The sequence below is a fragment of the Oncorhynchus mykiss genome, chromosome 23, assembly GCF_013265735.2.
Source record: "Oncorhynchus mykiss isolate Arlee chromosome 23, USDA_OmykA_1.1, whole genome shotgun sequence".
Taxonomy (NCBI): domain Eukaryota; kingdom Metazoa; phylum Chordata; class Actinopteri; order Salmoniformes; family Salmonidae; genus Oncorhynchus; species Oncorhynchus mykiss.
In genome coordinates this window covers 18,134,741-18,269,020 of record NC_048587.1, presented here as the reverse complement: position 1 = coordinate 18,269,020, position 134,280 = coordinate 18,134,741, and the positions used below count along the sequence as shown (strand labels likewise).

Here is a 134,280-nt window from a genome sequence, read left to right as displayed (position 1 = left end):
AATAAACAACTGTAAACTCACAACTGGGAACTCGGAAAAACGAGCTCAGACTGGGTAAAACGGTTATCCAATTCAGGAATTCAAACGTCTTTCAAGAGCTCCGACCTGAAGATCACTGATGTCATGATTTTACATTTGTTTTGTTTTTTTACGAGTTCCCAGTTGTCTTGAAAGCACTATAAATCCAGAGAATGACAAAGTTGATGACAATTTGTCCAGAAGAAGGACCTCTGCACCACCTTCCTGTTCAAGTAAGCAAAGAACATCAAGGTCCAAAAATGTCATGTATGCTACTGCATAAATTATGTGATATGTGTACTGTAGCAAAGAAAGTAATACTAAGTCTGTTGTGTAGTAAGCTGTTAGTAGCCCATGTGCCTCACCCTAATAATTTGGTCCCTTTCCCCCCTCATAACTTAACCTACTGTTCTGACTTGGTGTTGCACATGTAGCCTATAGCCTGTTTTAGAGAAATGTCATCGACTATTGTAAGAGATTTCATTGTCTGCTTATAGGCCCCCTTTATTTATACTACGGTTCTGACTTTGTGTACAGGGAGAATACTGTAAGAACGGCCCATGTTCTGAATTCTGTCACTGTACATTCAAAAGTGCTAAACAAATTGTTATATTGACTCCTTCCGTCTTAGCTCACTCATTAAGGTCTTAAAATTACGCATTGCTCATCGTTCCCTTATGCCATAGTTTGTACATCTCAATTGTCAGTAGAAACCACATTTGTTTAAGAAAGTCAGCCTTATCAGCTATGTTTTTAAAAAGGCAGTAAATGAGGCTGAATGAACTCTTTCGACAAGGCTTCGCTGATAGCCAGCTGTAGCGGTGGTAAGGATTCACTCCATGGGGCTGAAAAGGACATCTTTATGGAACAGCTTTATGTAGGCACTGTTTGTCACCGTTATAGTGCAATTAATGTATTGTTTATTGTTGAGTTTGGCCTCGTGAGTGGCGCAGTGGTCTAAGGCAGTGCTAGTTGTGCCACTAGAGATCCTTGTTCGAGTCCAGGCTCTGTTGCAGCCAGCTGCGACCGGGATACCCATGGGGCGGCGCACAGTTGGCCCAGCCCTGTCCGCGTTAGGGGAAAGTTTGGCCAGCAGGGATGTTCTTGTCCCATCGCGCTCTAGTGACTCCTGTGGCGGGCCAGGCGCAATGCACTCTGACAGGGTTGCCAGGTGTACAGTGTTCTCTCTGACACATTGGTGCGGCTGGCTTCCTTGTTAAGCGGGCATTGTGTCAAGAAGCAGTGCGGCTTGGCTGGGTTTTGTTTTGGAGGACGCACTGCTCTCTACCTTCGCCTCTCCCGAGTCCGTACCGGAGTTGCAGTGATGAGACAAGACTAACTACCAATTGGATATCACAGAATTGGGAAGAAAAAGGGGTAAAAATCAAAAATATATTGAGTTTGCCCCGCCAAGATTTACATGCTAAAATTGCCACTGATAATAAGGAATCACATCAGCTCTAGTCTTGGCATTTCTATCTGCAGCCTCCACAACGTTCTCTTACTGAACATGTCCCTGTTGTCTTGATGTTGATTTAAAGCTAAATGTCAATACTTTTGTGTAATCCTGTACAGTGAATTATGTGGTAGCATAGAGGGTTAATTTGCATTTGTAGAATAGAACCCCACAGTGGAGGTGTCATAATACCCATAAAACCTAGCGGTCAAACAGGGAAATGGTTCCATTTCCGTGGTGTCTCTACCACAGGTGAAGGATCTTTTAAACAAACAAATAGTTCTACAAGCAGTTGTTCCAACAAGAAGAAAATATCTTCAAGTGTTGTCCAAATACTGGTGGAGTCAACTAATAAAAGACGACCTGAAAAGTTCTCCCAGGGTCAGCTCGATGAGTTAAAACATAATGGCAAGATGACAGCAATCTGTAAATCATTGAGCGAGGACATCAGTTCTGTATGTGAATTCATGATAATAATGACAGAGAAATCAGATTATCTCGAGGGACAGTCCAGGCAGAACAACAACAACGGAATTTCAGAATCTCCACGAGCCCTGGATGGAGTCTGGGGACAAAGTGAGGTAAATAATCTTGGAGAAACTGAAGATGGACCACAGGAAGATTGAGATGGAGTGTGCCCACAGGACTGGAAAACCCACCACCAACCCAGGTGACAGGCCCAGGCCGATAGTGGTCCAGTTCCTGAGGTTCAAGGACAACGTAGCTGTTCTGGAAAGAGCCAAGAACTTGGGAGGAACGTACATCTTCCTCAACGAGGACTAACCTGAAGCTGTGTGCCAGAAGAGGAAATAATTTATCCCAGTCAGTATGTGGACACCCCTTCAAATGAGTGGATTTGGCTATTTCCGCCACACCCGTTGCTGGCAGGTGTATACAATTGAGCACACAGCCATGCAATCTCCATGGACAAACATTGGCAGTAGAATGGCCTTACTGAAGAGCTCAGTGACTCAATGTGGCACCGTCATAGGTTGTCACCTGTCCAACTAGTCAGTTCGTCAAATTTCTGCCCTGATGGAACTTCCCCTGTCAACTGTGAGTGCTGTTATTGTGAAGTGGAAACTTCTAGGAATAACAACAGCTCAGCCGTGAAGTGGTAGGCCACACAAACTCACAGAACGGGACCGCTGAAGTGCGTAGGGCATAAATTGTCTGTCCTTGGTTGCAACACTCACTACCGATTTCCAAACTGCCTCTGGAAGAAACTTCAGCACAAGAACTGTTCATCGGGAGCTTAATGAAATGGGTTTCCATGGCAGAGCAGCCATGCACAAGCCTAAGATCACCATGTCGAATGCTAAGCGTCAGCTGGAGTGGTGTAAAGCTCACCACCATTGGACTCTTGAGGAGTGGAAACGTGTTCTCTGGCGTGATTAATCTTGCTTCACCATCTGGGTTTGGCAGATGCGAGGAGAATGCTACTTGCCCCAATGCACTGTGCCAACTGTAAAGTTTGGTGGAGGAGGAATAATGGTCTGGGGCTGTTTTTCATGATTCAGGCTAGGTCCCATTGTACGCTACAGCATACAATGACATTCTAGACGATTCTGCCCTATGCACGAAGCGTGTTCAATACAGAAATGTTTTTTCAAGATAGGTGTGGAAGAACTTGACTGGCCTGCACAGAGAGAGCCCTGACCTCAACTCCATAGAACACCTTTGGGATGAATTGGAACGCAGACTGCGGAGCCAGGCCGAATCTCCCAACATCAGTGTTCGACCTTACTAATGCTCTTGTGGCTGAATGGAAGCAAGTCCCCACAGCAATGTTCCAATATCTAGTGGAAAGCCTTCCCAAAAGACTGGAGGCTGTTATAGCAGCAAAGTCGGGACCAACTCCATATTAATGCCCATGATTTTGGAAGGAGATTTAGAAATAAGGTTCATGAATAAGGTTCATGAAATCAATAACTTGCTAACATCATAACATTCATATATTAGCCATTTCTGAGACTCACTTAGATAATTGACTTGATGAAACAGCAGTAGCAACACAACACATCTATAGAAGAAACAGAAATGCTTATGGGGGAGGTGTTGTATATATTCAGAGCCATATCCCTGTAATGCTTAGAGAAGATCTTAAGTCAAGTGTTATTGAAGTGTTGTGGTTGCAGGTTCACCTGGCACATTTATAGCCTTTTCTTTTGTGATGTTGCTGTAGGCCACCAAGTGCTAACAGTCCGTGTCTAAATAATGTGTGAATGCTAGATAGTGTATGTGATGTAAACGGAGAGGTCTACTTTCTTGGGGACCTGAATATTGACTGGTTTTCCTCAAGCTGTCCGCTCAAGAGGAAGCTTCTTACTGTAACCAGTGCCTGTAATCTGGTTCAGGTTGTTAATCAACCTACCAGGGTGTTTACAAGCACTACAGGAAGAAGATCATCCACATGTATCGATCACATTTGTACTAATATGGCAGAACTTTGTTCAAAAGCTGCATCCGTGCCCATTGAATGCAGTGATCATAATATATTGGCTAATATCCAGGAAAGCCAAACATCTAAAAGCTGGGCCTAAAATAGTGTATAAGCAATCATACAAAAGATTTTGCTGTGACTATTATGTGGATGATGTAAAAAAAAAAAAGAATGTTGGTCTGATGTGATTAATAAGGAACATCCAGATGCTGCACTTGATACATTTTATTAAATTGATTCTTCCAATTACTGATGAACAGACACCTGTTAAGAAACTGACTGTTAGAACTGTTAAGGCTTCATGGATTAATGAGGAATTAAAAATCTGTATGGTTGAAAGAGATGGTGCAAAAGGCTAATAAGTCTGTCAGCACATCTGACTGGCTGACTTACTGCAAATGGAGAAATGATGTGACTAATCTCAACTAAAAGAAGAAGAAACTGTATTATGGAGCCAAGATTAATTATATAAAGAATTATGGAGAAAAAAATATACTTTAAATGAAATTATGAGCAGAAAGACACTCAACTCCATCTTTCATCGAATCAGATGGCTTATTCATCACAACCATTTGGTGTTGCCAATTATTTTAATGATGACTTAATTGGCAAAGTGAGCAAACTTAGACAGGAAATGCCAACAACGAACAGTGAGCCATCGTACTTATGCACAAAAAAAACAAATAATGAAAGAAAAGCATTGTAAGTTTCAATTTTCAAAGGTTGGGAGAGGTGAAAAAATTGTTATCGATCAATAATGACAAACCTCCTGGCATTGACAACTTAAATGGAAAGCTACTGAGGATGGTAGCTGACACTATAACCACGCCTATCTTTCATCTGAGCCTAGAGGAAAGTCTTTGTCCTCATTCCTGGAGGGAAGCCAAAGTCATTCCGCTACCCAAGAGTGGTAAAGCAGCCTTTACTGGTTCTAACAGCAGTCCTATCAGCTTGCTGCCAGCTCTTAGCAAACTGTTAAAAAAAATAGTTTGACCAAATACAATGCTATTTCTCTGTAAACAAATTAACCACAGACTTTCAGCATGCTTATAGAGAAGGGCACTCAACATGTACTGCGCTGACTCAAATGACTGATGATTGGTTGAAAGAAATTGATGATAATAAGAAGATTGTGGGAGCTGTGCTGTTAGATGGCAGTGCAGCCTTAGATATTATTGACCATAACCTGTTGTTGAAGAAACGTGTCTTTGGATTCAGGGCTATCTATCTAATATAACTCCGAGGGTTTTCTTTAATGGAAGCTTCTCAAATGTCAAACATGTCAAGTGTGGTGTACCACAGGGCAGCTCACTGGTGTTAAACAAAGCATGTGTGTCCATGTATGCTGACGATTCAACCATATCATTTTGGACCATTCATCTTTACAAACTGTTTCAGTTCAGCAATATTCTTACGATGTCTGGTGTGAACCGCTCTCTTGAGGTCATGCCACAGAATCTCAATCGGGTTGAGGTCAGGACTCTGACTGGGCCACTCCAGAAGGCGTATTTTCTTCTGATGTCATTCTGTTGTTGATTTACTTCTGTTTTTGGTCGTTGTCCTGTTGCATCGCCCAACTTGTGTTGAGCTTCAATTGGAGGACATATAGCCTTACATTCTCCTGCAAAATATCTTGACAATCTTAGGAATTCATTTTTCAATCTGATAGCAAGCTGTCCAGGCCCTGAGGCAGCAAAGCAGTCCCAAACCAGGATGCTCCCTTCACCATACTTTACAGTTGGGATGAGGTTTTGATGTTGGTGTGCTGTGCCCTTTTCTCTCTCCACACCTAGTGTTGTGTGTTCCTTCCGAACGACTCAACTTTAGTTTAATCTGTCCACCGAATATTTTGCCAGATGCACTTTTGCCAACTTTAGACGTGCAGCAATGTATGTTTTTTTAACAGCTTATTCCGTGTGCCTTTCCTTCGCTTTGCAGGCTGTATCCAGTGCCCTAAAGTTTAAATGCAACAATGTTTCACACAAGTTATTTTCAAAGAGATGGCTTATTTTTTTTATTTTGATTTAACCATCAAAGAGATGGCTAACAAAAGCAAGTGAGCTCCAATAAAAAAAACAGAAGATGATCATTTAAACTTAACTTCTTGTTAAAAGTGATTCTTGAAAACTTTTAGCAACAACATCTTTTTCGATAAGACCTGTTGCAGCCACTGCAAACTAGCCTTCAACAAAAGATCGCTAGCTAGACTGGGAAAACGACTGCTTGCTATTGGTCAGTGACCTGTTGTTCTTTGAGAAGGCAGACGTTTTCATAAATGTTTTGTAAAAATGGTCTCACCCATTACAAGTAAAAATGTGATTGGTTGATTCTACAGTCATTCCAAAATGTTGCCCCAATTCAGTTGAACGGCAGATGCCTTCTATCTAGCTTCTGATGGCCTAACCAATGGCTGACTTAGCTAGCTAGATGTATCTCCCCAGAGACCACCAAAGAGAAATCCTGATTGGATCTTTTTTTCTCATCAGCGTTAACCCTTTCCTTTCCAACAAAAACTGAATAGATTAAATCAGAACGCCATTGAAAAAAATTATGTAATTAGAATTATTATTAGAATTATTTAAAAATATATAATTTGCCCTTCTCTGAAGGTGTAGAAGGCCTTCATTGTTCCCCACTGTGTTCTGGATGAGTAATAATTAGTATATTGGCTCTATTTTCACTCAGCATGGATTCCCCTCCCCCACCATTCTGAATTTCTAAAGAATCCGTATGTTCTTCTGAAATATGAACACAGAAATACTGGACATTTTGAGCTCTTATGCTGCCGATTTGACAAAATTACAATCGTGGTCTTGAATTGGACTTGCATTTCTCTGGTCTCGGTCTTGACTCGGTCTTGGATCCTTGTCCCCCTCCCGCGCTCGGTCCCACCCCCCCTTCGGTCTTGACTCGGACTCGATTTGCTCTGGTCTTGAATTGGTCTCGCTTTAGGTGGTCTCAAACACAACACTGCTAATTTGCAGTGGGGGTAAATACAGGTGAATATATTGATAAAAGCCACCTTGTCCTAAAGAGATTTACATGGTTCACAAAATGTCATGCCAGGGAAAGCCTACATGAAACACAGCTCTTATTAAGTGTTTCTAAACTCCCCTATGGGAAAAATAAATGGTGGAAAAAAATTATTGTAACCATTTCCCTATTTGACTGCTAGTTTTTATGGGTTTTATGACACATACAGTGGTAGTTTATATATATTCATGAGTTGGAGGGGTGTGTTCAAGGGGCGTGGGCTATGGATTGGGATACACATTTTGGGTCTTTTCTTCTGACCTGCAGCACCATCAAATTGACCCCAAACCGCCTTCAAAATGTGTCATGCCACTTTGAAAGACAGCAGGTTCACCCCATGGAACGGGAGTAACGTTGAAGAGCACTGAGGAGAATATATTCCATATGCTGCTTTTTTTAAAAACATTTAGTTATTTTGCAGACTTTAGCAGTTGTAGAGACTGTAAAAGTCATACACCACTACAGCCCAATTTTTAGGAATGAACACCAAGGCAGACCGTGTCCCTTGTAGTTAGACAATGCATGGTGTGTTTTATGGGTGTCCTCCTGAAGCCATAGGATGGCAGTCAAGAAGGATGTCGTGTCACATCTGTACCAGTGCCTCCCAATCTGACGTCTGGATGTAGATCTATCACTAATAATTTGAGATTGAGTGTGTCCAACCACAAGCCTCAGTGGGCTCCAAAGACCCAGCACTGGCTGATGCAGCCTGATATCAAACAGTAGGTAGCATGTTGCATCCTTGCTATACAAAGCTGTTTCACTTTGTAAATCCTTACTACCTCTACACTGGTGTTAGTTGTGTAGGGAATACCGACCCCCTTGCTGTAGACTCTACCCTGAGTAAATAGATAAGATCACCCCTAGGGTCGGGAACACACACACACACACACACAGTCCACCACGCTTGCTTAAATTAGAAATCTAGCAATGATCAACCACAGCTCTTTTCCAGGGGCTTCTGGAAGAGAAGTGTGTCAACCAGTAAGCCTACTAAAGGACTGGCCGTGGCCAAATTACCGTATGAGACATGATGGGCCAGTTTGTGTGTGCATATTATATTAACTGGGTCGTGATGGTATTGTCATGAGGTCAGGGAGAGGTGCTTCTTCTTTTCACACCGCTATAGGAAGTGGTGGCGTTTAATGAAATAAGACCAGTACACCTCAGGACGCGACTGCAGGAGATATTAAACCTGTTTTAACCTGCAGCAAATGGATTTGAATGGTATTAAGGGATCAGACTAGGGCACTCCCCAGTACAAAATGCCATTGTTTTTGCTCTAGCTAGATACAATTTGGCATTTCCATGTATTTGTAAGTGCTCTCTTTTTATTTTCATGAGTTTGCTGTAGGAACACATTGCACACAAACTTTGGCAGTTTTTCTGTAGTATAAGCACACTCATAACATTGATAATCAGAAGGCACACTTCAGTCATTTCATAACTTTCACTTCCTTCTCTCTAGTCTTACCATACTTTTTAATTGACCACACTTGTATATCCTTTCATTTCCCTCTCTCTCTCTTCTCTCTCGCTCTCATATTTTCCTGTCTCTCACCCCACCATTCTGTAGTTTGAGGGCTGTAATGAATCTCGATGTGGTTTCAAAGAGCACGGTTCTAGTGTGTCATTGGCTCATGTGCTCACAACGCCCATCTTCTGATTGGTGAGTTCTGTGGAGTTTCCCAATTACACTGCCTTTTTTGTCTTTTTTTTTTTTTCCACGGGAAAAAAAACCTCACATGCCAGGAATGTGTACATTTGTCTCTGACAAATGACCTCTGTTATTGTTGCCAGGTGTGGGGCCGTATACCTCTGCTGCACTAAAGTCCCTGTGAAGCTGGGTTTTCAGAACATGGGGGCTCTACCATGTGTTTTTCAAATCACCACTTCTGCTGACTTGTGAATTATACATTTTAAAAAAAATCTCATGTTGACTTGATGAAAAAGTTAAATGTATTGTGCTTTTATCATATATCCTTGGAAGTTTTTGTGACAAATGTGCCCTGTTTGAAGAGAGAAAGTAAAATTCCACAGACGTTACAGTATTTAACCCCTCCAAGGTGAATTCACACATCTTCTAGGCCTCCAATCCACATTAAGAACTATATTAACATTAGAAATGTATCAAAGGGATGAAGTAATCATTATCAACATGCATTATATCATAGACCGATTTCTTCGCAGTAGAATTTTCTGTTGTTGAAAAAGGAAAGGATCACATCACAGTTTCTTTGGTACACAAGAGATGCTGACGTGGCATTAAGTGAAAAGAGTTGCATGACTGACTAGCCAAAGATGCATGTGCTCATAGGTGCACCTCCACTCACACCTGTGTCTGATGCTGCTGAGGGAGAGCCTGGACAGTCTGGTCAGTGGAGGACCATGGAGCTCTGCTGGCAGGGGGGGGCCCAGCCCAGCCCAGGGAGGATGAGGGTAGGATCCATGGAATTGACGGTCGAGATTGGGTTGACGCCTCATCGGAGCCCGGCAAGGTGCCCAGTACCAGCAAGCACTGTACCAGACTCCAAGGTCCTGAGACCCAAACCGGATCTCCCTTAGAGAGAGAACCGGGCTGTCCTGGGCCCTTTGGAGAGCTCACCTGCCCAGAATGAGCAAGCAGTTGGCAATGATGAGGACCTGTGTTCTGAGTCACTGAGGGAATATCAGGACAGGCAGCAGGACCCAGGGCTTGAGTCTGCCCCTGAGGGGTCTACCCAGGGCTTGAGTCTGCCCCTAGGTCTGACCTGCAGTCATACCCAACCCCTGTTCCATCTGTGTTTGTGGAGACTGAGTACCTCAGTGCATGGACAGTCAGCCAGGCCCTGCTCCTGAGAGTAAGACTGTGGACACAGCCAGAGACCCACACCATCCACTTCCACCACCACCAGCTCCCCAGAGCTGTACAGCCCAGCAACCCCCACTCAGACCCCTATACAGACCTCACCTAGAGATGTGCTACTCCTCACTGTGGAATGTTGTCCCACTCCTCTTCAATGACTGTGTGAAGTTGCTGGATATTGGTGGAAACTGGAACTCGTTGTCGTACAGGTCGATCCAGAGGATCCCAAACATGCTTAATGGGTGACATGTCTGGTGAGTATGCAGGACATGGAAGAACTGGGACATTTTCAGTTTCCAGGAATTGTAGCCAGATCAGTGGAGGCTGCTGATCATAATAATGGCCTAAAACGGAGCAATGGACTGGCATCAAACACCTGGCCTATTTGATACCATTTCACTAATTCAACCCCAGCCATTACCACGAGCCCGTTCTCCCCAATTTAGGTGCCATCAACCTCTTGTGATGCAAATCCTTGCAACATGGGGCTGTGCATCATCATGCTTAAATATGAGGTGATGGTGGCAGATGAATGGCATGACTATAGGCCTCAGGATCTTGCAGATGAGCTTCCCTGAGAAGGTTTCTTTTTTTTTTTTGCAGACATTTTTCTGGTGTGCAAACTCGGTTTCATCAGGTGTCCGGGTGGCTGGCCTCAGACGATCCCACAGCTGAAGAAGCTGGATGTGAAGGTCCTGGGCTGGCGTGGTTTCACGTGGTCTGCGGTTGTGAGGCCGGTTGAATGTACTGCCAGATTCTGTAAAACGACATTGCAGGTGGCTTATGATAAAGAAATGGACATTAAATTCTCTGGCAACAACTCTGGTGAACATTCCTGCAGTCTGCATGCCAATTGCAAGCTCCTGTAACTTGAGACATCTGTGGCATTGGGTTGTGTGACAAAACTGCAAATTTTTTAGTGGTCTTTTGTCCCCCAGCACAAGTTGCACCTGTGTAATGCTCATGCTGTTTAATCAGCTTATTTATATACCACACCTGTCAGGTGGATGAATTATCTTGGCAAAGGAGAAATGTTCACTAACAGGGATCTAAACAAATTTGTTCACAAAATTGGCAAGAAATAAGCTTTTTGTGCGTATTAAACATTTTCGGGATCTTTTATTTCAACTCATGAAACATGGGACTAACAGTTTACATCTTGCGTTTTTATATATATTTTTGGACAGTACTTATTCCAACCTGGGCACCTTTTTAGGCCTTCGCCCAATCTGGTGACTACATGGGGAATTACACCGTGATTTCTCAAGTGTCTTTTTTAAAATGTAGCTTGTGGCATATTTATCACCCCTTCCTAGAAGTTGTAGAATTTCTAATATCACAGTTTTCTTTATTGATGGTGTAGATTCACTCACTCCCTATTTCTGTCTGCACTTGGCATAGTGTGATCATCCGAATAGCTTTCTGATAAGTGATGAATGAAACAATGAATGCGTTTCAGAGGGTGTGTCTTTACGTGACAGTATTTGTGAAAGCCCCTTGCACATGTTAATCTTTGACCGTTGAGTCACAAAAATCCCACATTACATCTAGAGTTGATTTAACGTTTCTGTGTTCTGCAGTCTCTCAGCGTGTGAATGGCCAGTGAATGGTGGTTACCTGCGCGAGATTCCCTTCCTCCTCACCTCCCTCAGAATCCTAATGCCATCCCCTACGCCCGTCTCAGGACTCAGGCCAGACACACTGGTGCAGATGTAACAGTGTTGCTTCCGTCCCTCTTCTTGCCCCTACCTGGGCTCGAACCAGGGACCCTCTGCACACATCAACAACAGTCTCCTGCGAAGCATTGTTACCCATTGCTCCACAAAAGCTGCGGCCCTTGCAGAGCAAGGGGAACAACTACTTCAGGGATTGACATCACCCGATTGAAACGCTATTAGCGCGCACCAGCGCTAACTAGCTAGCCATTTCACATCAGTTACACAGACACTGCTCTGAGTCACACACACTAAGTTGGTCACAGGTCACACCTCAGACTAGGAGATCGCATAATGCACACCACATAGCATGGTCACATGGACAGAGATTACCACAGCTGTCACTCAAACCAGTATATACACACACGTCTGAATCTATCCCTTTTGTCTGATATGCATTTTGTTTGACTTTGATATGGAAGGTGGTTGTATGGACATTATTACATGAGACATCATTACAGCCATCACTACATGAGTGTGACAGCAGCAGCCTGTGTGTCTGGCTCTGTTTATGTCTCCCAGTGTTGCAAGCCTTGGCGGAGTACTGAAGGCTGTGCTGACTGTAGAGCAGGGGGATAGACAGCAGGGGGCAGTGGTGCTCTGGGGAGCTGCATTGACCTGGCTGCAATGCAGCCGCATCAACAGGAACAAAAGTAAAGTCAGGACAAGTAAAAATGAGTTACAGGGATTTTTACGGTAACTTTGTTAAACATTTTGCAAAGTGCTAGAAATCGTTCTACTTGTATGCATTACATAATCCAACTAGCTATTTAACTATTTAGATCATGCTTAATGCATGAGCTGCCGCCCCCTGCTCCTGTGCAGATGCCGTGTGGGAGTTCAGGGTGCTGCTGGTGAGGGAGAGTATGACGTCAGGCCTGCTGGAGCTCTACTCCACCCCCCCTGGGGCTCCTGTGCCAAACATAGCAGCACCAGCCTGGAGACAGACCTTAGCACTCTTGTCCCAGAAGTACACTGGTGAGCAGCTACAACAGATTTTGTTTGCCAAATGGTGGGTTGGGGCCTACTCGTGTGACTCATGGCCGTTGCAATTCCTACAGAAGACTGGGCTGTGGCCAGAAACATTACTTATTTGGAGGGTCACAGGAAAATACAATTTGTATTTTTTTGGTTGGGCAAGGCACAAAAATGTTTGCCTGGCGACTCATCCTGAATTGAATTCTGCTGCTCTTATCAGTGCATTTGGAAAGTATTCAGACCCCTTGACTTTTTCCACATTTTGTTACTTTACAGCCTTATTCTAAAATGAATTAAATACATGTTTTCCCTCATCAATTTATAGACAATACCCCATAATGACAAAATACATTTTGGGGGGATGAAGATATATATTTTTTTATTTTAAAAAATGTTGCTCAGGTGCATCCTGCTTCTATGAATCAACCTTGATGTTTCTACAACTTGATTGGAATCCACCTGTGGTAAATTGAATTGATTGGACATGATTTGGAAAGGCACACACCTGTCTATACAAGGTCCCAGAGTGCATGTCAGAACAAAAACAAAGCCATGAGGTCGAAGGAATTGTCCGTAGAGCTCCGAGACAGGATTGTGTCGAGGCACAGATCTGGGGAAGGGTACCAAAACATTTCTGTAGCATTGAAGGTCCCCAAGAACACAGTGTCCTCCATCATTATTAATGGGAGAAGCAAACATTTCTAAAAAAAACAACAGATTTTGCTTTGTCATTATAGGATATTGTGTGCAGATAGATGAGGCGGAAAAACTAGTTAATTTTAGAATACAGCTGTAACCTAACAAAATGTGGAAAAAGTCAAGAGGTCTGAATATTTGGTGGACAGTTTTTTTTTTTTTCAATCTCTTTCTCATCTGCAGTTTGTGACGGTCTCACCGTCAGTATTATTTCTTTCTCACAGCAACAGATTAGTGCAGGTATTGGTTGAGAGGCTCTACTCCTTACTTGTCATTCTCAGACACACCTTCCTCCTTACCATCTGAAGAGAGCAGTGTCCCCACTGCCCGGGTCTTCTTACTGCTGGATTTGTAAGTCATCTCTACTCACTTGATTCAACTCCAAATGTCATATCATTTTACCAGACACTCTTATCCAGAGCAAATTACAGTAGTGAGTGCATACATTTTCATACTGATCCCTACACGGAATTCTACATGGGAATGAAACCCACAACCCTGGCGTTGCAAACGCCGTGCTCTACCGACTGATCTACAAGGGCTGTGTTTTGAACTACCCTACCAGACTACACAGAATTCTACATGGGAATGAAACCCACAACCCTGGCGTTGCAAACGCCGTGCTCTACCGACTGATCTACAAGGGCTGTGTTTTGAACTACCCTACCAGACTCCTCGAGATTTGATATTTGGTTCTGATCGAGAACACATGAAGCAGTGCAGAGTCATCCTAGTCACAGATCTTTGGGGTATGTTCAGGCACAATCCCAGAAAGTACTAGTCTGATATGTAAATTGACTTTATTTTTGTATGAATTGGTTGGAATATTAATAACTTTGCCTCATGTGAAATACAAAGTTATTTTCAGTGTACAAGTTTTGCAGTATAGTGCCGTAGCATATTTTGTTTGGTCATATCAACATTTACTACAGAAACATACAAACCTCAATGCGTTCTTCCTTGCACCTCTTGATTGCAAGCCACGTCATTTTATAGCTTTTTAAATGAAGGTGGGAATTTGTAGGCAAGCCACTTCATGTATATAATCACTTAGTTGCTAATACTATGTATTGGTTATTGAGAGGCTTTGACAACCACCGTTCGGCCATATTGGCACTACCCAGTAGGAGCAGTCCTCTATAGGAATGAATGGGGTTCTACAGTATTTCAATGAAATGTTTCATAGACAAAATTACATGGATTTAAGTGTTTTGTTGTAATGGAGAAAGTAACCGTAGTAATCTAAAAAATTATACTTTAAGGATAAAAAAATAAATAATGTTTAGCTCACAATGTAATTTAAAAGTATGCATTAAGATGTTTGTAATATAATAAATGTGGCAAAAACGAATGTAGACATCAATAAAAGCGTTTCTATAGCTTCCAAAATATGTTTTACAATGGTGGGGCTGCCAAGATGTAGTCAGTGGCTTCAACACAGTGCCCCCTATTAGTCATCCAGTGTATATATAAATGATTTTGTCACTTCCCACAACCAATCGGTAGCTCGAGTTTGACACGTGTGTCTGCGGAATTCCCCCAACACTCCGGGGCTTTCCAGCTGACTGATAGACTGTATGCGATCAGGCGATCATAACAGTCTAACTAACCAGATAGATTGGATACAATCAACGGTTGACTCGATGGAGAAATACATGGAACAGAAATGCATGGAGCAAATCCCGGATTTCAGCTGACACTGAAGTGAACACCACTGTGTGCTTTTGAGGGTACGCCGTGACATTCTACAATCGGGTTGATCGACTACAACAGCAGCTGTTGTGCTGTCTTGTTCATTGCGTAGAGGTGGATCAAGTTCAAGGAGTTCAAAGGTACGGAATTGCATTAACAGTTACTGTCTGTTGGGCCAAAATGCAGTTTGTGATGTGTATTGTAGTGTATGTAGCCTATTGTAGTCTGTTCCCTGCTACAGGTTTATAATCATATAACGTTACATTAAAAACAGTGGATAGTGATGGTTTATAATATGCAAGGGTAATGGGGCCATTCCATGGTAACATTGATGCGGAGACTCGTTTTTTTCTCTCACTTAGATGTATGTCAAATAAAAACCAATGATTGCAAAGTTAAACAAACAATACAACTTTATGCACAAGGACGACTTCTAACAATGTCTACAGAACATTTTACGAAAACACGTACACGAATAACAGTGCAGATGCGAAGTTGCGTAACAGGACGACGGCACAAACCGTAATTCTGTTACCCAACTATGCATCTGCACTGTTATTCAAGTAAATATATTTTTTTAAGTGAAAAATCAGGGAGCCCCAGTAACACTCCTGTTGTGGAATTTCCCAAATCGATGACAGTTGTTGTCACTCTCTTAAACTCATTGGACAAGAAGCCCATCTTGCTGGAAAGTTGTGGCTATTGTATAAATGATGGTTTATGATACAACTTTAATGGCCGAATAAAGACTTTGCTTCCAACTGATTGTCTGTGATTTGCATTATAATTTGTTCAGGATTGTTTCACGGGGAAAAGTGGGTTGCGGGTTTGTCCCCATCTCAGCAAGCAGGGCCTGCAAATTCTGTTATTAGTCTGTACCATTTGGATATGAGCACACACACTTGCTGTGCAGTTAGCTACTAGTGGAGGTTGTAGGGGCAGACCGTAGGATAACGTTAAACCCACAGGAAATACCCAATGGACTAATAACAGCAGGTTAATTTTATTGCAGGGAGGTGACAGTGAGCCTGAAATATCATCATCTATGATCCACTGACAGGCATCATGTCTGGAGCACTGAGGTATGTACTGCTGCTGTGATTTGTTGTGCTGCTTTTGTTGGCCTCTACAGTCTTTGACAGCTGATTGTTCTCTCCAGTAAGATTGGGGTCATTTTTGAACAGACTGGGACTATGAGTCCAGTTCAAGGACCTGAGGTCTGTTTTTTTAAAGGAATGGACCGTGAAATGGTTGTGCATGTTTTTGGTGTAAAATGAAGTTACACACAAATACAATTGACTGTTTGGCTAATTCTGCTGTTTTCTAGCTTTGATAGCTGAGGTGGAGTAGGCCTATCCAACGTATTGAGAGTTAAATGGTGGCTATGTTCATCTTTCTGCTGCTGCGGTGGTGTTTGCCAACTTTTATCTAGTTGTAGTCTTTGCCGTATTCATCCGGTCATGCATAATTGCACATTCTTGAGTCTTCTGATACACCCACACGTCGTTCTCTTATGCCACTCGGAATGTAAGGGCTCGGTTCTGTTTAGTGTTGTCACGATACCTCTATTGCGATGCTACGATGCCAGGTTTTCCTTGGCGAAAAAACAAAGCAGATTTCACTCTTATGGTCCTTTTTTTAAAAACCTACTTTTGCAAAATAAACAATTGACTGTGCGTGACAACCATAAGGCAGTTTTTAGGACTGTTCTTTGACAAAATTAGCACCGTTAGCCTCAAGAAATGAAGTCTGCTTCATGTTTTTGTTTCCTGTCCTTCCTTCCTTATCGCGATACTGGTATTGTGACAACCACAGTTTCTGTTATGGATGGCAGATGTCACTGCTGGCATTGCTCAAATCTCAGATTTACTGTCAATTCATCATCATGACACTGACAGTTTGCATGACAATGTTACACATGTCATATATATATATATATATATATATATATATATATATATATCTACAACATGAACACGGCCCAGTCAGTGGAAGCAACTGACAAAGAATGTAGAACCTGACGGGCACAGGAGATGCATACTGAAGGTTTCATTATTCTAGAATAGGGTCCTTTGTTGGCAGGGATTGTCCCTATTGTTTAGAGTCGGGAAAGACTGTTTCAGGCAAGTCATTTAGCAGATGCTCTTATCCAGAGCGACCCTCAGTTAACATCAGTTTAAGTCAGGATTTTTATTCAAGTAGTCTTATTCTATAGTACGTAAGTTCAGTAGGATTTTTAAAAAATAAAAATTTTCTCTGCGCTTGCGAGTCAATTTAGAATGGTAGCTACTGAAGGAAAAACCTTCAGGAAGCTGAAGAGGCGGAACGCTGAAGGTTGGCTGTTATCTGAGGGAAAGAGACAAATATAGAGGCTGAGGCCTTTTTATTAAAAAAAACATCAAGCTTTTGTATCTGGTGTAGTGCATCAATCTGACATCAGTGGCAGCACTGAGCTGGTATTCTGGGGGCTTTCCTCAGTTTTTTTTCCCCCCTACTCAACTTCCTTGAAGTGATGTGTGAGGTAGAGGGGAGGGGAAAGAATAGAACACTACAACACCCTTCCTTGGTCACGTACTGTAGAGTATGAGAAAGTGAAACCACAATGTTCGAGTCCAGTGTATGGGATTGAACGTTTATCTTTTGTTTGGTTGTTGTTGTTTTTTTAAATTGTTGTATTTGAGTTGTGGGGGGGGGGCGGGGGGGAAGAGGGAAATTACACTTGAGTCAAGTGAGAATTGAGTAGTACTGAAGTAAACCACTTCCTGTCTGTGTTACGTCTCTACATAACTGACAGGTCGGGTGACTAGTTGTTCATGAACAGAAAGGAGGAAAGACTTTTTTTTGGCAAGCCAGTACATTTGGTCATTTGTATTCCTCGTGTTTCAGAATGGATGAAGCTCAGTACAGCATGAAAATGATTGAAAATGAGGTAAGACCTACAGTATATTGACATGTTTTTTTTTTTTTCTTTGCTGGCTGTGTTAGAAAAAAATCAAATGAGACACTATTACGTTAAGTAACGAAGTGGTAATGACAACACGTGTGATCTCCCCAGCTGATGATGAATTTGTCCTATGAGTTCATGCCCCCTGTGGATGTCAAGATCGAGCCCTATGTACCGGAGACCGGTGGGTTTCTACTTTCTACCCTACGTACACATGGTAACAGCATACTCAAGTTTTAGTGATGTAACTTGATGGTACTGTGCACTCAAGTGGAAGTGATCTCACCACACGTTTTGATATGGCTTTCAGAAGTGCGCACATGTTCTGCATGGTTATTATGACGTCGTACACACTTGAACTGTTTTTTTTACACTATGTAATGCATGTGCTGTCTGTGTATTTTTGTTCGGTGGGTTCTCTGCCCTGGTTTATTTGAAGGGCTTGGATGTGAACCTCTATGTAGCCACCCCCTTTCAGTGACAGTGACTCTGTTTCTTTGTCACAGCTCATGGACCCTACATTCAGATCATTGAGGAGCCCAAACAGGTGAGCTCAAGAGTTTCTCGAAACAGTGGAATGATGTCGTCGTTTCTGTTCAAATAAGTGCATAAGACTGAACAGAAGCTCTTCCCTCTTTTCATTGTGAAACTATGACATTTACATAATCGGGTTGATTCACACCCCAAAAGTTATATCGTTACGTTAGATCTAACTCGACTCTCCCAGAGGAGATACCCTTTGAACTAGAATGGAATGTACAAATATAAATAACCCCCACTCCGGTCTTTAATGGCATAAGAATATGACGGTGGGTTGGAAAGTCCAGGATTGATAAAGTTACAGTAAGTGCTGTCACTGCTCTTGGGGATTATCCCTTGACTTCCTTGTCCCCCTGTGTCTGCAGAGAGGCTTCAGATTCCGCTATGAGTGTGAGGGTCCGTCCCACGGTGGGCTCCCAGGGGCCTCAAGCGAGAGGAACAGGAGGACCTATCCAACTGTCAAGGTCAGCTATTGTACTGTAGTACACAGGGTGGTTGGATACTTGGCTGTCTTTTAGTTTGACTGGCTCGGTCTGCTTTTCATCAGGCGTCTTGGTTCAAGGGAGTTGAGATGCCTTACTTTCAGCCCAATAAGCTTTCGAAAGTGTATATGTGATATACTGACATGCTAGGATTATTTGAGACGCATGTTATGAATAAAAACAATTGTTTTAGTGTCATAGACTTTCTCTCAATACTCTATCATTATAGAGCATGGACATGTTTCTCGTTAATAATAGTCTAACCCCCCCCCCAGGTGTCTAACTATGTGGGGATTGCCAGGGTGGAGGTGCAGCTAGTGACCCACTCAGACCCCCCCCAGGTCCACGCTCACAGTCTGGTGGGGAGGCAGTGCTGCACGGAGAGTGGCATATGCAGTATGGATGTGGGCCCAAACGACCTCACAGCACAGTGAGTACTGATGGGTTGTCTAGCATTGTCATATCTAATTGTGTTGAGACTGTAGTAGTAATAATAATAACAAGCTAGATGTGTACCGCTTGGATTCATTTAACATAGTCTGTGAATGGAATATGTGTACAATAGCTGCAACATGACTGGCGAATGTCAACATCTCTCTTAACTTCCCGTTTCCATTTCTCTCTCTCTGTAGGTTCAGTAACCTGGGCATCCTTCATGTCACTAAGAGAGGGGTGGGGGAAGTGTTGTGCAAGAGACTGAGAGATGAGAAGAGGAGGCAAGGGGGGCAGCACTATCATTTTACTGGTAAGAGCCTGAAACCCTATGCCACTGTCCTTTTTTTAAATGAGGAAATCTACTAAGGAATCCGAACTTGAGATATACTATGTGCAACCAACATATTTGTGCAAATCTTAATGCATGACTTACACACACATAAATACATTTCTTTGTGAAAACTGCAACAAAACACGCCCTCTCTCTGTCTACCTCACACAGATGCAGAGGAACAAGCCATAGGGAGAGAAGCCAAGGAGCTTGGGAAGATCATGGACCTGAACATAGTGAGGTTAAAGTTCACGGCCTACCTCCAGGACAGTAACGGCGGGTTCTCTAGGGCCCTGAAGCCGGTGGTCTCCAACCCTATCTATGACAGCAGTGAGTACAGCCCCCTTCACCTCAGTGTTCTTCAATCTTGGTCCTGGGTGTGCAGGCTTTTGTTCCAGTCCAGCACTAATCCATGTTATTCAACGTGAATACCTACCCAGTACCCACCTTTGGGGTATTTTTATTTCAAGTTATCAGTAATTAACTTGATGTTTTCTCTACTCAGAGTCACCCAATGCCTCGAACCTGAAGATCTCCCGTATGGATAAGACCAGTGGGTCTGTGCTGGGAGGAGATGAGATCTTCCTACTGTGTGACAAAGTACAGAAAGGTGAAGGACCAACTCCTACCTATATGGGGGCCGATTCACCCCGCACTGATTTTACAATAGTTTGTGTGGAAAACAATTTACACAATTTCACTCATTTATCATAATTTGGTGTACTTTCCAGATGACATTGAGATCCGCTTTTATGAAGAGGATGATGGAAGCTGGGAGGCCTTTGGTGATTTCTCTCCAACTGATGTCCACAAGCAGGTACAGAGTCTTTACTCAGACCTGTGTGTGTGTGTCGGTGAGGATTTAAGTATTTGGAATCAGTTGACGTCGCACCATGTGTCATCCTACTCATAACTTTCTCGTTGATGTCGCTGCGCTTGCTCCCCACCTGTGCAGTACGCCATTGTGTTTAAGACGCCACCGTACCACAGCGCCGAGATCGAGCGTCAAGTCACTGTATTCCTCCAGTTGAAAAGGAAGAAAGGCGGCGACTGCAGCGACCCCAAGCAGTTTACCTACGTTCCCCGAGTTCAAGGTGAGTTAGTCTGCTACTCACAATCCCTTTTGTACGGGAGAAGGATGTCGAAATGCAGAGCCAGAGACCCCCGTTGGATTGAATCAAACCCTTTCAACTCTTTCTCTTCCCCTCTCTCTCTTTTCTCTCCATCTCTTCTCTCCTTCGCTCCTCTGTGTGTGTGTGTAACCTAGATAAAGAGGAGGTGCAGCGTAAAAAGCAGAAGCCCTTCCCCTATAATGACCAATGGGGAGGACCTCTGGGAGGGGCTGGGGGTGCAGGGAGAGGGGCCGGAGGATTCGGAGGCGGAGCAGGTGGCGGTGGCGGTGAGGAACCTAGATGTACATACTTGAACTCCTGTTTCTGTCGGCCCTTCGTCTCGTTGCTATTAGATGAAACGCTGGCCTCATCTGTTAACCCTTGTAACAGCTGTGTCATCGGCACTTAATCGTTTCTTTCCTATCCACAGGCTTCCAGTTTAACCAGCAGATGAATGGAACGGGGTGGATGGGGGGTGGATTCTCTGGTTTTGGGGGCGGTGGAGCCCAGATGTCAGGCACCACTGCCCAGGCTGAGGGGACCCAGCAGCAACAGGCAGGAGGGATGGCCGGACAGACGCCAGGACAGACATCCTCACCACTACAACAGCAGCTCTTCCAGATTGGTAAGCCACATTTAGAGCAGTGCTGGGGCAGGGGGAAATTACAGCTAGCTAGCTGTTGGCGAGGTAGTCATTAGAGGTGTGTTGTGCTAATGAGACAATCCTGTTGTTTCCAGCTGCCACTCTCCAGAGCAGGGCCACTCGGATGAGCAAGCAGACAGCTGGGGCTCTACTACAGTACTGCACCACTGGGGACGTCCGGGTCCTTCTGGCAATGCAGAGACACCTATGTGGGGTCCAGGATAAAAACGGAGACACGTGAGTCGAACTCTGGCTTCACAGTAAATCTTTTGTTTTTAAATATCTGAGTTGAATGTCTGCCTTCATTATGTATACAGGTGTTTGCTGTGCCTCACTTGTGTGTTTGGTCTCCCCACAGGCCTTTGCACCTGGCCATCATTCACCAGCAGTCAGCTGTGACCCAGCAGCTGGTTCATACACTCCTCACCATCCAGCAACACAAAGTCCTTAACAAGCTCAACCACCTCGGCCAGGTACTCGTCCTTCTTCCTCTCACACCTGGACAAGACCGCTAGCTGTTCAGTGTCAACGCGATAATTCCCAAAGTGCCCTTGTCCATCCCTCCTGACCTTGTCTGCCATCTCTCTCTCTCTGAAGACTCCTCTCCATCTGGCGGTGATCACCAGGCAGGTTAAGGTGGTGGATGTTCTCCTCCGGGCCGGAGCAGACCCCACCCTGCTGGACCGGGACGGACGGACCGCCCTGCACCTGGCAGCGCTGGCCGGGGATGACGTCACACTCCGGGTCCTGCTGGGCCACCTAGGAGAACGCTACCTCCACCTGGTCAACATGGCCGACTATCATGGTGATTTGGGATGGTGGAAAGAAGGGGTTTATTCCGCTTATGAGAGACTTTAACATGATAAATGGCCAGTCTGTTTTTTAACCCTATGTGAATTACCAATCAAGCATTGGTGTACAAGGCATTTTATGGTTGCTGCTTAGTCTCAGAAGTAATAAACTCAGCTGTAGTATTTCTGTTCATTTAAGGCTGGCATTCAATCCAATCCGCATTAGATCTCCGTTATATCGCACTTAGCATTTTAAAGGTAATTTCCGATTGAGCCGACATGTGCAGGAACAATGCCTTTTTAGAAGACTCATTGTCTACAAGCGTGGTTGGATTGAATCTCGACCTTAAGTTGGAAAAACTACAGCTGAGCAGTATGTGCTTATTGATGTAGTACATTGTATTAATCTCTCTCTCTCTCAGGTCTCCATCCTCTCCACCTGGCTGTTTGTAAGGGAGGAGAGCGCTGTCTGCGTCTGCTGGTGGAGGGCGGGGCTAAGATCAACGCCCCGGAGCAGAAGAGTGGATGCTCCGCCCTCCACCTGGCTGTTAGAGAGAACTACTTCAAAGTGGCCTGCACTCTCATCACAGAGGTACCCGTCGTGGCACACACACCTTATATAAACTGTGCTACTCATACTATTCTTACTCCTACTCTGTTATCTAACCTGGCACGTCTCCTCCTGTCCTACAGCTGAAAGCAGATGTAAACATGTGTACGTTTGGAGGGAACACTCCTCTCCATCTGGCTGCCAGTCGCAGCTCCCCCCCCCTCTGCTCCATGCTCATTGCTGCAGGTGAGATGCACGCATACCCCCTGCTAACCATCCAATGCATGTCATATGCATGGGATGTTTTTATCTCAGTCTGTTTGAAAAGGGGCTACAGTAAAGTCAAGATTCAAGTGCGTGAGCAGTAATTTGTGGCTCGCCGGGGTATTTAGTTTTTTTGTTTTGGAAAAGCGTCTAAATGGCTAGTAAATAAACGTGAACAGAACGCTGACGACTTTCCCGTCTCTCCTCAGGAGCCGACAAGAATCTGGAGAACGACGAGCCGCTCTTCTTCAGCTCCTCCTCGTCAGATGAGGAGCAGGAGGATGGACCAGTAAGAGATTTCAGAGAATCGGCGATCCAACAGCTACCGAACACAACACCACTTTCAGAGGGAGAACAAGTCAACCCTCGTAAGAGGTCAGCAACAGGACATACACCCTTTGACCTGGCTAAATGTCATAAGGTGAGATTGATTTAGCCTTATCAACCCAACGTTTGTGTCGGGAAAAGTGATTTCAAAACAGTACTTGTTGTGGTGTGGATGGAGAGGCTTGAGTTTTTTGCCATTGCGCTTACATAAAAGCTTCCTTTGCTACAGGTGAGAAACCTTCTAGACACCAGACAGAGTCCCAAGCCCAGTCAACAATCAAGTAAAAAGCCTAAACCGAGCAGCATGGAAGGTAAGAACCTTCATATCACCATTTTGACTCTGAACATTTACCTGTGGTCTGCCTAGTAATCTAACTGCTGTTCCCATTCCCCTCAGCAGAAAGAGGGCAGCTAGACAGTGAGACGCTAAGCAAGCTGTGTGAGCTCCTCAGTCTGAACGATGTGCCCTGGAGACAGCTGGCAGAGAAACTCAACATGCTCTCACTGGCACACCTATATCAGGAGAGTCCCTTGCCCTGTCACAACTTGCTGGAGAATTACCAGGTGAGCAAAGGGGGCTTTTTATGCACGTTTGCGCATGCACACATGCACGTGTCAGTCTAGTTAGGGGTAAGTATGCATTATTTAAGGGCTTAATTCAGTCCATATCGCCGAAGTTCAGCACTGTAGCACACTTGAAAGTTAAAGGTAATTTCTGATTGAGCCGACATGCGCGGCATTTACCGCGACTACAGCCTCCGAACGTTGGAACACTGCATTTACTTTTAAATCGCGCTGAACTTCAGTGATATGGATTGAATCGAGCCCTGAGTATGCCGTTTTAGAACAGCAAGACTGTGCTTGATGAGTATTTGGCTAATAGTGTCCAAGCTGACAGTATCTCTCTCTGTGTGTGTAGTTGGGTGGCGGTCCAGTGGAAGGCCTGGTGGAAGCTCTACAGTCTCTGGGTCTGACTGAAGGAGTGAGACTACTGAGACAGGCTGAGCTGAGAGAGGACAAACAAAACACAGGTACTGAACTCATCCTACATTGCAGAACCACTAATATAGTCATAAACATTATCTCTCTACCATACACTTGACCTTGCAAATACATACTGTATGTAGTTCCTTTCCAAAAACAGATGATTGTATTCTATTTGACTGTTTATGCCTTATAAAATAAAACCAAATAAGCATTTATCTCTGCTAATCAGATCAGACAGTGGACAGTGGCTTTGCTAGTCAGCCAATGGAGGAGGAGCTGGAGGAGCCAGCCTTGGCCAACCAGTGAGCAGCAGGAAGGGTGAGGGGTAAGACCCTCGTGTGAGGGACGTTTCACCCCAACGTTTCATCATGGAGATATGACTAACTCTGTTCAGCACGCACATTGGGAATCTGATGTCATACCCAAGCCTCTACTGATAAATGCAGAATTCTCTCTCTGCCATGACTGGCAGTCAACCAGTTTGAATTTTTCTAACGAGCTGAAGGGAAGAAAATCTCAATGTACAATTTTAAGTGGCGTTATATCTTGTTCCGTTATTTCTGATGGTGACTGAGTTTTTTTTTTGATGGTCCATTTGTGTCTTCCAAAAAGTCCCAGTATAAATGAAAATTCTTAAACGTGCAACATCAAATTGATCAATGGAATTATCAATTTAACTCATATTTATTGGCTGACAATCTTACTAATACTGTGTATTCATTTGGTTTAACATTCAACCAAATATAATTATACAGCCTTATTTCAAATGTTTGTGGAAGGTTTGCTGTGTAACGTTTTGAAAACTTGTCAATGTTGAATCAAATGCATTTTTTTCTTTTTTTTTTCTGACAAATGGATCTTTTCAAAAATGTTTATTTTTGTCCTCTGCCCCAAACATACAAACCATTTAGTATATTTCACAGAGCGCAAAATCTGAATGTGTTATTGACAATATGTACAGCTAACGGGAAATGAAAGAAATAAGCGGGTATGGGGTCCAGTAAAAACCTCTACATGAAGCAGTATACTATCTTTTTTTGTTGACAAATACTTAAGACCAAGTTGACTGATAAGCAGAAAAGAAATGGGGCCTACTCTTGAAATAGAATATCTAAGCCAAAGTGGTAAAGGGTGTGACAACCCCTGTTTTTATATCACAGAAGCCCTACTTTGGCTTGTAATTCTGTCTATCCATGGTTTCTCACCATACCACCTCACATATTTACACTGGGGGAAAGAGACACACCCAAAAGTGATTTGTGACATTCTGCATGACTGCACCTTACCGTGTCATGGTCCCTGTAGAATTACACTGACAGCCAACATTGCTAAATGTGACCAACTGAGTTTGAACCGTGTCCTCTGAGCAACAAGACTGTTAGCCCGCTGAGCTAAAGCCTAGATAATAGTTTGAGGCAAGGGCACTCACAGTTACACTAAGCCATTTTGTGGTTTTATTCAAACAGCCATATTTGCGGATGCCTAACTCAACAACAATCATCTCATTCTGTTTGCAGTGGGGGTCCTCATGCATAGAATCACGTCACCATGGTCAAATTTTAACATGGAGGGGGTGATCCCTGTGGGTCTATGATGACACCCAGATAACTATCACGCACTCCTGTTACTCATACAGTACAACCTGCGGCCATTGTTTCCCATTGGAACAGCAAACTCTGGTGACCATATGGTGGCATTACTGCACTGGTTCAGACCACACTGCAAGCCTGAGAAGAAAATGGCTATGCCTCGGCATGATATTTATTTTTACCTTTATTTAACTAGGCAAGTCAGTTAAGAACAAATTCTTATTTTCAATTCTATATACACAGTGAGAAATTGTTTTGGTTCTCTACTAAAGCACTTTGGATTTGAAATGACTGAGGTTAAAGTTCAGTCAGTCAGCTTTAATTTGAGGGTATTTTCATCCATATCGGATTAACCATTTAGAAATTACAGCACTTTTTGTACATCGTCCAAAAGTATTGGGGCAAATTCACTATTAAAGATTGTGCCCAAAATAAATGGTAAATAGATGTAATTTGAGTCACTTTTATTGTAAATTAGAATATAATATTTCTAAACACTTACATGAATGTGGATGCTACCATAATTACAGAAACTCCTGAATAATGTGCGAGAAAGTTTGACACATATACTACCAAGACATGCTAACCTCCCCTGTTATTGTAATGGTTTGAGGTTAGCGTGTCTTGGGGTTCTGATATAAAATGCTAACCTCCCCTGTTATTGTAATGGTTTGAGGTTAGTGTCTCTTGGGGGTATGATACTGTATTTGTGCTTGATGCAGTCATTGTGTGCTCTGAATATGGGACCAAATACCTTTAACTACTACTTTAATAGACTAGAACGTCCCTAAACTTTTGGTCTATGTTAAAAAAATGTATTTTTTTGTAAGTGCTGTAATTTCTAAACGGTTCACCCGAAATGGTTGAAAATACCTTTAAATAAAAGCTGATAGTCAGCACTTTAACCCCATAGTCATTGTATCATGTCAAATCCATAGTGCTTGAGTACAGAGCCAAAAAATTAACTGTCCCAATTTTGGGACTTTTGGAGCCCACTGTATTTACACATGTTACATTCTTTTATGCATATACACCGAGTGTACAAAACATTAGGAACACCTCTTTCCATGACCCTGACCACATGAAAGCTATGATCCCTTATTAAATACACTTTAATCAGTGTAGATGAAGGGGAGTAGACAGGTTAAAGGATTTTTAAGCCTGGGGACAAGTGAGACATGGATTGTGTATGTGTGCAATTCAGAGGGTGAATGGGCAAGACAAAATATTGAAATTCCTTTGAACGGGGTATGGTAGTATGTGTCAAGCACCGGTTGGTGTCAAGAACTGCAAAGCTGCTGGGTTTTTAACACTCAACCGTGAACATCCAGCCAACCTGACAACTGTGGGAAGCATTGGGGTCATCATGGGCCAGCATCCCTGTGGAATGCTTTCGACACCTTGCTTGCAGAGTCCATGCCCCAACGAATTGAGGCTGTTCTGAGGGCAAAAGCCAGTGCAACTCAATAATGTTTTGTCCACTCAAGTGTATACTAGATTGGGTGTGGTAGGCAGGCAGTGCCTTGTTTTCTTTCCTCATTACAATTCACGATACTGAATTTAAATCAACATTCAACCAACATTTTAAATCAATCCGTCATCAATTATCTGATGAGTTGTTCCTGTAGAGACATTTGACCTACAGCGGAGATGTACTGTAAACTAAGCCTCCTGTCACGTTTATTTTTTTTCAAGTTATACAAATGAAAAACACCATGTGAATCACATAAAGGGAAAAAAGGGGATAGTCTTGATACCATAGCGAAGCATGTCCTCTTGAGTGAGTCTCCCATCTCCTCGTACGCATGCAGTCCTCCTACTCTTTAAGTTCATTAAACCGATAGACAGCCAGTCTGTGTGATCAACCTACTTCATCAACCCATTAGTAAGACAAAAACACTCAAGGATTAGTGGCGGTGCCATAGCTGATGTGTGTAAATGTCCTTAGAAATAACAATGAGATCCAGCAGAGCTTCACAGTTATAGTAGAAGGGCCTGGCTCTGGGCCAGTTCAGTTTGCCACAATAAAAGTCCTTAGAATAACAAAATCATAGCAAAGACTTTGGAGAACATTTCTTTTGTATGTGCATGCAGCATCATAAATTATGTCCAGTAACCTGCTGTATTCCTTCCAATTGATCATGTCTCTCGTGAAGAGCCCAGCGTTCGTCCAGTTTCCTCCAAATGCATTGTGGTTGGGTTGAGGTTCTGGCACTCTGGTCGGACGGAATGATCCCGGGCTCCGTTTAGTCTCCATGGTAACAGTCAGATGAGCCGATGCAGCCCCGTCTCTGTCCATCCTAGCTGGTCGGCACGGCAACTCACTTTACACGTGGAGGTGTTGGGCTGTGTGCAGTAATCACATAGATGTAATTTATGGAGACAGTGAAGGGAGGGAGGAAAATAACCTACGACTCTCAACATAATCAGATCTAATGGCATAAGTCCATGTCATCTTTAGATCTCTGTAAACAACAATTGGTCCAAAAAGCACGTTCAAATAAAATAAATGTGGATATGACCCAGAATTTAGGACCACACAGAAGTTAGTCATGTGTATAGTAAAATGAAGGACTGAGTGCCCTGGAGCATCCAGTGCCTGTGGTTTCTCGGGATAGAAGCATGCAACAGGTCTATCCCCCATCATCTTCCTCCATCTCATTTTCCAGTCACACCAGTGGTCTCCGTCTATCGATCAACACAGATAATCCAATTGTTTAAGCCATCGTGTCCACCGCAACACCCTCCAGGGTCCCTCTCACTGTTTGACAGCCTTCCTGTAGCTGTTTCTCTGGGGCTCAGAGCGCTTGGTCTTGCTGCTCCCCCTGGTGCTGGAACTACTGCTGCTGCCCCCCCCTCTTGGCACTGCTGGCCTGGCTGCTGCTGCTGTGTTCCTCCCGCAGGGTGGGGCTGGAGTGGGCCCTCTGGAGACCACTGTCGTCAAAGAGACGCGACTCGAACAGAGACAGGTCCTCTTCCCCACTCCGAATCTTAGCCCTCAGTAGCATGGCGTACGTACCGTAGCGAGTTTTCTGTATCAGAGAGATAAAGAGTACTTGATGTCAAACAGGATTCTCCATAGCTGATATCAGAGCCAGTTCGGCAATAGAGCTTGGCAATCAGTCCTGGACTCTGGCACCAATCTAAATCATTCTTATTTCCATTCTGGCTGACCTGGAAGGGAATTGTCTTAAAACATTTGGCAGCCATTCAATTCTGAATATCAAACAAACGCAGTCTGCCAAACTCGGCTAGACTGCGGCTCTGGTTGCAACTATCAATCCCTATAACCATATTGAACCAGACAACAACAATAATCACTCACCTCAAACTCCAGGTACTCCTCACGTTGCTTGTGCTCCTCCAGATCACGAACTTTGGCTTTTTTGTCTGGAATTACAGCGGTTAACTCATTCAGCTCAGAGGAGATGGCCCGGAAACGTGTCTCATGGGATTTCACCTGCTCTTCCTGTCACATGACAAAGGAGGATCATTAACATAAGGCTACACCAAAGTCAGGTTAACTTATACAGAATTCTGCTCAGCATGGATGCTTACTTACGCATTTTAGTAATTTTATGGTTGTAAATAGCAGTTCTTCTCTGTTTTTAACACAAAAAGAGGTGTACAGGAGTGTGTATTTAATGATTGTCTTAAGTACACAAGTTTTTTTGAAATGTGGGGATTGATCTAACTACAGAACAGATACTGGATGGTGGAAATAGGTTTGGACTGGGAACTAGTATGTGGAAGCATAGAGAGAGAAAGAGAGAGAGGGTCATGGTGCGAGTGGAGGCCTCTGTGTACCTGAGACAGCTTGGTGTTGGAGCCTGGCAGCAGCGGACGGCTGAATTTCTTCTGAGAGCCAATGGCTGCAGGGAAGGGTGGCGCTGAGAACATGGCTGACACCGCGTTGATACGGGTGATCCACGACTGCATCTGCTCTGCATTACTGAGATGGAGGACAACAAAGTTCAAATCTGGATACTGACTAAGGGCACAATTCTCAGCCCCAGTAAACAAAAAAAAAGATAGAATAGAAACAGGCAGGTAGACAGGTTTGGGGTCAGATATCAATTGAATAAGAGGGACAGTTATTTTCAATTAGGATTTGTTTTTATTCCACTTCCTGAATTGAAATAGAATTGATCCCAACCCTGAAAGAAAGTGTGTATCTAGGACATACCAGACAACTGTGTCCTCCAGGGACACAAAAACATAATGATAATCTATCTGAGCCTGGGGTTCTATGACAGGGGTACTGCCCACTCTGTACTCAATCACTACTGTTTCGGGGGAACAGCCTTGTAGAAGGCAGAAATAGCCATGTACCAATACAGAGCACAAAATTGGGTCAGATAAATACATTCTTAATTGTATGGAATTAGAGGTGGACTTGGTGGAGATAAGAAATGGGTGGAGGAGGGTGGAGATGAGGATGAGGAGACCCACGGTGCTTGGAAGAGGAACACTCTCCAATCTGCAGTGCGCAGGTAGAAGACATTGGGCCTTTTGCTGTAGTCTGCTGCCCTCATGGCCAGAGAGTGGTGGATGGACACAGCATTCTTCAGATCCTCTTCAGACAGCTGCTTTTCTGGACGGTACTCTCCCTACAGACCAATCAGAGAGCAGAATGTTATCACACACGTCCAATCACGGAGTGGGATATACTGTTAGGATGCCGAGAGGGGTGTGGTTTGGTGTACCTTCTGCAGGTAGAGGACCAGTCCCTTCAGCATGACATAAAACGTCTTCCATCCTCTCTTACCTCTGGGCGCTGAAAAACAGACCATAGAAAGAAAGTAAATATCCACTCAATATCCCAAATGTGATTTTGAATTGAAATGAGTTATAGTACAGCAATGTTTAGACAGACATGGTCGGATTTATAAACCGTGAGATAAAACAGATATGGTTGACAGAGGAGGGTAGAGGGAACCTACTTTTCTTGCCGTCAGAGTCTGCGTGGACCTTCCGTACCAGGAAGCCGTTCTTATAGATCAGGGCGTCAGGATTCTGGGCCACGCCTAGACCACTGCCGATTCGCTTCATGGTGTGGGAGGCGGAGTCAGTTCGCAAATCGGCCAACTCGGAGAAGGACTTGCGCAACTCCTCCTCATCGCTATGGAGAAGATACAATTAAAATACAAGTTGTAATTCCCCTCGTCATCAACAAAACCCGCTAGTCCCCAACTCTTTTCAATCATCTCCTCCAGTTCAGATCCAGGGCGTTTGAATGATCAGTCCTCATAGCTTGGAGGGGAAAGGGCCATATGTCTTAACCTGTTAGATCTCTAGGGGCGCTATTTCATTTTTGGATAAAAAAACGTTCCCGTTTTAAGCGCGATATTTTGTCACGAAAAGATGCTCGACTATGCATATTCTTGACAGTTTTGGAAAGAAAACACTCTGAAGTTTCAGAATCTGCAAAGATTTTGTCTGTAAGTGCCCCAGAACTCATTCTACAGGCGAAACCAAGATGATGCATCAACCAGGAATTAGCAGAATTTCTGAAGCTCTGTTTTCCATTGTCTCCTTATATGGCTGTGATTGCGCAAGGAATGAGCCTACACTTTCTGTCGTTCGCCCAAGGTCTTAGCAGCATTGTGACGTATTTGTAGGCATATCATTGGAAGATTGACCATAAGAGACTACATTTTCCAAGTGTCCGCCTGGTGTCCTGCGTGGAATTCGGTGCGCAATTGCCAGCTGCTCGTACTTTTCCATTTGATATAGGGGAGAAACCATGTGTCCAAGAACGATGTATCAATGAAGAGATATGTGAAAAACACCTTGATGATTGATTCTAAACAACGTTTGCCATGTTTTCAGTCGATATTATGGAGTTAATTTGGAAAAAAGTTCGCGTTTTGAGGACTGAATTTTCGGATTTTTTTTGGTAGCCAAATGTGATGTATAAAACGGAGCTATTTCTAATACACAAAGAATCTTTTTGGAAAAACTGAGCATCTGCTATCTAACTGAGAGTATCCTCATTGAAAACATCAGAAGTTCTTCAAAGGTAAATGATTTTATTTGAAGGCTTTTATGTTTTTGTTAATGTTGCGTGCTGGATGCTAACGCTAAATGCTAACGCTAAATGCTAACGCTAAATGCTAACGCTAAATGCTAACGCTAAATGCTAACGCTAGCTAGCTACTTTTACACAAATGATTGTTTTCCTATGGTTGAGAAGCATATTTTGAAAATCTGAGATGACAGTGTTGTTTACAAAAGGCTAAGCTTGACAGATGGCATATTTATTTCATTTCATTTGCGATTTTCATGAATAGTTAACGTTGTGTTATGCTAATGAGCTTGCTGATAGATTTACACAATCCTGGATACAGGGGTTTTTTCATAGCTAAACGTGACGCAGAAAACGGAGCGATTTGTCCTAAACAAATAATCTTTCAGGAAAAACTGAACATTTGCTATCTGAGAGTCTCCTCATTGAAAACATCTGAAGTTCTTCAAAGGTAAATTATTTTATTTGAATGCTTTTCTGTTTTTTTGTGTAAATGTTGCCAGCTGAATGCTAATGCTAAATGCTACGTTAGCCATCAATACTGTTACACAAATGCTTGTTTTGCAATGGTTGAGAAGCATATTTTGAAAATCTGAGATGACAGTGTTGTTAACAAAAGGCTAAGCTTGAGAGCTAGCATATTTATTTCATTTCATTTGCGATTTTCATGAATAGTTAACGTTGCGTTATGGTAATGAGCTTGAGTCTGTATTCACGATCCCGGATCCGGGATGGGGAGATCAGAAAGGTTAATGCACTCAGCATGCCACTCATGTGAGAGCCTCTGGAATTCAGGATCACTGGCTGGGTCACCCACGCTGAGAGGTAACATCCCATAATGCTCCAGCTGAGCAGCTTACGTGCATCTTACTGGCCAATCGGAGAAATATTTGCAAAGTTCTCCTGCAATGCTAACAAACTGAAACCCAGCCCTGACACTGACAACTGATAGAACTCACTTTGACAAGCATGAACATAATGACTATCATCCAGTCAATTATCATTCAGATATCTATAATTCATCTCTTACAGAGACCTGTTTTTGCTGTAAGAGCAACGATCCACATTGGTCTGAGTGGTGAGAGACTCACTGGCTGTTAGATAACAGGTCCTGGTATCTCTTTGACTGACTGTGGCAGTTTTAAAGATGCCATTTTCCCGTGAACTCAGGAGCCTGAGTGTTCCGCGATGCTATAAGAGAGAATCTGACGGTACTGACATTTGGGGATGATGGTGTCTCTCACCCACTGAAGACACGGACTGAATACAGATTGGTACACCAGTGAAGCCTTGCAGCTGCTCGCATAAACATTCATTAATGTATGAGCTTTAAATTGCTGTTTGTCAGAGGGGGTGTGCTGCTGTGTCACACGGTACTGTCCACCTCTCTCTCTCTCTCTGCTAGACACACACTGATATATAAATAGAGGCACACACACACTCAATCTGTAAGATTCAATCATCCACTGTCACAGAAGTAACATACCTGTGGACACAAACCACACACAGTCTGCTCGTCCTTCTGGTGTGACCCTCCCCAGGATCTGTGTCTTAAAATAACTCCATCCCTCTCAATCACTCTTTTGTTTATCATATCTCTTACAATATCTCCTCAAAGCCATAGGGAACACTTGAAGCTGGCTGTTGGAATGCATTATGATTCAAATATACTACATTGCAAGACTTGTTGTAAGCACGCATGTCCCTCTAATGTCTTAGAATCATCTCATAATGTTTCTGACTAAATACCAGTCATTATGAGTCAGTAGAAATATACATGTATAGAGATAACACAATAAGCCTTACTGTAAGACATAAAATGGCTTATGAATGCCTATAACAGGTTATAGCATTATACCTACAGGTACAATGTAAAGCGTTACAGGATGTTATCAATTTATCTTTAAAAGGACAACGCATAAACTAAGCGAAGAACCACTTGTGTTGCCGCTGCTAGATTCATTCTGAAGAGTATAAAATCGGCCAGTTAGCACTCAGCACATACCATACACAAAAGCTCTGATCTGTTGCTAAGTAACTGCTGACCTCTCTGAATCCACAGGAGCATGTGGTGGGAAAAGGCACAGAGAGAGAAAAAACGGGAGAGTGAGGCAAAAGCGAGAAAAGGGGAGAGGGAAAGAGAGAGGCTACAGGCAGAAAAACTAGGATGGAGGAGAGAATAGAGAGCAAGGCACATGGCGAGCCTTGGGATGTTGGGACCGGGAAAGATTAAAGCAGCGTGCAGAGTGAAAACGAACGCGAGAGAAGAGGATTTTCCCACTGCTCTCTTTCAGCGGCTGACTGAACCCCCAAATGTGGGGGCGGACGTGCGCGCGTGCCTGCTTAAGAATTGGAGTGAGACGTCGACCTGTAATTACAGAGAGAGGCAAGTCGGGACCTGTATCCATAGCAACGAAGTCTGGAGAGCTTAAATCTTAAATTAGGGTCTCAGGGCATCACAAAGGCTAGGTCCAGAATAGCAACCATTGGCAAACACACACACAGTCTGGCAAATGCTACAGGGGCACAGTTGGTAGTTAATTCTGTAAGGGGGATTTTGCTTGTAGACTGATTACAAGTAGATTTATAGCTAATTCCATATTCTGATATGCTGATTTTGTAATGTTATGAAAATGTATCCAAACCTGAGATTAATCATTATTCAGGAAACCTGAACAGCAGTTTTGATTAAATAAGGCAAGTGCAAGCAAATAAAGTCAAACATATGCCCAACATTAACCTGATTCGTACACTATAAAAAAAAATATTACAAAATCTAATTTATTATTAAGTAACTGGTTCCACAGCCTTTTTTGTTTGTTTGTTTACTAAACTTTTCAGTTCAAGTGTTACCTGAACAAAACAAAAAATATACTTGGCCCAAAAATTCTGTTAACAAAATGATGTGTTTGCTCAACTTGTCACATATGTTCATTTAACTAGAAATTATACTTTGGCTATCTTACTTTGAAAAAATTCTGTGGAACTAGTTACACACACAATGCTTTTAACATGCAATGTTTTCAACCTATATATTTGACAAGCATGATCATTTTTGTGCATGTTCTTTTATACAGTAATTATTATTCAACATGTCCTCACCTGGGATTTGAACTCTTGGTTCATGGCATTTTGATCTTCCTGCTACGCCAGCTTGTCTGTGTTAAATGTCAGTTAATCTGACTATTCTCTTATCATTTATTTGAATTATTTATTTCAGCAATTTTTGTATTTTTTTGTATGGTTGTTTAATGTTGGTGGGGCATATTACTCTGTTTAAAATGTTCCTCCTTAACCACTATAATAAATAAAATTGTTTTTCTTCTCGAGTGTACTTTTAACAAAGCTGAGATTTACTTTGAAGTGCCAAATGTAGCAATACGGGTGAAATCAGTCATTGACACAGACATGGTGTTGTAGCAGGAAAATTGGAATGCCATGAACCAAGCAGTTAAGAGTTCAAATCCCAGGTGAGGACATGTTGAATGACATACTACTTCCACAGACGTTTTTATGTAAAATGCCCAAATAATAATTTCTAGTTCAATGAACATATAAGACAATTTGAACAAACATACATTTTAAGTTGACTGAATTTTTGTGCCCCACTTTATTTTTTACATTTTTTTCTTCTTTGGGTAACACTGACTGTAATGTTGAGTAAACAACAAAAAAATAGGCTGTGGAACCTGTTATTTTATTTAATAATAATTAGTTGAAACAAAAATATGTATATATTTTTTGCAAAGTACACTTACATGGTCCACTGGAGCTTTTCGTTTCTGATAGAGTTGTACAAGGCCTAGAAAAAAAAAGACCAGACAAAACAGACGTCACACATATGAAAACGTGTGTGCGTGCATGTGCTCGCTGAATGTGTAATGAGTGTGGTGGGACTTTTGGTCATCCTGGTATCATGTCGGACAACAAATCAATAGAGCTCCTAAATAAACCAGTTCACATTGATCTTATTAGTCACACTGATCGCAACACAAGTCTGCTGCTTCGACCAAATTAAACCACATAAATTTACCCTGCATTTTCCAAGCTGTGCCTTCTTCTTGCGGGCCTGTGGGTGGTTCTGTCCATCCTGGGACCTTCCCAGCAGGTCAGGAAAGGACAAGGGTTTGAGGGAACGAGAGCGGGGGGCGCGGGGGTAGCGGAAGGGATCCATCACCCTGAAGTCCCGCCGAACACGCACAGAGCAAAGAGAGCGGGAGCGATTTCGCCCATCTGAATGGATGCTGTTTACACCAATCATGATGACGGACCAATGAGAGCAGGGTCCAGAGGGTAAGAGTTTGTGGAGGGAGGGATAAAGCGAGATTGGTCGAAGGTTCTATGGACCCTGTATATGGCCTCTTTCAAAGCGTAACACCAAAACGTACAGGATTCAGTTGAAGATAGGAGAGAGAGAGAGAGAGAGAATACGACACAAATAAGTGGCTGTAAATAGAGAGGTCACTCTTCAGACAGACAGAGAGGCAGACAGTCACTGTCACTGGTGGCTGATAACAGGGGTCTGTAGGTCTTACTAACAGCGCTTTACTGTTCTTTTGAGGAAACTATTGAGGAGGTTAACATGGGCTTCAAGCCCTCCGAGGAGACTCCAGTTCCTGCATAATGGATCCCTATGCATTCATTATGCATGTATGGCGAAACAGTGGTGTGCAACTGCAAATCCTTTAGCACCATTCCGTGTCAAGTCCATGAAGGTGGAAGTCTTTCTGGAAGGATGTCATGCAGTTGGCAACATGTTACGCAAGAGCTGGTGCATACATACAGTTCCAATGATACCCAAGAGAGTCACACACACACACCTACGCACTTACACACAAACACTCACAGGTGAACAACAACCCAGTTAGAGGCTGAAGGATGACTAAGACAATTGTAACAACCAGAGACAAGCAATTGAGTTCACATACACATCGGTCAGTGCGCACAAACACACACACACACACACTCCCAACACAGCGGAGCGCAGGCAGAGGGAGACAATTCCACCCACTCACTCACAGGCACAGCTGCCGAGGAGAACCCTCAAACTGATGCCTTGTCACGTCCTCTGGGACCCAACAACATGTATCCAAGGCTTGACAATACAGATGTTGTGTCCAAAATTGCAGAATACAGATGTGGGAGAGAGGCAGGTGGACAGGCAGGTGGAGCTAGGACTATCCTGTTGCTGTCTAATAATGACAGTTTGGTGGCATGACGATGAGGGACTGAACAGGTCCCCTCTCTCTCCCACTCTCTTTGTCCTCTCCGTTCCTGGATCCTCTCCTCTTCACAGGTTTGTCTTCAAACTTGTAAATGGTTTCCCGCACATCCACTTATTTCGCCTCCGTATGAGTCAGTCTCTTATTTCCCTCTCAGAAAATCCTGAAAATATCTTCTGCGCTTCGCACTCCTTTTTCCTTCGTTTGCCTCACTCTTTTCAATGTTGTTCTATTTTCCTGTGTGCTGCAGATGAAGAAGCAGACAGAATCGCAGTGACAAAAGAAAGCTGACGATTAGGACCGAGAGTTCCCTCTCTCCTCCCTCTGTTCTCACTCACTCTCTCTCTCTCTTCTTGCTCACCCCCCCAGTCTCTCTCTCTCTATGCGCATTTCTCTCCAGCTGAGCAACAAATCCCAGTCCATGTTTCTGTTCATATCCCTCCCTCCTTGAAGTGTCAATCATTTGCCTACATATCACCGTTTTCTTCAAATGCAGACTTCCTCACACTCCATTTCCACCAGCCTAACAGTGTAATAGAAATGAATGCTCAGTCTACAGTGCTGAGTGAAAGTCTACAGACCCCTTACAGAAACTGATTTTTTACTGCCAATTTACACAAACTACTCCACATTCCCTGACGGTGACAAGCATACACATAACATGATGCTGCCACCACAATACTTGAAAATACAGAGAGTTTCAGTTGTATTGGATTTGACCCAAACCTGAAGTTTTTTATGTATTTATTGCACAATGTGGAGTGATTGGAATGTTATTAATCCTCTGTATTTTCAAGTATTGTAGTGGAAGCATTAAAGACACACCAAAATGGCTTCCAAGAGGGGTTGTTGAGTGATCCTGAACGGTCCAGTCTGCTTGAAAATCAGAGACGAGGTTTGATTATTGCTGTTCATTAAGGATTTCCTAACCAAAGTTAATGAGCTTGAGCAATTTTGACAAAATCAATGGATACAGTGCATTCGAAAAGTATTCAGACCCCCTTGACTTTTTACACATTTTATTACATTACAGCCTTATTCTAACATGGATTCAATTGTTATTTTCCTCAAATCGACACACAATACCCCATAATGACAAAGCAAAAACAGGCTTTTAGAAATCTTAGAAAATGTATATAAAATAATACTTAAATATCACATTTACATAAGTATTCAGACCCTTTACTCAGTACTTTGTTGAAGCATCTTTGGCAGGGATTACAGCCTCGAGTCTTCCTGGTTATGACACTACAAGCTTGGCACACCTGTATTTGGCATGTTTCTCCCATTCTTCTCTGCTGGGGAGCGTCGCCTCACATCTATTTTCAGGTCTCTCGAGAGATGTTTGATCGGGTTCAAGTCCGGTCCCTGGCTGGGCCACTCAAGGAAATTCAGAGTCCCGAAGCCACTCCTGCGTTGTATTGACTGTGCGCTAATGGTCCTGAGCTCTCTGGAGCAGGTTTTCATCAAGGATCTCTCTGTACTTTTCTCCGTTCATCTTTTCCTCGATCCTGACTAGTCCTCCAGTCCCTACCGCTCTAAAACATTTCCACAGCATGATCCAATGTTATCCCTTTTTAGATCAAATTTGAAGACAGTGCAACGGGTGTGTAGACTTTCACTTGGCAATGTAGGCAGTGGTGTAAAGTACTTAAGTAAAAATACTTTAAAGTACTACAAGTAGGTTTTTACCAGATATATGGACTCGAGTCACATGACTTGGACTCGAGTCAGACTCAAGTTACAAATATGATGACTTGCAACTCGACTTTGACTTTAACACCAATGACTCGTGACTTAACTTGGACTTGAGCCTTTTGACTCGACCTGATACCCTCCTCTCCCTAAGCACAAATATTAAAAATGAGGCTGTTAAAAAAGTGTGCAACGCATCAACTCTTCATTTAACGGATTACAGTTTGAATTGGGCAGCAGCCAATCAAATTGTGCCATCTGAGAAAAAGTTGTGCGTGGCAGTGCAGAGGAATGTCGGCGGGTGAATTCAGATGGAGCCCTTGGAAAGATGATACCCCAAATTATTATTTTTGGATATAAAGACGACACTGTATCAACAAAAAACGGATTGCAACTCGCACAACATGTGGGAAGAAAATTACAGACGGAGGCGCAACAATTTCCAACTTTGTTCGATATTTGAAGTTGTACAAAGAACGGTAAGTTGTGGCTAATATAGTCGACAGCTATATATGTTATTACTTTACTAGTGTAGCATGTAGGTTAACGTAACGTTAAATCAATGAGCCTCCACGCAGTCAGTCAGTGCGGGAACATGATCCTTGCACCCAAGGTTGAGCTACAACTGGCTAGGCAGTTGGTAGCCTACATCCTGCCTGATGTTACTGCTGCTCCTAAAACCATTGACATACGTTAGCCTACTGTAACCACACAGAGAGAGTGTGTGTGTGTGTGTGTTAAGGTTGGGCGATTGTGTGCAAGCCTACATCGCCTGATTGCGCCCCATTGCGATCCTCGATAGTCAATCACTATTGGGGGGGTCTTTCTCATTGCTACCCATGTATCCATGGAAATATAACAATTATTTGGAAAGTAATAAATATATAGATATTTTTAAAAGCATTCATGATTTGCGTAAATGTAATATACTATTACTCTTGTTAAAGATATGAAATGGTATTACATTTAGGACCCGAAACTCAAAGTTTAGGACTTGAGACTTGACTTGATACCTGTCGGTCTTGACTTGAGACTTGACTCGGACTTGTAGTGGGCTATCTGTCAATTTAAATAAAAAACAACAACATTTGTGCTGTCTGATTTGCTTAATATAAGCCATTTGAAATTATTTATACTTTTACTTTTGATACTTAAGTATATTTTTGCAATTAAATTTACTTTTGATACTTAAGTATATTTAAAACCAAATATTTAGACTTTTACTCAAGTAGTATTTAACTGGGTGACTTCACTTTTACTTGAGTCATTTTCTATTAAGGTATCTTTACTTTTACTCAAGCATGAACGTTTGTTATTTTTTCCATCACTGACTGTAGGTAGAAGTGTGACACAATGGTGCCTTTATAATACAGTAATTCATAGTCTGCATTACAGATAATTCTACTAAATTGTGGCCTGAGATGTTAAGCTGTACAAATAAAGGACAGAAAATGATCACCTATGGTATGAGCAATGTACAGAACATAATGTAATACCATTACTCAACAAATCTATATACAGTTGAAGTCAGAGGTTTACATACACCTTAGCCAAATACATTTAAACTCAGTTTTTCACAAACTCAGTTTTTCATTTAATCCTTGTAAAAAAATTCCCTGTCTTAGCTCAGTTAGGATCACCAAATTATTTTAAGAATGTGAAATATCAGAATAATAGTAGAGAGAATGATTTATTTCAGCTTTTATTTCTTTCATCACATTCCCAGGTGGGTCAGAAGTTTACATACACTCAATTAGTATTTGGTAGCATTGCCTTTAAAATTGTTTAACTTGGGTCAAACGTTTCAGGGAGCCTTCCACAAGCTTCCCACAATAAGTTGGTTGAATTTTGCCCCATTCCTCCTGACAGATCTGGTGTAACTGAGTCAGGTTTGTAGGCCTCCTTGCTCGCACACGCTTTTCAGTTCTGCCCACAAATTTTCTATAGGATTGAGGTCAGGGCTTTGTGATGGCCACTCCAATACCGTGACTTGTTGCCCTTAAGCCATTTCGCCACAACTTTGGAAGTATGCTTGGGGTCAATTGTCCATTTGGAAGACCCATTTGCGACCAATCTTTAACTTGGGGGACTGGTGCACTTTACAAAATAGATGGCATCATGTGGTAAGAAAATTATGTGGATATATTGAAAAAGACAAAAAGCACAGGTTACTGAAACTGATGTCTTGAGATGTAGCTTCAATATATCCACATCATTTTCTTACCACATGATGCCATCTATTTTGTGAAGTGCACCAGTCCCTCCTGCAGCAAAGTACACATAATGCCCTCGAAGCTGGTGGGCACCGGCGCCGACAGAGATGGCCGCCTCGCTTCGCGTTCCTAGGAAACTATGCAGTTTTTTGTTTTTTTACGTGTTATTTCTTACATTGGTACCCCAGGTAATCTTAGGTTTCATTACATACAGTCGAGAAGAACTACTGAATATAAGAGCAGCGTCAACTCACCATCAGTATGACCAAGAATATGACTTTCGCGAAGCGGATCCTGTGTTCTGCCTTTCACCCAGGACAACGGAATGGATCCCAGCCGGCGACCCAAAAAAAACGACTTCGTAAAAGGGGGAAACGAAGCGGTCTTCTGGTCAGACTCCGGAGACGGGCACATCGTGCACCACTCCCTAGAATTCTCTTCGATTATAATCACAGCCGTATATATTCCCCCCCAAGCAGACACATCGATGGCTCTGAACAAACTTTATTTTGCAAACTGGAATCCATATATCCGGAGGCTGCATTCATTGTAGCTGGGGATTTTAACAAGGCTAATCTGAAAACAAGACACCCTAAATTGTATCAGCATATCGATTGCGCAACCAGGGCTGGAAAAACCTTGGATCATTGCTATTCTAACTTCCGCAACGCATATAAGGCCCTGCCCCGCTCTCCTTTCGGAAAAGCTGACCACGACTCCATTTTGTTGATCCCTGCCTACAGACAGAAACTAAAACAAGAAGCTCCCGCGCTGAGGTCTGTTCAACGCTGGTCCGACCAATCTGATTCCACACTCCAAGACTGCTTCCATCACGTGGACTGGGATATGTTTCGTATTGCGTCAGACAACAACATTGACGAATACGCTGATTCGGAGAGCGAGTTCATTAGAACGTGCGTTGAAGATGTCGTTCCCATAGCAACGATTAAAACATTCCCAAACCAGAAACCGTGGATTGATGGCAGCATTCGCGTGAAACTGAAAGCGCGAACCACTGCTTTTAATCAGGGCAAGGTGACCGGAAACATGACCGAATACAAACAGTGTAACTATTCCCTCCGCAAGGCAATCAAACAAGCTAAGCGTCAGTATAGAGACAAAGTAGAATCTCAATTCAACGGCTCAGACACAAGAGGTATGTAGCAGGGTCTACAGTCAATCACGGATTACAAAAAGAAAACCAGCCCCGTCACGGAACAGGATGTCTTGCTCCCAGGCAGACTAAATAACTTTTTTGCCCGCTTTGAGGACAATACAGTGCCACTGACACGGCCCGCAACCAAAACATGCGGATTCTCCTTCACTGCAGCCGACGTGAGGAAAACATTTAAACGTGTCAACCCTCGCAAGGCTGCAGACGGCATCCCCAGCCGCGCCCTCAGAGCATGCGCAGACCAGCTGGCTGGTGTGTTTACGGACATATTCAATCAATCCCTATCCCAGTCTGTTGTTCCCACATGCTTCAAGAGGGCCACCATTGTTCCTGTTCCCAAAAAAGCTAAGGTAACTGAGCTAAATGACTACCGCCCCGTAGCACTCACTTCCGTCATCAAGAAGTGCTTTGAGAGACTAGTCAAGGACCATATCACCTCCACCCTACCTGACACCCTAGACCCACTCCAATTTGCTTACCGCCCAAATAGGTCCACAGACGATGCAATCTCAACCACACTGCCCTAACCCATCTGGACAAGAGGAATACCCACGTGAGAATGCTGTTAATCGACTACAGCTCGGCATTTAACACCATAGTGCCCTCCAAGTTCGTCATCAAGCTCGAGACCCTGGGTCTCGACCCCGCCCTGTGCAACTCGGTACTGGACTTCCTGACAGGCCGCCCCCAGGTGGTGAGAGTAGGCAACAACATCTCCACCCCACTGATCCTCAACACTGGGGCCCCACAAGGGCCCCAGTGTTGCGTTCTGAGCCCTCTCCTGTACTCCCTGTTCACCCACGACTGCGTGGCCACGCACGCCTCCAACTCAATCATCAAGTTTGCGGACGACACAACAGTGGTAGGCTTGATTACCAACAACGACGAGACGGCCTACAGGGAGGAGGTGAGGGCCCTCGGAGTGTGGTGTCAGGAAAATAACCTCACACTCAATGTCAACAAAACTAAGGAGATGATTGTGGACTTCAGGAAACAGCAGAGGGAACACCCCCCTATCCACATCGATGGAACAGTAGTGGAGAGGGTAGTAAGTTTTAAGTTCCTCAGCGTACACATCACAGACAAACTGAATTGGTCCACCCACACAGACAGCATTGTGAAGAAGGCGCAGCAACGCCTTTTCAACCACAGGAGGCTGAAGAAATTCGGCTTGTCACCAAAAGCACTCACAAACGTCTACAGATGCACAATCGAGAGCATCCCGTTGGGCTGTATCACCGCCTGGTACGGCAACTGCCCCGCCCACAACCGTAAGGCTCTCCAGAGGGTAGTGAGGTCTGCACAACGCATCACCGGGGGCAAATTACCTGCCCTCCAGGACACCTACACCACCCGATGTCACAGGAAGGCCATAAAGATCATCAAGGACAACAACCACCCGAGCCACTGCCTGTTCACCCCGCTATCATCCAGAAGGCGAGGTCAGTACAGGTGCATCAAAGCTGGGACCGAGAGACTGAAAAACAGCTTCTATCTTCCATCAGACTGTTAAACAGCCACCACTAACATTGAGTGGCTGCTGCCAACACACTGACTCAACTCCAGCCACTTTAATAATGGGAATTGATGGGAAATGATGTAAAATATATCACTAGCCACTTTAAACAATGCTACCTAATATAATGTTTACATACCCTACATTATTCATCTCATATGTATACGTATATACTGTACTCTATATCATCTACTGCATCTTTATGTAATACATGTATCACTAGCCACTTTAACTATGCCACTTTGTTTACATACTCATCTCATATGTATATACTGCACTCAATACCATCTACTGTATCTTACCTATCCCGCTCTGTACCATCACTCATTCATATATCTTTATGTACATATTCTTTATCCCCTTACACTTGTGTCTATAAGGTAGTAGTTTTGGAATTGTTAGCTAAATTACTTGTTGGTTATTACTGCATTGTCGGAACTAGAAGCACAAGCATTTCGCTACACTCGCATTAACATCTGCTAACCATGTGTATGTGACAAATACAATTTGATTTGATTTGATTTGACCTCCACAACATGCTGCCACCCCCGTGCTTCACGTTTGGGATGGTGTTTTTCGGCTTATAAGTCTCCCCCTTTTTCCTCCAAATATAACAATGGTCATTATGGCCAAACAGATCGATTTTTGTTTCGTCAGACCATAGGAAATTTCTCCAAGAAGTACAATCTTTGTCCCCATGTGCAGTTGCAAACCGTAGTCTGGCTTTTTTTATGGCAGTTTTGGAATCAGTGGCTTCTTCCTTGCTGAGCGGCTTTTCGGGTTATGTCGATATAGGACTCGTTTTACTGTGGATAAAGATATTTTTTTACATGTTTCCTCCAGCATCTTCACGATTCGCACCAAAGTACGTTAATCTCTAGGAGACAGAATGCGTCTCCTTCCTGAGCGGTATGACGGCTGCGTGGTCCCATGGTGTTTATACTTGCGTACTATTGTTTGTACAGATGAACGTGGTACCTTCAGGCATTTGGAAATTGCTCTCAAGGATGTACCAGACTTTTGTAGGTCTACAATTATTTTTCTGAGGTCTTGGCTGATTTCTTTAGATTTTCCCATGATGTCAATCAAAGAGGCACAGTGTTTGAAGGTAGGCCTTGAAATACATCCACAGGCACACCTCCAATTGACTCAAATTATGTCAATTAGCCTATCAGAAGCTTCTAAAGCCATGACATCATTTTCTGGAATTTTCTAAGCTGTTTAAAGGCACAGTCAACTTAGTGTATGTAAACTTCTGACCCACAGAAATTGTGATACAGTGAATTATAAGTAATATAATATGTCTGTAAACAATTGTTGGAAAAATTACTTGTATTGTGCATAAAGTAGATGTCCTAACTGACTTAAATTAACAGGACATTTGTGGATTGGTTGAATAACAAGTTTTAATGACTCCAACCTAAGTGTATGTAAACTTCCGACTTCAACTGTATACACCTAAAGAGTCAAACTCCAAATTGAGATCTAACGTTTCCAGGTCACTGAGGAAAATAATCCTCCGTCTGAGCCTCCCTCAATCTGGTAATGGCTAAAAATAATTCCAGGGTGGTGGTACCGTACTAGCGTTTGTACTGTGCAGAGTAGAAGACAAACAACATGTTCATACTCAAAAGGAGGCGGTTTAGTTTGACTAATACATAATAATGTATCATTTTATGATACTTATAATCATCAAGTGGCCTCCTCTCTCTCCCTCTGTCTGTCCCTATTACTTCCACTCACTCACTCACTCACTCACTCACTCACTCACTCACTCACTCACTCACTCTCCGTTTGTCAGATAGTTCTAGATCCCAGATGCCTTATAAGCTTCAGTGCTTCCCTGAGTTCTGCAGCTTTACTTAAACCTGACCTCCTTTCAGGCACACCTCCCTACACTGTCACATGGCACCTCTCCACTGGGAAGGAGAGGAGCAGCAGTTCACCATTTCTTAAAACGCACACTGCAATCTGTCTCTGTTTGTGTCTGTCTGTGTGTGTGTCTCTGCGCGTGTGTGTGTCTCTGCCTGTGTGTGTGTGTGCCTCTGCGTGTGTGTGTGTGTCTCTCTGCATGTGTGTGTGTCTGCGTGTGTGTGTCTCTGTGTGTGTGTGTGTGTGTGTGTGTCTGCGTGTCTCTGTGTGTGTGTGTGTGTGTGTCTGCTTGTGTGTGTCTCTTTGTGTGTGTGTGTGCGTCTGAGTGTGTGTGTCTCTGCGTGTGTGTGCGCGTCTGTGTCTCTGTGTGTGTGTGTGTGTGCGCGCGTCTGTGTCTCTGTCTGTCTGTCTGTCTGTCTGTGTGTGTGTGTGTGAGTGTGTGTGAGTGTGTGTGTCTCTGTGTGTGTGTCTCTGTGTGTGTGTGTGTGTGTGTGTCTGTGTGTGTGTGTGTGTGTGTGTGTGTGTGTGTGTGTGTGTGTGTGTGTGTGTGTGTGTGTGTGTGTGTGTGTGTGTTGGTCCTGTGGGATAGTAGGGAGTTGACAAGCATACAGAGGTCCTATTTCATCCACCCCAAAATGAAAGGAAGCAGCTGTCTTAACAGAGAATGACAGGGGATGAACCACAAAGGAGTTAGTCTGTTGACAGGGCTTTACATCTTACCTTAAAACAGTTTTTTGTTGAGTCAAATTGCTGTGCCACAGGCCTTCCGAGTGGCGTAGCGGTCTAAGGCACTGCATCGCAGTGTTGCGGCGTCATTACCGGTCGGGAGTCCCATAGGGCGGCGCACAATTGGCCCAGCGTTGTCCTAGTTAGGGGAAGAGTTTGGCCGGGGGCGGGTTGCTTGGCTCATCGCGCTATAGCGACTCCTTGTGACGGTCCGGGTGCCTGCAGGCTGACTACGGTCATCAGTTGAACGGTGTTTCCTCCGACACATTGGTGCAGCTGGCTTCCGGGTTAAGAGAGCGGGTGTTAAGATGTGCAGTTTGGTGGGTCAGGTTTCGGAGGACACATGACTTGACCTTCGCCTCTCCCGAGCCCGTTGGGGAGTTGCAGAGACGAGACAAGATCAGAATCCCGAAATTGGGGCAAAAAACGAACTAACTGTTTTACAAACAGATCTCATTACTGTATTACTATTATTATTATTTTTTAATTATACCGATGTCACAAATGTATCATTTGTACAGTTTATTTTGTATTTTTTTATTTAACAGTTTGTGACATAGGACTGTGTAAACCTAGCAGTACTTATTTATCTGAGAGTGAGGCGTTTTGCGAGAAAAAAAAACATGATTATTTGTTTCTCTGAAAAGTAACCATCAAGTGATAAAAAACGTTTTAAATGCATGTGTCACTGAACAGCCCCAGGCCATGATTAGATAGTGAAAAAAACACACCAATCTCTTTCAAAAGTTCTTTAAATGATAATAATTTACCAACATTTCTGAAAATTGATATACAGCTTTTTGGAATAAAACTGAAGCAAAGTGAACCTCTCCACTTTAACGAGTTGTGTTGTGCAGCGCAGCAACAGAGAACTACGCCCTTGACGCTCAGATCATTTCCTGGGGAAACGTACACCACACTGTCTGCATTAACATACCTGCATAATCACCACCCAAGAGACACAGCAACATTACTCATACCTTACACAAAATACTGACAATTAAGTTATGAAAAATAGAGGATATGGAGAAGAATATGGAAAGAAAGAGAGAGAAACATAGAAAGAGAGAAAAGGGTGGAAGCAGAAAGCAAGGAAGACAGTGATTTGTAACGCCTTGTATGATAATACCATGACAAAACGCTCAACACAGCAGGGGTTACCATGTGACAGCCAAATTCCCATTTACTTAGATGCCTGTCCTCCCTCTCACCCTTTCAGCAGTAATTTACCATATGAGCTCTGCCCCACTGACTACTGTTCGGTAGCAGCCTCCTCTCTGCACCAATAGACACCGCCTGTTGACTTGGACAATCTCTCTGTGCTGCTTTAATACCCCTTACAGACCAGCGCAAACCATTACAGAGGGCGAGATGGATGATGAAAGACATGGATGGATGATGAAAAACATGGATGGATGAAGAGATGAATGAAGAGATGGATTTGGGAAATTGGTCGGTCGGTTGTGAAAGATCGTGACACACAAGCGATTGTGGAGCGTTCCATAATATTTCATGGAGCACTCAGCTGTGATATGAATAGTTAACTGAGAGAGCCTGAGGAGGAACACAGCTTGGCCACCTCTGTGGGCTGCAGGCAGCTGGGCTGAGCTCCCACAGAGGTAGGTGGAACAGAGATAGGAACACCATAGACGGAGAGCAGAGGAGCGATAGAGAGCAGAGGAGCAGAGGAGCGATAGATAGAGGGAGGGAGAGAGAGAGAGAGAAAGAGAGCAAGAGAGAGAGAGAGAAAGAAACCTGATAAATAAAATGGAGGATGAGCGAAGAATACAGGCAGGCAGATGGAAAATGATCTGCCATGGGGTGACATGATACGTAACAGAATGAGAGAGAGAGAGACTGTAATAAACACAGAGACATGGAGGGAGGGAGAGATGAAAACAAGGGAGTAGGAGGTGATGCTGTTCACAGGAGCGAGGCAGAGAGTGGAAGGACAAGAGGAAGGAGAGCGAGTGGGAGGTAAAACATGTTGGCTCTCTCTCTCTGATCTATACAATATGGCTCTGTTCACACAACAGCTCAGAGGTGGTCAACAGACCAGAAACCCCCTAGAGTCAGAAACCCCTTCCACTATAACAGGAAGGAAATATATCATGCTGGATCATGCCTGTAAACACACACTATCTGCGGCACAGGAGGTTGGTGGCATCTTAATTGGGGAGGACGGTCTAGTGGTAATGGCTGGAGCAGAATCAGTGGAATGGTATCAAACACATGGATTTCATGTGTTTGAGTCCATTCCATTTGCTCTGTTCCGGCCATTATTATGTACCGTCCTCCCCTCAGCAGTGGAGGCTGTTGTTATGTCTCTCTGACACCCTTTAGGACATGCCTCTCTCAATATCATCTGATCAGTCGTGCAAGTTACTCTGACGTCAACAATACACTATCTGGAAAACCCGGAAACCGATTCATGGATATCAAGAGATCATGTGGTCAAAAAGAGGTCATGCAGCTGAAACAAGGGTCCCACTGTACGCATGTGGTTGTATGCACATGGTTCGACACATCTATATCGTTTCTACAGTATGTTTTAACTAACTCAACACACCTTGAGCAGTTCCTTGGGAAAATTCTTTCCGTTGTTTAGCCCTTCCAGGTTGCCGATGAACTGCAGGACGGACATTTTCTTGCCGATATTCTGAGGGAGAGAGAAAGGGGCACCTTCACTCGCACTGTCTCCTTAAGGGTCCCTCTTGGAAAAACCACCGCTGTATATGTTATAGGGTATATATCACATTGTTTTAATGGTCTTTCTTTTCGACTAGAGAACTTTAAGCTCTTTACCCACATTTCAACATGAGCCCTCCACAGCTCTCTAGCCCCTGGCTCCCCCACAGGTACTCACATGGCCATGCAGGTCTGTGTTGAGCAGCATCAGGGCACAGGTCAGGGTGTGGACACTGTCTGGAGCAGGGAGAAAGAGAGATGTTTCAGTGAGTTCTCGTGCAGTATCAGTGAAAGAGTCTCTCCCCCCCCCCCCCCCCCAGTGGCTCCTACTGGTAATGTGTCTGCTACGTTGACACCTTGGAACGGACACTCGTCCCCATCTTACCTTCAGAAGGTATTGCATTGGGGTTGCATTGTAGATATCTCCTAGAGAAGTGGGCCAGCACTCGCTCTCTCTCCTGTGTCTCTCCCATGAGGGCAAACTCCCTCAGGAAGGCTCTGCGGATGCCATACAGCATTGTGAGTGTTCAATATTCATTGGGGGGGGGGGGGGGGGGGGTGACTAGGTCATTGTGCTACATTTTTAACCATTTCCACTGGAAGATATCTTACCTTAGCGCTTGGTCAATAGTAAGGCCTGAAAAGTTGAAGTAGCTGAGGTATTCTTCTCCCACCATCCGACTGAATTCATTACTGCAAAAATACACACACACACACACACACACACACACACACACACTTACTGTGCATGAAAGGTAAACAAAAGACAAAGGCAGAGAAAAGTGAACAGGTACCTGGCCTTTGTACAACCGGTCCCAAATCACTACCTATCCTGATCTTGGCCCTAACCCCTCAATGATAGCATATCTGAGGGTCTGGATAGTTATATTCAATGTAATGGTAAAGATTCCACTTCCACCTAATAGATCTGCAAACATTGAAGGGTAAGGACCAAGGGGAGGACTATAGCTCGAATTGGGACTAGCTGGTTCTGCTCCAGTATACTCACTTCTTGCTCAGGTGCCTGGCCACGTCAGACTTCCTGAAGCCGTCCAGGTTGAAGAGGCGTTTGGCTAGGCGCTTAGCAGCCTGCAGGTCAGCCTTGTTGCCGTTGGCCAGGGCCTCGGTGCTGCCCAGGGCTAAGCGCTCGCCCACGTCCTGCTGTGGGAGCGGGTCTGGAGCCCAGTGGCCTGGCTTTTCCCTGACAGACGACAAGAGGAGAGATGATGCTGTTATAGCACTATTATAACAGGTAGCTGGGTAACAAACTAGTAGACCAGAAACGTTAGGTTCTGTTTCAAATGTAACTGTATTACATTTCACCAACTGAATAAGGAAGAACAAGAACAGGGCAACAGTAAAATCATACTGTTGTCAAACTTGGCACACAGTAAAGCAGATGGTTGTCACTGGAAGGTGCCATATTTATATTAAAAACAAAAGAAACTGTTTTAAGTGAGAAGTAGGCATTGGTCTGAAGCCAAAAAAGAAAGGAAATTCACATGAGCACCACAATGCCTACCTTACACATGCTCTACCAAGGTTTTCCATCACACAGCTTTGACCTACAGGGCCTTCAGAAAGTATTCACGCCCCTTAATAACTTTTTCTACATTATATTGTGTTACAGCCAGAATTTGAAATTGATTAAATGTAAATGTTGTGTCACTGGCCTACACACACACACAACACCCCGTAATGTCAAGGTGGAATTGTTTGGTGGCTGCATCATGTTATGGATATGCTTGTCATCGGCAAGGACTGGGGAGTTTTTCTATGATAAAAATAAATGGAATAGAGTTAAGCACAGGCAAAATCCTAGATGAAAACCTGGTTCAGTCTGCTTTCCAACAGACATTGGGAGAAGAATTCACCTTTCTGCAGGAAACAAGGCCAAATATACACTGGAATTACTTACCAGTGTTCATGAGTGGCCTAGTTACAGTTTTGACTTTAAAAAAAAATTGGCTTGAAAATCTATGGCAAGACTTGAAAATGGCTGTCTTGCAATGATCAAAAACCAACTTGACAGAGCTTTAAGAATTTTAAAATGAATAATGTCCAAATATTGTACAATCCTGGTGTGCAAAGCTATTAGTCTTACCCAGAAAGACTAACAGCTGTGATCGCTGCCAAAGGTGATTCTAACATGTGTGTGAATACTTATGTAAATGAGATATTTCTGTATTTAATTTTCAATAAATTAGAAAAAATGTCTAAACATGTTTTTACTTTGTCATTATGGGGTATTGTGTGTAGATGGGCGAGAAAAAAAAATATATATAATATATTTTGAATTCAGGCTGTAACAACAAAACATGGAATAAGTTAAGTTAAGGGGTATGAATACCTTCTGAAGGCACTGTACTACAGTAGCTACAGTGCCTTGCGAAACTATTCGGCCCCCTTGAACTTTGCGACCTTTTGCCACATTTCAGGCTTCAAACATAAAGATATAAAACTGTATTTTTTTGTGAAGAATCAACAACAAGTGGGACACAATCATGAAGTGGAACGACATTTATTGGATATTTAAAACTTTTTTAACAAATCAAAAACTGAAAAATTGGGCGTGCAAAATTATTCAGCCCCTTTACTTTCAGTGCAGCAAACTCTCTCCAGAAGTTCAGTGAGGATCTCTGAATGATCCAATGTTGACCTAAATGACTAATGATGATAAATACAATCCACCTGTGTGTAATCAAGTCTCCGTATAAATGCACCTGCACTGTGATAGTCTCAGAGGTCCGTTAAAAGCGCAGAGAGCATCATGAAGAACAAGGAACACACCAGGCAGGTCCGAGATACTGTTGTGAAGCCGGATTTGGATACAAAAAGATTTCCCAAGCTTTAAACATCCCAAGGAGCACTGTGCAAGCGATAATATTGAAATGGAAGGAGTATCAGACCACTGCAAATCTACCAAGACCTGGCCGTCCCTCTAAACTTTCAGCTCATACAAGGAGAAGACTGATCAGAGATGCAGCCAAGAGGCCCATGATCACTCTGGATGAACTGCAGAGATCTACAGCTGAGGTGGGAGACTCTGTCCATAGGACAACAATCAGTCGTATATTGCACAAATCTGGCCTTTATGGAAGAGTGGCAAGAAGAAAGCCATTTCTTAAAGATATCCATAAAAAGTGTCGTTTAAAGTTTGCCACAAGCCACCTGGGAGACACACCAAACATGTGGAAGAAGGTGCTCTGGTTAGATGAAACCAAAATTGAACTTTTTGGCAACAATGCAAAATGTTATGTTTGGCGTAAAAGCAACACAGCTCATCACCCTGAACACACCATCCACACTGTCAAACATGGTGGTGGCAGCATCATGGTTTGGGCCTGCTTTTCTTCAGCAGAGACAGGGAAGATGGTTAAAATTGATGGGAAGATGGATGGAGCCAAATACAGGACAAAAAGACCTGAGACTGGGACGGAGATTTGTCTTCCAACAAGACAATGATCCAAAACATAAAGCAAAATCTACAATGGAATGGTTCAAAAATAAACATATCCAGGTGTTAGAATGGCCAAGTCAAAGTCCAGACCTGAATCCAATCGAGAATCTGTGGAAAGAACTGAAAACTGCTGTTCACAAATGCTCTCCATCCAACCTCACTGAGCTCGAGCTGTTTTGCAAGGAGGAATGGGAAAAAATGTCAGTCTCTCGATGTGCAAAACTGATAGAGACATACCCCAAGCGACTTACAGCTGTAATCGCAGCAAAAGGTGGCGCTACAAAGTATTTAATTTAAGGGGGCTGAATAATTTTGCACGCCCAATTTTTCAGTTTTTGATTTGTTAAAAAAGTTTTAAATATCCAATAAATGTCGTTCCACTTCATGATTGTGTCCCACTTGTTGTTGATTCTTCACAAAAAAATACAGTTTTATATCTTTATGTTTGAAGCCTGAAATGTGGCAAAAGGTCGCAAAGTTCAAGAGGGCCGAATACTTTCGCAAGGCACTGTATGTTGGTCTATTGTACGTTAAACGTGTTGGCAGGTAGCTTAGGATTCAAACCTTCTCAAACTGCCTAATTCATACTCTTCGTGGAGATGCTCCCACAATAACTTGGTTTGTACTGCATACAAGGTAAAGTATTGGATTCTTCACACACACTATACAAAGACATTATCCACTGCTTTTATACTTACAAGACCATCAGGCTTGATTGAGTGAGCTGTTGTCTTAGTAATGTGGTGCCTGTCTGTATTTCTTAATTTATTTCGTAACATATTTTTGGGGTCAGTAGGTGCCCAACATAACTACAGGTGGTGGTGTTAATTTTTTTATTTAATTTTATTTCACCTTTATTTAACCAGGTAGGCTAGTTGAGAACAAGTTCTCATTTGCAACTGCGGCCTGGCGAAGATAAAGCATAGCAATTCAACACATACAACAACACAGAGTTACACATGGAATAAACAAAACATACAGTCAATAATACAGTAGAAAAATAGGTCTATATACAATGTGAGCAAATGAGGTGAGATAAGGGAGGTAGAGGCAAAAAAAAGAACATGGTGGCAAAGTACAATACAATATAGCAAGTAAAACACTGGAATGGTAGATTTGGAAGAATGTGCAAAGTAGAAATAGAAATAATGGGGTGCAAAGGAGCAAAATAAATAAATAAATACAGTAGGGGAGAGGTAGTTGTTTGGGCTAAATTATAGATGGGCTATGTACACGTGCAGTAATCTGTGAGCTGCTCTGACAGCTGGTGCTTAAAGCTTGTGAGGGAGATAAGTGTTTCCAGCTTCAGAGATTTGTGCAGTTCGTTCCAGCCATTTGGAAGCAGAGAACTGGAAGGAAAGACGACCAAAGGAGGAATTGGCTTTGGGGGTGACCAGTGAGATATACCTGCTGGAGCGCATGCTACGAGTGGGTGCTACTATGGTGACCAGTGGGATAAGGCGAGGCTTTACCTAGCAGAGACTTGTGGATAACCTGTAACCAGTGGGTTTGGCGACGAGTATGAAGCGAGGGCCAACCAACGAGAGTGTACAGGTCGCAATGGTAGGTAGTGTATGGGGCTTTGGCGACAAAATGGATGGAACTGTGATAGACTGCATACAGTTTGTTGAGTAGAGTTTTGGAGGCTATTTTATAGATGACATCACCGAAGTCGAGGATCGGTAGGATGGTCAGTTTTACGAGGGTATGTTTGGCAGCATGAGTGAATGATGCTTTGTTGCGATAAAGGAAGCCGATTCTAGATTTAATTTTGGATTGTAGATGCTTAATGTGAGTCTGGAAGGAGAGTTTACAATCTAACCAGACACCTAGGTATATGTAGTTGTCCACGTATTCCAAGTCAGAGCCGTCCAGAGTAGTGATTCTGGACGGGCGAGCAGGTGCAGGCAGTGATCGGTTGAATGGCATGCATTTAGTTTTACTTGCGTTTAAGAGCAGTTGTAGGCCACAGAAGGAGAGTTGTATGGCATTGAAGCTCGCCTGGAGGTTACTTAACGCAGTGTCCAAAGAGGGGCCAGAAGTATACAGAATGGTGTCGTCTGCATAGAGGTGTATCAGAGAATCACCAGCAGCAAGAGTAACATCATTGATGTATACAGAGAAGAGAGTTAGCCAGAGGATTGAACCTTGCGGCACCCCCATAGAAACTGCCAGAGGTCCGGACAACAGGATCTCCGATTTGACACACTGAACTCTATCAGAGAAGTAGTTGGTAAACCAGGCGAGGCAATCATTTGAGAAACCAAGGCTGTCGTGAATGTGGTGAATGACAGAGTTGAAAGCCTTGGCCAGGTCAATGAATACGGCTGCGCAGCAATGTCTCTTATCGATGGCAGTTATGATGTCTTTTAGGACCTTGAGCGTGGCTGAGGTGCACCCATGATCAGCTCTGAAACCAGATTGTATAGCAGAGAAGGTACGGTGGGATTCGAAATGGTCGGTAATCTGTTTGTTAACTTGGCTTTCGAAGACCTTAGAAAGACAGGGTAGATAGGATAGATATACTGTAGGTCTGTAGCAGTTTGGGTCTAGAGTGTCACCCCGTATGAAGAGGGGGGTGACCGCGGCAGCTTTCCAATCTTTGAGAATCTCAGATGATACGAAAGAGTGGTTGAACAGGCTAGTAATAGGGGTTACAAAAATTTCAGCAGATAATCTTAGAAACAGAGGGTCCAGATTGTCTAGCCCGGCTGATTTGTAGGTGTCCAGATTTTGCAGCTCTTTCAGAACATCAGCTATTTGGATGAAGGAGAAATGGTGGGGGCTTTGGCGGGTTGCTGTGGAGAGTGCCGGGCAGTTGACCGGGGTAGGGGTAGCCAGGTGGAAAGAATGGCCAGCCGTAGAGAAATGCTTATTGAAATTCTCAATGAGAGTGGATTTATTGGTGGTGACAGTGTTTCCTAACCTCAGAGCAGTGGGCAGCTGGGAGGAGGTGCTCTTATTCTCCATGAACTTTACAGTGTCCCAGAACTTTTTTGAGTTAGTACTACAGGATGCAAATTTCTGTTTGAAAAAGCTAGCCTTAGCTTTCCTAACTGCCTGTGTATATTTGTTCATAACTTCCCTGAAAGGTTCCATATCACGGGGGCTATTCGATGCTAATGCAGAACGCCACAGGATGTTTTTGTGCTGGTCAAGGGCAGACTGGTCTGGAGTGAACCAAGGACTATATCTATTCCTAGTTCTACATTTTTTGAATGGGGCATGCTTATTTAAGATCGTGAGGAAGGCACTTTTAAAGAATAGCCAGGCATCATCTACTGACGGGATGGGGTCAATGTCATTCCAGGATACCCCGGCCAGGTCGATTAGAAAGGCCTGCCCACAGAAGTGTTTTAGGGAGCGTTTGACAGTGATGAGGGGTGGTCGTTTGGTCGCAGACCCATTACGGATGCTGTCAATGAAGCAGTGATTGCTGAGATCTTGATTGAAAACAGCAGAGGTGTATTTGGAGGGCGAGTTAGTTAGGATGACATCTATGAGGGTGCCCGTGTTTACGGATTTGGAGTTGTACCTGGTAGGTTCATTGATACTTTGTGTGAGATTGAGGGCATCAAGCTTAGATTATAGGATGGTGTTAAGGTGTTAAGCATGTCCCAGTTTAGGTCACCTAGTAGCACGAGCTCTGAAGATAGATGGGGGGGGCAATCAATTCACATATGGTATCGAGGGCATAGCTGGGGGCAGAGGGAGGTCTATAGCAAGCGGCAACGGTGAGATACTTGTTTCTGAAAAGGTACATTTTTTGAAGTAGAAACTCGAATTGTTTGGGTACAGACTTGGATAGTACTACAGAACTCTGCAGGCTATCTTTGCAGTAGATTGCAACACCACCCCCTTTGGCAGTTCTATCTTGGTGGAAAATGTTATAGTTAGCGATGGCGATTTCAGGGCTTTTGGTGGTTTTCCTAAGCCAGGATTCAGACACGGCTAAGACATCCGGGTTGGCAGAGTGTGCTAAAGCAGTGAGTAAAACAAACTTAGGGAGTAGGCTTCTAATGTTAACATGCATGAAACCAAGGCTTTTACAGTTACAGTAAAGTCAACAAATGAGAGCACCTGGGGAGTGGGAGTGGGGCTAGGCACTGCAGGACCTGGATTAACCTCTACATCACCAGAGGAACAGAGGAGAAGTAGGATAAGGGTACGGCTAAAAGCTATACGAACTGGCCGTCTAGCACGTTCGGAACAGAGAGTAAAAGGAGCAGGTTTCTGAGTTCGATAGCATAGATTCAAGACATAATGTACAGACAAGGTAGGATGTGAGTACATTGGAGGTAAACCTAGGCATTGAGTAATGATGAGAGAGACAGTCTCTAGAGACGCTTAAACCAGGTGATGTCATCGCATATGTAGGAGGTGGAACAACGTGGTTGGTTAAGGCATCTTGAGCAGGGCTAGAGGCTCTACAGTGAAATGAGACAGTAATCACTAACCAGGACAGTAATGGACGAGGCATATTGATATTAGAGAGAGGCATGCGTAGCCAAGTGAACATATGGGTCCAGTGAGTGGTTGGGCTGACTGGGGACAGGCGATTCAGACAGTTAGCAGGCCGATGCTAACAAGCTAACAGTTAGTAAGTCGGGGCTTAACAAGCTAGCAGTTAGCAGACTGGGGCTGGCAAGCTAGCAGTTAGCAAGCGGTGTGTTGGACACAGTCACTTACATTAGAGGTCTATCGAGTCCGTCTGCATTTCGGATTTCTGTAACGCTAGCTTAGTTGTGTAATATTGACATGTGCTAAGAACCATGTGTTTTGCAAACAAGGTTCTGTTTTTATCAATTGCTAAACATGACCATAGGACTCTATTTCTCAACCTCAAAAACGGTTTTTGTGCATGAATGTGCTACTACAGCTCATAACATAATATATGCATTGAAAAGTATTATTCCCAACAGTAGACCTTTATTAATAAAGTGACAAAAGTGAAAATGTTGGTGCTTTTTGGGTTGTCTCTAAAATTGTTATCTATTTATTGTACTTCTGAAATGGAAATGTGCCAGAGAATTTCTGGAATAAAGTTAATGCAGTACTTTACTATAGGCTCTTTACTGCTGGAGTATCTGTGTGCAAAGATATGGGTCATGTAAGGACAAGATACATCTCCATAATATAATAAATTCTCTATAAAAGAGAGATGTTTCAAAAGGTTAAACATTTCCATTTACAAACTACACCCACAAATCAAATTCACTAAAGTCAGACTTCTGTCTGCAGACATTTGAGAAAATAATCAGAGAGCCACTTTAAGAGCATGGATGGAACTGTCAGCAAGTCCTTCCTACAACAACATAGTAGAGGTACATACATGCATTGCAGACATGCCCATGCATTTACAGTGGGTGATTCCCCATCCAAATAAATTGAAGTAATCTGCCCACCTCGATCTAACAGAATGGTCACTTGGTTAGTGGTCCACCATGCTTTAAATCAAGAGTTTCTCCTCAAACACAGGACTCCTCTCAAACCTCCACAGTAAGGTAGCAACCGATCTCAGGACATAGAACACCCCCATCCATGTGCTGTGTTTGGTTCATTCCACCGGCCCTTTGAGTCACCCCCTCTAACAGGATGATCCACACAATTGAGGCGAGTGGGGATAGGAGTAGAAGGGGGCTGAGTTTATTTGTTCTTAAAACGTTGGTTGTAAAGTTGGTTGTAAAAGTATAAAAATTGGCACGCCGACATCTTATGTCCCCAAGACCGCAGTTTCATAAACTGGTTGTGCTGCATCACGAGAACAGTCAACACACAATCCACAGATGCTGAGAAAGTGCTTCCTTCTTGCCTTTGTTGACAAGGGCTGAGAAGTGCTGATAATAGACAATATATCACCTCTGAGAACACAACTAAGATGGACATACAAAGCCCCAGTTTAAGCACTTAATGCATTTTTTTTTAAAGCTATTACATCTAGAAGATAGCCAAAGTATGCTGAACAATGGGCCTAATCTGTTCTCTGATGCATTTGATCTTCAACTGAGGCTATGCAAAGTCTCCACCATAGAACAGAGCCGCAACAGGACTGATGAGCGTGTGTGGTCACTTAATAATATTCAGGCTCCAAAACTGATATCTCTCCCTTGATGACTTTACCTTTTTCTCAGGACACAACATTCCACAGTCACTAAAGACGACACAGATTATATAGTATATATGTATTCACCTTAAGATACCACAGCTACAAAGAAACACCGTTGTTTGGGAAGTTATTAAGTTTACTTGAAGGTGTCAAATTCCTTTCCCTGTTAAAAGATCTCAGAGAGATTTTACACCAGTTCTAATCTGCACTATGAATGATTGATTGAGCTCTTGACGTATCCTGAATGTACAGATGGTTCAGAGAGCCAAAACCCAAACTATTAACTTCAAGGGGTTTCACTAAACACATTTCTAAACAAAAGTATAAACCCTAATCAACAATTCAATACTGCAATCTACAGAGCGGAAATCTAGGCCCTACAGTTTATTTACAGAGGCAATGAAGAGGAAATCTATGTAGCTGATTTAGTCTCAGGTCAGGAAATTGCAAGTTAGCTGAAATGATTGTAACATTCTGTAACTCTCTCACCCTGTAAATCAATTGAATTACCAGACACTGTATAACATTGTCCAGCCAGCTAGGAGTCACAGTAACACATGTCAAATCAATTTGTATCGGTCACATACACGTGGTTAGCAGATGTTAATGCCAGTGTAGCGAAATGCTTGTGCTTCCGACAGCGCAGTAATATCTAACAAGTAATCTAACAATTACCCAACAACTACCTATTTACACAAATCTAAAAAGGGGTGAATGAGAATATGTACATATAAATATATGGATGAGCGATGACCGAGCCGCATAGGCAAGGTGCATTGATGGTATAAAGACAGTATATACATATTTTAAAAATATATATATATATTTCACCTTTATTTAACCAGGTAGGCTAGTTGAGAACAAGTTCTCATTTACAACTGCGACCTGGCCAAGATAAAACAAAGCAGTGCGACACAAACAATAACACAGCGTTACACTTGGAATAAACAAACATACAGTCAATAACACAATAGAAAAAGTCTATATAGAGTGTGTGCAAATGAGGTTAGATAAGGGATGTAAGGCAATAAATAGGCCATAGTGGCAAAATAATTACAATTTAGCAATTAAACACTGGAGTGATAGATGTGCAGAAGATGAATGTGCAAGTAGAGATACTTTGGTGCAAAGGAGCTAAACATAATAAGAAATAACCGTATGGGGATGAGGTAGTTTGATGGGATATTTACAGATGGGCTACAAGATATGAGTAATGTAAGATAAGTAAACATTATTAAAGTGGCATTGTTTAAAGTGACTAGTGATCCATTTGTTGAAGTGGCGAGTGAGTGGGTCTCCATGTAGGCAGCAGCCTCTCTGAGTTAGTGATTGATGTTTATCAGTCCGATGGCCTTGAGATAGAAGCTGTTTTTCAATCTCTCGATGCACCTGTACTGACCTCACCTTCTAGATGGTAACGGTGTGAACAGGCAGTGGCTCATGTGGTTGTTGTCTTTGACAATCTTCTTTGCCTTCCTGTGACGTTGGGTGCTATAGGTGCCATTGAGGGCAGGTAGTTTGCCTCCGGTGATGTGTTGTGCAGACTGCACAACCCTCTGGAGAGCCTTGCAGCTGAGGATGGAGCAGTTGCCGTACCAGGCTGTGATACAGCCGGACAGGATTCTCTCGATTATGGATCTGTAAAAGTTAGTCAGGGTTTTGGGCGAATAGCCAATTTTCTTCAGCCTCTTGAGGTTGAAGAGGCACTGTTGCATCTTCTTCACCACACTGTCTGTGTGGATGAACCATTTCAGTTTGTCATTGATTTGTACGCCGAGGAACTTAAAAACTTTCCACCTTCTCCACTGCTGTCCCTTCGATGTGGATAGGGGGGTACTCCATCTGCTGTTTCCTGAAGTCCACGATTATCTCCTTTGTTTTGTTGAAGTTGAGTGAGAGGTTGTTTTCCTGACACCTCACTCCGAGTGCCCTCACCTCCTCCCTCTAGGCTGTCTCGTCAGTTGTTGGTAATCAAGCCCAATACTGTCGTGTCGCCTGCAAACTTGATGATTGAGTTGGAGGCGTGCATGGCCACGCAGTCGTGGATGAACAGGGAGTATAGGAGGGGGCTGAGCACGCACCCTTGTGGGGCCCCAGTGTTGAGGGTCAGCGAGGTGGAGATGTTGTTTCCTTCCTTCACCACCTGGAGGCGGCCCGTCAGGAAGTCCAGGACCCAATTGCACAGGGCGGGGTTGAGGCCCAGGGCCTCCAGCTTGATGATGAGCTTGGCGGATACTATGGTGTTGAATGCTGAGCTGTAGTCAATGAACAGCATTCTTACATACAGTTGAAATCATACACTTAGGTTGTAGTCATTGAAACTAGTTTCTAAACCACTCCAAAAATGTCTTGTTAACAAACTATAGTTTTGGCAAGTCGATTAGGACATCTACTTTGTGAATGACAAAAGTAATTTTTCCAACAATTGTTTACAGACAGATTATTTCACTGTATCACAATTCCAGTGGGTCAGAGGTTTACATACACGAAGTTGACTGTGCCTTTCAACAATTCCAGAAATGTATGTTATGGCTTTAGAATCTTCTGATAGGCTAATTGACATAATTTGAGTCAATTGGAAGTGTACCTGTAGATGTATTTAAAGGCATACCTTCAAACTCAGTGCCTCTTTGCTTGACATCATGGGAAAATCTAAAGAAATCAGCCAAGACCTCAGAAAAAAAATTGTAGAACTCCACATGTCTGGTTCATCCTTGGGAGCAATTTCCAAACGCCTGAAGGTACCACGTTCATCTGTACAAACAATAGTACGCAAGTATAAACACCATTGGACCACAGAGCCGTAATACCGCTCAAGAAGGAGATTAGTTCAGTCACCGAGAGATGAACGTACTTTGGTGGGAAAAGTGCAAATCAATTCCAGAACAACAGCAATGGACCTTGTGAAGATGCTGGAGGAAACAGGTACAAAAGTATCTGTATCCACAGTAAAACGAGTCCTATATCGACATAACCTGAAAGGCCACTCTGCAAGGAAGAAGCCACTGCTCCAAAACCGCCATAAAAAAAGCCAAACTATGGTTTGCAACTGCACATGCTGACAAAGATCGTACTTCTTGGAGAAATGTCCTTTGGTCTGATGAAACCAAAATAGAACTGTTTGGTCATAATGACCATTATGTTTGGAGGAAAAAGGGGGAGACTTGCAAGCCAAAGAACACCATCCTAACCGTGAAGCACGGGGGTGGCAGCATCATGTTGTGGGGATGCTTTGCTGCAGGAGGGACTGGTGCACTTCACAAAATAGATGGCATCATGAGGTAGGAAAATGATGTGGATATATTGAAGCAACATCTCAAGACAACAGTTGGGAAGTTAAAGCTTGGTTGCAAACAGGTCTTCCAAATGGACAATGACCCCAAGCATACTTCCAAAGTTGTGGTAAAATGGTTTAAGGACAACAAAGTCAAGGTATTGGGGTGGCCCATCACAAAGCCCTGACCTTAATCCTAAAGAACATTTGAGGGCAGGACTGAAAAACTGTGTGCGAGCAAGGAGGCCTACAAACCTGACTCAGTTATACCAGATCTGTCAGGAGGAATGGGCCAAAATTCACCCAACTTATTGTGAGAAGCTTGTGGAAGGCTTGACATGTTTGACTCAAGTTAAACAATTTAAAGGCAATGCTACCAAATACTAATTGAGTGCATGTAAACTTCTGACCCACTGGGAATGTGATGAAAGAAACAAAAGCTGAAATAAATAATTCTCTATTATTAGTCTGACATTTCACATTCTTAAAATAAAGTCGTGATCCTAACTGACCTAAGACAGGGAATTTTTACTAGGATTAAATGTCAGAAATCGTGAAAAACTGAGTTTAAATGTATTTGGCTAAGGGGTATGTAAACTTCTGACTTCAACTATAGGTATTATTTTTGTCCAGATGGGATAGGGCTTTATGCAGTGTGATGGCGATTGCATCGTCTGTGGACCTGTTTGGGCGGTATGCAAACTGAAGTGGGTCTTGGGTGGCCGGTAAGATGGAGGTGATATGATCCTTGAGTAGTCTCTCAAAGCACTTCATGATGACAGAAGTGAGTGCTACGGGGCCATAGTCATTTAGTTCAGTTACCTTTGCCTTCTTGGGTACAGGAACAATGGTGGCCATCTTGAAGCATGTGGGGACAGCAGACTGGGATAGGGAGCGATTGAATATGCCCGTAAACACACCAGCCAGCTGGTCTGCGCATGCTCTGAGGACGTGGCTAGGGATGCCATCTGGACCAGCAGCCTAGCGAGGGTTAACAATTTTAAATGTTTTACTCACTTCGGCCACGGAGAAGGAGAGGGCGCAGTTCTTGTTAGCGGGCCGCGACAATGGCTGAATTATTCTCAAAGCGGGCAAAGAAGGTGCTTAGCTTGTCGACGGCGTCAGTGACTTGACAGGTTCTTTTTGTAGTCAGTGATTTCCTGTAGACCCTGCCACATACGTCTCGTGACTGAGCCGTTGAATTGCGACTCCACTTTGTCCCGGTACTGGCATTTTGCTTGTTTGATTGCCTTGCGGAGGGAATAACTACACTGTTTATATTCAGCCATATTCACAGACCTCTTTCCATAATTAAATGCGGTGGTTCGCACTTTCAGTTTTGCACAAATGCCGCCATCCATCCACGGTTTTTGGTTAGGGTAGGTTTTAATAGTCACAGTGGGTACAACAGCTCCAATGCATTTCCTTATAAATTCACTCACAGAGTCAGCGTATATGTCAATGTTATTCACTGAGGCTGACCGGGAACATATCCCAGTCCACGTGATCAAAACAATTTTGAAGCGTGGATTCCAATTGGTCAGACCAGCGTTGAATGGTTCTAGTCACTGGTACACCCTGTTCGATTTTCTGCCTATAAGACAGTAGGAGCAAGTTGGCGTCGTGGTCGGATTTCCCAAGGGAGGGCGGGGGAGGGCTTTGTATGCATCGCGGAAGTTAGAGTAGCAGTGGTCGAGTGTATTACCCCCGCGCGTAGTGCAATTAATATGCTGATAGAATTTAGGTAGCCTCTCAAATTTGCTTTGCCAGCTACAATAAATGCAGCCTCAGGATATATGGTTTCCAGTTTACATAGAGTCCAGTGAAGTTCCTTTAGGGCCATGTTGGTGTCTGCTTGAGGGGGAATGTACACAGCTGTGACGACAACTGACGAAAATTCTCTTGGAAGGTAATATTGCCGGCATTTGATTGTGAGGAATTCTAGTTCGGGTGAGCAGAAGGACTTGAGTTCCTGTATGTTGTTATGATTACACCATGAGTCGTTAATCATGAAGCATGCACCCCCGCCCTTCCTCTTCCCAGAGAGATGTTTATCTCTGTCTGCGCGATGCATGGAGAAGCCCGGTGGCTGAACTGATTCCAACAACATATCCCATGAGAGCCATGTTTCCATGAAACAGATAATGTTACAATCTCTGACGTCTCTCGAAGGCAACCATTGCTCGAATTTTGTCTACCTTGTTGCCAAGAGACTGGACATTGGCGAGTAGTATACTCGGGAGCGGTGGGCGATGTGCACCTCTACGGAGTCTGACCAGAAGGCCACTCCTTCTGCAGGGCAGTTGTTTTGGGTCGTCTTCTGGGATTAGATCCATTGTCCTGGGTGGTGGTCAAAACAGAGGATCTGCTTCAGGAAAATCGTATTCCTGGTCGTAATGTTGGTAAGTTGACGTCGCTCTTACAGCCGGAAATAACTATTGGATATATGTAATAAGACGTAAGATTTCCTAGGGTAACAATGTAAGACATAATACATAAAAAAAAACTAAATACGGCATAGTTTCCCAAGGAGTTGAAGCAAAGCGACCATCTCCGTCGGCGCCATCTTGTTCAAAATCATTTCACACTTAATTATTCATAACGTTGGACCATTCATTACAAACAAGCACCTAATAAAGTAAGCCTCCACTTTCTTTGAGAACTTAAAGCAGAGTTTCCCAAACTCGGTCCTGAGGCCTCACAGGGGTGCACGTTTTGGTTTTTGCCCGAGCAATAAACAGCTGATTAAAATAATCAAAGCTTGATGATGAGTTGATTATTTTAAATCAGCTGTGTAGTGCTAGATAAAAACTAAATATGCACCATTCGTGGCACCCAGGACTGAGTTTGGGAAACACTGCCTTAAAGGGATAGTTCACTCAAATTACAAAATGACACATTGGTTTCCTTTCGTAGAAAGTATGACAGCAATCCATGCTTTGGTTTAGTTTCCCTAGCACTGGCAAATACTGTTTCCAAATGCTAACGGTCATGGGACTGATGTTAGCATTTTTCGCACATAACAAATCATTGTTAAGTGACTTTAGTGAGCTTCAAAATAATTTTTAGATACTTTAGGATTATTTATTATTTATTTATTATTATTATTTATTATGTGCAAAAAAGGCTAATATCGATCCCATGACTTGAACGGGATACATGCCACAAATGCTAAAATGTTAGTATTTGGAAACAGTGCCAGGGAAACTAAACCAAAGCATGGATTACTGCAATATCTTGGCCATAGACTGCTTACAGAGTAAGGAAACAAATATCTAATTTTGTAATTTGGGCGAACTATCCCTTTAACACTGTCTGGGTCCACACACCTCAGACAGACAGACAAACAGACCATTGGAGGTAAAGTACAGTGAAGTGAGGAACTCACCGGTATATGGCCGGGTAGGGGGCATCCAGGCACATGTCTTCCAAAGCCCCGCCCCCCCAGCAGAGCAAATAATGCGCCATATTGTCCCCAGAGCCACGGCCCTTTCACCCAACCACGGCATTCGGCAGTGATGTAACCCTGGCAGTCAACAGTCGGATCTACTGACCACAGCGATCCTCTGCCCACTGTCTAGCCACACGTTGACACCGCCCTGCTCTCAGCCTAAGCCAAGCAGGATCTTCAATGTGCACAACATATTCTCTTCCATTTCCCCTCCTTTGTGTCTGGATTCTCTCTCTGCCTTATTTGGCGCCCTAATCTGTTGCCTTTAGCCTGTTGCTGCCCTCCCCTGCTGTCCTGTCTGCCTCTCTCTCTCTCTCTCTCGCTCTCTCTCACCCTCAATCTCCTTCCCTCTTCAGCTCCCTGTAACTCTCTCGTTCCAAACTTTGAAGTATCCAAGCTGGTGGACACAGTATGTGGTAATAACTTGGCAGGATCTTTGTTGAACTCAAAGTTACACTTGGTCAGTCTCAGTCTTTCTCTCTCTCACTGCCCTCTCTCTCTGTCTGTATTGGTCTGTGTGTGCCTCTCTCTGCGAATCGCTCATCAGCTGGGCTATTTTCCGCTGCTGGAGAAGGTATGCATTTCCTCTCTCCATGGCTGCAAACCCCCTCACTCTTCTCTTCCTCTCTTTGTCTCCCCTTACATTCCCTCTCTCCCACTGACCCCCCTTTCTATGTTTCTAACCTACTTTCTGATTTCACATCTCAGTCAGCTCCTATATCTCAGAAAATACACATGTATCAGATGTAAAGCAACAATCAAGGAATAAATGTTTCAGTAAAGCCAAACAAGTAGGAATGAAAGCTAAATCAAAGTAGCCTATGGCAGGTATTCCCAAACTGGGGGTATGCGCAATGCCGTCAGGGGTACGCGCAATTAAAAAAAAATTTGTTTGTGTTTTTTTTTTTTTTATCTTCACATTTTTAAAACAGTCCATCTATATTTTCCATTTCCCCCTCGCCCAAGTAGCCTCATTTCACTGCCAAAAATAAAATTAAACCATCTCGTGTTCAGCGAAATAACAATGTCAAATACAGGTAGCCAATCAAATAATTAACATCCAATCACATTAACCGTTTCTCTCTCGCGGGAATTCCACTAATGTATGTAGCCAAACAAGGCTGCTGCTCATTCCGTTCGCTCGAAAATGTATAAATGGTTTAAAAAAAAGTAAGACCCGTGTCCAAAGAGACACATACCAGCTCTACCGGCAGTACTACTACTACCGGCAGTACTACACCTGCCGGCAGTACTACACCTGCACCTGTCGACGACACAAGTTGTTCTGCTTCCACGAGCACATCCAATGCTAGTATCAGTAATTCTACATTTGTTGTTAATCCAGCTCGCATGAACACTGACAGAATCTGATGCAGCCGAAGAGCTACTGCCCCCTTACCCGGGAAAGCACCGAACAACAGACGGACTTTGGACCATCGAAGAGGCGCAAATATGATGAGAACTACATTGATTTGGGGTTCACTTATATTAGTTTGTTATATGTGCAAAAGTACTATCTTACAACTCGATGAAACCATCACTGTTGCGCAGACATTTAGAAAGAAAACATGCCAATTTAAAAAATAAGCCACGGGAGTTTTTTGAGCGAGATCTAAGACGACTTTTGAGTAGTAAGACATGTACAAAAGCAACAGATACCATGAATAAGAGGGGGCTAGAAGCATAGTGCCTGTGCCCAACACTAAGGTAACCTGCCTAAATGACTACTGACCCATAGCACTCACGTCTGTAGCCACAAAGTGCTTTGAAAGGCTGGTCATGGCTCACATCAACACCATTATCCCAGAAACCCTAGACCCACTCCAGTTTGCATACCGCCCCAACAGATCCACAGATGATGCAATCTCTATTGACTGCACACTGCCCTTCCCCACCTGAACAAAAGGAACACATATGTGAGAATGCTATTCATTGACTACAGCTCAGTGTTCAACACCATAATGTCCTCAAAGCCCAGTACATCACTGGGGCCAAGCTTCATGCCATCCAGGACCTCTACACCAGGCGGTGTCAGAGGAAGGCCCTAAAAATTGTCAAAGAATCCAGCCACCCTAGTCATAGATTGTTCTCTCTGCTACCGCACGTCAAGCGCTACCGGAGCGCCAAGTCTAGGTCCAAGAGGCTTCTAAACAGTTTCTACCCCCAAATCAAATGGCTACCCAGACTACTTGCATTGTCCCCCCTATTTTACACCGCTGCTACTCTAACCGGTGCTCCCACACATTGACTCTGTACCGGTACCGAGTATAGTCTTGCTATTGTTATTTTACTGCTGCTCTTTAATTACTTGTTACTTATATTTCTTATTCTTACTCATATTTTTTTATACTGCATTGTTGGTTAGGGGCTCTTAAGTAAGCTTTTCACTGTAAGGTCTACAGCTATTGTATTCGGCTCATGTGACTAATACAATTTGAAGTAAATTACTATCGCCCCGTAGCACTCACTTCTGTCATTATGAAATGCTTAGAGAGACTAGTCAAAGATCATATTACCTCCACTACCCTACCTGTTACCCTAGACCCACACCAATTTCGTTACCGCCCCAATAGGACCACAGACGTTGCAATCGCCATCCCACTGCATACTGCCCTATCCCATCTGGACAAGAGGGACACCTATGTAAGAATGATGTTCATTGGCTACAGCTCAGCATTTAACACCATAGTACACTCCAAACTCATCATTAAGCTTGAGACCCTAGGTCTCGACCCCGCCCTGTGCGACTGGGTCCTGGACTCCCCGACGGGCGGCCCCCAGGTGGTGAAGGTAGGAAACAACATCTCCACTCTGCTGATCCTCAACGCTGGGGCCCCAAAAGTGTGCGTTCTCAGCCCTCTCCTGTACTCCCTGTTCACCCACGATTGGTCCACGCACCCAGACAGTGTAGTGAAGAAGGCGCAACAGCGCCTCTTCAACCACAGGAGGGTGAAAAACAATTCTGAACTTTTACAGGTGCACAATTGAGAGCATCCTGTCGGGCTCTATCACAGCCTGGTACAGCAACTGCAGCGCTCACAACAGCAGGGCTCTCCAGAAGATGGTGCGGTCAGCACAACGCATCACCAGTGGCAAACTACCTGCCCTCCAGGACACCTACAACACCCAATGTCACAGGGAGGCAAAAAAAGATGTTCAAGGACAATAACCACCCAAGCCACAACCTGTTCACCCCGCTTCCATCCAGAAGGCAAGGTCAGTACAGGTGCATCAAAGCTGGGACAGAGAGATTTAAAAACAGCTTCTATCTCAAGGCCATCAGATTCTTAAACAGTCACCACTAGCACAGAGAGGTGCCTGCATACCTACAGACTTCATATCATTGGCCACTTTAATAAATGGAACACTAGTCACTTAAATAATGCCACTTTAAGAATGTTTACACATCTCGCATTACTCATCTCATATGTATATACTATACTATCTATTGCATCTTAGTCGCTCTGTCACTGCTCATCCATATATTTTATACTTATATATTCTCATCCCATTCCTTTACTAGATTGTGTGTATTAGGTTTTGTTGTGGAATTGTTACAGTGCCTTGCGAAAGTATTCGGCCCCCTTGAACTTTGCGACCTTTTGCCACATTTCAGGCTTCAAACATAAAGATATAAAACTGTATTTTTTTGTGAAGAATCAACAACAAGTGGGACACAATCATGAAGTGGAACAACATTTATTGGATATTTCAAACTTTTTTAACAAATCAAAAACTGAAAAATTGGGCGTGCAAAATTATTCAGCCCCTTTACTTTCAGTGCAGCAAACTCTCTCCAGAAGTTCAGTGAGGATCTCTGAATGATCCAATGTTGACCTAAATGACTAATGATGATAAATACAATCCACCTGTGTGTAATCAAGTCGCCGTATAAATGCACCTGCACTGTGATAGTCTCAGAGGTCCGTTAAAAGCGCAGAGAGCATCATGAAGAACAAGGAACACACCAGGCAGGTCCGAGATACTGTTGTGAAGAAGTTTAAAGCCGGATTTGGATACAAAAAAGATTTCCCAAGCTTTAAACATCCCAAGGAGCGCTGTGCATAATATTGAAATGGAAGGAGTATCAGACCACTGCAAATCTACCAAGACCTGGCCGTCCCTCTAAACTTTCAGCTCATACAAGGAGAAGACTGATCAGAGATGCAGCCAAGAGGCCCATGATCACTCTGGATGAACTGCAGAGATCTACAGCTGAGGTGGGAGACTCTGTCCATAGGACAACAATCAGTCATATATTGCACGTATCTGGCCTTTATGGAAGAGTGGCAAGAAGAAAGCCATTTCTTAAAGATATCCATAAAAAGTGTCGTTTAAAGTTTGCCACAAACCACCTGGGAGACACACCAAACATGTGGAAGAAGGTGCTCTGGTCAGATGAAACCAAAATTTAACTTTTTGGCAACAATGCAAAACGTTATGTTTGGCGTAAAAGCAACACAGCTCATCACCCTGAACACACCATCCACACTGTCAAACATGGTGGTGGCAGCATCATGGTTTGGGCCTGCTTTTCTTCAGCAGGGACAGGGAAGATGGTTAAAATTGATGGGAAGATGGATGGAGCCAAATACAAGACCATTCTGGAAGAAAACCTGATGGAGTCTGCAAAAGACCTGAGACTGGGACGGAGATTTGTCTTCCAACAAGACAATGATCCAAAACATAAAGCAAAATCTACAATGGAATGGTTCAAAAATAAACATATCCAGGTGTTAGAATGGCCAAGTCAAAGTCCAGACCTGAATCCAATCGAGAATCTGTGGAAAGAACTGAAAACTGCTGTTCACAAATGCTCTCCATCCAACCTCACTGAGCTCGAGCTGTTTTGCAAGGAGGAATGGGGAAAAATGTCAGTCTCTCGATGTGCAAAACTGATAGAGACATACCCCAAGCGACTTACAGCTGTAATCACACGCAGCAAAAGGTGGCGCTACAAAGTATTAACTTAAGGGGGCTGAATAATTTTGCACGCCCAATTTTTCAGTTTTTGATTTGTTAAAAAAGTTTGAAATATCCAATAAATGTCGTTCCACTTCATGATTGTGTCCCACTTGTTGTTGATTCTTCACAAAAAAATACAGTTTTATATCTTTATGTTTGAAGCCTGAAATGTGGCAAAAGGTCGCAAAGTTCAAGGGGGCCGAATACTTTCGCAAGGCACTGTAGATATTACCTATTTGATACTGTTGCACTGTCGGATCTAGAAGCATAAGCATTTCGCTACACTTGCAATAACATCTGCTAACCATGTGTATATGGCCGTTAAATGTGGATTTGATTTGAACTGGATGGGAAGATACAATGGATATGAGTCGGTCTACACATACTGTAGAACATACACTGAGTGTACAAAACATTAAGAACACTTGCTCTTTCCATGACAGACTGACCGGGTGAAAGTTATGATCCCAATTGTTAAATCCTCTTCATCTACACTGATATGAAGTAAAGGAGACAAGTTAAAGAAGGATTTTTAAGCCTTCAGACAATTGAGACATGGATTGTGTCTATGCCATTCAGAGGGTGAATGGGCAAGTCAAAATATTTAAGGGCCTTTGAAATGGATATGGCACTAGGTGCCAGACGCACCAGCTTGTATCAAGAACTGCAACGCTGCTGGGTTTTTCACGCTCAACAGTTTCACGTGTGTATCCAGCCAACTTGACACAACTCTGGGAAGCATTGGGGTCAACATGGGCCAGCATCCCTGTGGAAGGGAGGGTGGGGTGGCGCAACTCAATATTAGGAAGGTGTTCCTCATGTTTGGTATACTCATTATTTGTTTTACATAATGTACACGTATGCATACTGTATATGAACATTCACGAGTAGGGCCCGAGTACCTAGATTTTCTCAGGCCCATATTAATAGAATTTGTCTCGTAAACATAGTTATAATAACTCCATTCTTAGCAGGGTTGGAGGGACTGATACACTACACCTTGCAATGACAATTACACCAATTTAGTTACTCTACATTACACTTGTTCACTTTTCAAGTAAATCATCAGGCACACACATCCAATCAAAAGTCCACACCAATACTTTAACCAAAGAGGTATCAAACCGCTGAGCCCAAATCACAGGAATTCAAACCACAACTCAATCCCTCCATGTTACAGACAATACGTTACTCAAAACTCATTTCTGGATAAACGTTCAACAAAAGAAACAGTGGCTCTCTGGCCTCATCTAGTGGTACAACTGAATTTCTACGGTTGAGTTTCACAGGCATATAAAGTATACCATACTCACACAAAAAAGTATGTGGACACCCCTTCAAATTAGTTGATTTGGCTATTTCAGCCACACCCGTTTCTGACAGGTGTATAAAATCAAGCACAGAGCCATGTAATCTTCATAGACAAATATTGGCAGTATGACGGCCTTACTGAAGTGCTCAGTGACTTTCAATGTGGCACTGTAATAGGATGTTAACTTTCCAACAAGTCAGTTCGTCGGATTTCTGCTGCCCCGGTCAACTGTAAGTGCTGTTATTGTGAAGTGGAAACGTCTAGGAGCAACAACGCCTCAGCCGTGAAGTGGTAGGTCACACAAGCTCACAGAACGGGACACACGAGTGCTGAAGCCTGTAAAAATCATCACTCCTCGGTTGCAACACTCACTACCGAGTTCCAAACAGCCTCAGGAAGCAACGTCAGCCTAATAACTGTTCGTCGGGAGCGTCATGAAATGGGTTTCAATGACAGAGCAGCCACACACAAGTCTAAGATCGGCAAGCGTCGACTGGAGTGGTGTAAAGCTTGCCGCCATTGGACTCTGGAGCAATGGAAAAGCCTTGTCTGGAGTGATGAATCACGCTTCACCATCTGGCAGTCCAACAGACAAATCTGGGTTTGGCGGATGCCAGGAGAACGATACCTGCCCCAATGCATAGGGCCAACTGTAAAGTTTGGTGGAGGACGATTAATGGTCTAGGACTGTTTTTCATTGGTCGGGCTACACCCCTTAGTTCCAGTGAAGAGAAATCTTAACGCTACAGCATACAGCAACATTCTACACGATTCTGTGCTTCCAACTTTGTGGAGCCAGGCCTAATCACCCAACATCAGTGCCCGACCTCACTAATACTTGTGGTTGAATGGAAGCAAGTCCCCGCGGCAATTTTCCAACATCTAGTGAAAAGCCTTCCCAGAAGAGTGAAGGCTGTTGTAGCAGCAAAGGGGGGACCAACTACTTTTTGTCATGTAGTGTATGTCTACACAGTTAATTTGGTCAGATCAGTCATATTCTGATCAAAACAGCTATATTCAAAGCAGACATTGTCTGTCAATATTGGAAATGCCAGACCAAACATATGCCAGTCACACATGTTTAGAGTATAGGCCCTAAACTTCTAAATGTAATCAAAGTAATTGGGAACAGCCATTCCAGGGACAACACATGGTATGAGATTTTAGTGACAGTGGTCGTCTAGCAGCAGTAAAGAGATGTATTACCAATGCAGCATAAGCTGTTTATCATTATGAAACTGCATAATATGATCCTATATCTTATAATAGGATCTTCATATAACAAAATGTGTTGCCACCATCACCAGCACACGCCCCTGCGGACAATGGCAAACAAACACAAAAATGCACTCAAGAGATGTCACAGCTAAACGATCCTTTAGAGATTGTTAAAATGTTGTGAGTGCAGCTGTGTGTGCGTGTGTGTGTGCGCGTGCGACCACTTTCTCCTGCACGGACACTGCAGAGAAGCTGATACAAAAGGGTCTAAATGAAGCAGACCTTAAGATGTCCACTGTCCATGTTTGTCTGTCACTCACCTGATGAAAGGCAATTCTAAGTTAGTTCGCAAGCAGTCTTTCTCCAACCGGGACTTCCCTCCTGACGTATAATCCTGCTCAGAGGTGCTGCTGAGCCCCTTTCCTGTGGGGGCCAGGGTGTTCTCAGAGCATGTGGGGTCAGACACACTGGGGAGCTCTGGATGGGCCAGGGGGGCAAAACTCAGCTCGATGATATGACGAGCACTCTCACAAATTTGGCTTTGGATCTTAGGGGTGAGGGTGGGCAGGTCAAAGGTGAATATGGGTGGGCCGCTGGAGGTCAAGAGGTCAACGCTGTCCAGGCTGCTGTAGGAGGTGCCCTTGGCTCGGTGAGACTCCATGATCCTTTCGAAGTGGCGGCTGAAGGAGTCCAGGCTATCCACTGAGGTCCTGCGAGGGCTAGTCACTGAGATGGAGGACTTCAGGGCTGACTGGGCATCCGATATGTGGTCCAGGGGACAACTACAGGAAGACACCATGTAGAATGTATTAGGAACACATGAGGTATCTGATTTGCAAATATCTACTATATTTGTGTCTCTATAAATGCTTTACATACTGACTACAGGGTATGGTGTGTCTGAGCTGCAGTGAATATCTCACCCCTTCAGCAGCAGACTGTACACCTGATTGTCCTCCTGGGTGGCATGCTGTCTCTTCTTATCCCCCTGCATCCTCACACTGGCCCAGCTCACCACCTCCTCCTCTTCCTCCTCCAGCTCGTCCTCCTCCAACTCGTCCTCCTCTCCGTCAGTGCGTACTATGGTACTGGCGCTGGAGGCAGAGGTGCCGAGCACACTGCGGTTACTCCCAAAGGCGGAGTCCACCTCCTCCTGCTCTCTCTCGGCCTCAGCCAATATCACCTCATCTAGGTCTGTTTCCCTATAGCATTTCAGGGGCACAGCATCTAAGTCCGTCTCAGCGTAGTTGATGGCTCTCCGGATGATGCCCGTCTTGGGCGAGAAGCCAACCACAGTGACCGGGGGCGGAGTCACCAAATCCACCACCTGCTGGACATCGTGATAGGATAAACTCTGACTCTCATCATCCCATCCCCTCCAGTGACCTGTGGGCTTCAGGAGCAGGGAGGAGGTGGGCAAGGGAGACTCACTGGAGGTCCCACTCGGGGGGGCTTGAGAGGAGTCTGGGATATCAAAAGAGACAAACAGAGCATGTAAAAGTGAGTAGGAATAATATAGAACAATTAGCCTGTTCTAAAAACCATGCAAATCTGGTTTTAAAGAAAAGTCCTGTTCTAAAGCTCAGTAGTCATTTTGAGATTGTATTCCATTATGATTGAGTATTGAGTGGACTGACTACGGTAATAACATTCAACGTTTGGTAGCACTTAGTAAAATGACCTGTTCTAAAAAACATGCAAATGTAATAAAATGACCTGTTCTAAATGTATAGATTGTTATTACGGTGGTAGTGTTTATGGTCATTCACTGTTTTGGGACCTATAACAGACTGTCTGGGATGAACTGAGTACTGTAACATAATAGGGAAGGATGGAAAATGAGTGAGAGAGATGCAGAGATATAGAAAATGTCATCAACAGATTCTCTAAAGTCCAAATACTTAACAGGAAACAGATTAGCTGTGTATGAGGCTGAGATGTCTAGACTCTAAACTATCAATAAAGGTAAACAAAGAAAGTGTTTGTTTGAGAAGGAAGAGAGTCCGACTTTAATAAGGACAGAGCTGATGCCAGGCCATGATGGCGCTAAAGCCAAAGCTAGCCAGAGCTAATTGGATTACAAGAGTATTGTGAAAGTAGCTGCTTGTTTACGAGAAGGGGCTGACGAACTAGGAAGTCCGAAATGGAGGAGGAAGAGTAAGACAGTGAGGCAAATCCTGCATCCATAACCAAGTGGGAAGGTAGTAATTCCCAGTTGGATGCATTTACGTGTTTTGAACTAGTTTGAGAAACGCTGATTGGCTAATGGCCAACAAGCTGCGCCAACCACAAACTAAAAGAACAGCTTTCATGTACACTGAGTGCACAAAACATTAGGAACACCTTCCGACTATTGAGTTGCACCCCTTTTGCCCTCAGAACAGTCACAATTTGTCAGGGCATGGACTACAAGTTGTTGAAAGTGTTCCACATGGATGCTGGCCCATGTTGACTCCAATGCTTCCCAGAGTTGTTTGTTTCTCACTACTAATAACCAGTTGGAGCGATGTTCAAGTAGATTTTTCCCCATAGTAAAACTCAGCAAAAAAAGAAAAGTCCCTTTTTCAGGTCCCTGTCTTTCAAAGATAATTCGTAAAAATCCAAATAACTTCACAGATCTTCATTGTAAAGGGTTTAAACACTGAACAAACATGGGAAACAATGAACCATGAACATGCACCTATGGAACGATCGTTAATACACTAACAGAGTACATACGGTAGGCAATTAAGGTCACAGTTATGAAAACGTAGGACACTAAAGAGGCCTTTCTACTGACTCTGAAAAACACCAAAGGAAAGATGCCCAGGGTCCCTGCTCATCTGCGTTGACGTGCCTTAGGCATGCTGCAAGGAGGCATGAGCAATGCAGACGTGGCCGGGCAATAAAATTGCAATGTCCGTACTGTGAGACGCCTAAGACAGCGCCACAGGGAGACAGGACGGACAGCTGATCATCCTCGCAGTGGCAGACCACGTGGAACACCTGCACAGGATCAGTACATCCGAACATCACACCTGCGGGACAGGATGGCAACAACAACTGCCTGAGTTACACCAGGAACGCACAATCCCTCCATCAGTGCTCAGACTGTCCGCAATAGGCTGAGAGAGGCTGGACTGTGGTCTTGTAGGCCTGTTGCAAGGCAGGTCCTCACCAGACATCACCGGCAACAACGTCGCCTATGGGCACAAACCCGAGTCGCGGTTTTGTCTCACCGGGGGTGAAGGTCGGATTTGTGTTTATCGTCAAAGGAATGAGCGTTACACCGAGGCCTGTACTCTGGAGCGGGATCGATTTGGAGGTGGAGGGTCCGTCATGGTTTGGGGCGATGTGTCACAGCATCATTGGACTGAGGTTGTTGTCACTGCAGGCAATCTAAATGCTGTGCGTTACAGGGAAGACATACACCTCCCTCATGTGGTACCCTTCCTGCAGGCTCATCCTGACATGACCTCCAGCATGACAATGCCACCAGCTATACTGCTCGTTCTGTGGGTGATTTCCTGCAAGACAGGAATGTCAGTGTTCTGCCATGTCCAGCGAAGAGCCCGGATCTCAATCCCATTGAGCACGTCTGGGACCTGTTGGATCGGAGGGTGAGGGCTAGGGCCATTTCCCACAGAAATGTCCGGGAACTTGCAGGTGCCTTGGTGGAAGTGTGGGGTAACATCTCACAGCAAGAACTGGCAATTCTGGTGCAGTCCATGAGAAAGAGATGCACTGCAGTGCTTAATGCAGCTAGTGGCCACACCAGATACTGACTGTTACTTTTTTATATATATATTTTTTTTAAATTTTGATGACCCCCCTTTGTTCCTGGACAAATTATTCAATTTCTGTTAGTCACAGGTCTGTGGACCTTGTTCAGTTTATGTCTCAGTTGTTGAATCTTGTTATGTTCATACAAATATTTACACATGTTAAGTTTGCTGAAAATAAATGCAGGTGACAGTGAGAGGATGTTTCTTTTTTTGCTGAGTTTATATGGTAAATACCACCTTCCCACTTGGCTATGAACGCAGCATTAGACCTCTTTCAGGACCACCCACCTTTAGAATCATGGCTGTCCTCTATGGGCTGTCCAAACAAGAACTCCCATTTGGCACGGGCAATCCTCTGGGAGTGCAAGGATGGGCCCAGCACAGAGGATCCGCTTTCCGACTACAACATAACAGACAATGAGAATGATTGAGTAGGTGATACATAAGGTATAATGTACACTTGTAAACAGTCGCTCACACACACACACACACACACACACACACACACACACACACACACACACACACACACACACACACACACCTGCATCCCAGATGCTGTCTCTTCAGTGTCATTGCTCTTCTGGCTGGACTGGCTGGATGTCTCTGGAGAGAGACAGTCCCTTTCTGGCTGAGTGCTCTCCCCCAGACTGCCTGTCACTCCACTGGAGCTTTGGGAGGACCCCAGTGCCCCACTATGGTCCTGGGTCTCCCCCCTCTGTTCCCTGTTTACTCCATGTTTATACCCCTGATACCCCAACACAGCTGCACCATTCCTTCTCTGCTGCAGCTCCTCCTTGGTCACCACATACACTTCATCACCATCAGCAGTCGGACTCTCACTATAGGACTCCTCCCTGTCCGCAACGGACCCATTCTCCCTCCACTGCTGCATCCTGGAGCTCCAGCTCTCTGGCGGCTCCATGTCAAGTCCTATAATCAGGCGCCTGCTGCTCTCCGGGTTGTCCCTCGGACCCCCTCTGTCAAAGCGGGTGTCATACGGTCTCCTCTCCAGGCTGGGGGAGCCTCGGTCTCCCATGTACTGTGGGGGCTGGTGGCGGTGCAGGGTTGGGCTGTCTTTCATCAGCAGCTCAGCTCTCTGCAGCCGTGGGTCTATGATAGGAGTGTGGGACGCTACCACCAGGTGCAGCGTAGCTGGCATAGCAGGGGAGGAGGTTCCCTTCTGCAGTAGGAGGGGGGAGGCTTGCCCCTGTCCTTGACCTGGTCTAGACTCTCTGGAGTGGGGTCCAGCTCTAAGAAACTCCTTGTCTGTCCACCTATGGTCCTGTAAGTGTGTGTGAGTGTTAGCTTCAGGGTGGGGCTGTGCTGGAGAACCCTGGCCATGGAGGGTGGCGTAGGGTTGAGACTCCCTGGAGATGTAGCCAGACGTGGGGCTCTCTGACCTGGTGGAGTTAGCCTGTGACAGAGTGGGGGAGGGAGTCCCCCTGTCCATGAAGATAGTGGACAGCTTGGTTGCGTCCTCCGCCAGCTTATGAGCCATGTGAGGGCTAGTGGCTGGGGAGTTACTTCTTCGGTCACTGGTCTGGTTCAATCCCTCTCCCAGCTTGCTGTCATTTGACTGACCTGACTGTTTGGAGTTGACCTTGTTTGGTAAGCAGGGGCTATCGCTAGGAGTGCGGTGGCTGGTGTAGCTGCTAGCCCTCTGATCGCAAGAGGTTGGGGTGCTGGTAATCATGCTTGCTGGTATTTCATGCTGAATTGCAGTGGGCCTGCCTGCAGGTAATGGTGGGCGAAACTTGGAAGACAACCTTGGGCTCTCGTCCCCAAACTTGCAGGCCAACCTGGGGCTGTGGTCCCCACATTTTGAGGACAGCCTGGGGCTCTCGTCCCCTAGCCACAGCCTGTGGTTCTGGACACCATGGTGGCAGCTAACACTGGAAGGGGACATGGTGAAGTTGTAGTAGGACTGCCTGGCTTGAACAGAGAGCTGGTGAGAAGCTGGGCTTCTGGGGAGGCCATTCAAACCACGGTTCCTGTCAGAGTCTATGAGGTGTGCATTGATTGGCAGCGTTCTGGCACCCCTAGGCAGGACCGGGGACCCACCCCAGGACTGGCAGCGGGGCTGCTGCTGGTAGTACCGAGGCAGGCTGGGGCTTCTGTCTGGGCTGTAGGCCGCCAGTCTGCGCCTCAGTTCCGGGGAGCCAAATTCCTCCATGGCCCTGTAGGTGGCCTCTCTGGCCACAGTGTCCAGAGTGGCCCTGCGGAGGCAGGGGGAGCTCCTGGGGGACCTGCCCGAGGTGGGACAGGACAGTTTGGGGCTGGAGCTACCGGAGCTATCCGACCACACAGGGTCACTGAGCCTCTTCCTAAGGTGGGCAGGCATATACCCCTCCTCCACACCTCTACTGAAAGGGTTCTCAAGTACACTTGGGCACACAGCACTGCGAGGGCTGTCCACAGACTTAATGCTGGCTTTCTCTATGTAGCTAAAGCTGACCACAGAGCACTTGCCCTCGTCTCCCACACCAGAGCCATCGTAGGACCTGCGCCCACTGGTTGGAGTCGAGGGGGACGTTATTCTCCCAGAGGAGGCAGGGGATAGGGGCACCCTCCTGTGGTAGTGCTCAATGTCTGAGGAGCGGGCGAGCACCAGACTGTCATTCTGCGGCCCATTGGGTGCAGGCTGGAGTTTGGAGAGCAGCTGACCAATCCCCTCATAAGGCAGACGCTGCTCGTGGTGTGTGGGCGGTCCGGAGTTGTCCGGTAGGTCCAGCTGGAAACTGACAGATTGTCTGGAGGAGGACTTGGAGGTGAGGCTGGGACTGCTGCCCCCATCTTTATGCAACACTCCTGGGGACATGGAGGCTGGGCTGGGGGTGGAGGTGGATGGGCAAGTGCAGGTACAGGTAGAGGTGGAGTGGCTGGGGGTGCACTGGGACTGAGGTAGGATGTCAGGCCCTTGGAGCACTAGTGGGTGCATCCCCTCCACACCACCTTCCAGCTCCTTCCCTGGGACAGACCTCACCTCCACATACAGGTGCAGGATCTTGCCTGACTTAGACATGGTCCCCACAATGGCCTCAGTGGAGCCTTCTGTCTAATTTTTTTATTTTTTTGGTATTTGATAGTACTAGTGCTCTTATCCTAAACCTCCTAACCCCAAATGAAACAAAATGGGTCCATTTGGTGAGGGTTAGTAAGCTGGAGGATGATCGGCAGGCCTCTTTGCCATGCTGCAATGCTCAGCTTCTTTTCAGTCTGCCAAAGATAAAGAAAAAAAGAGTCAATAATATATTAGGACCATTTAGAAGAAAGACAATAAAACAAACAAACAAACTGACACAGAAGGATATTCAGAATTCATGGTTGAATGTGTGTGTGTGTGTGTGGTGTGTATTTTTTGTGTGTGTGTTCACCTAAGTTTGTCTCGGAGGAGCCGAATGTGTGTCATGTTATATAAAAAACCTCTGATCCGCTCATTTGCATAACCTGGGAGGTGATTCGGTCATGCCGTTGTCTACCAGAATCACCGCATGACTCCATGGTCTAGGTGCTTTCCCCTGACCCCCTGGGCAGGTGACTGTAGGCAACACAGACATCAGAAACAGCTACTCCCAGTCATTTTGGGTGAGGCTCAAGGTTGGTACCTCTGAATCATGGTTAGCAGGGTCAGTTCCTGCTGAATCGTTACCAACCAGTGGAGCACAATTGTGCATAGAGCAATGCTGGAGAAAGTGCATGCATAGATTACTCACGTCCTGTAACTGACTAATCAATTAAAAACTCATCAACCACAGCCCTGTCAACACTTAACACATACAGTCGTGGCTAAAAGTTGAGAATAACACAAATATTCACAAAGTCTGCTGCCTCAGTTTGTATGATGGCAATTTGCATATACTCCAGAATGTTATGAAGAGTGATCATATGAATTGCAATTAATTGCAAAAGTTCCTCTTTGCCAAATTCCCTCTTTCCCTCATTTCCACTGCATTTCAGCCCTGCCACAAAAGGACCAGCTGACATCACGTCAGTGATTCTCTCGTTAACACAGGTGTGAGTGTTGACGAGGACAAGGCTGGAGAGCACTCCATCATGCTGATTGAGTTCGAATAACAGACTGGAAGCTTCAAATGGAGGGTGGTGCTTGGAATCATTGTTCTTCCTCTGTCAACCATGGTTACCTGCAAGGAAACATGTGCTGTCATCATTGCTTTGCACAAAAAGGGCTTCACGGGCAAGGATATTGCTGCCAGTAAGATTGCACCTAAATCAACCATTTATCGGATCATCAAGAACTTCAATTGTTGTGAAGAAGGCTCAGGGCGCCAAAGAAAGTCCAGCAAGCACCAGGACCGTCTCCTAAAGTTGATACAGCTGCGGTATCGGGGCACCACCAGTACAGAGCTTGCTCAGGAATGGCAGCAGGCAGGTGTGAGTGCATCTGCATGCACAGTGAGGCAAAGACTTTTGGAGGATGGGCTGGTGTCAAGAAGGGCAGTGTCGTGTCTTTACTATCATTAACTGAAGACTTATAGTTTTTATCAAAGATTCTCTGTAATTAGTATTACGTGATCAACTGATTAATCATGTAACTAATTAACTAGGAAGTCGGGGCACCAAGGAAAAATATTCAGATTACAAGGTTATAATTTCCTAATATAACCTTTCAGATATTTTCATATCTGATCCATAGTCTTCTGATTCATGAATTATTTACTTTACTTCACGTTAGTTTCATTCCAAACGTCGTAAATTGTTGGTTATCTGCACGAACCAAGTCTTCACTATGAGTCCTCCATACATCAATTGTCTTAAATCATTTATTTATTACTAACTAAGTAATTCACAGAAATGCATAAACAAACAAACAAGGTAAATGTGGTTATATGAAATGAGAATGTGCCCTAGTGGACCAAACCGGCATGGCGGCTTGTTAGACAAAAGAGGAAGTGGGGGTCGAGTAAGAAGTCACTACAGAGTGATAATTATAACAATTGAAATGCTAATCCTTTACACATGAACGCTCACTCATTCGGGAACAATTGCAATCAATATATATATTTACGCTCAGTGTGTCGTCTTGATCGCTGGTGAAAAGTTTGTGTCTTTTGTAGAATTGTCCGTCTCTCTCCCTCTCTCTCTCTCTCTGTCTTGGTTAGAGGGGATAGTTCAAAGTGACATTCGTTATAGAATGGATGTTTTGGCGGTTGTCGTTCTTCACGTTCAATGATACTGAATTCCTAGCTGCAGACTAGTAATTAGTATCAAAGACTTGTTCTTATTCTGTCGGTATCGATAGTCTAAGAGTTTAACCACGTGGTATGGTTAAAAGATTCAGCAATGGTCTACAACCTTTGTCTCCTCCTAATGGAGAAAAGCATGGTCTGCAACCTTTAGCCATCTCGTAATTGAGCTCGGTCTGCTGATCGAAAACCCGAGTGGGGATTTTATTCGGAAGGGCCGAAAAGGGCTGTCCCAGGATGTCTGACCCTAACTGGGCTCAGGGGCGGTCCTCTGATTTAGTTCAAATCAAAAGGAAATTGTATTTTTCTTCATTAAACAGTCCAAAATCATATTACACAATTATACAAACAGTATCATACTCACTCATTCATCTTATACAACAATTAGATGTAACCTCATATCTGAGGCTATTGTATAAACAGCGTTATGGTAATGTGGCCACACCGTCCCCCATGAGCTTCCCCAAGTTGTGACAAACGGACCAGTTCGTAGCTGGATTCTTCACCAATCTTTTATACTTTCTCCGGAACATGAAATTTGTTCGTACCTCAAGTTCTGTGAGGTGGAAGGAATTCCTTTGTTCTCCATGAAAATCTACTCTCTCTATACTGTGTGTCCATGAGGAGATCCTCAGGAATTTATGACGTCTCTCTGACCACAGCAACCTAGTTGAAGGAGGCAAGGGGGAGGCAGGGAGAGGGGAATGGGGCTTGCTATACCCAAAGAGGCCAACTTCATGACAGCAGCAAAGAAGCCACTTCTCTCCAGGAAAAACATCAGGGACAGACTGATATTCTGCAAAAGGTACAGGGATTGGACTGCTGAGGACTGGGGTAAAGTGATTTTCTCTGATGAGTCCCCTTTCCGATTGTTTGGGGCATCCGGAAAAAAGCCTGTCCGGAGAAGACAAGGTGAGCGCTACCATCAGTCCTGTGTCATGCCAACAGACCATTCATGTGTGGGGTTGCTTCTCAGCCAAGAGAGTGGGCTCACTCATAATTGTGCCTAAGAACACAGCCATGAATGAAGAATGTTACCAACACATCCTCCGAGAGCAACTTCTCCCAACAATCCAGGAACAGTTTGGTGATGAACAATGCCTTTCCCGGCATGATGGAGCACCTTGTCATCAGGCAAAAGTGATAACTAAGTGGCTTGGGGAACAAAACATCAATATTTTGGGTCCATGGCCAGGAAACTCCCCAGACCTTAATCCCATTGAGAACTTGTGGTCAATCCTCAAGAGGTGGGTGGACAAACAAAAACCCACAAATTCTGACAAACTCTAAGCATTGATCATGCAAGAATGGGCTGCCATCAGTCAGGATGTGGCCCAGAAGTTAATTGACAGATTGCCAGTGCAGATTGCAGAGGTCTTGAAAAAGAAGGGTCAACACTGCACATATTGACTCTTTGCAACTTCATGTAATTGTCAATAAAAGCCTTTGACACTTATGAAATGCATGTAATTACACTTCAATATTCCATAATAACAGCTGACAAAAATATCTAATGACACTGAAGCAGCAACCTTGGTGTGTGTCATTCTCAAAACCTTTGGCCACGACTGTACAGTACATCGCGTTTTTTCCCCGCACACAAACATTTACATCTCACTATTCCCTGGCTAACTGTTCAAATGCCGACCTAAACAACATTTCCATATCCTTAAAAGAGAGACCAAAACAGCTATTAGATATGGTAACACAAGGCGATCACTAGTCTCAGCAGAAGCCAGAGGTAGGCTGTTCTAGAGACACCCTGGTCCTACAAAGCAAGGCGTCCTTGGCTGTCAATCTGACTGGCATGGACTTCCACGTGTGCTTTCTATTCCTGCTATTAAATAGCCATGGCGAAGCAGCTTGAGTGTCTGCGGAGGTAGGTAAGAGAAGTGTTCTGGTGTTCTCAGCTCTGTTAGGTGTTCTGTGAGTAATTTGTTGTTACCAGAGAATCCTCAACTACAAAGAACAGTCGGACTCCTCTCAAAATAGTGCACCAGAAGAGTAAAATATGAAAATGTCTTGCTAAAAATAGTAATGTATCATAGTATCATAAGCTCCTGGCTGTAAACAATTTGTTATCATACAGTACAGGTCTTGCTTGGACGGTTGGATCTGTGATGGACTCCACAAATGTGTCTGATTGCTAGTTGGAAACAGACCTGTCTGTTGGATTAATCAAAGCTTTTTTCAAAGGTGAGGGATCCTTGAACTTGGAGGCTCAGAATGAACCAAAACAAGAGACAAGGCAGGCAGACAAGTTACTGTGGTTACCCAACACATTCCATGTTTTTTTATTATCAATCCAAATTTGTAGTGTCTGTCAAGTTCACACTCACACCATCTCCTCAGTCTGGAAAGCCCCAACCACTGCCAGCACCCTGCTCTAATATTAGCTCTTACCGGACGAATTGTTGTCAGTCTGATCCTCACACGTCATGTACAGACACTCAGAGACACCAGTAATTATAGTGTAGCGGGTAGTTACCAAGGCCAGATAATGGTAATTAAGGCAAAGTAATGAATAGTTAGAAAATATTATTATGCTTTATTTTTGTCTGGAAATGTGATCACTAAAGATAAACAATCATCTCCCATGTCATCAGTGTCTCACACATCTGTGTATGTACTAGAGGTCGACCGATTAATCGGAAGGGCCGATTAATTAGGGCCGATTTCAAGTTTTCGTAAATCTGTATTTTTGGGCTCCGATTTGCCGATTTTTCTTTTTTATATACCTTTATTTAACTAGGCAAGCCAGTTAAGAACACATTCTTATTTTCAATGACAGCCTAGGAACAGTGGGTTAACTGCCTCGTTCAGGGGCAGAACGACAGATTTTCACATTGTCGGCTCGGGGGATACAATCTTGCAACCTTACAGTTAACTAGTCCAACGCAATAACGACCTGCCTCTTGTTGCACTCCACAAGGAGACTGCCTGTTACATGAATGCAGTAAACCAAGGTAAGTTGCTAGCTAGCATTAAACTTATCTTATAAAAAACATTTAATCAGTCATAATCACTAGTTAACTACACATGGTTGATGATATTACTAGATATTATCTAGGGTGTCCTGCGTTGCATATAATCTGACTGCGCATACAAGTATCTAAGTATCTGACTGAGCGGTGGTAGAAAGAAGCAGGAGCGTAAGCATTCATTCAAACAGCACTTTCGTGCGTTTTGCCAGCAGCTCTTCGTTGTGCGTCAAGCATTGAGCTGTTTATGACTTCAAGCCTATCGAGGTGAGGCTGGTGTAACCGAAGTGAAATGGCTAGCTAGTTAGCGCGCGCTTATAGCTTTTCAAGCATCACTCGCACTGAGCCTTCTAGTAGTTGTTCCCCTTGCTCTGCATGGGTAACGCTGCTTTGATGGTGGCTGTTGTCGTTGTGTTGCTGGTTCGAGCCCAGGGAGGAGCGAGGAGAGGGACGGAAGCTATACTGTTACACTGGCAATACTAAAGTGCCTATAAGAACATCCAATAGTCAAAGGTATATGAAATACAAATGGTATAGAGGGAAATAGTCCTATAATTCCTATAATAACTACATGTAATGCTCCGGGTGTCGTGGGTGTGGAGTCAAATGCAGGAGACAGAGAGTTCAATGCTGCGCATCTTTTAATCGCACCAACGCACCACAGGGTGCTCACAAAAAAGTTACGTTCCCAAAACACAGGGAATCAAAATGTACAATGGGAAACAATCCCGACCGGGCACTAACACGTGCCTATACCACAGAGCCGAAGGTTACATAGAAATAATCCCGCACAACAACCAGGCGGGCCGGCTGTCTAATAAAGACAAACTAATTAAACATCCACAGGTGCTACCACTCAACATACAAGGAGGGGGAGGAAAAACAATCAGTGGCAGCTAATAGGCCGATGACGACGACCGCCGAGCGCCACCTGCCCGGGAAAGGGAAACACCCTCGGTCGGACTCGTGACACTACAACCTAAAACTTCTGGGAATATTGAAGACTCGTGTTAAAATGAACCACCAGCTTTCATATGTTCTCATGTTCTGAGCAAGGAACTGAAATGTTAGCACATATTGCACTTTTACTTTCTTCTCCAACACTTTGTTTTTGCATTATTTAAACCAAATTGAACATGTTTCATTATTTATTTGAGGCTAAACTGATTTTATTGATGTATTATATTAAGTTAAAATAAGTGTTCATTCAGTATTGTTGTAATTGTCATTATTACAAATAAATAAATAAATAAATAAAAAGTGGCCAATTAATCGGTATCGGCTTTTTTGGTCCTCCAATAATCGGTATCGGTATCGGCGTTGAAAAATCATAATCGGTCGACCTCTAGTATGTACGCCTTCGAAATGCCCTTTGGGAAATAGTGTCATGATCCAAATCATCCCAGACCCTAAATAAATCTCTCACACACACGCACATGCACACGCGCACACGCACACACACGATGCAGGGGCTGGTCATGACTATCCGAAATCCCAGGAAAAAGCAGGGTTGTGTTATGACTCTCCTGGGAAAGTGCCAGGCATGGTAGAGGGCAGTCACACATATACGCCTCACACACCCATAACTGCACAGTCACTGCAGAGACACACTAACGCACAGGGAAGGGAGGGATCCTGTCCAGTAGTTGTAAACAAGTATATCATCTAACCTACCCTTGGCCTGTACTGTGTCCAACAACCTTTATAAAGAGAAGGGAAAAATATTTATTAGTGATTCAACACAGCAGCCTCTGGTCTCACACTGTAGAAAATGTAATGAAATGTCAAGGTGACAGCAGATTGTAAATTACACAGAGAGATCCACATTGACGCACACACTCGTACAAACACGTACTCCGATAGGGGCGTTCTGAGAAGATGTCTGTGACAAATGCATGGCCTTTGTGATTACGAACCTGTTGAATTGACTGCAGTTAGGCTACGTGACCATCTTACTAATCATATTCCTTAGCACCATTTACCCTCATCTTTTGGCCTGAGCCTCCCTGTGCAGTTTCATTTTTAGCCCTGTACAGTAGGTATAATAAAGTATTCACCCACCCTTGGATATTTTTCACATTTTGAACACGTTACAGAGTGGGATTGAAATAGACTTAAATGTATTTTTTTTTGTGATTGAGCCACACAAAATACTCCATAAAGTCAGAGAGAAAGTCCTGTGGAGAATCCTGAACATCCTGAACATGCAACAGGGGTCGACCTCTAGTACATACACAGATGTGTGAGACACTGATGACATGGGAGATGATTGTTTATCTTTAGTGATCACATTTCCAGACAAAAATAAAGCATAATAATATTTTCAAACTATTCATTACTTTGCCTTAATTACCATTATCTGGCCTTGGTAACTACCCGCTACACTATAATTACTGGTGTCTCTGAGTGTCTGTACGTGACGTGTGAGGATCAGACTGACAACAATTCGTCCGGTAAGAGCTAATATTAGAGCAGGGTAGCAGGGGTCATACACTAACCTGAGGACAGTTTCACTCTCTGAACAACAGCACAGAGAGGGCTGCATTTCAGAAAAGCAGGTAGAGCCCTCCACAGTGCCAAATATTAAACTACAGTATGTACCATAAGTATTCACCCCCTTGGACTTTTTTCACATTTTATGCATTACAAAGTGGGATTGAAATAGCTTGATCTGCACAAAATACTGTATAATGTCAAAGTGAAAAGAAAATTCTACAAATTAATCGAGGAAAAAAATGAATCAACAAAAATATAGTCGTGGCATTAGTATTTCTCTTTGTTTAGGCAAGCCTAAATTAGTTCTGGAGTACAATTTTGCTTAACAAATTACATATAAATTACATTGGTGTAAAATAATATGGGTTGACATTATTGAATGGCTACCCCTTCATCTTTCACCCATACTGTACATCTGTAAGGTCCCTCAGTCAAGCAGATTCAACAAAACATACCATGGAGCTTTCTGAAAGCATCCTAAAGAAGATAATTGATTAGTAGATGGTAACAATAACACATCAGACATTTCATATATTTTTAAGTATAGTTGCAACCCCCCCCCCCCCCCCCCCCCATGTCTCTGATCACTACTTTGTTTCCTCCAACCCTACTCACTCAATCCTATCCTCTCTTCTTTCTGCTAAGTCCTTCTCCCTCCAGTCTCCTGACTCTGTCTATTTGACCCTACTCTTCTCCCTTTCTGCATTCTTTGAATCTCACAGTCCCCTGTCCTTCCAGCTGGCCCAACCTTCCACTCCTGCTCCGTGGCCGAGTGTCTCACTGCATGCTAACAGAACAGGGCTGCGGGCAGCTAAGTGGAAATGGAGGAAAAATACACTTCCGGAGGATCTATCATGCTTTCGCTCCCTCCTCTCTACCTCTGTACTGGCTGCCAAAGCCGCTTTAAATCTTTTTTTTTTTTTTATAAAAAAAAAAAATCATTTTCTGTATTCTTTATTATTTGTTTGACTCTATATACAACATGTATACGTATGAACAAAATCCACTTTCTATCACTCAAAATGTCAAGCTTCTGCCTCCAACCCTGGGAAATGCCTACACTTTCTCATCCCTCCTTAATCCTCCTCTCCCTCCATGTGGGTGACTTTATCAAGCACTTTAATGTTTTTGTTAAAAAGGTTGACGGCATCCGCTCCTCATTCACTCAGCCTACGGAGTCCACTGGTCCCACTCACACAGAACTACCCTGTGACTTGGGATGTCTGGCCGCCCGACAACCTGCCAACTTGAACCCATCCCCTCCTCCCGACCATCTGGAGACCTTCTCCCATTCCTCACTTCCCTCATCAACTCATCCCTGACCACTGCCTGCTTCCCCTCTGACTACAGACCGGTATCCATTCTTTATTTTCTTTCCAAAACACTTGTGCATGCAGTCTCTGACCAACTCTCTCTCTATCTCTCAGAACAATCTTCTTGACCCTAACCTGTCAGGTTTCAAGGTGGCTCACTCAACTGAGACCACTCTCCTATGCGTCACAGAGGCTCTCCGCTCTGCCAAAGCTGACTTGCTTTCCTCTGTTTCTCCTAGATCTATCTGCTGCCTTTTACACTGTGAACCATCAGATCCTCCTCTCCATTCTCTCAGGGTTGGGCATCTCAGGCTCTGCACACTCCTGGATTGCATTGTGCCTGACAGGTCGCTCCTACCAGGTGTTGTGGAGAGGATCTGTGTCTGCACCAGGTGCTCTCACTACTAGTGTCCCACAGGGCTTGGTTCTAGGCCCTTTCCTCTTTACACAAAGTCACTCACCTCTGTCATATCCTCACATGGTTTCTCTTATCATTGCTATGCAATATCCTCACATGGTTTCTCCCCCCCCCCCCCCCTCCCCCCTCTGACACCCAGGTGGCAACACGGATCTCTGCGTGCCTGGTAGACATCTCAGCTTGGATGTCGGTCCACCACCTCAAGCTCAACAAAACTGAGCTGCTCTTCCTCCTGGGGAAGGCCTGCCCACTCCAAGACCTCTCCATCACGGTTGACAACTCCACTGTGTCCCCTCCCAGAGTGCAAAGAACATTGGCTTGACCCTGGACAACACCCTGTCTTTCTCCGCAAACATCAAAGCAATGACTCACTCCTGCAGGTTCATGCTCTACAACATTCATAGAGTACGACCTTTCCTCGCACAGGAAGAGGTGCAGGTCCTAATCCAAGCTCTTGTCATCTCCTGTCTAGACTACTGCAACTCTCTGTTGGCTGGGCTTCCAGCTTGAGCCATCAAACCCCTGCAACTTATCCAGAATGCCACAGACCACCTGGTTTTCAACCTTCCTAAGTTCATCCATGTCATCCCGCTTCTCCGCACACTCCACTGGCTTCCAGTCGAAGCTTGCATCATCTTCAAGACCAACGGAGCAGCAAGGGGAACTGCCCCTCCTTACCTTCAGGCTATGCTCAAAGCCTACACCCGAGCAGTCCATTCCGCCACCTCTGGTTTCTCGGCAGCTCCCTGCCCATCTTTCGAAAACATCAAAAACCTTACCTCTTTGATGAGTATCTTAAATAACGCTCACAGCGCCCTCAATGTATTTCAATCCCACTTTCTAACGCAACAAAATGTGGAAAACAATCCAAGGGGGTGAATACTTATGATACCCACTGTACAGCATTGCTGTTTGAGACCACAACACATACAGTAGTTCACCTCAGCTATCCCTACACACTGGTCAATCATGATTAGTAAGGTTGTGTGTTAACTACAGAACACACAGAGGAGCGTTGAAGAGTCGAGTCACAAGACAAGTTGTAACACTATCTGTGAATGCCATGGTAACTGACAACGACCTGAAATGGACACCTACTTGTGTAATAGAATGCTGGGTGACAGTTTTACAAAAGCACCAAAAAGGGGGGTGTTAACAAAAACAAAAAAAACAAAAAAAGAGTAAAAAGAGTACAAATAAAATGAATACTACATAGATACAGAAATAAGCAAACTATAGATGTAGTGTATCGAATTACACAACAAGGTTAAATACCTGTTCTTGAGACAGGGGACAGGACCCGTGCTTACATCATTGAATACAAAGTAGTCTGGCAGGAGTCAGACGTGAACAAATGAAGGAAAGGCCACTCTAGGCCACTGTATAAATAGTTAATTGGGCCCGTATGAAGTGGAATAAATCCAGGGCCCAGTTTTTCAAAAGTTATCCATCTGGATTTCACCCTGACTGAGGACATCAACCAGACTGCTGGAGACTATTACAACCATGAGACTTTAAAAATATACATATGGCTTTAAAAAAAAAATATATATATATCACAGACATCAATCTCCCCTGGTGACCAGGTGGAGGAGAATTTGAGGGAGATTTTATTAATTAATTTAAAAAAATTAAAAACACTTGCTCCTAAATCATGACGCCTCAAAAATCATGTCTGGTTGTTTTGGTTTTTCACAGACTAGCAACTAAGTAGACAATACAATTTAAAAAAACATATCTGTCAATTCTAGTCAATTAAAAAAAACAGTAGACACAAAAGTATTTGTAAAACAAAGAGACCAATAGACATTCATATTAATAACATCACACAGCCACATGTTGAACTGGTTGTTGAAAAAGGCAAACTGCGTAGAGTACAACCTCATAATAGCACACTCAAGGATCAACATGTGTCCCCCCCTTCTCTTCCTTCTTTCTCACACACCCTGATAAGCAGGGCAGTTAGGCAGACTTTTTCTGTACTCTACCTAATAGGATTCCACCCCCCCCCCACTGCTGTTCAAATCTAATAAAATGTTATTTGTCACATGCTTCGTAAACAAACAGGTGTAGACTAACAGTAAGTAAGCATTTCCCTGTCAGTCTACACCGGTTGTTTACGAAGCATGTGATGAATAATTTGATTTGACTTGATTTGTTCAATCCACAGGCACACATACGCTGCACACAGAGTCCCACTATAACACCAATCTCTCTTACCTCAGACTCCTCCCCATCTTGCTAACAGCATCCCCTGAGTGGCAGCAACAAAGGCTGGGACTGACTCCTTCCTCCCTCTCTCCTTTCTCCTCTTCACCACCTCTAAACTCACAGTGGCTGTCCGCTTTGCCAGCTCATCCATACTGGATTTACACCTCCCACACTACTCAGTGTGTGCTCCTCCCTCCCTCCTCTTCCTCCTCCTCCTCCTCCTCCTCTAGACTCCCTAAGTCCAATGGAGCGCTGTCTTCCACCTCCTGCCACTCATGGTGCTTTGTCCCTCCCTCCAGGAAGAGTTCTCGACCAATCAGATCCCTTGATCCAGTGCCGTCTTACCGGCCCAACGACGAGTGGTGTGAAGTAGTTTGTTTAGCACTAACAGATGGCCGAAGACAGTGCAGCTTATAGTTCCTGTGGAGGTAACAAGGTCAGACAGGACTGGCGCGCCAGGATAAAGAGACTAATTTGAAGAGGCTAATTTGAGTCGTAGAGTCCGGGGTAAAAGTTGTGATCCTCTGAGGAACTACAAAGATAGACAAATCCGGGGCGTCAGGTTCACACGCTCACCCTCGGACAGTGTTTTTCTATCCCTCTGATAACCCTACTAGCAGTCGCTCTAGGTATCAACACTGACTGGCTGGCTGTAGCATGGTCTCTACAATTGTATGTAATACATTCTGTCAATCACGTTTGATGACAGATAAACAGCAGAGCAGAGACCATGTAAGTTATAATGCGCTCACTGCCACATGGAAGTGACAGCTTAACAAATGGCAACCCACTGTATTGTGCCAGTCCTACCCCTCCCAGCCTACCACCCCGCCTCACTCTCTATTTTCTGTGGCTTGGCTGCGATCAGAAGTGAATTTCCACACAACTTCCCCAGTCAATCTTCTCCTGGCTGGTGTCTGATCGTTCCAGACAAGAACGAGGGGAAAGGAAATGCAGACCTCTCTGGATTGGTCTTTCCAGACAGACAGCTTAACCCGACAACGCAAAATCCAAAATCCAGACTGGGAAAACAAGCTTTACTAATGGTGATCTTTAGGGACTTAATAAGTCTTTGTGAAGCTGTAAATGGTGCTGTGGCTTCGCTGAAGTGAATGTGTGACTGGATTGACTTCACTTGGCTGACACCAAGTGGGATTCAGAGTCTCCTCAGACCCAAACACAATGTCCGATTTCAAAACAATGGAGCCTATAAAACAACTGAGACAGATTCACGTGAGACCGATTCAATTTCATGTCACAAGACTGACCCTGAAGTCAATTGTATGTAGCTATATCCTAATCTTTTGACCCATCAGCAGCTGAGCATATAAGCAGATCAATTCCATGTACAGTGCGGAACAATCAACCCCTTACTCACCAAGATGCTTATCACCAACAGTCAATTGTTAAGGGGGATTCCTGCGTTATGAACATTACATTTGCATGCAAAAATCTAAAAAAAACTTTAATGTCTCACAGAATTGACACATTTTTTTTTAAATGAAACATTTGACGAGTGTGTCTATAGTATCCCTTCAAGGGAGTGTATACCACAAAAAGCTGACTTCTAAATATTGGCTTGTTGGAGAAATAATGCAAATAAGATGCGTTATGGATGTTACATGAAATGGAAAAGCTTTTTGGGGAGACTGAATATATTATTATAACTCTGAGTTTGTAAGTCTTAGGTCAAAACATGACTAGGCATTTCGAAGGAAAGGTTTGGCTGAACACAAAAACTATTATTTTGAAAAGACTGTCATTTCAATGATTACTTTCGATAAAAAAAACTACCGTTATGGATATTACACCCTCCGTTATGGACGTTACAGAGTCTGAAATAGACATTAACATTTTAAAGATGACTTGGTCAAAATCTAATACAAATAGATTTGTCATTTGGAATGTTTTTAAAATGTCAGAAAAAGGCATAGTACATTAGGATTGCATAATTACAGGTAGTCTGAATAGGATACAAGGCCAGACACCACAACCGAATAGTTCATATATAGAGTACCACCAGTAAAAAGTTTGGACACAACTACTCATTCAAGGGTTTTTCTTTATTTTTACTATTTTCTACATTGTAGAATAATAGTGAAGACATCCAAACTATGAAATAACACACATGGAATCATGTAGTATCTAAAAACATGTTAAACAAATAAAATATTATTTTAGATTTTAGATTCTTCAAAGTAACCACCCTTTGCCTTGACAGCTTTGCACACACTTTTCCTTCCCTCTGCGGTCCAACTCATCCCAAACCATCTCAATTGGGTTGAGGTCGGGTGATTGTGGAGGCCAGGTCATCTGATGAAGCACCATCACTCCCCTCCAAATCAGATGGGAGGGCATATTGTTGCAGAATGCTGTGGTACCCATGCTGGTTAAGTGTGCCTTAAATTTTAAATAAATCACAGACAGCATCTCCAGCAAAGCACCCCCACACCTCCTCCTCCATGCTTCACGGTGGGAACCACACATGCAGAGATCATTCGTTCACCTACTCTGCATCTCACAAAGACACAGCAGTTGGAACCAAAAATCTCAAATTTGGACTCATCAGACCAAAGGACAGATTTCCACTGGTCTAATGTCCATCACTCGTGTTTCTTGGCCCAGGCAAGTCTCTTCTTATTGGTGTCCTTTAGTAGTGGGTTCTTTGCAGAAATTCGACCATGAAGGCCTGACTCATGCAGTCTCCTCTGAATAGTTGCTGTTGAGATGTGTCTGTTACCTGAAATCTGTGAAGCATTTATTTGGACTACAATCGGAGGTGCATTGAACTCTAATGAAATGATCCTCTGCAGCAGAGGTAACTCTGGGTCTTCGTTTCCTGTGGCGGTCCTCATGAGAGCCAGTTTCAGTTTCAAGTTTTCCGAATTGACTGACCTTCATGTCTTACAGTAATGATGGACTGTCATTTCTCTTTGCTCTTTTCTGGACACTGGATTTATTCAGGGGCGGGGGCGCTTTCATTGGAAAAATACTGAGCCTGTTCTCATCTCTCTATCTAAAGAATAGTACTGTCATATATGAGAAATGCATTTCAACATGGTTTTCCAAGAGAATATTACCTGGAACACATCATTTTCACATCATATCAACATTTGCTTCAGTAAACATCTGAAGAATACATCTCAGAACCGGCACAAACAATGTGGTGTATGCACAACATTCTGAAGCTAAGACATGATGCATCAATACCCATCACATCCACAACCGTTATGGATTACGGATATCATAACGCTGGAAAGGGGTACTGATAATGAAAAGAGAGGATGCAATTATAGACCATACAAAACCTTAGCTTTACAGAAAAAGTTGATGATCCGATGTAACGTGCATGTTTTACAAAAACCTTTCCTAAAAAACGTTATGGATGTCACATTGTCTGTCCCAGTTACCTCCCTCGAATTTGGTCTATAGACACTCAAATTTGGTCTGTAGACACTTGAATTTGGTCTGTATTGCTTCATTAACGTCTCATCTTCATAACTAATACTCGGGGATAGCTGTGAATGGAAAAACAAGCTCTGCGACACCTTTTGAAAAGCCATGACTGATTGAAAAGCTTTTTTTCCAGACTTGGACACATTGTCTGTAATGGTCAAAATTCATGCAATTTCCTACTTAGACTTTTCAAATAAAGCCTGAACTCCAGCATATAGACCAGGGTTCTCCAACCCTGTTCCCGGAGAGCTACCCTCCTGTCAGTTAACTCCAACCCCAGTTGTAACTAACCAGATACATGTGATCAACCTGCTAATAATAAGAATCAGGTGCGCTAGATTAGGGTTGGAGTGAAAACCTACAGGAACAGTAGCTCTCCAGGAACAGGGTTGGAGAGGGCTGATATAGACCTTAAGGATAATTATGAACGTGGTATCATTTGGAAATGACTATCTTGATTTGTGGATGCTCAGGTTGACTTTCCCACGTTATCACCCTACACGGAATTACAGTCACATCCACTGACCATGCAAAGTGAGCCGTTTCACCTGGGGACAGTTTAAAATCCCCATCATAGCTCAGATTCTAAGAAAAACATCACAGCATGTGAATGAAAACATTAACCACTGAATGCCCCTGCATTGTCTTCAGTCCAGCTATATTGCATCAGAATGTTTTATGGCCCTGAAATCCCACTTTATGCTCTGGCAGACAGATCGATGGCTCATATGCTTAACCAAGTGCCTTACACAGTCAGATCAATCTGGGCTGGAGAATGGCGCAATGCACTACCTCTGTTATTGGAGCAATCTATTCTCTGAGGAGATGCAGTGCCAAGCCAGGCTGCAGTGGGGAGCCTGCCTACTGGGCACACACTGGTTGAATCAACGTTGACGTACTGTATAATATTCACTGGAGGAATCAGAATTATATTGTCACCTGGAGGTGGCAGACTGAAGGTATTCAAAAAAATGCCCCCCAATCCCTCTTTTAGAAATGTCCTTCCCTCCATGGCTCCACCCACTGGGCAACCACTGTTTGATCAATGTTGTTTTCACGTAATGTGTCCACATACATATTGTGACGTATTGTGACGTTGAAAAAGGCATCAACCGGTACTGTTTTCATCGCATTTCAACCAGCATTGTAAAAGAAAAAAGACGTGAATCCAACATATCAATCATTCATTTGTAGACCAACTGGACAATGAATTTTGAACGCAACCAAATATTAACATTCGAAGATGTATATTCTGCTTGGATAGACAATACACTGTATAATGTGAATAACATATATAAAATACAATATCCAAAGGTAAAAGAGATAGAGACGTGAATCCAACATATTAATAACTTGTCGATTACATTTGAAATCAACCAACCATCCTTCAATATAAAAAAGAGTTCTACCTGAAGTGCATTACCCCTCATATACCAGTAGGAGTCCCTGTTCAGGCACAAATCATTTTATTTAGGTTGATGGTAGCCTAGGCAGCCAATAGCGGCCGCTAGATCAGCACTATCGTCTAGGATTGATATGCATTCACGGTAATACACTCGCAACCTGAATGGTCCTGTGGACCGGCTTGTACATAAAGCATCATCCATTCAGGTTGCAAAGGCAAAAATATGTGTACTGTCTTAACAAAACCCAATTTCCCACCACCATTTTGGTAATTTCTGACAAATCAGGATCTTGCACACCGCGTTCAGCCAAGGGTGTGCAACATCCTAAGTTGTCTGAAAAACTTTGCAGACTGAATGAAGGATGCTTTATGTAAAAGCCGGTCCACATGGGACACGAGTGTATTACCGGGAGTGCACATCAAGCCTAGAAGACAGTGCAGATCTAGCGGCCGCTATTGGCTGCCTAGGCTAGGTTGATAGCATGACGTTGAAACAATGATGCTGATTCAAACATACCATTTTACTATCAACATTGAAACAAGGTCAAATAAAATATATCTAATCACATCTAAAACTCAACAGAATTTCAACCACCCAATCACTGAGTGTCCAAAACATTAGGAGCACCTTCGTAATATTGAGATGGACCCCCTTTTGCCCTCAAATCGTCAGGTTGGCTGGATGTCCTTTGGGTGGTGGACGACTCTTGATACACACGGGAAACTGTTGAGTGTGAAATACCCAGCAGCGTTGCTCAAACCGGTGCGCCTGGCACCTACTACCCCGCTCCAAGGCATTTAAATATTTTTTCTTGCCCATTCACACAGACAATCCATGTCTCAATTGTCTCAATGCTTAAAAATCCTTCTTTAACCGGTCTTCTCCCCTTCATCTACACTGATTGAAATAAATGTAACAGGTGACATCAATAAGGGATCATAACGTAGCTTTCACCTGGATTTGCCTAGTCAGTCTGTCATAGAAAGAGCAGTTGTTCCTACTGTGTTATACACTCAGTACAAAACACATAGGATGAAAAAAAAAGTTCAATGCAATTTCAACATATACAGTGGGGCAAAAAAGTATTTAGTCAGACACCAATTGTGCAAGTTCTCCCACTTAAAAATATGAGAGGCCTGTAATTTTCATCATAGGTACACTTCAACTATGACAGACAAAATGAGAAAAACAATCCAGAAAATCACATTGTAGGATTTTTAATGAATTTATTTGCAAATGATGGTGGAAAATAAGTATTTGGTCAATAACAAAAGTTTATCTCAATACTTTGTTATATACCCTTTGTTGGCAATGACAGAGGTCAAACGTTTTCTGTAAGTCTTCACAATGTTTTCACACACTGTTGCTGGTATTTTGGCACATTCCTCCACGCAGATCTGTTTTGGGGCTGTTGCTGGGCAACATGGACTTTCAAGTCCCTCCAAAGATTTTCTATGGGGTTGAGATCTGGAGATTGGCTAGGCCACTCCAGGACCTTGAAATGCTTCTTACGAAGCCACTCCTTCGTTGCCCGGGTGGTGTGTTTGGGATCATTGTCATGCTGAAAGACCCAGCCACGTTTCATCTTCAATGCCCTTGCTGATGGAAGGAGGTTTTCACTCAAAATCTCACGATACATGGCCCCATTCATTCTTTCCTTTACACGGATCAGTCGTCCTGGTCCCTTTGCAGAAAAACAGGCCCAAAGCATGATGTTTACACCCCCATGCTTCACAGTAGGTATGGTGTTCTTTGGATGCAACTCAGCATTCGTTGTCCTCCAAACACAACGAGTTGAGTTTTTACCAAAAAGTTATATTTTGGTTTCATCTGACATTCTTCCAATCTTCTTCTGGATCATCCAAATGCTCTCTAGCAAACTTCAGAAGGGCTTGGACATGTACTGGCTTAAGCAGGATTTGAGTCCCTGGCGGCGTAGTGTGTTACTGATGGTAGGCTTTGTTACTTTGGTCCCAGCTCTCCGCAGGTCATTCACTAGGTCCCCCCGTGTGGTTCTGGGATTTTTGCTCACCGTTCTTGTGATCATTTTGACCCCACGGGGTGAGATCTTGCGTAGAACCCCAGATCGAGGGAGATTATCAGTGGTCTTGTAAGTCTTCCATTTCCTAATAATTGCTCCCACAGTTGATTTCTTCAAACCAAGCTGCTTACCTATTGCAGATTCAGTCTTCCCAGCCTGGTGCAGGTCTACAATTTTGTTTCTGGTGTCCTTTGACAGCTCTTTGGTCTTGGCCATAGTGGATTTTGGAGTGTGACTGTTTGAGGTTGTAGACAGGTGTCTTTTATACTGATAACAAGTTCAAACAGGTGCCATTAATACAGGTAACGAGTGGCGGACAGATGAGCCTCTTAAAGAAGGTCTGTGAGAGCCAGAAATCTTGCTTGTTTGTAGGTGACCAAATACTTATTTTCCACCATAATTTGCAAATAAATTCATAAAAAAATCCTACAATGTGATTTTCTGGATTTTTTTTTCTCATTTTGTCTGTCATAGTTAAGGTGTACCTATGATGGAAATTACAGGCCTCTCTCATCTTTTTAAGTGGGAGAACTTGCACAATTGGTGGCTGACTAAATACTTTTTTGCCCCACTGTACATAGTTCTGATGATTATGTTGAAATTAGATTGATGTAACAACCTGTTAACTCAGGTTAAGTCAATGTATTTAAGTTTTACCCTAATCTCAAAAACAGTACTGGTTGATTCCACATTGACAAATTATGTTTAAAACACCATTGACTCAACCAGTGGGTGGCCAGTGGGTGGGAACATGGGGAAAGGGACATTTCTAAGAGGGGGAGTGAAGTCATTTTATAAGGACTGCTGAAATATCATGGCCTCAGCATTAAAACTATGTCATAGGCTCCTGTGTGCCTGTCTGTCTGTCAGGCATGCACACTGCCCTTATCACCAGGCAGCATCTGCATAAATCATTATGGCCACACAGTGGGGGGGGGGGGGGGGGGGGGGGGGTCGATGACTGAGAAGTGGACTCACTGGAGACAGAGCATCAGAGGAGAAAGAGGGTGGAATTGATGAGGTGAGATGTACAGTACAAGGAAGGACAGAGTGAGAAGAAAGTGTGTTTGTAAGAGAGAGAGCGAGAGAGAGACCCAGAAGTATTGTGCAACAGCCTTGCTGACTGAGTAGCACCTGGGCCAGGGGACTGAAGTCAGTGAAGTGCAGTTTATAGAATTTGTTTATGTTTTAATTTATTTAACTAGGCAAGTCATCGTATGAAACACTGTCATCCGATAGGCTGGAGGTAATGGACTAGGCCTACTGCCTCTAAAAAGGCTTGTCAGACACAGTGATTGGATATGTACTAAATAAGATACTCAAATAATCTTGTTTTTTGTGGTTTATGGACAGCAATGATACCAGGTCGCAGTTAGGGGCAACAGTTTGACATGGCAGAATAAATGTACATGAATGTCTGTTGGACAGATCTGACACAAAGAAAGATGACTATGTTCAGTCTTGTTGAATGGGAAAATAATACTTCAGTAGGGAACAGGTGTTTGATTACCAAACATAAATCTGCATTGCCTATGGCTTGAGCAAAATCAAATAAACAGACCACTGAAAAAAAGTTTTGAATGGAGTTAGGCTATGTCAGATTTTAAGATACTCTAGGTTTGCAATGGGAATACTGTCATATCAATAGTTTACAAGTGAGCTCTGCACCTTACAATCTGTCCCAAACAACTAGCATCTGCCCTATGGTCACTGTTCTGCGACAGAACTGTAAAGTGATGTTGTTGGGTGAACTAGATCATAGAAGATGGAAATGATAGCTCTTGTGTTTTTACCTATCTTAAAAAAATAAAACAATAGGCTATTATAGCTGGAACAATTCCTGGAGAGATATTTTCATTCATTAATGAAGAGTCGCATTGCTAGCCTACAATAACAAACCACACTGCAAGCTTGTCACGGTTCATGAAGATAGTCACTTACCCCTGCTAATTATATAAGATGCAGCAGAATCCTGATAGAGCCGCCGAGTAGCCGTGTTCACATTCGCTGCTGGTTAACCCCTTTTTTTCTGCAATGAGTAGGTTGACGTAGTAACCTTGGTTGAAAAGCGGATTTCCATTCATAGCTAAATCGTTCTGAAACGGACAGCTCCTCTGATACACCCTCACTCCACGAAGAGCACGCCATGCGCGCCGCTCACGCACGCGCACCCTCCTAGCGCGAGCATCAACAGCTCTTCTCTCACAGAAGCGCGAGCTATTTACGGCTCCTCGAAGCCGTGTTTACAATACAATTTGCACTGAAAACGGACTTGAAGTCTATATTAACCTATCTAACAGACGGACCATATAGCACCCAGGGCTTACTACTGCTAGGCTAACTTGTGTCAAAAAGAACATAGTAGGTCAACTATTATAAGACAATAATGGCTGCTATCTCTTTACCTAGAAACCTAGCAACCTTACATGCCCATTATTTTTCAACCATATACTCTACATGACCAAAAGTATGTGGACACCTGCTCGTCAAACATCTCATTCCTAAATCATGGGCATTAATATGGAATTAGTCCCCCCTTTGCTGCTATAACAGCCTCCATTCGTCTGGGAAGGCTTTCCACTGTTGGAACATTGCTGTGGGTCTTGCTTTCATTCAGCCACAAGAGCTGAGTGAGGCCCCACTGATGTTGGGAGATTAGGCCTGGATGGCAGTCAGTGTTACAATTCATCCCAAAGGTGTTCGATGGAGATGAGGTCAGGGCTCTGTGCAGGCCAATCAAGTTCTTCAACACTGATCTCAACAAACCATTTCTGTATGGACCTCACCTTGTGCACGGGGACATTGTCATTCTGAAACAGGAAAGGACCTCCCCGAACTGTTGCCACAAAGTTGGAAGCACAGAATTGTCTAGAAAGTCGTGTGCTGTAGCATGAAGATTTCCCTTCACTGGAACTAAGGAGCCCAAACCATGAAAAACAGCTCCAGACCATTATTCCTCCTCCACCAAACATTACAGTTGGCACTATGCATTGAGGCAGTTAGCGTTCTCCTGGCTTCGTCCAAACCCAGATTTGCCAGTCAGACTGCCAGATGGTGAAGCGTGATTCATCACTCCAGATAACTTGTTTCCACTGCTCCAGAGTCCAATGGCGGAGAGCTTTACAACACCCCAGCTGACGCTTGGCATTGCGCATGGTGATCTTACATGCTGACCAGACCGGACACGTCTCGTGCGTGAGCGTTGCAAAAATAAATGTACACATGGATGTTATTCATGACGCTCGCGAGCGTCTGCGTAGCCAGGCGCTAAAATTGAATTTGGTTCAATTTGTGACACTCGACGCGGTGCAAGTCCTGCTTCTCCTCATTGTTTTTTAGGAGCATATACCCACATGTCATCTCCTCATTGGTTTTTGGGAGCATATACCCACTTGGGTGATTGAAAGATAAACTGTGGTCCACACACCAGTCCAATTGGTTGTGGTAATGCACCTTAAAGTTGCCAACCGCCATATAAAGTCCAAAGAAGAAGAAGAAGCCTGAAGGAGGAGCGATTACTATAAACAAACTCAGTTGACCATTTTATCTGTGGATTAATTGTCGGAGTAGAGGACCTTGTGCATTTCAGGTAAAATAACAACCCAATGTTCATATCCCAGGACAAATGAGCTAGCAACAGTAAGCTAGCTAGCCAAATTGCCATAAATGTTTAATGCTTTTCAACCTGTCCCCAAATTAATATAATTAGTCCAGAGTTTGTTTTGATATTTCAACCTGCGTGTCCTGATCAGGTCTGGTCAGCATGTTAGGCTTGTGTGCGGCTGCTCTGCCATGGAAACCCATTTCATGAAGCTCCCGACGAACAGTTATTGTGCTGACTCTGCTTGTGCTGACATTGCATCCAGAGGCAGTTTGGAACTCGATAGTGAGTGTTGCAACCGAGGACAGACGATTTGTACGTGCTACACGCTTCAGCACTCGGCAGTCCCGTTCTGTGAGTTTGTGTGGCCTACCACTTCGCGGCTGAGCTTTTGTTGATCTTAGACTTTTCCGCATCACAATAACAGCACTTACAGTTGACCGGGGCAGCTTTGGCAGGGCAGAAATTTGACAAACTGACTTGCTGGGAAGGTGGCATCCTAGGAAGTTGTCACGTTGAAAATCACTGAGCTCTTCAGTAAGGCCATTCTACAGTTTGTCTATGGAGATTGCATGGCTGTGTGCTCGATTTTATACACCTGTCAGCAACGGGTGTGGCTGAAATAGCCAAATCCACTAATTTGAAGGGCTGTCCAGAAACTTTTGTATATACCGTGTATTATATAGTGTTTGAGGTGTGCAAAATCCATTTAAATCTCGCTGGATTGAAAGAAAGAACTTCATTTTGATGGGTGTTCATTTTTTTGTGGAATTGAAAAAGTAAACATTTACACAGTTGATTTTACAAATTAAATGGGCTGAAATCAAAGCAACCTCCGAAAATGATATAGTGATATTACAGGAGGTTGGTAGCACAGTAATTGAGGAGAACAGGCTCGTAGTAAAGGCTGGAGCAGAATTAGTGGAATGGTACCCATTCCATTTGCTCCGTTCCAGCCATTACTATGAGCTGTCATCCCCTTAGCAGCCTCCTGTGAGTGATATTATGTCTGATCTCGCAAACATTGTAAAGTAAGTTTAGATAGTTGTAATCTAGAGCCAAGCGTGTTTATTTTTAATCTGAGGGTATCCTGCTATTGACACACTTGTTGAATTATGCAACAGAACATGACAACAGTAATTAATGAGGCAGTCTAGACAGCGCAGGTGAGTGCGTCACCCCTCTATATTAAAGTATTCATACAGTGGGGAGAACAAGTATTTGACACACTGCCGATTTTGCAGGTTTTCCTACTTACAAAGCATGTAGAGGTCTGTAATTTTTATCATAGGTACACTTCAACTGTGAGAGACGGAATCTAAAACAAATATCCAGAAAATCACATTGTATGATTTTTAAGTAATTGATTTGCATTTTATTGCATGACATAAGTATTTGATACATCAGAAAAGCAGAACTTAATATTTGGTACAGAAACCTTTGTTTGCAATTACAGAGATCATAAGTTTCCTGTAGTTCTTGACCAGGTTTGCACACACTGCAGCAGGGATTTTGACCCACTCCTCCATACAGACCTTCTCCAGATCCTTCAGGTTTCGGGGCTGTCGCTGGGCAATACGAACTTTCAGCTCCCTAGTACAATTCTCAGAATATTTATTATAACAAAGGAGCAGGCAAAGGGCAGGTCGAGGGCAGGCAGAGGTTTGTAATCCAAGGCAGAAAAAGGAGACAAAGGGCTGTGAGACTGAGGTTTAATCCTATACACATGGAAAGTGGGATGTATATGGAGGGTGCGGTTGCAACAGAAGACAAACAGCAGTGGGGCTAAGGACTTTAGAGATGGGGAAAGTGCCGATAAAGCGGGGGGAAAGTTAGCGGGATTCCACCCGGAGGGGCAGATCCCATGTGGAGAGCCATACCCTCTGCCCGAGAGAATAGCGGGGAGCCGGGTCCGGTGGCAGTCCGCTTGTCGACGATACCTGGAGGTGGCCGTAACAAGAGCGTCTCTCTTTCAGGTACCTCGACAGCGGCGGACGAGCATCTTGGCCGAGGGTATGTTGACCTCTTCATCTTTCTCAGGGAAGAGCGGGGACTGATAACCCACAGAGCACTCGAAGGGCGAGAGACCAGTGTCCGAGCAGGGAAGGGTGTTCCGGGCGTACTCCACCCACACAAGTTGCTGGCTCCAGGTGGTGGGGTTGACTGTGACAAGGTGGGGTTGGCCGAGACCGAAGAGTCGTCTCCCGGTCTTGATTGGCACGCTCCGACTGGCCGTTTGATTTAGGATGAAACCCGGAGGACAGGCTGGCCGACAACCCAATGAGGGCGCAGAACACCTTCCAGAATCGGGACGAGAACTGAGGACCACGATAGGAGACTGTGTTGACCGTAAGTCCATGGATTCAGAAGATGTGCTGTACCATGAGTTGGGCCTTCTCCTTGGCTCAGGGTAACTTGGGAAGGGGTATGAAATGGGCAGCTTTTGGGATCCTATGGTGGTGCCATCAGATGGAGGGATACCAGTGACAAAGTCCAGGGATATATGGGACAGGGGCGATAAGGAACAGGGAGTGGTTGAAGGAGGTCAGCCGGAGCTTGCCGCGGTCTCTTATTCTGAGCATACACCGTCCATACGGTGACAAATGTGGAGATGTCAGAAACCATAGTGGGCCATCAGAAACATTGTCGGAGGAAGGCCAGAGCCCACGAGCCTGTCCTGAGTTGAGGTGCTTGGCGGTGCGGAGATATTCCAGATTGTTATGGTTGGTCCACACTAGGAATGGATGTTCCACTCCTTCTAGCCAGCATCTCCATTCCTCCAGCGCCATCTTGATCACAAGAAGTTCCCGTTTGCCAACGTTATAGTTCCTCTCCGCAGGATTAAGACGATGGGAAAGAAAAGCGCAGGGATGCAGCTTCTGGTCCTGGGAAAATGCTGGAACGTGACAGCCCCCACTCCAACGTCCGAGGCGTCGACTTACACCACGAACTGACGGGACGGGTCCGGATGGATTAAATGGGGGCTGTAGTGAAACGATGCTTGAGATCTGAAAACGCCAGGTCAGCAGCTGGAAATGGCGTGAATGGAACCTTGAGTGAGGTGAGTGCAGAGAGGGGGGAAGCCAGGGTGCTGTAGCTACAGATGGAGCAGCGGTAGAAATGAGCAAATCCCAGGAAACGTTGCAGCTGCACTCTGGATGTGGGTTGGGGCCACTCCATCACCGCTTTCACCTTGTCCAGATCAATCTGAATGTTCCCGGCAGCGATAATGTATTCCAGAAAAGAGATAGTGGAGCAATAAAATTCACACTTCCCCACCTTGACAAACAACCAGTTCTCCAGGAGGCGCTGGAAGACTTGTCGGACGTGGAGAACATGCTCCTGAACCGAACAGGAAAAGATAAGGATGTCGTCAAGGTAAACCGGTTCAACATGTCATGGAGCACATCATTGACCAGAGCCTGGAACACAGCGAGAGCGTTGGTCAGTCCGAATGACATAACTAGACTCTCGTAGTGCCTGCTAGCTGTCTTAAAGGCTGTCTTCCATTCGTCTCCTTCCCTTATCCAAAACAGATCGTAGGCGTTCCGAAGGTCCAACTTCGAGAATACAGTCGCCCCCTGGAGAGGCTCAAAAGCCAAGGAGAGGAGTGATAGCAGGTAACGGTTCTTTACCGTGATGTCATTAAGGCCCCGGGAGTTGATACACGGGGCAGGGTTTTGTCCTTCTCCACAAAGGAGAACCATGCGCCGGCAGGGGAGGAAGAAGGATGAATGAACCCTGTCCCAGAGAGTCCTCAATGTACCCTTCCATGGTGTTGGTGTCCGGACTAGACAGGGAATAAAGCCGCCCCCGAGGCGGTGTACTGCCAGTGAGGAGGTCAATGTGGCAGTCATAGGGTCGATGCGGAGGACGAGATGTGGAGCGGGCCTTGTTGAAAACCTCCCGGAGGTCCTGATACTCCATGGAAACGGCGGAAAGATCAGAGGATTTACCCAAGCCCACAGGAGGATGTCCAGGGGAGCGCTGCGCCACCTTGAGGCAATGCACGTGGTAGAACGGGTTCCAACCTGCAGCCTAGTTGATCAGGGGGTTGTGCATCTGGAGCCACAACAATCACAAAATGATGGGTGGCTAAGGAGATTCAATGAGCAGGAACCACAAGGACTCACTGTGATTCCCTGACACTCACAGGTTGATAGGAATAGTACTGCGAGTGACCCTGCCAATAGAGTCCAATGCTCGGGCATTCATGGGAACGGAGAGGAGTTGTGTGGAGATACCCAGCTCCGACACCAGGGTGTCCATAAAGCTCTCGTTGGCCCTAGAGTTCATGAGCACCCAGAGAGATTTAGACCGGTCACCCCACAACATGATAGCATGGATGGCCCACCAGCGTACTTATACCCACTGATGATCCGGGGCTTTTTACTGGACAAGTGGATATGTAATGTCCTGAAGCTCAGTCTGCGTAAACGTTCCTCAGGAGAATCTAGCCCTGCCCAGTTGAGGGGCACCGGAGGAGACAACGGACTCTCTCGGGAATGCAAGCATCAGGGATTTCCATGGCTCTTCGGAGGCCAGGGGAAAACCGTGGACGGGCCCGTGTTCCCGGGATCAGATCTCCTCTCCCTACTGCGTTTCCGTAGTTGCTCATCGATCCTTATGGTCAAAGCTATGAGAGGGTCGAGGTCCAAGGGCAGCTCCCAGGCTGCGAGCTCGCCCTTAGTTCCCTCTGATAATCCATGAAGGAATGTTTCAAACAGGGATTCCAGGTTCCAGGCATTCTCCGCGGCTAAAGTCTGCCGCTCTACGGGAGTCTTGATGCAGTTGAAGTAGCATCTGAGCCGCCTCTCTCCCAGACAACAGAGAGTCGAACACCTTCCTTACTTCCGCCATTAAATCCTCCAGCCTAAGGCAAACGATGGATTGTTGCTCCCACATCGTTGTAGCCCAGGCGAGTGACCTCCCGGAAATCAGAGTTATAAGATATGATATCTTTGAAAGGTCCGACAGAAACAAAGAGGGCTGCAGCTCGAAAACTAGGGAGCACCGGTAGAGAAACGCCTGGCAGGTTCCGGGATCCCCAGTGTAGCGCTCAGGAGGAGTTAAGCGGGGTTCTTGGAAAGCCAGCGTAGGCTGGGGAGAAGCACCGCTGGTAGCGGGGTTACTGAGAGTCTGGGAGGTTTCCGTTGTGGCTTGCTGCCTAATAGATAGTCAGCGGAATTGTTCCAACAATGCACTGACTGCATGGTCATGGTGTTCCGCCAAGGCGTGGAATCCTTCCATAAGGTTATGTAGTAATTCCTCATGTCTTCCAATGGTGGCTCTTTGTGAGGATAATAGGGAAAAATAGGAGACTCCTGGTGGGGGGTGGAGACAAGCACAAGACAGGTGAAACAGATCAGGGTGTGACAATTAAAACCGTCTTTCTCCCCAATGCCCCCAGTCCATTCAAATTGTTGACGCGAGCGGCCATTCCTGACTCCTGTGACTGTTAATAGACATGGTCAGCATAGGCCTCGCTGCTTTGCATCGATGACATTCGTTGCATTGAGCAGATTTCATATTTTGCCTACGAGTATTGCCTATACATAATCTTGCGCTATCATCCCTTGAACTGAACAAACTCGAAGCTAGCTAGCAGTATACTGCACCTCAAACAATTTTCCAAGTTGGGTCTCCTGCCCTCTCTCTCTTACATACACAAAAGCACACACACACACGCGCGCACATGCGCACACACACACACACACACACACACACACACACACACACACACACACACACACACATATACACACACACACACTTTTTTCTCTCTCATTCTAACACACTCTGTCCTTCCTTGTACTGTACATCTCACCTCATCAATTCTACCCTTTCTCCTCTGACGCTATGTCTCCAGTGAGTTCACCTCTCCTTCATCAACATCTCCTTTCACCACCCACTGTGTGGCCATAAGGATTTATGCAGATGCCGCCTGGCTGATTTGAGCGGTATGCATGCCCGACAGACAGACACAGGAACCTATGACACAGTTTAAAAGCACCGTTTGGTGGGTTCGAAGAGTGGAACGTCAACTATAATGAAAGTTAAGACCAGATAGAGGTAGCATACAGGGGCTCTAGCTACAAGACGTGGCATGACAGGCAACCACCATCTCCCTCACTGCTAGCTATTGGGCAGGCAAACAGTGAATACTGGACTGTTCGCTTGTCTGAAACGTCATTACCAATTAATACTTTTTTCTGGACATTTGCACATCTTGGACATTTACTTTTGCTTCGTGGACGTAAGGAATGGGAATTACTTTTTGTATCAGTGTGATAATGAAACTGAAGGAGACCTTGGGGATGCGTTGGCTTGTTGTGTGCTTGCAGAATAAAATAATGGACATGGGGTTCTGCTGTGACTTTTTAAACACTGTGACTGAGAGGTTCACCAGACGAATGGACTTAATTTACAAGTAAAGGTAGGGCTAAATGCATTTTCCTTTGCAATTTGCGGGTTAGACTACTATCAAATCATGAAAATAGACAACATCCCTTTGAATGCATTTGATTTATCAAGCTACAATTTCATTTTGATGAGACACTGTTTTGACGTTTTGAACTGCATTTTCTGTCATTTCGATATTGAAATGTAGTTAGAACCTTATTTGTTATTTATGTGTGCGTGTAATAATATTTCACATAATATTATTGTGTTTGTGTGTGTGTGTGTGTGTTTTTTTTATACGCGTGCCGAATTGTAAATCCATTGTGAAAGGCCATCGAGTTTGCGTTGCGAATTATTCAGATGAAATGTGTCCATATATTGCTCTTTTAGTGTCACCTATCAGTTGTAATTGTGGATGCTACATCGGTCTGTGTCTGAGCTGAGTTGAACAGTGTGTCATCTTGTTGGATGATATGGAATTTACTGCCATCAGAGGTGAACATCGGGTGAAAATTGTTTGTCAAATTCGGTTAATAGCCTTGTTGAAGCTAACTTTTGCATGGTGAACTTGGGCTTAATCAAGGTTTATTTGAGAGTAAATCTGACTTTGCTAATAGCCAGTGCTTACCTAGCCACCGACCTCACCACACCTCACTGAAACACACAATTATTGTCACATGTTCACACATACCACACAAAAGTAGATAAATCAAAACAGTGACTTACAAAGATAGAACAGAGACAAATACAACACACAAAGATCCTCTCTCACCTGCAGTATGTTGGCAAGATGGCTCCGACAGAGAGGGTCGCCTCGCTTCTAGTCCTTAGGAAACTATGCAGTATTTTGTTTTTTATGTATTATTTCTTATATTGTTAGCCCAGAAAATCTTAAGTGTTTTTACGTACAGCCGGGAAGAACTATTGGATATCAGAGCAATGTCAACTTACCAACATTACGACCAGGAATACGACTTTCCCGAAGCGGATCCTTTGTTCGCACCACCACCCAGGGCATTTGATCTGATTCCAGATGTCGACCCAAAACAACGTCGCCGCGGACGAGGTAGACGGAGCGGCCTTCTGGTCAGACTTCGGAGGCGTGCACACCATCCACTGCTTCCGAGTATATTACTTGCCAATATCCAGTCTCTAGATAACAAGGTAGACTAAATTAGGGCAATGGTTGCTTTCCAGAGAGACATCGGGGATTGTAACATACTCTGTTTCACGGAAACATGGCTCTCTTGGGATATGTCGTCGGAGTAGGTAAAGCTACCGGGATTCTTTATGCATCGCGCCAACAGAAATAAACATCTCTCTGGAAAGAAGAAGGGCGGGGGTGTATGCCTGCAGATTAACGACTCATGGTGTAATCATAACAACATACAGGAACTCAAGTCCTTTTGTTCACCTGACCTAGAATTCCTCACAATCAAATGCCGACCATATATTCTCAGAAGAGAATTCTCGTCAGTTATTGTCACAGCCTTGTATATCCACCCTCAAGCCGATACCACGACAGCCCTCAAGGAACTTCACTGGACTCTGTGCAAACTGGAAACCATATATCCTGAAGCTGCATTTATTATAGCTGGGGATTTTAACAAAGCAAATTTGAGAACAAGGCTACCTAAATTCTATCAGCATATTGATTGTGGCACTCGTGCGGGCAATACACTGGATCACTGCTACTCTAACTTCCGCGATGCATACAAGGCCCTCCCCTGCCCTCTTTGCAGCAAATCTGACCACACCTCCATTTTGCTCCTCCCGTCCTATAGACAGTAACTCAAACAGGATGTTCCAGTCACAAGAACTATTCAACGCTGGTCTGACCAATCGGAATCAACGCTTCAAGATTGTTTTGATCATGCGGACTGGGACGTGTTACGGGTAGCCTCAGAGAAAAATATTGATTTATACGCTGATTCGGTGAGTGAGTTCAAATGGAAGTGCATTGGAGATGTTGTACCAACGGTGACTATTAAAACCTACCCTTTCCAGAAACCGTGGATAGATGGTGGCATTTCCACAAATCTGAAAGCGCGAACCATCGTATTTAACCATGGAAAGATGACTGGGAATATGGCCAAATACAAACAGTGTAGTTATTCCCTCCGCAAGGCAATCAAACAAGCAAAATGCGGGTACAGGGACAAAGGGGAATCGCAATTCAATGGCTCAGACACGTCTTGCTTCCAGACAAACTAAACACCTTCTTTGCCCGCTTTGATGATAATCCAGGGCCACCGATGCGGCCCGCTACCTTGGACTGCGGGCTCTCCCTCTCCTTCTCCGTGGCCATTTAAACATGATAACCCTCGCAAAGCTGCCGGCCCAGATGGCATCCATAGCCGCATCCTCAGAGCATGCACAGACCATCTGGCTGGTGTGTTTACGGACATATTCAAACTCTCCCTATCCCAGTCTGCTGTCCCCACATGCTTCAAGATGGCCAACATTGTTCCTATACCCAAGAAGGAAAAGGTAACTGAACTAAATGACTATCGCCCGTAGCACTCACTTCTGTCATCATGAAGTGCTTTGAGAGACTATTAAGGATCATATCACCTCCACCTTACCCACCACCCTAGACCCATTTGAATTTGCATACCGCCCCAATAGGTCCACAGACGATGCAATCGCCATCACACTGCACACTGCGCTATCCTATCTGGCCGAGAGGAATACCTATGTAAGAATGCTGTTCATTGACTACAGCTCATCATTCAACACCATAGTACCCTCCAAGCTCATCATCAAGCTTGAGGCCTTGGGTCTCAACCCCGCCCTGTGCAACTGGGTCCTTCCTGATGACTTCCTGATGGGTCCTTCCAGACTTCCTGATGGTCTGCCCCCAGGTGGTGAAGGTAGGAAATAACATCCTCAAAACTGTGGCTCCACAAGGGTGCGTTCTCAGCCCCCTCCTGTACTCCCTGTTCACTCATGACTGCATGGTCATGCACGCCTCCAAATCAATCATCAAGTTTTTAGACATAGGCTTGATCACCATCAATGACGAGACAGCCTATAGGGAGGAGGTGAGGGCACTCAGAGTGTGGTGTCAGGAAAACAACTTCTCGCTCAATGTCAACAAAACAAAGGAGATGACAGTGGACTTCAGGAAACAGCAGAGGGAGCACCCCGCTAACCACATTGACAGGACAGCAGTGGAGAAGGTGGAAAGTTTTAAGTTACTCTGCGTACACAACACGGACAAACTGAAAAGGTCCACCCACACAGACATTGTGGTGAAGAAGGCTGAAAAAATGTGCCTTGTCAGCTAAAACCCTCACAAACTTTTAGCAAGCTGTCCAGGCCCTGAGGCAGCAAAGCAGCTCCAAACCAGGATGCTCCCTTCACCATACTTTACAGTTGGGATGAGGTTTTGATGTTGGTGTGCTGTGCCTTTTTTGCTCCACATATAGTGTTATGTGTTCCTTCCAAACAACTCAACTTTAGTTTAATCTGTCCACTTCAGATGTGCAACATTGTTTTTTTGGACAGCAGTGGCTTCTTCTGTGGTGTCCTCCCATTAACATCATCTCTCTAACAGAGATGTTAGCATGTTCCAGAGATTTCTTTAAGTCTTTAGCTGACACTCTAAGATTCTTCTTAACATCATTGAGCATTCTGAGCTGTGCTCTTGCAGTCATCTTTGCAGGACGACCACTCCTAGGAAGAGTAGCAACAGTGCTGAACTTTCTCAATTTATAGACAATTTGTCTTACCGTGGACTGATGAACATCAAGGCTTTTAGACATACTTTTGTAACCCTTTCCAGCTTAATGCAAGTCAACAATTCTTAATCTTGGGTCTTCTGAGATCTCTTTTGTTCGAGGCATGGTTCACATCAGGCAATGCTTCTTGTGAATAGAAAACTCAATTTTTTTGAGTGTTTTTTATAGGGCACGGCAGCTCTAACCAACATCTCCAATCTCGTCTCAATGACGGGTTAGCTGACTCCTGACTCCAAGTCATTCACCTAGGGGTTCACATACTTTTTTCAACCTACACTGTGAATGTTTAAATTATGTATTCAATATGGACAAGAAAAATACAATAAATGGTGTGTTATTAGTTTAATGAGACTGTTTGTCTGTTGTTGTAACTTTAGATGAAGATCAAATCTAATTATATGACCAATTTATTCAGAAATCCAAAGGGTTCACATACCTTTTCTTGCCACTGTATATACTGTACTTTTGTACCATCTATTTAATCTTGCCTATGCCACTCGGTCATCGCAAATCCATATATTTATATGTATATATTCTTATTCCACCCCTTTACTTAGATTTGTGTGTATTAGGTATTTGTTGTGGAATTGTTAGATTACTTGTTAGATATTACTGCACTGTCGGAACTAGAAGCACAAGCATTTTGCTATGCTCGCAATAACATCTGCTAACCATGTGTACGTGACCAATAACATTTGATTTGCCTTGCCTTGACTGCAACCTGGGATGAGTCATCCACTCTGTCCACATAGCCTACTAATAATAATTTTTGTTATTTTTGTCAGTTTTTGCTCATTGAATAAACCATATTTTTATACCTCACCCCCTCTATAGTTATCCAGACATTGCAGAGCCCAAGTGTAGTGTAAGTATTCCTCAAGCAATTCCATGTTATTTGTTCACAGCCACAACAACTTTGCATTATTCTTACGTTTTGGACATGCTATGAAAGAGGACCATGAGCTGAGGTGGCTGGGTGGAAACAACCTCACTCACTGGGGAATCCTTCTTAAATCTCCCTCTGCGACCCCTGTTCTACTGTCTCATCACTACACACTTACCACATACTTGTTGTTATTCCTCTGAGCTCACCTGAAGTAAAACCGTGATGCAGTGAACCATGATATGCACTATGCAAAGGTGCAAGGCCACCCATAACTTATGGTTTTTCAAACACAACTTCTCATACAAAACCCCCACTAAGCCCTGTCCAAAGCTTCCCTCATTTCTCTATATCCTCTTTATGTGCAATAACTGGTGTGTAGTTTACTGTGACCTGTCAGAAGTATGTTTAGTGCTCGGAGAGGGAAAGTACCCACGTATAGGTCTCCCTGAACAAACCACCCACACCTCAGCCCTGTTTGAAAAGTGGGAATGTATATGGTGGGTTCTGCTGCACACAGAGGTCGACTCTCACCCAGCCCACAAGCCCTGCAGATTAGAAATCACACCGTAGGGAGCCCATTCCAGCCTGTAAATGTGGACTATTTTTCATTTTTCCTCTCCTAAACCAGATTATTTTTTAAATGCTAGGCCTATACATATCCAACCCACAATACCTTTTCATCTCATCACAAATTATTTTCTATTCAATAGGAACCAAACAGAGCCAACGGGACCCACCTGAATCTGACCAATAGAAACTCTCGTTTTTGTTGCAAAATGCAATTATTTGCTAAGGTTTGGACTAATGATTACACCAGAAGATGGCAGCATTTCTCACTTCCATCCCCACTTGTGTCTGTAATCATGTTGTCAGTGCATTCCTACAGTATACAAGACATTCTCGATCTCTGAGAAAACAACCTGAGGTTGACGAGTTCAATTCTTTCCAGGAACTAGGCTCTTCTGGAAGAATGTTAATTAGGATCAAACAGAACCAGGTTAACTGCATTGTTTAACTGGGTAGGTTCTGTTGCTCTGCAGTCTGTGTCAACATAGGAAAGTCACAGACACTGTAATAAACCACAGCTCATTCAAAAGCTATGCCAAAAGGTGATGATCAGCTTGATGGGCTCAAAAGTTCAATAAATATTTATTTTTAATAAAACATACCCAAGCTTGCCTATCTTGCTTATTTGTAACTAGTTCTTATCAGACAAGTTGACTTCTATTATCAACTTATCATTAATTATATAGCAGAGTAGTGGGTGTATAGCACAGGTTGGTTGCACCTTGTGTTGCACCATGTGTTTGATGCCATTCCAGCCATTATAATGAGACATCCTCCCCTCGGGCAGCCTCCTGTGATGTATAGTATGGTAAAATAGGGAGCTGTTGGATAAATATTGTTTAATTAGAGCATCAGAGGACACAAGTCATAGCTCTCTTTGGGAAAAAGGTGAGGCCTAACACCTAGGAAACCTAAAATGAGCAACAGTATAATATTGCTATATTGATGTTTGCAGATTAACAGTATTAAAAACAAACATAATAATGGAAATAATGTACAGCATTTACAACAATAGTATTTGTAACTAACAACATTGTTAATTTAATGTTACCATTCTCTTTTTACATTTTCATAAGTAATCAAGAAATAAATTAATATAGCAGTAATCATATATACCAAAAACTACTTTTCACATAGGCCTATATTTTGAATGCAAGATATGTTTATTACTAACGTAAGTATTGGGCTAAGTGATGAGACAGAAAGTGGCGGTCTTCAAAGGTGGCAGTCTCAACATTATATTATTTGGAGAGTTCATTTCTGTTGCTTCCATTAAATATCACTCGGTATTAAGACGTGGTCCTCAATTGACGCAAACATCAGTCAGCTGAGACTCTGGAGAAAAAAAATGCGGACAAAATAAATGTCATATCTCCACGTGACCCGATATGATAAATAATCTAGGCATAGAGCAGAATCTTCACCATGAACAACCTATGCAGATACAACTTCCTCTATATCGGAGTCAAATAGGTTCAGCGCCAGATTGGCAGGCATAGAGTTCTCTTGAATATCTGAGGGAGAAATGAAGCCCATCTAATAACTCATGTTGTACATATGAGTGCTGCATATCTGTACAAGTTTACATTTGTACAAGCTTTACATTAATTACAATGTTTGGTGTGATTATGGTCAGTACCTCACTGTTTTATGCACTGAAAAACATACACCTAAAGATAATTACATCTAATCTCTCAGTAACAAAATGGTGTGTGATCTATCTACAGTAACTCACTAGGCAGAGGCTCCCACTCTCTAAGGCTGACAGCACTCTTTTCATTTGCACAGTCTGCAAATTGTATGTTTGACTCAGACTCTTCCTACAGAAGCAACGAAACAATAATGCTTGAAATACACTTATACAACACACAGACTCAGTCATTAACAGTTTAAACACATACATAGACAGTTTGAAAAAATGTACAGCTTGTTTTGACTACTGCTATTGCATCTCACAAAATAATAACAAATAAAATATATATATATATATATATATATATATCTTCAAAATAAATTGATGTAACCTTGGGATAATTTGCCTTCAAACCGTCAGCTATGGATGATGTATTTTCCAAATTAAACAATGAAGCGATGCTCTGCCGATCTAAAAGGAAAGAGGGCATTGTTACAACAGTATGTGAGACCCTGCAGTCAGTGTAGACTTAACTTAGCCAGGGATCACACGTTCAAGCAAGTTAACGGCACACAGAGTAAGGCATCATAGAGAGTGTACATTTGGATAAAGTTGACTGTGGTTCAACAGGGGGTGGTTCTTTTCTCTTCAGCCTGGCATCAGCTAGAGCGTCAGATCTTCTTCTGGCCTCCATGGAAACTCGGACAGAGTCGTAGATAAACACTGGTGAAAAAAGCCCAGGCACAGACCAAACGTGATAACATTGTTGCTGCAACATACCCCAGCTGCTGCTCATTTTAATATACAAAGCAGATCTACATTAAAGCTATATCAATATCAACTGATGAACAGTACATTTCCATGCAGTAAAAAGACAGCAGACTGTTATGTAGCTACTGTACCTATCACGATGAAGCCATAGAAAAAGAGGCCCAAAATCATGTTAACTTTCACAAGTGGCTCGAAGTAAGTGGGGTCTGTCAATATGTTGACTCTGGGTTTGATTTCATTGGTGCTCTTCTTTGTTTTTGGAGCTTTTCCCCACAGTTTGAAGACGTGATCATTGCCTGCATCAGAACAAAATGTACAATCCATTTCAAAATCCATTTCACAATGGATTTTACAATTCAGCAATTGTGAAATTCACACAGGTTTGTGCATTCACACAAAGAGTGGGAACAGAATAAAGAGCAAATCACCTTGTGATGCTGTTTGCTTCTTGTAAGTCTGTAGAACAGACATTAGAGACTTCACAAGCCCCTGGGGGTCTTTCGCATTTGTGTAGGGTTCGGGATATCCTTGAGTCACCTGGTCCAAATTACCTGGAGAAGTACCATCTGTGGGAAATCAGAGGAAAATGTCAAATGTTGCCACAACCCAAGCTTAGACATTTGCCTCTCTGACTTCATTCTGTTAACGCTAGGCCTAGACTAACTTCTGGATTCCTGTCTCACCTTTCACCAGCAAACTCTCAAATTGTCCAAGCAATGTGTTTACAAAATGGGTCAGTTTTGGGGTTGTGACATCGGGGTTGTTCTGAACAGGGTTGATCAAAGTCATGTGCTCCAGCGATGATGAGGAAGCAAAAACAGTTGCAGGAGTTGGCTTTGCAAAAACTGGCTTTATGAGACAGAAAATAACCAAACATAAAATCTTGATATTGCACAGCCCTTCCTTGTGGGCACGCTGTGACATTTTGATGACAAATATAGCCTAATTCTCAAAGACAATGAGTAAACATTACAACTCAAACTACTAGCTGACTCGCTGTGTGTTATACAATTAAGTGTGTGGGAAACTGAACATTCTGGAGCTATTTTATGTACCCAGCTTGCCCATTGGCATGGTAACCAACTGTCCTCACTATTTATGACATCAATCAAATTGTGTGCTCAAGGATTCTTTTCAAATTCGGGGGAGTTGCCAGGTTATGATTTTGCAATGTGTGGGTCAAAGCCTTAAGACACTTTCAGATCAATCTGACCAAATCTGGCAACCTGTTATCTGCAGCACAATTGTCTGTCTGCCACATGCGTCGGCATTTTCGCAGCTACAAAGTAATAATGGGTAACCTGCAAAGTTAGCATACCTAAATAATAAATTATAGGCCTACTGTTAGTTCTGTGAGTTTTCCTTTTGTTAAGCATTTTATAACGACCTTGGTCGAAACCAACATTCCCAAAGTATCCTCCCACAGTGGGAGGAGAGAGGGCAGGGCAGAAGCCCATCATAGTCCACGCCCGTATATAGTAAAGGTTGTATTTGTGCGTAAATGAAATCAGGTGTGAGTAGAGTAGTGGTGGAGAGGATGCGTGTGCGCGTTTATGATTAATGTAACATTAGTCTAGGTAGCCTCCTATCTACTGGGTTTTTAAATCACAGAGAATAAATTATACATAGCTTAGTTTAGAGAGAGCAAGACCGAAAATGAATGAGACTGAATATCATCAAGTCCCACTTTCTCAATATGGTTTCGAGCAGCAATTTGACGAGCGAGGCGCTATCGAATGGATGCAAGAAAACTGGTATGTTTATAACATTTGTTTGGTTTCAAAATAATGATGAAATCACTTTGTTCGTGTGGTCGAACAGGACAGCTGAGTCAGGGTCAGGTGTCGCCCTTGATCACTTCGAATTGAAGAGCGTCAGGTGTTACGTCACAATTATGACAGCCTAAGGTTGAAGCCAACTATATTATACACATTTCTTTACTCAAATAACAGCCACGTTGTTCTGTTCTGTTGCTTTTGAAATTAGAATATCCACCTCTAGTAGTGGTTTACTCTGGATGTCTAGTAAAAAAAAGTCAGCTAAACAGCATGGGGAAAGATTTTGTACAAATGTAACATTTCATTTGACATTTCATTTCAAGCCAGCTACTATCAACGGAAGTGGCTAGGGCTGATTGCTTTAGTCAATAAATTTCACATATCACCATAGTAAACTGGGTGTGCCATGTTAAATACCTTCAGCATGAGTAATAGTGAATGTAAAAACATCACTTCATTAAAGTCCTAGGGTGTGTTCAATCACTGAAATGCATTGCAGCTGAGTAACCTTGCCATGGGCACAATCGAAGGAAACTTACTGACATGTTTCTCTCTCACCAGGAGCAAGGCCTTTGTGTTCTGTGGCCTGTATGCAGCGCTGGTCTTTGGAGGCCAACATTTCATGAAGGAGAGGCCTAAACTTAATCTGCGCAGACCACTGGTGCTGTGGTCACTCAGCCTGGCCATCTTCAGGTGAGTTTTTTTTGTTCTTTACATCTGCCAACAAGTCACTTTCATTATGCATCCATCTGTTAACAATCCTGATGGTAGAAAGATGGCTGTCATAATCATTTAAGTGTTTAAAATTCTTACTCCTGTTTTAAGATCACACTTTGTGCTGAAATGAAGAATTGTTTTGTGCAGAAAGCACCCTCATGCAGCATCTTTTCACGTGGTGGAACTAAGCATACTGTACATGTGCACTGCTTTGTAAGGGCAGTTTCCTAGATGCCAGTGACCTTACTACATGTCTTCCTAGTGTAGGGCTCTCAACCCTTTTCCTGGAGTGCTTCTATCCTGTAGGTTTTTCACTCCAACCCTAATTTAGTGCACCTGATTCTAATAATTAGCTGGTTGATAAAAGGAATCGGGTTAGTTAAAACCTACAGGAGGGTAGCGCTTCAGGAACGGGGTTGTGGAACCCTGCCCTAGTGACATGCTGTCAGGAAGCCCTATACTACATATGTGGTTTAAGGAGTTAGTGATGTAACTTTAGTGAACTCAGAGTTCAACTCGGAACACCGGATTGACAAATGGCTCAACTCTTTAGCCAGGTATATTTGGCAACAAATCCTTCAGAACTTAACCTGCCAGTGAGCAGGTAACTCGGGGGCTTACTCCATTTATCCTGAATGAAGTGTCTGCGCTATGAGTTGCGGACCAAAGACATTAGGTTCCCTCATTGTAAATGTTGCATCATCCCCTTCATTTGAGGAATGGTTGCTATTTATTTTTATTTGAACATTACTAATGACAAAATGCATCAACTTCACACAGCGACAGTTGTGGATGACTTAATATTATAACTTTAATTGATAGGTGTGTGGGGGGGGGGGGGTGTAAAAGGTGCTTGTGCATTGATAAGCACACCAATGACTGCATTAAAGCTAAATAATACAAATAAAGATGGAATTACAACAAGCCTATTTCAAACCATAGCCTGCTGATTTTGCAAGAACTTGTTTCATTGTGATTTTAGCACAAATGAACATGTGGCACCGACTCAGCCATGGCTTGATGTTTCAGCATTCTCAACGAATAGATTGACTAGACATGCACACGATGTTACAAGCCTGCTAGTGTAACTTTTAGTTTTGCTCTTGCCCTCTAGTGCAATGCTTAACTTTATTTTAATTGCAGTATCATTGGAGCAATTCGAACAGGATGGTACATGCTGTATGTCCTCTCAACCAGCGGTTTCAGACAGTCTATATGTGACCAGAGCTTCTACAATGGACCAGTGAGCAAGTTCTGGGCCTATGCCTTTGTCCTGAGCAAAGCCCCTGAACTGGGTAAGAACCGGGGATGGAACTGCCAGTCGTTTGTCTGAACTTGGCAATTTGTCCACTCCTACCATGAGTGTCTAATTTATGGCAAACCATATAACTTAGTCGAAGATGTGCAGTAAATGTTTAAGTGTGTCTGCATGTCTGGGACCATAACTTTGTTGGTCCTGATGTATCCTCTCAATGACCTCCACAGGCGACACGGCATTCATTGTGCTCCGTAAGCAGCGGCTGATCTTCCTGCACTGGTACCACCACATTACCGTGCTGCTCTACTCCTGGTACTCCTACAAGGATCAAGTGGCTGGAGGCGGCTGGTTCATGACCATGAACTACTCTGTTCACGCACTCATGTATAGCTACTACGCGGTGCGGGCAGCTGGCTACCGGGTGCCACGCCCCTTTGCCGTGGTCATCACCACCTTCCAAATCGCTCAGATGGCCATGGGGCTGACGGTCAGTTGGCTGGTCTACCACTGGATGCAGGAGGGGGACTGCCACTCCTACCTGAACAACATTATGTGGAGCTCCCTCATGTACCTCAGCTACCTGCTCCTCTTCTCCTCCTTCTTCTACCAGACCTACATGAAAGGCAAAGGTGGCAAGAGCTCCAAGATGGACTAAATTGTGGGGGGAGGGATTGCTACGTTGCCTGACGGGGCCCAGTTTTAAGCTTTTCGCGACAATGGCAAGTCTATCCATTCCCTATACACCTTATGCCATTAGTTTACCAGCAGTGAACTATTTTCCTGAACCTGTCAAGTGACCTCCACTGTCTGAAGTGTTTACAGAAATGTTTTCATGAAGATGTTGCTCTTTGTATCATAGTTCCGATCTGTGCTTTTCAAAAGGCACATGTAATGGCACCCCCTGCGAGTTTCTGTTCAGGCTGGTGCGACTGGTTTTCATACACATTTTCATGGTTCTCTTCTGAGCTTGTCAATGGACCAATAAGAGGGCTGGCAGCTGGTACGCCCATACCCAACCCCAATATTTGGCATTTCTCATTACCTTGGATCAGCCTACACCAGCATATTTCACTGTGACTGTCTCGTAGGTGTGGGCCTTTGGTTTCTCTGAACTGGTTTCCAAAACTCACCCTGTGAGATATTTGGTCACTTTAAATGGTGTAGTTGTGTTCTAACTCAAAGGAATCTTCCTGAAAGCAGCTATTTGTCGGGTGTTCACAAATGTATTTATTTATTTGATCGTATGATGGCAGCTGGAATAGTGCCGGAAAAGTCAAACTTTCCCATGGTCTCTCACTGCACAATTATTCAATTTTTGCACCAGAGATGACTGGTTTATTTTTGTGCTCTTAGGATGCAAGCAATGCCATGTTGCTTTTTTTCTGATGCATCACAGGAGTGGTTTTTGGTTTCACTGTCACTTTCTGGTGAGAATGCTGTGTCTCCTGAAAGGAATTCCTAACTAAAAAAAAAAGCCTGTTCTGCTGTGAAAATGTCAGGTATTTTTGTCCTCATTCTAAAGTTGTTTTTTAGAAAGGGAATGTTGAGCTTTGTTTTTATGTAGCTGGAAACAGACTTGGTATCTTGACATGCATATATTTGTTGTCTTGCTGATAATTCAGTTCTGTTTATTTAATGAATAATATTTATTGGTCTTTACAGGTTAAAGGGAGTATGAATGTATTTTGTTCCGGGGGGGGGGGGGGTGGCTGAGCAAGATACTTTTATTATGCTCAGCGTTAAACACCATTTCCACTAACTAAACTTGCCAGTGGAATTTGAATGCCATGTTTACATTTTGTTAAAATTTGCAGCAGAAAAAGCTAAATGTATTTTAAGATGTGCCAAATGATGCTGAACAACCCTATGTCAAGATTATCTATGTATTGCCATATTGAGCAGATGGCCATCAGCCGATGAATTCTGTGATCCTGATCCGACGTGTTTGACATTGACATGTACTACGTGTTATAAATGAAAACGGACCAACTAAAGCCTTCTAATATTTGAAATGTACTATAATAAAGCACTCTTTTGAAATCTGTTTTTAAAACCTGTGATTTGCTATAACCCGGTAAACAAGCAAGTAGGTGGCAATGTTGTACTTGTGCCCAAATGAGACGTTTGTCGCTTCTTTCATCGCTAGCTACATTCAGACTGACTGTGAAAGAACTTGACACATTTAAATCATTGTTTGTTATACAGCCAAGTAGCTACATTTGGTTAGTGATTATTATAGGAAAAATGTCACTGGGGGGGAATGAGGACTGATGTACAGTAATTCATTATTGGCTTTCATTGCTACGGAAGGAAATTTGAATTACACTGAACAAAAAACAAACAGTTTTCATGAGCTGAAATAAATGGCAGGAATGTTCTGTACATGTTTATTTCTCAATGTGCACATGTTTACATCCCTGTTAGTGAGCATTTCTCCTTCGCCAAGATAATCCATCCACTTGACAGGTGTGGCATATCAAGAAGCTGATCACTCAAGTGCACCTTGTGCTGTGGACAAAATTTGTGCCATTTTTGTCAACGCATTGCCGCAGATGTCAAGTTGAGGGAGCGTGCAATTGGCATGCTGACTGCAGGAATGACCGGAGCTGACTGTTCAATTCTCTACTATAAGCCGCCTTCAATGTTTTAGAGAATCTTGCAGTACCAGCCTCAAATGTAACCACGCCAGCCCAGGACCTCCAAGGCTTCATCTGCAAGATCATCTAAGACCAGCCACTCGGACAGCTGATGAAACTGTTTGTTTGCACAACCAAAGGATTTCTGCACAAACTATCAGAAACCATCTCAGGGAAGCTCATCTGCATGCTTGTCTTGACCTGACTGCAGTTTGACGTCGTAACCGGCAAATGCTCACCTTCGATGACCACTGCCGCACTGGAGAAGTGGGCACTTCCCGGATGAATCCCGGTTTCAGTTGTACCAGGCAGGTGGTAGACGGCGTGTGTTGTGTGGGCTAGTGGTTTGCTGATGTCAGCATTATGAACAGATTCCCCGATGGTGGGGTTATGGGCAGGCATAAGCTATGGACAATTTGCATTTTATCGATGGCAATTTGAATGCGCAGAGATACCGTGACGAGATCCTGAGGCCCATTGTCGTGTTATTCATCCACCGCCATCACCATGTTTCAACATGATAATGCACGGCCCCATGTCGCAAGGATCTGTACAAAATTCCTGGAAGCTGAAAATGTCCCAGTTCTTTAATGGCTTGCATACTCGCATGTCACCCATTGAGCATGTTTGGGATGCTCTGGATCGACGTGTATGACCGCATGTTCCAGATTCAACCAATATCCAGAAACTTTGCACAGCCTTTGAAGAGGAGTGGGACAACATTCCAGAGGCCACAATCAACAGCCTGATCAACTCTATGTGAAGGAGAGGTGTCGAGCTGCATGAGGCAAATGGCGGTCACACCAGATACTGACTGGTTTTCTGATCCACACTAACTTTTTTTTAAGGTATCTGTGACCAGCAGATGCATATCTGTATTCCCAGTTGTGAAATTCATAGATTAGGGCCTAATGAATTTATTTCAAGTGACAGACTTCCTTATATGAACTGTAACTCAGTCAAATCTTTGAAATTGTTGCATGTTTAGTATATTTTTGTTAAGTGTAGTATTTTTGACAAAGATGGAGAAAAAAAGTTGATGAGCAAGCAGGTAAGTGAGATTAATGTTCGTACAGCACTTACAGTATGTACTGCTGGTGAAGAATTATCTTTACGTTTCAACATTTATTTCAATTGTATCATAAAATGCTGAATTTTTTTAATGAAGATACACACTAGCATTAAATGACAAAAATATACAAAGTATTTTGCAAAATGTAAAGACATTTTCAGATATGCCACTGGTTTAATATCAAGTCGTGTCAGAACAACAAACCATCTGCAAGCTGTTACCAGAATAAGTCACTCATTCATGGCTGTGCCGGCACTCTTTTGTTCCAGAATGTTCTGTATGGCATGTTCCGGAGCTTTCTGGCCCATCTCCTTCCAGCTCTTCTGCAGCAGGAGGTTATTGCTCTTTCGCTGGGTGATGAGGCAGTGGGGAAACCATAGCCCTTTGAATTGACCCACTACATCATTATGGCCCATGTCCAACAGCAGGGTCACACTCTCTGTCAGGACAACAGGTGGACAGATAACCAAGATAAAAATGTTATTCTGGTTGGATCAAAAAGGACAAGAAGCTAATCTGAGAACAGGCACTGACAGTATTGTCAATAACAATACTAGGGAAAAACGGTTTTAACTGAAGATTGGTGCGATACTGATGTGTAGTCAGATCAAGGTCAAAACAATAACTTTCTGATGGGAGTAGGATTTACAGGAGAGGGAAGAGGAGAGTGAGGCTCACCTACCTGGGCAATACTTTTGTTTATATTGTGTATGTTGACTAGAGGTTGATTGATTTATGATTTTTCAACGTCGAAACCGATTTATTGGAAGACCAAAAAAAGATGATACCGATTAATTGGCCATTTAAAAAATATGTATATTTGTAATAATGACAATTACAACAATACTAAATTAACACTTATTTTAACTTAATACATAAATAAAATCAGTTTAGTCTCATAAATAATTAAACATGTTCCATTTGGTTTAAATAATGCAAAAACAGTGTTAGAGAAGAAAGTAAAAGTGCAATATGTGCCATGTAAAAAAGCTAATGTTTAAGTTCCTTGCACAGAACACTAGAACGTATGACAGCTGGTGGTTCCTTTAACATGAGTCTTCAATATTCCCAGTTGAGAAGTTTTAGGTTGTAGTTATTATTGGAATTATAGGACTATTTCCCTCTATACCATTTGTATTTCATATACAGTGCCTTGCGAAAGTATTCGGCCCCCTTGAACTTTGCGACCTTTTGTCACATTTCAGGCTTCAAACATAAAGATATAAAACTGTATTTTTTTGTGAAGAATCAACAACAAGTGGGACACAATCATGAAGTGGAACGACATTTATTGGATATTTCAAACTTTTTTTAACAAATCAAAAACTGAAAAATTGGGGGTGCAAAATTATTCAGCCCCCTTAAATTAATACTTTGTAGCGCCACCTTTTGCTGCGATTACAGCTGTAAGTCGCTTTGGGTATGTCTCTATCAGTTTTGCACATCGAGAGACTGACATTTTTTCCCATTCCTCCTTGCAAAACAGCTCGAGCTCAGTGAGGTTGGATGGAGAGCATTTGTGAACAGCAGTTTTCAGTTCTTTCCACAGATTCTCGATTGGATTCAGGTCTGGACTTTGACTTGGCCATTCTAACACCTGGATATGTTTATTTTTGAACCATTCCATTGTAGATTTTGCTTTATGTTTTGGATCATTGTCTTGTTGGAAGACAAATCTCCGTCCCAGTCTCAAGTCTTTTGCAGACTCCATCAGGTTTTCTTCCAGAATGGTCCTGTATTTGGCTCCATCCATCTTCCCATCAATTTTAACCATCTTCCCTGTCCCTGCTGAAGAAAAGCAGGCCCAAACCATGATGCTGCCACCACCATGTTTGACAGTGGGGATGGTGTGTTCAGCTGTGTTGCTTTTACGCCAAACATAACGTTTTGCATTGTTGCCAAAAAGTTCAATTTTGGTTTCATCTGACCAGAGCACCTTCTTCCACATGTTTGGTGTGTCTCCCAGGTGGCTTGTGGCAAACTTTAAACGACACTTTTTATGGATATCTTTAAGAAATGGCTTTCTTCTTGCCACTCTTCCATAAAGGCCAGATTTGTGCAATATACGACTGATTGTTGTCCTATGGACAGAGTCTCCCACCTCAGCTGTAGATCTCTGCAGTTCATCCAGAGTGATCATGGGCCTCTTGGCTGCATCTCTGATCAGTCTTCTCCTTGTATGAGCTGAAAGTTTAGAGGAACGGCCAGGTCTTGGTAGATTTGCAGTGGTCTGATACTCCTTCCATTTCAATATTATCGCTTGCACAGTGCTCCTTGGGATGTTTAAAGCTTGGGAAATCTTTTTGTATCCAAATCTGGCTTTAAACTTCTTCACAACAGTATCTCGGACCTGCCTGGTGTGTTCCTTGTTCTTCATGATGCTCTCTGCGCTTTTAACGGACCTCTGAGACTATCACAGTGCAGGTGCATTTATACGGAGACTTGATTACACACAGGTGGATTGTATTTATCATCATTAGTCATTTAGGTCAACATTGGATCATTCAGAGATCCTCACTGAACTTCTGGAGAGAGTTTGCTGCACTGAAAGTAAAGGGGCTGAATAATTTTTCAGTTTTGGATTTGTTAAAAAAGTTTGAAATATCCAATAAATGTCGTTCCACTTCATGATTGTGCCCCACTTGTTGTTGATTCTTCACAAAAAAAGACAGTTTTATATCTTTATGTTTGAAGCCTGAAATGTGGCAAAAGGTCGCAAAGTTCAAGGGGGCCGAATACTTTCGCAAGGCACTGTACCTTTGACCTTTGACTATGTTCTTATAGGCACTATAGTATTGCCAGCCTAATCTCGGGAGTTGATAGGCTTGAAATCATAAACAGCACTGTGCTTCAAGCATTGCGAAGAGCTGCTGGCAAACGCAGGAAAGTGCTGTTTGAATGAATGCTTACGAGCCTGCTGCTGCCTACCACCGCTCAGTCAGACTGCTCTATCAAATATCAAATCATAGACTTAATTATAATAAACACACACAAATACGAGCCTTAGGTCATTAATATGTTCAAATCCGTTAACTATCATTTCGAAAACAAAACATGTTCACACCCAGGCTCTGTCGTAAACCGGCCGTGACCGGGAGGTCCGTGGGACGACGCACAATTAGCCTAGCCTCGTCCGGGTTAGGGAGGGATTGGTCGGTAGGGATGTCCTTGTCTCATCGCGCACCAGCGACTCCTGTGGCGGGCCGGGCGCAGTGCGCGCAGTGCGCGCTAACCAAGGTTGCCAGGTGCACGGTGTAGCCTCCGACACATTGGTGCGGCTGGCTTCCGGGTTGGATGCGCGCTGTGTTAAGAAGCAGTGTGGCTGGTTGGGTTGTGTATCGGAGGACGCATGACTTTCAACCTTCGTCTCTCCCGAGCCCGTACGGGAGTTGTAGCGATGAGACAAGATAGTAGCTACTACCACGAAAAAGGGGTAAAAAAAAAAAACGGAATCATTCCGTAGTTTATCGAACACCTCAGGCCTAAGTCTAAATAATTGGGGAGAAAAAGGGGTAAAAAATAAATAAAAAATGTATGTCACAATTATGTAAAATTCTGGCAAATTAGTTTGAAACGAGCCAGGGACCCAAACTACTGCATATACCCAGAAGTGACATAATTTCCCTAGTTAATATTGCCTGCTAACATGAATAAATGTTAACTAAGTATTTAAGGTTTAAAAACTATTCTTCTGTATATTGATTTTAAGAAAGGCATTGATGTTTCTGGTTAGCTTCATTGGTGCAACGATTGTGCTTTTTTTCGCCAATGCGCTTTTGTTAAATCATCACCCGTTTGGCGAAGTAGGCTGTGGTTCGATGATAAATTAACAGGAACCGCATTGATTATATGCAACGCAGTAATATCATCAACCATGTGTAGTTAACTAGTGATTATGTTAAGATTGATTGTTTTTTATAAGATAATGTAATAGTGTAATGCTAGCTAGCAACTTACCTTGGCTTCTTGCTGCACTCACATAACAGGTGGTCAGCCTGCTACGCAGTCTCCTCGTGGATTGCAATGTAATCGGCCATAATCGGCGTCCAAAAATGCCAATAACCGATTGTTATGAAAACTTGAAATCGGCCCTAAATAATCAGCCATGCCTCTGTGGACACCCCTTCAAATGAGTGGATTCGACTATTTCAGCCACACCCGTTGCTGAATAAAATCAAGCACACAGCCATGAAATCTCCATAGACAAACATTTGCAGAAGAATGGCCTTACTGAAGAGCTCAATGACTTTCAACGTGGCACTGTCATAGGATGCCACCTTTTCAACAAGTCAGTTTGTCAAATGTCAGCCCTGCTAGAGCTGTTCCAGTCAACTGTAAGTGCTGTTATTGTGAAGTGGAACGTCTAAGAGCAACAATGGCTAAGCCGCGAAGTGGTAGGCCACACAAGCTCACAGAACGGCATTGCAGAGTGCTGAAGTGTAAAAATCACCTGTCCTCGGTTGCAACAATCACTACCGAGGTCCAAACTGCCTCTGGAGCTTCATGAAATGGGTTTCCATGGGTGGCAGGTAGCCTAGTGGTTAGAGCGTTGGGCCTGTAATCTAAAGGTTGCTGGATCGAATCCCAGAGCTGACAAGGTAAAAATCTGCCTCTGAGCAAGGCAGTTGTTCCCCTTGCGCCCGAAGACGTGGATGTCGATTAAGTCGGGATTGGGTTAAATGGCTTCCTGACTGTGGAAGGCATTAAGTTGTACAACTTTCCTGCAATGCCGTTCTGTGAGCTTGTGTGGCCTACCACTTCGCGGCTTAGCCGTTGTTGCTCTTAGACGTTCCACTTCACAATAACAGCACTTACAGTTGACTGGAGCAGCTCTAGCAGGGCTGAAATTTGACAATTTGACAAACTGCCTCTGGAAGCACAATAACTGTAGTGTTGTGAACTTAAGGAAATGGGTTTTCATGGCCGAGCACACAAGCCTAAGATCACCATGTGCAATGCCAAGTGTCGGCTGGAGTGGTGTAAAGCTTGCACTATTGGACTCTGAGGGCAGTGGAAACGCGTTCTCTGGAGTGATGAATCACGCTTCACCATCTGGCAGTCCGAAGGATGAATCTGGGTTTGGCGGATGCCAGGAGAACACTACCTGCACGAACGCCTCTCCCGAGCCCGTACGGGAGCTGCAGTGATGGGAAAAGCACCAAGTGGATATAAAAAAATTGGGGCGAAAAAGGGGCAAAAGTTTAAAAAATAAAAGGGAAAGTCATGAAAAATACTATTTCAGTAAAAGTCTAAAGGTTTTAAGTATCAAAAGTAAATGTAATTGCTGAAATGTAATGTAATTGCTAAAATATACTTAAGTATCACAGCAAACCATTTCCTTGTAAAAAAATGTAGCCAGGGGCACACCAACACAGACATTATTTACAAAATATGCATTTGTGTTTTGTGAGTCCGCCAGTAAGTGTGTGAATTTCACAATCAATTGTGTGCTAAGCATTTAAAATGTAACGAGTACTTTGAGTTGTCAGGGAAAATATTTTCTTTAGGAATGTAGTGAAATAAAATTAGTCAAAAAATATAAATAGTGAAGTACATATACCCAAAAAACTGCGTACGTAGTGCTTTAAAGTATTTTTTACTTAAGTACTTTCCCACTGTACACAATACATTCTAAGGCTAGGATTGGACAGTCTTCCCAAACAAACGTGCATAGCTAGCCTAGCAACATACTACTTACTGTACATGACCAATGAGCTAAATGTCAAGTGAGGTGCTTTATCATGATGTAACATACAGTGTGTAACCAAGTAAAACAAACATTAAATAGGCCAGTTAATATAAATATATATACAGTGGGGGGGAACAAGTATTTGATAACCTGCAAATCGGCAATGTTTCCTACTTACAAAGCATGTAGAGGTCTGTATTTTTTTTAATCATAGGTACACTTCAACTGTGAGAGACGAAATCTAAAACAAAAATCCAGAAAATCACATTGTTTGATTTTTAAGTAATTAATTTGCATTGTATTGCAAGACATAAGTATTTGATGCATCAGAAAAGCAGAACTTAATATTTGGTACAGAAACCTTTGTTTGCAATTACAGAGATCATACGTTTCCTGTAGTTCTTGACCAGGTTTGCACACACTGCAGCAGGGATTTTGACCCACTCCTCCATACAGACCTTCTCCAGATCCTTCAGGTTTCGGGGCTGTCGCTGGGCATTACGGATTTTCAACTCCCTCCAAAGATTTTCTATTGGATTCAGGTCTGGAGACTGGCTAGGCCACTCCAGGACCTTGAGATGCTTCTTAAGGAGCCACTCCTTAGTTGCCCTGGCTGTGTGTTTCGGGTCGTTGTCATGCTGCAAGACCCAGCCACAACATCTTCAATGCTCTTACTGAGGGAAGGAGCTTGTTGGCCAAGATCTCGCGATACATGGCCCCATCCATCCTCCCCTCAATACAGTGCAGTCGTCCTGTCCCCTTGCAGAAAAAAATCCCCAAAGACTGATGTTTCCACCTCCATGCTTCATGGTTGGGATTATGTTCTTGGGGTTGTACTCATCCTTCTTCTTCCTCCAAACACGGCAAGTGGAGCTTAGACCAAAAAGCTCTATTTTTGTCTCATCAGACCACATGACCTTCTCCCATTCCTCCTCTGGATCATCCAGATGGTCATTGGCAAACTTCAGATGGGCCTGGACATGCGCTGGCTTGAGCAGCGGGACCTTGCGTGCGCTGCAGGATTTTAATCCATAACGGCGTAGTGTGTTACTAATGGTTTTCTTTGAGACTGTGGTCCAGCTCTCTTCAGGTCATTGACCAGGTCCTGCCGTGTAGTTCTGGGCTGATCCCTCACCTTCCTCATGATCATTGATGCCCCACGAGGTGAGATCTTGCATGGAGCCCCAGACCGAGGGTGATTGACCGTCATCTTGAACTTCTTCCATTTTCTAATAATTGCGCCAACAGTCGTTGCCTTCTCACCAAGCTGCTTGCCTATTGTCCTGTAGCCCATCCCAGCCTTGTGCAGGTCTACAATTTTATCCCCGATGTCCTTACACAGCTCTCTGGTCTTGGCCATTGTGGAGAGGTTGGAGTCTGTTTGTTGAGTGTGTGGACAGGTGTCTTTTATACAGGTAACAAGTTCAAACAGGTGCAGTTAATACAGGTAATGAGTGGAGAACAGGAGGGCTTCTTAAAGAAAAACTAACAGGTCTGTGAGAGACAGAGTTCTTACTGGTAGGTAGGTATTAAAATACTTATGTCATGCAATAAAATGCTAATTATTTACTAAAAAATTATACAATGTGATTTTCTGGATATTTGTTTTAGATTCCATCTCTCACAGTTGAAGTGTACCTATGATAACAATTACAGACCTCTACATGCTTTGTAAGTAGGAAAACCTGCTTTCACAGGCATTACTGTGATGAATAAAACAAGTTTTTGTTATATATCCAGCAAAACTATTTTACATAGATCTTGGACTCTCATCATAGTTTTATCAACAGCGCTTTGAGCAGTATGCATTGGGGTTTCGGCTGCCTTGGAGTCACACATGGCACAAAGCCTCCCCCTAGTGGACAAGACAGACAATTACTCAGCAACTTACTCAGGTTGGAACTATATCCTGCAGTGTTGATTTTCAAACCCTGTGCAGCAGATTATGAGGTCTGCAGTTATCTCTGTATCTTTGTTGGTCACAATCACCAAGTCCTTGTGGGTTATATTGAGCTCCAGGTCAGAAACTTTCTCCCCTAGTGTCAGCTGGAAGGGTGAAGTCACAGGGGGACATTGTGAAATATACAGAAGATAGCCCTATTTGTTAAAATACCATAAATCCATATTATGGCAAGAACAGCTCAAATAAGCAAAGAGAAATGACAGTCCATCATTGCTGTAAGACATGGTCAGTCAATCTGGAAAATGTCAAGAACTTTGAAAGTTTCTTCAAGTGCAGTCGCAAAAACCATCAAGCACTGATGAAACTGGCTCTCATGAGGACCGCAACAGGAATGGAAGACCCAGAGTTACCTCTGCTGCAGAGGATAAGTTCATTAGAGTTACCAGCCTCAGAAATTACAGCCCAAATAAATGTTTCACAGAGTTCAAGTAACAGACGTATCTCAGCATCAACTGTTCAGAGACTGTGTGAATCAGGCCTTCATGGTAAAATTGCTGCAAAGAAACGACTACTAAAGGACACCAATGAAAATAAGAGACTTGCTTGGGCCAAGAAACATGAGCAATGGATATTAGACCAGTGGAAATGTGTTCTTTGGTCTGGAGTCGAAATTTGAGATTTTTGCTTCCAACCGCCGTGTCTTTGTGAGACATGGTGTGGGTAGACGGATGATCTCTGCATGTGTATTTCCCACTGTAAAGCATGGAGGAGGAGGTGTTATGGTGTGGGGGTGCTTTGCTGGTGACACTGTCTGTGATTTATTTAGAATTCAAGGCACACTTAACCAGCATGGTTACCACAGCATTCTGCAGCGATATACCATCCCATCTGGTTTAGGCTTAGTGGGACTATCATTTGTTTTCAACAGGACAATGACCCAACACACCTCCAGGCTGTGTTACCAAGAAGGAGAGTGATGGAGTGCTGCATCAGATGACCTGGCCTCCACAATCACCCGACCTCAACCAAATTAAGATGATTTGGGATGAGTCGGACCGCAGAGTGAAAGAAAAGCAGCCAACAAGGGCTCAACATATGTGGGAACTCCTTCAAGACTGTTGGAAAAGCATTCCAGGTGAAGCTGGTTGAGAGAATGCCGATAGTGTGCAAATCTGTCATCAAAGCAAAGGGTGACTATTTGGAGAATGTGAAATAGCCACCCTATGTTTCAAACTTTTTTGGCGACTACATGATTTCACATGTTATTTCATAGTTTTGATGTCTTCACTATTATTCTACAAATGTAGAAAATAGTAAAAATAAAGAAAAACCCTTGAATGAGTAGGTGTTCTAAAACTTTTGACTGATAGTGTACACAAATAATAATGAACTAAAAAACAAGAACTCACGAATGCCAGTTAACAACCCAAATAACACTATCAGTAATCCAAACGCAATCTATGTGTATATACACCAAAAATATATACTAAGAATGATATATACAGCAGTATATATTACAGTGAGCTATGTCAATAATCCAGTATATAAATACTGGAGAGGTATATAAACAGTGTAACAAAAATTGGTAACAATCCAGTGTACAATCTAGTATTTTGGCAATCACCCTCTGTACACACATGTGGGCTCTCATGGACATTCTCTGTCTGCTGAGCAAGATATAATCATAAAACATTTACTCTGACTAGTGCTGTTTTCCATCCAATTGGCTACAGATTTTCATGTGAATATTCTAAAATCCCATAAACAATATGCACATTTTCCAACCAGCACTATCTGCGCACTGTTGGCTAGAGTGGACATATAGCCTACAGTGCATTGGGAAAGTATTCAGACTCCTTGACGTTTTCCACATTTTGTTACGTTACAGCCGTATTCTAAAATTGATTCCATTGTTTTCTTCCATCATCAATCTATACACAATACCCCATAGTGATGAAGCAAAAATAGGTTTCTAGAAATATTTGCAAATGTATTAAAAAAAAACATTTTATATAAGTATTGAGACCCTTTACTGAGTACTTTATTGAAGCACCATTGGCAGCGATTACAGCCTCGAGTCTTCTTGGGTATGACGCTACAAGCTTGGCACACCTGTATTTAGGGAGTTTCTCCCATTCTTCTCTGCAGATCGTCTCAAACTCTGTCAGGTTGGATGGAGAGCATCTCTGCACAGGTATTTTCAGGTCTCTCCAGAGATGTTTTATCGGGTTCAAGTCCAGGCTCTGTCTGGGCCACTCAAAGACATTCAGAGACATGTCTTGGTTGTGTACTTACAGTAGGGTTGTTGTCCTGTTGGAAGGTGAACCTTTGCCCCAGTCTGAGCTCCTGAGCGCTCTGGAGCAGGTTTTCATCAAGGATCTCTCTGTACTTTGCTCTGTTCATCTTTCCCTCGATCCTGACTAGTCTCCCAGTCCCTGCCGCTGAAAAACATCCCCCAGCATGATGCTGCCACCACCATGCTTCACGATAAGGATGGTGCCAGGTTTCCTCCGGACGTAACGCTTGGCATTCATGTCAAAAAGTTCAATCTCGGTTTCATCAGACCAGAGAATCTTGTTTCTCATAGTCTGCGAGTCCTTTAGGTGCCTTTTGGCAAAGTCCAAGCGGGCTGTCATGTGCCTTTTACTGACGAATGGCTTCCGAGGAGGAGTGGCTTCCACTCTACCATAAAGGCCTGATTGGTGGAGTTCTGCAGAGATGGTTGTCCTTCTGGAAGGTTCTCCCATCTCCACAGAAGAACTCTGGAGCTCTGTCAGAGTGATGACCAAAGCCTCCTCCCCCGATTGCTCAGTTTCGGTGAACGGCCAGCTCGAGGAAGAGCCTTGGTGGTTCCAAACTTCTTCCATTTAAGAATGATGGAGTCCATTGTGCTCTGGGGATCTTCAATATCTCGGAGCTCTACGGACAATTCCTTCAACCTCCAGGCTTGGTTTTTGCTCTGACATGCACTGTCAACTATGGGACCTTATATAGACAGGTGTGTGCCTTTCTAAATCATGTCCAATCAATTGAATTGACCACAGGTGGACTCCCAAGTTGTAGAAACATCTCAAGGATGATCAATGGAAACTCAATTTCGAGAAATTTCAGTGATCTTCAGGTCAGAAAGTCGGAGCTCTAGAAAGAGGCATGAGTTCCCGAGTTGGAATTCGGAGTTGCATGACCTTTCAAAACGATTTTCCCATTCAGAGCTTGTTTTTTACTTGTTGTGGAAAGGTTTTCATAAAAATGGCAGTTGTACAGGAAAGTCCACACAGCCAGCTACAGTGGAAAAAGGATCATAAATCAACAAAAACATGAAGTACTGTGGAAAACGAGCTCACATCTTTATTGAAAGATAGAAATTACATTAAATTCTGAACAAAAATTAGCAGTTGAGGTAGAAAATAGCATAACTGTAACCAATAATGATTCATTGTAACCAATTACTTTGACACATTTACATGCCCCATTTACCTATTCATGTTTATCTGATTGGTCATAGCAATACAATACTTGTGTATGTCTTTACAGGACAAT

At 43.7% G+C, this 134,280-nt stretch overlaps 4 protein-coding genes across 13 annotated transcripts; 2 read left to right on the top strand and 2 right to left on the bottom strand.

The window, feature by feature from the left end:
* Positions 1 to 13,170: 13,170 nt before the first annotated feature.
* On the top strand, positions 13,171 to 26,323 carry LOC110502378 (nuclear factor NF-kappa-B p100 subunit). 9 transcript variants are annotated; one of them, XM_021580351.2, is made up of 24 exons: positions 13,171 to 15,016; positions 15,889 to 15,958; positions 17,763 to 17,805; positions 17,932 to 18,037; positions 18,327 to 18,367; positions 18,726 to 18,824; positions 19,118 to 19,272; positions 19,475 to 19,587; positions 19,780 to 19,938; positions 20,114 to 20,218; positions 20,340 to 20,425; positions 20,564 to 20,702; positions 20,876 to 21,022; positions 21,151 to 21,345; positions 21,459 to 21,600; positions 21,722 to 21,836; positions 21,961 to 22,168; positions 22,577 to 22,746; positions 22,848 to 22,950; positions 23,178 to 23,389; positions 23,525 to 23,606; positions 23,696 to 23,859; positions 24,215 to 24,326; positions 24,512 to 26,323. In XM_021580351.2, the coding sequence occupies exons 2-24, from the start codon at positions 15,942 to 15,944 to the stop codon at positions 24,586 to 24,588; spliced, it is 2,790 nt and encodes a 929-aa protein (XP_021436026.2). In that variant the 5' UTR covers positions 13,171 to 15,016; positions 15,889 to 15,941; the 3' UTR covers positions 24,589 to 26,323. The 9 variants fall into 9 exon arrangements, with proteins under 9 accessions (XP_021436026.2, XP_021436028.2, XP_021436024.2 ...); XM_021580353.2 differs by having other exon boundaries at positions 13,173 to 15,016; positions 20,876 to 21,001; positions 23,693 to 23,859; XM_021580349.2 differs by having other exon boundaries at positions 13,173 to 15,016; positions 23,693 to 23,859.
* Positions 26,324 to 27,522: 1,199 nt separating this feature from the next.
* On the bottom strand, positions 27,523 to 79,761 carry LOC110502377 (PH and SEC7 domain-containing protein 1). Of its 2 annotated transcripts, XM_021580347.2 has the most exons (16): positions 77,100 to 79,761; positions 76,844 to 76,955; positions 73,715 to 74,255; positions 73,112 to 73,573; positions 50,015 to 50,206; positions 49,618 to 49,698; positions 49,391 to 49,503; positions 49,184 to 49,242; positions 48,887 to 48,976; positions 35,658 to 35,701; positions 30,815 to 30,993; positions 30,578 to 30,648; positions 30,324 to 30,481; positions 29,679 to 29,823; positions 29,197 to 29,340; positions 27,523 to 28,903 (listed from the first exon to the last, which is right to left on the bottom strand). In XM_021580347.2, exons 1-16 carry the CDS (start codon positions 79,578 to 79,580, stop codon positions 28,709 to 28,711), a joined length of 5,067 nt encoding a protein of 1,688 aa, XP_021436022.2. In that variant the 5' UTR covers positions 79,581 to 79,761; the 3' UTR covers positions 27,523 to 28,708. The 2 variants fall into 2 exon arrangements, with proteins under 2 accessions (XP_021436022.2, XP_021436023.2); XM_021580348.2 differs by lacking the exons at positions 73,112 to 73,573; positions 73,715 to 74,255; positions 76,844 to 76,955; positions 77,100 to 79,761 and adding an exon at positions 65,234 to 66,344.
* Positions 79,762 to 114,717: 34,956 nt separating this feature from the next.
* On the bottom strand, positions 114,718 to 116,690 carry LOC118943922. Its single transcript, XM_036960846.1, has 7 exons — positions 116,371 to 116,690; positions 116,116 to 116,253; positions 115,819 to 115,983; positions 115,517 to 115,639; positions 115,308 to 115,387; positions 115,019 to 115,103; positions 114,718 to 114,797 (listed from the first exon to the last, which is right to left on the bottom strand). The coding sequence occupies exons 1-7, from the start codon at positions 116,609 to 116,611 to the stop codon at positions 114,718 to 114,720; spliced, it is 912 nt and encodes a 303-aa protein (XP_036816741.1). The 5' UTR covers positions 116,612 to 116,690.
* Positions 116,691 to 117,175: 485 nt separating this feature from the next.
* Positions 117,176 to 121,482, top strand: LOC110502376 (elongation of very long chain fatty acids protein 6). The gene is made up of 4 exons (XM_021580346.2): positions 117,176 to 117,441; positions 118,027 to 118,158; positions 119,326 to 119,477; positions 119,668 to 121,482. Exons 1-4 carry the CDS (start codon positions 117,344 to 117,346, stop codon positions 120,093 to 120,095), a joined length of 810 nt encoding a protein of 269 aa, XP_021436021.1. The 5' UTR covers positions 117,176 to 117,343; the 3' UTR covers positions 120,096 to 121,482.
* The last annotated feature ends 12,798 nt before the right edge of the window (positions 121,483 to 134,280 follow it).

What these genes read in the sequence shown, in the direction of transcription:
- LOC110502378 (XM_021580349.2), top strand. An exon ending in GCAGCACTATCATTTTACTG is followed by an intron (nt 19,588 to 19,779) that starts GTAAGAGCCTGA and finishes TACCTCACACAG; the next exon opens with ATGCAGAGGAACAAGCCATA. An exon ending in AGAGGACAAACAAAACACAG is followed by an intron (nt 24,327 to 24,511) that starts GTACTGAACTCA and finishes TCTGCTAATCAG; the next exon opens with ATCAGACAGTGGACAGTGGC.
- LOC110502377 (XM_021580347.2), bottom strand. Translation starts at nt 79,580, where the DNA reads ATGTCTAAGTCAGGCAAGATCCTGCACCTGTATGTGGAGGTGAGGTCT. An exon ending in ACTATTGACCAAGCGCTAAG is followed by an intron (nt 49,504 to 49,617) that starts GTAAGATATCTT and finishes TGGCATCCGCAG; the next exon opens with AGCCTTCCTGAGGGAGTTTG. An exon ending in CCAACACCAAGCTGTCTCAG is followed by an intron (nt 29,341 to 29,678) that starts GTACACAGAGGC and finishes GTCATGTGACAG; the next exon opens with GAAGAGCAGGTGAAATCCCA.
- LOC118943922 (XM_036960846.1), bottom strand. Translation starts at nt 116,611, where the DNA reads ATGTCACAGCGTGCCCACAAGGAAGGGCTGTGCAATATCAAGATTTTA. An exon ending in ACAGTCAACTTTATCCAAAT is followed by an intron (nt 115,388 to 115,516) that starts GTACACTCTCTA and finishes CTTTCCTTTTAG; the next exon opens with ATCGGCAGAGCATCGCTTCA. An exon ending in AGAGTGGGAGCCTCTGCCTA is followed by an intron (nt 114,798 to 115,018) that starts GTGAGTTACTGT and finishes TTTCTCCCTCAG; the next exon opens with ATATTCAAGAGAACTCTATG.
- LOC110502376 (XM_021580346.2), top strand. Translation starts at nt 117,344, where the DNA reads ATGAATGAGACTGAATATCATCAAGTCCCACTTTCTCAATATGGTTTC. An exon ending in CTCAGCCTGGCCATCTTCAG is followed by an intron (nt 118,159 to 119,325) that starts GTGAGTTTTTTT and finishes TTTTAATTGCAG; the next exon opens with TATCATTGGAGCAATTCGAA. An exon ending in GAGCAAAGCCCCTGAACTGG is followed by an intron (nt 119,478 to 119,667) that starts GTAAGAACCGGG and finishes TGACCTCCACAG; the next exon opens with GCGACACGGCATTCATTGTG.